Here is a 141,101-nt window from a genome sequence, read left to right as displayed (position 1 = left end):
CTACTCTTTCAGTCTGAAAGTGAAGTGGGGCAATATTTCGGCCCAGAAGCTCGAAACTGAGTGTTTAAAAAGTTTTGCTGTGTCAATTTCACTGCAAACCAAGGCCATCAGGAGTTAGCATAGAGACCCAGGGAGTGGAAAATATCTCCCAAATTCCGGGAAACTTAGCCTAAGTTTGACAAAATCACCATGGGCGTAAGACGGTCTTGGCTAATCTTTCAGTCTTAAAGTGAAGTGGGGCTATATTTCGCCCCAGAAGCTCGAACGTGAGCGTTCAAAAAGTTTTCCCTTGTCAAGTTCACTTCAAACCAAGGTGCTCAGGAGTTAGTTTAGTGTCCCCCGGACTGGAAAATATCCCCCAAGTTCCGGGAAATCGAGCTGAACTTGGTCAAAATCACGATGTCTTTAAGGCGGTCTCGGCTATTCTTTCAGTCTTCAAGTGAAGTGGGGCTATATTTTGGCGCAGAAGCTCAAATATGAGCGTTCAAAAAGTTTTGCTTTGTACATTTCATTGTAAACCAAGGCCATCAGGAATTAGTTTAGAGTCTACAGACCTGGAAAATATTCCCTAAGTTCCAGCCAATCGAGCCGAAGTTGGTCAAAATCACTATGCGCGTAAGGAGGACTCGGCTCATCTTTCACTCCTCAAGTGAAGTGGGGCTATATTTCGGCCCAAAAGCTCCAAACTCTGCTTTCAAAAACTTTTGCTGTTTCAATTTCACTGCAAAACAAGGTCATCAGGACTTAGTTTAAAGTCCCCGGGACTAGAAAATATCCCCCAAGCCCCCGGAAATCAAGCCGAAGATGGTCAAAATCACGATGCGCGTAAAGCGGTCTCGGCAACTCTTTAAGTCTTAAAGTGAAGTGGGGTTATGTTTCGGCCCAGAAAGTCCAAAGTGAGCGTTCAAAAAGTTTTGCTGTGTCCATTTCACTGCAAAGCAAGGCCATCAGGAGTTAGTTTAGAGTGCCCGGGACTGGAAAATATCCCCCAAGTTCCGGAAAATCTAGCCAAAGTTGGTCAAAATCACAATGCGCGTAAGACGGTCTCGGCTACTCTTTCAGTCTTAAAGTGAAGTGGGGCTATATTCGGCTCAGAAGCTTGAAGGTGGGCGTTTAAAATGTTTTGCTCTGTCCATTTCAATGCAAACCAAGGCGATCGGGAATTAGTCTACAGTCCCTGGGACTGAAAAATATCCCACAAGTTCCGGCAAATTGAGCCAAAGTTGCTCAAAATCACGATGCGCGTAAGTCCGTTTCGTCTATTTTTTCAGTCTTAAAATGAAGTGGGGCTATATTTCCACCTAGAAGCTCGGCACCGAGCGTGCGCTAATTTAATCTGTGTCGATTTCACTGAAAACTAAGGCAATCAGGAGTTAGTTTAGAGCTCCCAAAGCTGGAAACTATCCCCCAAGTTCCGGTAAATCGAGCCATAGAGGCTCAAAATCACGATGCGCGTAAAGCGATCTCTTCTACTCTTTCAGCCTTAAAATGAAATGGGCTATATTTCGGCCCAAAGGCTCGAAAGTGAACGTTCAAAAAGTTTTCCTGTGTCCATTTCACTGCAAACCAAGACCAAGAGGAAATATGTTAGAGTCCCCGGGACTGTAAAATATCCCCCAAGTTCCGGGAAATCAAGCGGAAGTTGGTCAAAATCACGTCGCACGCAAGGCGGTCTCGGCTACTCTTTAACTTTTAAAGTGAAGTGGGGTTATATTTCGACCCAGCAGCTCGAAAGTGAGCGTTCAAAAAGTTTTCCTGTGTCCATTGCTCGGCCAACCAAGGTAATCAGGAGTTAGTTTAGAGTCCCCGGGACTGGAAAATATCCCCCCAGTTCCGGGAAATGGAGCCGAACTTGGTCAAAATCACGATGCGCTTAAGACGGTCTCGGCTACTCTTTACGTCTTAAAGTGATGTGGGGCTATGTGTTGGCCCAGAAGCTTTAAAGTGAGCGTTCAAAAAGTTTTCCTGTTTCCATTTCACTCCAAACCAAGACAAGCAGGACTTAGTTTAGAGTCCCCGGGACTGGAAAATATTTCCCAAGTTCCGGGAAATCAACCCGAAGTTTATCAAAATCACGATGCGCGTAAGGCGGCCTCGGCTACCCTTTTAGTGTTAAAGTAAAGTGGGGCTATATTTAGGCCCAGAAGGCCGAAATATAGCGTTCAAAAAGTTTTGCTGTGTCCATTTTACTGCAAACCAAGGCCATCAGGAATTAGTTTAGAGTCCTCAGAACTGGAATATATCCCCTAAGTTCCGGCAAATCGAGCCGAAGTTGCTCAAAATCAGAATGCGCGTAAGTCGGTCTCGGCTACTCTTTCAGTCTTCAAGTGAAGTGGGGCTCTATTTCCGTCCAGAAGCTCGAAAGTGTGCGTTCAAAAACTTGTGCTGTGTAAATGTCACTTCAAACCATGGCAATCAGGAGTTAGTTTAGAGTCCCCGGGACTGGAAAATATTCCCCAAGTTCCGGGAAATCGAGCAGAAGTTGATCAAAATCACGATGCGCGTAACGCGGTCTCGGCTACTGTTTCAGTCTTAAAGTGAAGTGTGGCTGTATTTCGGCCCACAAGCTCGAAAGTGAGCGTTTTGCTGTGTCCATTTCACTGAACACCAAGGCCATCAGGCGTTAGTTTAGAGTACGCGGAAGTAGAAAATATCCCGCCAGTTCCCGGAAATCGAGCCCAAGTTGGTCAAAATCACGATGCGCGCAAGGCGGTCCCGCCTACTCCTTCAGTCTTAAAGTGAAGTTGCGCTATATTTCGGCCCAGAGGCTCGAAAGTGCGCATTCGAAACGTTTTACTGTGTACATTTCACTGCAAAGCAAGGCCATCAGGAGTTAGTTTAGAGCCCTTGGGACTAGAAAACATTTCCCAAGTTCCGCCAGATCGAGCCGCAGTTTGTCAAAGTCACGATGCGCGTAAGGCGCTCTCGGTTAGTCTTTCAGTCTTAAAGTGAAGTTGGCTATAGTTCGGCCAAGAAGCTCGAAAGTGCGCGTTCAAAAAGTTTTGCTCTGTCCCTTTCACTGGAAACCATGCCCATCAGGAGTTAGTTTAGAGTCCCCGGGACTGGAAAATATTCCCCAAGTTCCGGGAAATCGAGCAGAAGTTGATCAAAATCACGATGCGCGTAACGCGGTCTCGGCTACTGTTTCAGTCTTAAAGTGAAGTGTGGCTTTATTTCGGCCCACAAGCTCGAAAGTGAGTGTTCAAAAAGTTTTCCTGTGTCCATTTCACTGAACACCAAGGCCATCAGGCGTTAGTTTAGAGTACGCGGAAGTAGAAAATATCCCGCCAGTTCCCGGAAATCGAGCCCAAGTTGGTCAAAATCACGATGCGCGCAAGGCGGTCCCGCCTACTCTTTCAGTCTTAAAGTGAAGTTGCGCTATATTTCGGCCCAGAGGCTCGAAAGTGCGAATTCGAAACGTTTTGCTGTGAACATTTCACTGCAAAGCAAGGCCATCAGGAGTTAGTTTAGAGCCCTTGGGACTAGAAAATATTTCCCAAGTTCCGCCAGATCGAGCCGAAGTTGGTCAAAGTCACGATGCGCGTAAGGCGCTCTCGGTTAGTCTTTCAGTCTTAAAGTGAAGTTGGGCTATAGTTCGGCCACGAAGCTCGAAAGTGCGCGTTCAAAAAGTTTTGCTCTGTCCCTTTTACTGGAAACAAGGGCCATCAAGAGTTAGTTTAGAGTCCCAGGGAGTGGAAAATATTCTCCAAGTTCCAGCAAATCGCGCCGAAGTTGATCAAAATCACCATGCGCGTAACGGGCTCTCGGCTATTCTTTCAGTCTTAAATTTAAGTAGGGCTATATTTCGGCCCTGAAGCTCGAAGGTGAGCGTTCAGAATGTTTTGCTGTGTTCATTAAATTGGAAACCAAGGTCATCGGGAGTTAGTTTAGCGTCCCCGGGACTTTAAATTATTCGCCAACTTCCGGGAAATCGAGCAAAAGTGGCCCAAAATCACGATGCGCGTAAGGTGGTCTCGGGTACTCTTTAAGTCTTAATATTAAGGAGGGCTATATTTCGACCTAGAAGCTCGAGACCGGGCGTGCGCTAATTTTAACTGTGTCCTTTTCACTGACATCTTAGGCGATCAGGTGTTAGTTTAGAGTCCTTGGGACTGGAAAATATTTCCCAAATTCTGGCAGATCGAGCCAAAGTTGCTCAAAATCACAATGCGCGTAAGGCGGTCTCGGCTACTCTTTCAGTCTTAAAATGAAGTGGGGCTATATTTCGGCCGACAAGCTCGACACCGAGCGTGCGTTCCTTTTGCATGTGTACATATCACTGAAAACTAAGTTCATCAGGAGTTAGCATAGAGTCCTCGGGACTGGAAAATATTCCCCGAATTCCGGCAAATCGAGCCAAAGATGTTCAAAATCAAGATGCGAGTAAGGCGGTGTCGGCTACTCTTTCACTCTGAAAATGAAGTGGGGCCATATTTCGGTTCTACAAGCTTGACACCGAGCGTGGGCTCCTTTTGCCTGTGTCCTTTTCACTAAGAACTAAGTCCATCAGGAGATAGTTTAGAGTCCTCGAGACTGGAAACTATCCTCCAAGTTTCGGCAAATTGAGCCATAGTTTCTTAAAATTACGATAAGCGTACGGCAGTTTCGTTTACTCTTTCAGTGTTAAAATGAAGTGGGGCTTTATTTCGACCTAGAAGCTCGACAGGGAGCCTGCGCTCCTGTTACCTGTGACCATTTTACTGAAAACTAAGGTTATCAGGAGTTAGCTTAGAGTCCCCGGGACTGGAAAATATCCCTCAAGTTTTGGCAGATCGAGCCATAGTGGCTAAAAATTTCGATGCGCTTAAGGCGGTTTCGTCTACCCTTTCAGTCTTAATAAAGTGGGGCAACATTTCAACCTGCAACCTGGAAACCTAGCGTGCGCTCCTTTTACCTGTGTCCATTTCACTGAAAACCAAGGCAATCAGGGGTTAGTTTAGAGCTTCCGGGACTGGAAAATATCCCCCAAGTTCCGGCAAATCGAGGCGTACTTTGTCAAAATCACGATTCGCATAAGGCGGTCTCGGCTACTCTTTCAGTCTTAAAGTGGGGTGGCAATATTTTGGCCCAGAAACTCGAAATTGAGCGTTCAAAAAGTTTTGCTGTGTCCATTTTACTGCAAACCAAGGCCATCAGGAATTAGTTTAGAGTCCTCAGAACTGGAATATATCCCCTAAGTTCCGGCAAATCGAGCCGAAGTTGCTCAAAATCAGGATGCGCGTAAGTCGGTCTCGGCTACTCTTTCAGTCTTCAAGTGAAGTGGGGCTCTATTTCGGTCCAGAACCTAAAAAGTGCGCGTTCAAAAACTTGTGCTGTGTAAATTTCACTGCAAACCATGGCAATCAGGAGTTAGTTTAGAGTCCCCGGGACTGGAAAATATTCCCCAAGTTCCGGGAAATCGAGCAGAAGTTGATCAAAATCACGATGCGCGTAACGCGGTCTCGGCTACTGTTTCAGTCTTAAAATGAAGTGTGGCTGTATTTCGGCCCACAAGCTCGAAAGTGAGCGTTCAAAAAGTTTGTGCTGTGTCCATTTCACTGCAAACCAAGGCGATCAGGCGTTAGTTTAGAGTACGCGGAAGTAGAAAATATCCCGCCAGTTCCGGGAAATCGAGCCCAAGTTGGTCAAAATCACGATGCGCGAGGGGCGGTCCCGCCTACTCTTTCAGTCTTAAAGTGAAGTTGCGCTATATTTCGGCCCAGAGGCTCGAAAGTGCGCATTCGAAAAGTTTTGCTGTGTCCATTTAACTGCAAAGCAAGGCCATCAGGAGTTAGCTTAGAGCCCTTGGGACTAGAAAATATTTCCCAAGTTCCGCCAGATCGAGCCGAAGTTGGTCAAAGTCACGATGCGCGTAAGGCGCTCTCGATTAGTCTTTCAGTATTAAAGTGAAGTTGGGCTATAGTTCGGCCAAGAAGCTCGAAAGTGCGCGTTCAAAATGTTTGCTCTCTCCCTTTCACTGGAAACCAAGGCCGTCAGGAGTTAGTTAAGAGTCCCGGGGACTGGAAAATATTCTCCAAGTTCCAGGAAATCGCGCCGAAGTTGATCAAAATCACCATGCGCGTAACGGGCTCTCGGCTATTCTTTCAGTCTTAAATTTAAGTAGAGCTATATTTCGGGGCTGAAGCTCGAAGGTGAGCGTTCAGAATGTTTTGCTGTGTTCATTAAATTGGAAACCAAGGTCATCGGGAGTTAGTTTAGCGTCCCCGGGACTTTAAATTATTCGCCAACTTCCGGGAAATCGAGCAAAAGTGGCCAAAAAGCACGATGCGCGTAAGGCGGTCTCGGCTACTCTTTCAGTCTTAAAATTAAGGGGGGCTATATTTCGACCTAGAAGCTCGAGACCGGGCGTGCGCTAATTTTACTTGTGTCCATTTCACTGACATCTTAGGCGATCAGGTGTTAGTTTAGAGTCCTTGGGACTGGAAAATATTTCCCAAATTCTGGCAGATTGAGCCAAAGTTGCTCAAAATCACGATGCGCGTAAGGCGGTCTCGGCTACTCTTTCAGTTTTAAAATGAAGTGGGGCTATATTTCGGCCGACAAGCTCGACACCGAGCGTGCGCTCCTTTTGCCTGTGTACATATCACTGAAAACTAAGTTCATCATGAGTTAGCATAGAGTCCTCGGGACTGGAAAATATTGCCCGAATTCCGGCAAATCGAGCCACAGATGTTCAAAATCAAGATGCGAGTAAGGCGGTGTCGGCTACTCTTTCACTCTGAAAATGAAGTGGGGCCATATTTCGGTTTTACAAGCTGGACACCGAGCGTGGGCTCCTTTTGCCTGTGTCCTTTTCACTAAGAACTAAGTCCATCAGGAGATAGTTTAGAGTCCTCGAGACTGGAAACTATCCTCCAAGTTTCGGCAAATTGAGCCATAGTTTCTTAAAATTACGATAAGCGTACGGCAGTTTCGTTTACTCTTTCAGTGTTAAAATGAAGTGGGGCTTTATTTCGACCTAGAAGCTCGACAGGGAGCGTGCGCTCCCGTTACCTGTGACCATTTTACTGAAAACTAAGGTTATCAGAAGTTAGCTGAGAGTCCCCGGGACTGGGAAATATCCCCCAAGTTTTGGCAGATCGAGCCATAGTGGCTAAAAATTTCGATGCGCTTAAGGCGGTTTCGTCTACCCTTTCCGTCTTAAAATAAAGTGGGGCTACATTTCGGCCTACAACCTGGAAACCTAGCGTGCGCTCCTTTTACCTGTGTCCATTTCACTGAAAACCAAGGCAATCAGGAGTTTGTTTAGAGCTTCCGGGACTGGAAAATATCCCCCAAACCCCGAGAAATCAAGCCGGTTGGACAAATTTACCATGCGCGTAAGGGAGTCTCCGCTACTCTTTCAGTCTTAAAGTGAAGTGGGGCTATATTTCGGCCCAGAAGCTCGAAAGTGAGCGTTGAAAAAGTTATCCTGTGTCCATTTCACTGCAAACCAAAGCCATCAGGAGTTAGTTTAGAGTCCCCGGAACTGGAAAATATTCCCCAAATTCCGCGAAATCGAGACGAAGTTGGTCAAAATAACGATGCGCGTAAGGCGATCTCGGCTACTCTTTCAGTCTTAAAGTGAAGTAGGGCTATATTTCGGTCCAGAAGCTCGAAAGTGAGCGTTCAAAAAGTTTTGCTCTCTCAATGTAACTGAAAACCAAGGCCATCGCGAGTTAGTTTGGAGTGCCCGGGGCTGAAAAATATCCCTTAAGTTCCTGAAACTCGAGCCGAAGTTGGTCAAAATCACGATGCGCCTAAGGCGGTCTCGGCTACTCTTTCAGTTTTAAAGTGAAGTGGGGCTATATTTCTCCCGAGAATTTCGAAAGTATGCGTTCAAAAAAATTGGCTGTGTCCATTTCACTGCAAACCAAGGCCTCATGAATTACTTTAGAGTCCTTGGGACTGGAATATATCCCCGAAGTTTCGGGAAATCTAGCCGAGGTTGGTCAAAACCACGATGCGCGTAAGACGGTCTCGGCTACTCTTTCAGTCTCAAAGTGAAGTGGGGCTATATTTCGGCTCAGAAGCTCGAAGGGGAGCGTTCAAAAAGTTTTGCTGTCTCCATTTCAATGCAAACCAAGGCAATCAGGAGTTACTTTAGAGTCCCCGGTACCGGAAAATATCCCCCATTTCCCGGGAAATCGAGCCAAAGTTGGTCACAATCACGATAAGCGTAAGGCGGTCTCGGCTACTCTTTCATTCTTAAAGTGAACTGGGGCAATATTTCCGCCAAGAAGCTTGAAAGTGAGCGTTCAGAAAGTTTTGCTGTGTCTATTTCACTCCAAAGCAAGGCCATCAGGAGTTACTTTAGAGTCCGCGGGACTGTAAAATATCCCCCAAGTTCCGGGAAATCGAGCCGAAGTTGGTCAAAATTACGATTCGCGTAGGCCGGTCTCGGCTACTCTTTCAATCTTAAAGTAAAGTGGAGCTATATTTCGGCCCAAAAGCTCGAAAGTGAGCGTTCAAAAAGTTTTGCTGTGTCAATTTTACTGGAAACCAAGGCCATCAGGAGTTAGTTTAGTGTTCCCGGGACTGGAATATATCCCCCAGGTTCCGGGAAATCCAGCCGAAGTTAGTCAAAATCACGATTTGCGTAAGACAGACTCGGCTACTCTTACTCTTAAAAAGAAGTGGGGCTATATTTCGGCCCAGAAGCTCGAAGGTGAGTCTTCACAACGTTTTGCTCTGTCAGTTTCAATGCAAAGCAAGGCGATCAGGAGTTAGTTTAGAGTCCCCGGGACTGGAAAATATCCCCCAAGTTCCGGGATATCGATCCGAAGTTGGTCAAAATCACGATGCGCGAAACGCGATCTCGGCAATTGTTTCAGTCTTAAAGTGAAGTGGGGCTATATTTCGGCCCAGAAGCTCGAAAGTGACCGTTTAAAAAGTTACGTTTTGTGCATTTAACTGCAAACAAAGGCCATCAGGAGTTAGTTTAACGTCCCCCGGACTGGAAAATATCCGCCAAGTTCAGAGAACTCGAGCTCACGTTGGTCAAAATCACGATGCCTGTAAGGCGGTCTCCGCTACTATTTCAGGGTTAAAGTGAAGTGGGCTTCTATTTAAGCCCACAAGCTAGAAGGTGAGTGTTAAAAAAGTTCTGCTCTGTCCATTTCTCCGAAAACCAAGGCCATAAGGAGTTAACTTAGAGCTCGCGGGACGCGAATATATCCGCCAAGCTCCGGGAAATCGAGCCGAAGTTGGTCAAAATCACGATTCGCGCAAGTCGGTTTCGGCTACTCTTTCAGTCTTAAAGTAAAGTAGGCTATATTTCGGGCCAGAAGCTCGATAGTGAGCGTTCAAAAAGTTTCGCTGTGTCTATTTCAATGCAAACCAAGACGATCAGGAGTTAGTTTAGAGTCTGCGGGACTGGAAAATATCCTCCAAATTCCGGGAAGTTGAGCCGAAGCTGGTCAAAATCACGATGCGCGTAAGGCGGTCTCAGCTATTCTTTCAGTCTTAAAGTGAAGTTGGGCTATATTTTAGGCCAGAAGCTCGAAGATCAGCGTTCAAAAAGTTTTGCTGTGTCCATTTCACTGCAAACCAAGGCCATCAGGAATAAGTGTAGAGTCCACAGAACTGGAAAATATTCCCTAATTTATGGCAAATCGAGCCGAAGTTGGTCAAAATCACGATGCGCGTAAGGCGAACTCGGCGCATCTTTCACTCTTCAAGTGAAGTGGGGCTATATTTCGGCCTAGAAGCTCGAAACTTTGCTTTCAAAAAGTTTTGCTGTTTCAATTTCACTGCAAAACAAGGCCATCCGGACTTAGTTTAGAATCCCCGGGACTAGAAAATATCCCCCAAGTCCCGCGAAATCAAGCCGAAGATGGTCAAAATCACGATGCGCGTAAGGCGGTCTCGGCTACTCTTTAAGTCTTAAAGTGAAGTGGGGCTATGTTTCGGCCCAGAAGCTCGAAAGGAAGCGTTCAAAAAGTTTTCCTGTGTCCATTTCACTACAAACCCAGGCCATCAGGAGTTAGTTTAGAGTCCCCGGGACTGGAATATATCCCCCAAGTTGCGGGAAATCGAGCCAAATTTGGTCAAAATCACCATGCGCGTAAGCCGGTCTCGGCTACTCTATCAGTCTTAAAGTAAAGTTGGGCTATATTTTGTTCCAGAAACTCACAAGTGAGCGTTTAAAAAGTTCTGCTAAGTCCACTTCACTGCAAACCACGACAATGAGGAGTTAGTTTAGAAATCCCGGGACTGGAAAATATCCTCGAAGTTGCGGCAAATCGAGCCGAAGTTGGTGAAAATCACGATGCGCGGAAGGCGTTCTTTGCTACTCTTTCCGTCTTAAAGTGAAGTGGGGCTATATTTCGGCCTAGAAGCTCGACACCGAGCGAGCGCTCCTTTTATCTGTGTCCATTTTAGTAAAAATTAAGGCCATCAGAAGTTAGTTTAGAGTCCCCGGGACTGTAAAATCTCAACCAAAATCCGGCAAATCAACCAAAGTTGCTGAAAATCACGATGTGCGTAAGAGTTTATGGTACTCTTACCGTTTTAAATTAAAGTGGGGCTATATTTCGGCCTAGAAGCTCCACACCTAGCGTCCGCTTCGTTTACCTCTGTCCTTTTCACTTAAACATATGGCAATCAGGAGTTAGTTTAGAGTCCCCGGGACTGAAAAATATCCCCCTAGTCCCCGCAAATCCAGCCAAAGATGCTCAAAAATCACCATTCGCGTAAGGCGGTCTCGGCTACTCTTTTAGTCTTAAAATGAAGTGGGGCTATATTTCGGCCTAGAAGCTCGACGCCTAGCTTGCGCTTCTTTAACCTGTGTCCATTTCAGCAAAAAATAAAGACATAAGGGTTTAGTTTAGAGATTCCGGCACTGGAAAATATCCCCCAATTTCCGGAAAATCGAGCCGAAGATGATCAAAATCACGATGCGCGTAAGGCGGTCTCGGCTACTCTTTCAGTCTTGAAGTGAAGTGGGGCTACATTGCTGCCCAAGAGCTTGAAAGTGAGCGTTTAAAAAGTTTTGCTCTGTCTATTTCACTGCAAACGAAGGCCATCAGGAGTTAATTTAGAGTTTCCGGGAGTAGAAAATATCCCCCAACTTCCTGGCAATCGAGCCGAGGTTGGTTAAAATCACCATGCCCGTAAGGCGGTCTCGGCTACTCTTTCAGTCTTAAAGTGAAGTGGGGCAATATTTCGGCCCAGAAGCTCTAAAGTGAGTGTTTAAAAAGGTTTTGCTCTGTCAATTTCACTGCAAACCAAAGCCATCAGGAATTGGTTTAGAGACCCAGGGAGTAGAAAATATCCCCCAACTTCCTGGCAATCGAGCCGAAGTTGGTCAAAATCACCATGTGCGTAAGGCGGTCTCGGCTAATCTTTCAGTCTTAAAGTGAAGTGGGGCTATATTTCTTCCCAGAAGCTCGAAAGTGACCGTTCAAAAGGTCTTCCTGTGTCAATTTCACTGCAAACAAAGGCGAGCAGAAGTTAGGTTAGAGTCCCAGGGACTGGAAAATACCCTGTAAGTGCGGAAAAATGGGGACAGAGGTTGTCAAAATGAAGATACGCGTAAGGCCGTCTCGGCTATTCGTTCAGTCTTAAAGTGAAGTGAGGCTCTACTTCGGCCCAGTAGGTCCAAAGTGAGCGTTCAAAAAAATTGCTGTGTCCATTTCACTGCAAACCAAGGCAATCAGGAGATAGTTTAGAGTCCCCGAGACTTGAATATATCCCCTAACTTCCGGGAAATCGAGCCAAAGTTTGTCAAACTCACGATGCGCGTAAGACGGACTCGGCTGCTCTTTCAATCTTAAAGTAGAGTGGGGCTATATTTCGGCCCAGAAGCTCGAAGGTGAGCGTTCAAAATGTTTTCCTCTCTCCATTTCAATACAAACCAAGGCGATCAGGGGTTAGTTTAGAGTCCTCGGGACTGGAAAATACCCCCCAAGTTCCTAGAAATCGATCCGAAGTTGGTCAAAATCACGATGCGCGTAAGGCGGTCTCGGCTACTCTTTCAGTCTTAAAGTGAAGTGTGGCTATATTTCGGCAAAGAAGGTCGAAAGTGAGCGTTGAAAAAGTTATGCTGTGTCCAATTCACTGCAAAGCAAGGTAATCAGGTGTTAGTTTAGAGTCCACCGGATTTGAAAATATCCCCCAAGTTCCGGGAAATCGAGCCTAAGCTGGTCAAAATCACGATGCGCGTAAGGCGGTCTCGGCTACTCTTAAAGTCTTTAAGTGAAGTGGGGCTGTTTTCCTATGTCCATTTCAATGCAAACCAAGGCAATCACGAGTTAGTTTAGAGTCCGCGGCACTAAAAAAATAGCCCCCAAGTTGCGGGAAAGCGAGCCGAAGTTGGTCAAAATCACGATGCGCGTAAGGCGGGCTCGGCTACTCTTTTAGTCTTAAAGTAAAGTGGGGCTATATCTCGTCCCAGAAGCTCGAAAATGAGCGTTCAAAAAGCCTTGCTGTGTCCAGTTTACTCCAGACCAAGGACGTCGAGGGCCAGTTTAGAGTCCCCGGGAATGGAATATATCCCTGAAGTTCCGGGAAATTTAGCCAAGGTTGTTCAAAATCACGACGCGCGTACGCGGTCTCGGCTACTCTTTCAGTCTTAAAGTGAAGTGGGGCTATATTTCGCCCCAGGAGCTCGAAAGTGAGCGTTCAGAAAGTTTTCCCTTGTCAAGTTCACTTCAAATCAAGGTGATCAGGAGTTAGTTTAGAGTCCCCAGGACTGGAAAATATCCCCCAAGTTCCGGGATATCGATACGAAGTTGGTCACAATCACGATTCGCAAAACGCGGGTTGGCTATTGTTGCAGTCTTAAAGTGAAGTGGGGCTATATTTCAGCCCAGAAGCTCGAAAGTGACCGTTTAAAAAGTTACGCTTCGTGCATTTAACTGCAAAAAAAGGCCATCAGGAGTTATTTTAAAGTCGCCCGGACTGGAAAATATCCCCCAAGTTCCGGGAAATCGAGCTGAACTTGGTCAAAATCACGATGTCTGTAAGGCGGTCTCGGCTATTCTTTCAGTCTTCAAGTGAAGTGGGGCTATATTTTGGGGCAGAAGCTCGAAGATGAGCGTTCAAAAAGTTTTGCTGTGTCCATTTCATTGCAAACCAAGGCCATCAGGAATTAGTTTAGAGTCCACAGAACTGGAAAATATTCCCTAAGTTCCGGCCAATCAAGCCAAAGTTGGTCAAAATCACGATGCGCGTAAGACGGTCTCGGCTACTCTTTCAGGCTTAAAGTGAAGTGGGGCTATATTCGGCTCAGAAGCTTGAAGGTGAGCGTTTAAAATGTTTTGCTCTGTCCATTTCAATGCAAACCAAGGCGATCGGGAGTTAGTTTACAGTCCCTGGGACTGAAAAATATCCACAAATTTTGGCAAATTGAGCCAAAGTTCCTCAAAATCACGATGCGCGTAAGGCCGTTTCGTCTATTTTTTCAGTCTTAAAATGAAGTGGGGCTATATTTCGACCTAGAAGCTCGGCACCGAGCGTGCGCTAATTTAATCTATGTCGATTTCACTGAAAACTAAGGCAATCAGGAGTTAGTTTAGAGTCCCCGGGACTGAAAAATATTCCCTAAATTAAGGCAAATCGAGCCAAAGTTCCATAAAATCACGATGTGCGTAAGGCGCTCCCGGCTACTCCTTCAGTCTTAAAATGAAGTGGGGCTATATTTCGACCTAGAAGCTCGACACCGAGCGTGTGCCCCTTTTACCTGTGTCCATTTTACTGAAAACCAAGGCGATCAGGAGTCAGTTTAGAGTCCCTGGTACTGGGAAATATCCCCCAAATTTGGGCAACTATAGCCAAAGTTGGTGAAAATAATTATGCGCGTGAGGCGGTTTCGTCTACTCTTTCAGGCTTAAAATGTAGTGGGGCTATATTTCGGCCTAGAAGCTCGACACCGAGCGTGCGCTCTATTTACCTGTGTCCATTTCACGGAAAACTAAGGCCATCAGGAGTTAGTTTGGAGTCCCCACGACTGGAAAATATCCCCCAAGTTTCGGCAAATCGTATCAGGGATGCGCAAAATCACGATGCGCATGAGAATGTCTCGGCTACTCTTTCAGTCTTAAAATAAAGCTGGCCTATATTTCGGCCTATAAGCTCGACACCGAGCGTGCGCTACGTTTACCTCTGTCCGTTTCAATGGAAACTAAGGCCATCAGGAGTTACTTTAGAGCTCCTTGAAGTGGAAAATATCCCCCAACTTCCGGCAAATCGAGCCAAAGTTTCTCAAAATCACGGTGCGCGTAAGGTGGTCTAGGCTACTCTTTCAGTCTTAAAATGAGGCAAGGCTACATTTCGGGCTAGAAACTTCACACCGAGCGTGCGCTCCTTTTACCTGTGTCGATTTCACTGAAAACTAAGGCAATCAGGAGTTAGTTTAGAGCTCCCAAAGCTGGAAAATACCCCCAAGTTCCGGGAAATCGAGCCATAGAGGCTCAAAATCACGATGCGCGTAAGGCGGTCTCGTCTACTCTTTCAGCCTTAAAATGAAATGGGCTATATTTCGGCCCAAAGGCTCGAAAGTGAGCGTTCAAAAAGTTTTCCTGTCTCCATTTCACTGCAAACCAAGGCCAAGAGGAAATACGTTAGAGTCTCCGGGACTGTAAAATATCCCCCAAGTTCCGGGAAATCAAGCGGAAGTTGGTCAAAATCACGTTGCGCGCAAGGCGGTCTCGGCTACTCTTTCAGTTTTAAAGTGAAGTGGGGCTATATTTCGACCCAGCAGCTCGAAAGTGAGCGTTCAAAAAGTTTTCCTGTGTCCATTGCTCGGCCAACCAAGCCAATCAGGAGTTAGTTTAAGGTCCCCAGGACTAAAAAAATTTCCCCCAAGTTGCGGGGAATCGAGCCGAAGTTGGTCAAAATCACGATGCGCGTAAGGCGCTCTCGCTTACTCTTTCAGTCTTTAAGTGAAGTGGGGCTACATTTGGGCCAAGAAGCTCGAAAGTGAACGTTCAAAAAGTTTTGCTGTCTCCATTTCAATGCGAACCAAGGCCATCAGGAGTTACTTTAGAGTCCGCGGGACTAAAAAATATTCCCCAAGTTCCGGGAAACCGAGCCGAAGTTGGTCAAAATCACGATGCGCGTAAGGCGGGCTCGGCTACTCTTTTAGTCTTAAAGTAAAGTGGGGCTATATCTCGTCCCAGAAGCTCGAAAATGAGCGTTCAAAAAGCCTTGCTGTGTCCAGTTTACAGCAGACCAAGGAAGTCGGGGGTCAGTTTAGAGTCCCCGGGAATGGAAAATATCCCCCAAGTTTCCGAAAATCGAGCTTAAGTTAGTAAAAATTACGATGCGCGTAAGGCGGCCTCGGCTACTCTTTCAATCTTAAAATGAAGTGGGGCTAAACTTTTGGGCCCAGAAGCTGGAAAGTCAGCGTTCAAAAAGTTTTGCTGTTTCCATTTCACTCCAAACCAAGACAAGCAGGAGTTAGTTTAGAGTCCCCGGGACTGGAAAATATCCCCCAAGTTCCGGGAAATCAACCCGAAGTTTGTCAAAATCACGATGCGCGTAAGGCGGCCTCGGCTACCCTTTTAGTGTTAAAGTAAAGTGGGGCTATATTTTGGCCCAGAAGCTCGAAATTGAGCGTTCAAAAAGTTTTGCTGTGTCCATTTTACTGCAAACCAAGGCCATCAGGAATTAGTTTAGAGTCCTCAGAACTGGAATATATCCCCTAAGTTCCGGCAAATCGAGCCGAAGTTGCTCAAAATCAGGATGCGCGTAAGTCGGTCTCGGCTACTCTTTCAGTCTTCAAGTGAAGTGGGGCTCTATCTCGGTCCAGAAGCTCGAAAGTGTGCGTTCAAAAACTTGTGCTGTGTAAATTTCACTGCAAAGCATGGCCATCAGGAGTTAGTTTAGAGTCCCCGGGACTGGAAAATATTCCCCAAGTTCCGGGAAATCGAGCAGAAGTTGATCAAAATCACGATGCGCGTAACGCGGTCTCGGCTACTGTTTCAGTCTTAAAGTGAAGTGTGGCTGTATTTCGGCCCACAAGCTCGAAAGTGCGCGTTCAAAAAGTTTTGCTGTGTCCATTTCACTGCAAACCAAGGCGATCAGGCGTTAGTTTAGAGTACGCGGAAGTAGAAAATATCCCCCAGTTCCGGGAAATCGAGCCCAAGTTGGTCAAAATCACGATGCGCGCAAGGCGGTCCCGGCTACTCTTTCAGTCTTAAAGTGAAGTTGCGCTATATTTCGGTCCAGAGGCTCGAAAGTGCGCATTCGAAATGTTTTGCTGTGTCCATTTCACTGCAAAGCAAGGCCATCAGGAGTTAGTTTAGAGCCCTTGGGACTAGAAAATATTTCCCAAGTTCCGCCAGATCGAGCCGAAGTTTGTCAAAGTCACGATGCGCGTAAGGCGCTCTCGGTTAGTCTTTCAGTCTTAAAGTGAAGTTGGGCTATAGTTCGGCCACGAAGCTCGAAAGTGCGCGTTCAAAAAGTTTTGCTCTGTCCCTTTCACTGGAAACCAAGGCCGTCAGGAGTTAGTTTAGAGTCCCAGGGAGTGGAAAATATTCTCCAAGTTCCAGCAAATCGCGCCGAAGTTGATCAAAATCACCATGCGCGTAACGGGCTCTCGGCTATTCTTTCAGTCTTAAATTTAAGTAGGGCTATATTTCGGCCCTGAAGCTCGAAGGTGAGCGTTCAGAATGTTTTGCTGTGTTCATTAAATTGGAAACCAAGGTCATCGGGAGTTAGTTTAGCGTCCCCGGAACTTTAAATTATTCGCCAACTTCCGGGAAATCGAGCAAAAGTAGCCCAAAAGCACGATGCGCGTAAGGCGGTCTCGGCTACTCTTTCAGTATTAAAATTAAAGGGGGCTATATTTCGACCTAGAAGCTCGAGACCGGGCGTGCGCTAATTTTACCTGTGTCAATTTCACTGACATCTTAGGCGATCAGGTGTTAGTTTAGAGTCCTTGGGACTGGAAAATATTCCCCAAATTCTGGCAGATCGAGCCAAAGTTGCTCACAATCACGATGCGCGTAAGGCGGTCTCGGCTACTCTTTCAGTCTTAAAATGAAGTGGGGCTATATTTCGGCCGACAAGCTCGACACCGAGTGTGCGCTCCTTTTGCCTGTGTACATATCACTGAAAACTAAGTTCATCATGAGTTAGCATAGAGTCCTCGGGACTGGAAAATATTCCCCGAATTCCGGCAAATCGAGCCAAAGATGCTCAAAATCAAGATGCGAGTAAGGCGGTGTCGGCTACTCTTTCACTCTGAAAATGAAGTGGGGCCATATTTCGGTTCTACAAGCTTGACACCGAGCGTGGGCTCCTTTTGCCTGTGTCCTTTTCACTAAGAACTAAGTCCATCAGGAGATAGTTTAGAGTCCTCGAGACTGGAAACTATCCTCCAAGTTTCGGCAAATTGAGCCATAGTTTCTTAAAATTACGATAAGCGTACGGCAGTTTCGTGGGGCTTTATTTCGACCTAGAAGCTCGACAGAGAGCGTGCGCTCCTGTTACCTGTGACCATTTTACTGAAACCTAAGGTTATCAGGAGTTAGCTTAGAGTCCCCGGGACTGGAAAATATCCCCCAAGTTTTGGCAGATCGAGCCATAGTGGCTAAAACTTTCGATGCGCTTAAGGCGGTTTCGTCTACCCTTTCAGTCTTAAAAGAAAGTGGGGCTACATTTCGGCCTACAACCTGGAAACCTAGCGTGCGCTCCTTTCACCTGTGTCTATTTCACTCAAAACGAAGGCAATCAGGAGTTAGTTTAGAGCTTCCGGGACTGGAAAATATCCCCCAAACCCCGAGAAATCAAGCCGAAGTTGGACAAATTTACCATGCGCGTAGGGCGGTCTCGGCTACTCTTTCAGTCTTAAAGTGAGGTTGGGCTATATTTCTGTCCAGAAGCTCGAAAGTGAGCGTTCAAAAAGTTTTGCTCTCTCAATTTAACTGAAAACCAAGGCCATCGTGAGTTAGTTTAGAGTGCCCGGGACTGAAAAATATCCCTTAAGTTCCTGAAACTCGAGCCGAAGTTGGTCAAAATCACGATGCGCCTAAGGCGGTCTCGGCTACTCTTTCAGTTTTAAAGTGAAGTGGGGCTATATTTTTCCCCAGAATTTCGAAAGTTTGCGTTCAAAAACATTGGCTGTGTCCATTTCACTGCAAACCAAGGCCATCAGGAATTACTTTAGAGTCCTTGAGACTGGAATATATCCCCGAAGTTTCGGGAAATCTAGCCGAAGTTGGTCAAAACCACGATGCGCGTAAGACGGTCTCGGCTACTCTTTCAGTCTTAAAGTGAAGTGGGGCACTAAATCGGCCCAGAAGCCCGAAACTGAGTGTTTAAAAAGTTTTGCTGTCTCAATTTCACTGCAAACCAAGGGCATCAGGAGTTAGTTTAGAGACCCAGGGAGTGGAAAATATTCCCCAAATTCCGGGAAATTTAGCCGAAATTTGTCAAAATCACCAGGGCGTAAGGCGGTCTTGGCTAATCTTTCAGTCTTAAAGTGAAGTGGGGCTATATTTCGCCCCAGAAGCTCGAAAGTGAGCGTTCAAAAAGTTTTCCTGTGTCAATTTCACTTCGAAGCAAAGCCATCAAGAGTTAGTTTAGAGTCCCAGGGACTGGAAAATATCCCGTAAGTGCCGAAAAATCGAGACAAAGTTTGGCAAAATAAATAAGCGCGTAAGGCCGTCTCGGCTACTCTTTTAGTGTTAAAATAAAGTGGGGCTCTATTTCGGCCAAGAAGCTCCAAAGTAAGGGTTCAAAAAAAATTGCTGTGTCCATTTCACTGGAAACCAAGGCCATCAGGAGTTAGTTTAGTGTTCCCGGGACTGGAATATATCCCCCAGGTTCCGGGAAATCCAGCCGAAGTTAGTCGAAATCACGATTTGCGTAAGACAGACTCGGCTACTCTTACTCTTAAAAAGAAGTGGGGCTATATTTCGGCCCAGAAGCTCGAAGGTGAGTCTTCACAACGTTTTGCTCTGTCAGTTTCAATGCAAAGCAAGGCGATCAGGAGTTAGTTTAGAGTCCCCGGGACTGGAAAATATCCCCCAAGTTCCGGGATATCGATCCGAAGTTGGTCAAAATCACGATGCGCGAAACGCGATCTCGGCAATTGTTTCAGTCTTAAAGTGAAGTGGGGCTATATTTCGGCCCAGAAGCTCGAAAGTGACCGTTTAAAAAGTTACGCTTTGTGCATTTAACTGCAAACAAAGGCCATCAGGAGTTAGTTTAACGTCCCCCGGACTGGAAAATATCCGCCAAGTTCCGGGAAATCGAGCTGAAGTTGGTCAAAATCACGATGCCTGTAAGGCGGTCTCCGCTACTCTTTCAGTCTTAAAGTGAAGTGGGGCTATATTTCGGCCCAGAAGCTGCAAAGTGATCGTTAAAAAAGTTATGCTCTGTGCATTTCACTGCAAACCAAGGCCATCAGGAGTTAGTTTAGAGTCCCCCGGACTGGAAAATATCCCCCTAGTTCCGGGAAATCGAGCTGAACTTGGTCAAAATCACGATGCGCGTAAGGCGGTCTCGGCTACTATTTCAGGGTTAAAGTGAAGTGGGCTTCTATTTAAGCCCACAAGCTAGAAGGTGAGTGTTAAAAAAGTTCTGCTCTGTCCATTTCTCCGAAAACCAAGGCCATAAGGAGTTAATTTAGAGCTCGCGGGACTCGAATATATCCGCCAAGCACCGGGAAATCGACCCGAAGTTGGTCAAAATCACGATTCGCGCAAGACGGTCTCGGCTACTCTTTCAGTCTTAAAGTAAAGTGGGCTATATTTCGGGCCAGAAGCTCGATAGTGAGCGTTCAAAAAGTTTCGCTGTGTCTATTTCAATGCAAACCAAGACGATCAGGAGTTAGTTTAGAGTCTGCGGGACTGGAAACTATCCCCCAAATTCCGGGAAATCGAGCCGAAGTTGGTCAAAATCACGATGCGCGTAAGGCGGTCTCAGCTATTCTTTCAGTCTTAAAGTGAAGTTGGGCTATATTTTAGGCCAGAAGCTCGAAGATGAGCGTTCAAAAAGTTTTGCTGTGTCCATTTCACTGCAAACCAAGGCCATCAGGAATAAGTGTAGAGTCCACAGAACTGGAAAATATTCCCTAATTTATGGCAAATCGAGCCGAAGTTGGTCAAAATCACGATGCGCGTAAGGCGGACTCGGCTCATCTTTCACTCTTCAAGTGAAGTTGAGCTATATTTCGGCCTAGAAGCTCGAAACTTTGCTTTCAAAAAGTTTTGCTGTTTCAATTTCACTGCAAAACAAGGCCATCCGGACTTAGTTTAGAATTCCCGGGACTAGAAAATATTCCCCAAGTCCCGCGAAATCAAGCCGAAGATGGTCAAAATCACGATGCGCGTAAGGCGGTCTCGGCTACTCTTTAAGTCTTAAAGTGAAGTGGGGCTATGTTTCGGCCCAGAAGCTCGAAAGGAAGCGTTCAAAAAGTTTTCCTGTGTCCATTTCACTGCAAACCCAGGCCATCAGGAGTTAGTTTAGAGTCCCCGGGACTGGAATATATCCCCCAAGTTGCGGGAAATCGAGCCAAATTTGGTCAAAATCACCATGCGCGTAAGCCGGTCTCGGCTACTCTATCAGTCTTAAAGTAAAGTTGGGCTATATTTTGTTCCAGAAACTCACAAGTGAGCGTTTAAAAAGTTCTGCTAAGTCCACTTCACTGCAAACCACGACAATGAGGAGTTAGTTTAGAAATCCCGGGACTGGAAAATATCCTCGAAGTTGCGGCAAATCGAGCCGAAGTTGGTGAAAATCACGATGCGCGGAAGGCGTTCTTTGCTACTCTTTCCGTCTTAAAGTGAAGTGGGGCTATATTTCGGCCTAGAAGCTCGACACCGAGCGAGCGCTCCTTTTATCTGTGTCCATTTTAGTAAAAATTAAGGCCATCAGAAGTTAGTTTAGAGTCCCCGGGACTGTAAAATCTCAACCAAAATCCGGCAAATCAACCAAAGTTGCTGAAAATCACGATGTGCGTAAGAGTTTATGGTACTCTTACCGTTTTAAATTAAAGTGGGGCTATATTTCGGCCTAGAAGCTCCACACCTAGCGTCCGCTTCGTTTACCTCTGTCCTTTTCACTTAAACATATGGCAATCAGGAGTTAGTTTAGAGTCCCCGGGACTGAAAAATATCCCCCTAGTCCCCGCAAATCCAGCCAAAGATGCTCAAAAATCACCATTCGCGTAAGGCGGTCTCGGCTACTCTTTTAGTCTTAAAATGAAGTGGGGCTATATTTCGGCCTAGAAGCTCGACGCCTAGCTTGCGCTTCTTTAACCTGTGTCCATTTCAGCAAAAAATAAAGACATAAGGGTTTAGTTTAGAGATTCCGGCACTGGAAAATATCCCCCAATTTCCGGAAAATCGAGCCGAAGATGATCAAAATCACGATGCGCGTAAGGCGGTCTCGGCTACTCTTTCAGTCTTGAAGTGAAGTGGGGCTACATTGCTGCCCAAGAGCTTGAAAGTGAGCGTTTAAAAAGTTTTGCTCTGTCTATTTCACTGCAAACGAAGGCCATCAGGAGTTAATTTAGAGTTTCCGGGAGTAGAAAATATCCCCCAACTTCCTGGCAATCGAGCCGAGGTTGGTTAAAATCACCATGCCCGTAAGGCGGTCTCGGCTACTCTTTCAGTCTTAAAGTGAAGTGGGGCAATATTTCGGCCCAGAAGCTCTAAAGTGAGTGTTTAAAAAGGTTTTGCTCTGTCAATTTCACTGCAAACCAAAGCCATCAGGAATTGGTTTAGAGACCCAGGGAGTAGAAAATATCCCCCAACTTCCTGGCAATCGAGCCGAAGTTGGTCAAAATCACCATGTGCGTAAGGCGGTCTCGGCTAATCTTTCAGTCTTAAAGTGAAGTGGGGCTATATTTCTTCCCAGAAGCTCGAAAGTGACCGTTCAAAAGGTCTTCCTGTGTCAATTTCACTGCAAACAAAGGCGAGCAGAAGTTAGGTTAGAGTCCCAGGGACTGGAAAATACCCTGTAAGTGCGGAAAAATGGGGACAGAGGTTGTCAAAATGAAGATACGCGTAAGGCCGTCTCGGCTATTCGTTCAGTCTTAAAGTGAAGTGAGGCTCTACTTCGGCCCAGTAGGTCCAAAGTGAGCGTTCAAAAAAATTGCTGTGTCCATTTCACTGCAAACCAAGGCAATCAGGAGATAGTTTAGAGTCCCCGAGACTTGAATATATCCCCTAACTTCCGGGAAATCGAGCCAAAGTTTGTCAAACTCACGATGCGCGTAAGACGGACTCGGCTGCTCTTTCAATCTTAAAGTAGAGTGGGGCTATATTTCGGCCCAGAAGCTCGAAGGTGAGCGTTCAAAATGTTTTCCTCTCTCCATTTCAATACAAACCAAGGCGATCAGGGGTTAGTTTAGAGTCCTCGGGACTGGAAAATACCCCCCAAGTTCCTAGAAATCGATCCGAAGTTGGTCAAAATCACGATGCGCGTAAGGCGGTCTCGGCTACTCTTTCAGTCTTAAATTGAAGTGTGGCTATATTTCGGCAAAGAAGGTCGAAAGTGAGCGTTGAAAAAGTTATGCTGTGTCCAATTCACTACAAAGCAAGGTAATCAGGTGTTAGTTTAGAGTCCACCGGATTTGAAAATATCCCCCAAGTTCCGGGAAATCGAGCCTAAGCTGGTCAAAATCACGATGCGCGTAAGGCGGTCTCGGCTACTCTTAAAGTCTTAAAGTGAAGTGGGGCTATATTTGGGCCCAGAAGCTCGAAGGTGAGCGTTCAAAATGTTTTCCTATGTCCATTTCAATGCAAGCCAAGGCCATCAGGAGTTAGTTTAGAGTCCCCGGGACTAAAAAAATATGCCCCAAGTTGCGGGAAAGCGAGCCGAAGTTGGTCAAAATCACGATGCGCGTAAGGCGCTCTCGCTTACTCTTTCAGTCTTTAAGTGAAGTGGGGCTACATTTGGGCCAAGAAGCTCGAAAGTGAACGTTCAAAAAGTTTTGCTGTCTCCATTTCAATGCGAACCAAGGCCATCAGGAGTTACTTTAGAGTCCGCGGGACTAAAAAATATTCCCCAAGTTCCGGGAAACCGAGCCGAAGTTGGTCAAAATCACTATGCGCGTAAGGCGGGCTCGGCTACTCTTGTAGTCTTAAAGTAAAGTGGGGCTATATCTCGTCCCAGAAGCTCGAAAATGAGCGTTCAAAAAGCCTTGCTGTGTCCAGTTTACTACAGACCAAGGACGTCGGGGGTGAGTTTAGAGTCCCCGGGAATGGAAAATATCCCCCAAGTTCCGGGATATTTAGCCGAAGTTGGTCAAAATCACGACGCGCGTACGCGGTCTGGGCTACTCTTTCAGTCTTAAAGTGAAGTGGGGCAATATTTTGCCCCAGAAGCTCGAAACTGAGTGTTTAAAAAGTTTTGCTGTGTCAATTTCACTGCAAACCAAGGCCATCAGCAGTTAGTGTAGAGACCCAGGGAGTGGAAAATATCCCCCAAATTCCGGGAAATTTAGCCGAAGTTTGACAAAATCACCATGGGCGTAAGACGGTCTTGGCTAATCTTTCAGTCTGAAAGTGAAGTGGGGCTATATTTCGCCCCAGAAGCTCGAAAGTGAGCGTTCAAAAAGTTTTCCCTTGTCAAGTTCACTTCAAACCAAGGTGATCAGGAGTTAGTTTAGGGTCCCCAGGACTGGAAAATATCCCCCAAGTTCAGGGATATCGATCCGAAGTTGGTCAAAATCACGATTCGCAAAACGCGGGTCGGCTATTGTTGCAGTCTTAAAGTGAAGTGGGGCTATATTTCAGCCCAGAAGCTCGAAAGTGACCGTTTAAAAAGTTACGCTTCGTGCATTTAACTGCAAAAAAAGGCCATCAGGAGTTATTTTAAAGTCGCCCGGACTGGAAAATATCCGCCAAGTTCCGGGAAATCGAGCTGAACTTGGTCAAAATCACGATGTCTGTAAGGCGGTCTCGGCTATTCTTTCAGTCTTCAAGTGACGTGGGGCTATATTTTGGGGCAGAAGCTCGAAGATGAGCGTTCAAAAAGTTTTGCTGTGTCCATTTCATTGCAAACCAAGGCCATCAGGAATTAGTTTAGAGTCCACAGAACTGGAAAATATTCCCTAAGTTCCGGCCAATCAAGCCAAAGTTGGTCAAAATCACGATGCGCGTAAGACGGTCTCGGCTACTCTCTCAGGCTTAAAGTGAAGTGGGGCTATATTCGGCTCAGAAGCTTGAAGGTGAGCGTTTAAAATGTTTTGCTCTGTCCATTTCAATGCAAACCAAGGCGATCGGGAGTTAGTTTACAGTCCCCGGGACTGAAAAATATCCACAAGGTCCGGCAAATTGAGTCAAAGTTGCTCAAAATCACGATGCGCGTAAGGCCGTTTCGTCTATTTTTTCAGTCTTAAAATGAAGTGGGGCTATATTTCGACCTAGAAGCTCGGCACCGAGCGTGCGCTAATTTAATCTGTGTCGATTTCACTGAAAACTAAGGCAATCAGAAGTGAGTTTAGAGTCCCTGGGACTGAAAAATATTCCCTAAATTAAGGCAAATCGAGCCAAAGTTCCATAAAATCACGATGTGCGTAAGGCGCTCCCGGCTACTTCTTCAGTCTTAAAATGAAGTGGGGCTATATTTCGACCTAGAAGCTCGACACCGAGCGTGTGCCCCTTTTACCTGTGTCCATTTTACTGAAAACCAAGGCCATCAGGAGTCAGTTTAGAGTCCCCGGTACTGGAAAATATCCCCCAAATTTGGGCAACTATAGCCAAAGTTGGTGAAAATAATTATGCGCGTGAGGCGGTTTCGTCTACTCTTTCAGGCTTAAAATGTAGTGGGGCTATATTTCGGCCTAGAAGCTCGACACCGAGCGTGCGCTCTATTTACCTGTGTCCATTTCACGGAAAACTAAGGCCATCAGGAGTTAGTTTGGAGTCCCCACGACTGGAAAATATCCCCCAAGTTTCGGCAAATCGTATCAGGGATGCGCAAAATCACGATGCGCATGAGAATGTCTCGGCTACTCTTTCAGTCTTAAAATAAAGCTGGCCTATATTTCGGCCTATAAGCTCGACACCGAGCGTGCGCTACGTTTACCTCTGTCCGTTTCAATGGAAACTAAGGCCATCAGGAGTTACTTTAGAGCTCCTTGAAGTGGAAAATATCCCCCAACTTCCGGCAAATCGAGCCAAAGTTTCTCAAAATCACGGTGCGCGTAAGGTGGTCTAGGCTACTCTTTCAGTCTTAAAATGAGGCAAGGCTACATTTCGGGCTAGAAACTTCACACCGAGCGTGCGCTCCTTTTACCTGTGTCGATTTCACTGAAAACTAAGGCAATCAGGAGTTAGTTTAGAGCTCCCAAAGCTGGAAAATACCCCCAAGTTCCGGGAAATCGAGCCATAGAGGCTCAAAATCACGATGCGCGTAAGGCGGTCTCGTCTACTCTTTCAGCCTTAAAATGAAATGGGCTATATTTCGGCCCAAAGGCTCGAAAGTGAGCGTTCAAAAAGTTTTCCTGTCTCCATTTCACTGCAAACCAAGGCCAAGAGGAAATACGTTAGAGTCCCCGGGACTGTAAAATATCCCCCAAGTTCCGGGAAATCAAGCGGAAGTTGGTCAAAATCACGTTGCGCGCAAGGCGGTCTCGGCTACTCTTTCAGTTTTAAAGTGAAGTGGGGCTATATTTCGACCCAGCAGCTCGAAAGTGAGCGTTCAAAAAGTTTTCCTGTGTCCATTGCTCGGCCAACCAAGGTAATCAGGAGTTAGTTTAGAGTTCCCGGGACTGGAAAATATCCCCCCACTTCCGGGAAATGGAGCCGAACTTCGTCAAAATCACGATGCGCTTAAGACGGTCTCGGCTACTCTTTAAGTCTTAAATTGAAGTGGGGCTATGTGTTGGCCCAGAAGCTTTAAACTGAACGTTGAAAAACTTTTGCCGTCTCCATTTTACTCCAAACCAAGGCAATCAGGAGTTAGTTTAGAGTCCCCGGGACTGGAAAATATCCCCCAAGTTCCGGGAAATCAACCCGAAGTTTGTCAAAATCACGATGCGCGTAAGGCGGCCTCGGCTACCCTTTTAGTGTTAAAGTAAAGTGGGGCTATATTTTGGCCCAGAAGCTCGAAATTGAGCGTTCAAAAAGTTTTGCTGTGTCCATTTTACTGCAAACCAAGGCCATCAGGAATTAGTTTAGAGTCCTCAGAACTGGAATATATCCCCTAAGTTCCGGCAAATCGAGCCGAAGTTGCTCAAAATCAGGATGCGCGTAAGTCGGTCTCGGCTACTCTTTCAGTCTTCAAGTGAAGTGGGGCTCTATTTCGGTCCAGAACCTCGAAAGTGTGCGTTCAAAAACTTGTGCTGTGTAAATATCACTGCAAAGCAAGGCCATCAGGAGTTAGTTTAGAGTCCCCGGGACTGGAAAATATTCCCCAAGTTCCGGGAAATCGAGCAGAAGTTGATCAAAATCACGATGCGCGTAACGCGGTCTCGGCTACTGTTTCAGTCTTAAAGTGAAGTGTGGCTGTATTTCGGCCCACAAGCTCGAAAGTGAGCGTTCAAAAAGTTTTGCTGTGTCCATTTCACTGCAAACCAAGGCCATCAGGCGTTAGTTTAGAGTACGCGGAAGTAGAAAATATCCCGCCAGTTCCGGGAAATCGAGCCCAAGTTGGTCAAAATCACGATGCGCGCAAGGCGGTGCCGGTTACTCTTTCAGTCTTAAAGTGAAGTTGCGCTATATTTCGGCCCAGAGGCTCGAAAGTGCGCATTCGAAAAGTTTTGCTGTGTCCATTTCACTGCAAAACAAGGCCATCAGGAGTTAGTTTAGAGCCCTTGGGACTAGAAAATATTTCCCAAGTCCCGCCAGATCGAGCCGAAGTTGGTCAAAGTCACGATGCGCGTAAGGCGCTCTCGGTTAGTCTTTCAGTCTTAAAGTGAAGTTGGGCTATAGTTCGGCCACGAAGCTCGATAGTGCGCGTTCAAAAAGTTTTGCTCTGTCCCTTTCACTGGAAACCAAGGCCGTCAGGAGTTAGTTTAGAGTCCCCGGGACTGGAAAATATTCTCCAAGTTCCAGCAAATCGCGCCGAAGTTGATCAAAATCACCATGCGCGTAACGGGCTCTCGGCTATTCTTTCAGTCTTAAATTTAAGTAGGGCTATATTTCGGCCCTGAAGCTCGAAGGTGAGCGTTCAGAATGTTTTGCTGTGTTCATTAAATTGGAAACCAAGGTCATCGGGAGTTAGTTTAGCGTACCCGGCACTTTAAATTATTCGCCAACTTCCGGGAAATCGAGCAAAAGTAGCCCAAAATCACGATGCGCGTAAGGCGGTCTCGGCTACTCTTTCAGTCTTAAAATTAACGGGGGCTATATTTCGACCTAGAAGCTCGAGACCGGGCGTGCGCTAATTTTACTTGTGTCAATTTCACTGACATCTTAGGCGATCAGGTGTTAGTTTAGAGTCCTTGGGACTGGAAAATATTTCCCAAATTCTGGCAGATCGAGCCAAAGTTGCTCACAATCACGATGCGCGTAAGGCGGTCTCGGCTACTCTTTCAGTCTTAAAATGAAGTGGGGCTATATTTCGGCCGACAAGCTCGACACCGAGCGTGCGTTCCTTTTGCCTGTGTACATATCACTGAAAACTAAGTTCATCAGGAGTTAGCATAGAGTCCTCGGGACTGGAAAATATTCCCCGAATTCCGGCAAATCGAGCCAAAGATGCTCAAAATCAAGATGCGAGTAAGGCGGTGTCGGCTACTCTTTCAGTCTTAAAATAAAGTGGGGCTAGATTTCGGCCTACAACCTGGAAACCTAGCGTGCGCTCCTTTTACCTGTGTCCATTTCACTGAAAACCAAGGCAATTAGGAGTTAGTTTAGAGCTTCCGGGACTGGAAAATATCCCCCAAACCCCGAGAAATCAAGCCGAAGTTGGACAAATTTACCATGCGCGTAAGGCGGTCTCGGCTACTCTTTCAGTCTTAAAGTGAAGTGGGGCTATATTTCGGCCCAGAAGCTCGAAAGTGAACGTTCAAAAAGTTTGGCTGTGTCCATTTCGCTGAAAACCAAGGCCATCAGGAGTTAGTTTAGAGTGCCCGGACTGGGAATTATTTCCCAAGTTCCGGGAAATCGAGCCGAAGTAACCCAAAATCAAGATGCGCGTAAGGCAATCTCAGCTACTCTTTCAGTCTTAAAGTGAAGTAGGGCTATGCTTCGGCCCAGAAGCTCGAAAGTGAGCGTTGAAAAAGTTATCCTGTGTCCATTTCACTGCAAACCAAAGCCATCAGGAGTTAGTTTAGAGTCCCCGGAACTGGAAAATATCCCCCAAGTTCCGCGAAATTGAGACGAAGTTGGTCAACATCACGATGCGCGTAAGGCGGTCTCGGCTACTCTTTCAGTCTTAAAGTGAAGTAGGGCTATATTTCGGTCCAGAAGCTCGAAAGTGAGCGTTGAAAAAGTTTTGCTCTCTCAATTTAACTGAAAACCAAGGCCATCGTGAGTTAGTTTAGAGTCCCCGGCACTCAAAAATATCCCTCAAGTTCCGGAAACTCGAGCCGAAGTTGGTCAAAATCACGATGCGCCTAAGGCGGTCTGGGCTACTCTTTCAGTTTTAAAGTGAAGTGGGGCTATATTTCTCCCGAGAATTTCGAAAGTATGCGTTCAAAAAAATTGGCTGTGTCCATTTCACTGCAAACCAAGGCCATCAGAAATTACTTTAGAGTCCTTGAGACTGGAATATGTCCCCGAAGTTTCGGGAAATCTAGCCGAGGTTGGTCAAAACCACGATGCGGGTAAGACGGTCTCGGCTACTCTTTCAGTCTTAAAGTGAAGTGGGGCTATATTTCGGCTCAGAAGCTCGAAGGGGAGCGTTCAAAAAGTTTTGCTGTCTCCATTTCAATGCAAACCAAGGCAATCAGGAGTTACTTTAGAGTCCCCGGTACCGGAAAATATCCCCCATTTCCCGGGAAATCGAGCCAAAGTTGGTCACAATCACGATAAGCGTAAGGCGGTCTCGGCTACTCTTTCATTCTTAAAGTGAACTGGGGCAATATTTCCGCCCAGAAGCTTGAAAGTCAGCGTTCAGAAAGTTTTGCTGTGTCCATTTCACTCCAAAGCAAGGCCATCAGGAGTTACGTTAGAGTCCGCGGGACTGTAAAATATCCCCCAAGTTCCGGGAAATGGAGCCGAAGTTGGTCAAAATTACGATGCGCGTAAGCCGGTCTCGGCTATTCTTTCAATCTTAAAGTAAAGTGGAGCTATATTTCGGCCCAGAAGCTCGAAAGTGAGCGTTCAAAAAGTTTTGCTGTGTCCATTTTACTGCAGACCAAGGACGTCGGGGGCCAGTTTAGAGTCCCCGGGAATGGAAAATATCCCCCAAGTTCCAGAAATTTAGCCAAAGTTGGTCAAAATCACGTCGCGCGTACGGCGGTCTCGGCTACTCTTTCAGTCTTAAAGTGAAGTGGGGCAATATTTCGGCCCAGAAGCTCGAAACTGAGGGTTTAAAAAGTTTTGCTGTCTCAATTTCACTGCAAACCAAGGCCATCAGGAGTTAGTTTAGAGACCCAGGGAGTGGAAAATATTCCCCAAATTCCGGGAAATTTAGCCGAAGTTTGTCAAAATCACCAGGGCGTAAGGCGGTCTTGGCTAATCTTTCAGTCTTAAAGTGAAGTGGGGCTATATTTCGCCCCAGAAGCTCGAAAGTGAGCGTTTAAAAAGTTTTCGTGTCAATTTCACTTCGAAGCAAAGCCATCAAGAGTTAGTTTAGAGTCCCAGGGACTGGAAAATATCCCGTAAGTGCCGAAAAATCGAGACAAAGTTTGGCAAAATAAATAAACGCGTAAGGCCGTCTCGGCTACTCTTTTAGTGTTAAAATAAAGTGGGGCTCTATTTCGGCCCAGAAGCTCCAAAGTAAGGGTTCAAAAAAGTTTCCTGTGTCCATTTCACTGGAAACCAAGGCCATCAGGAGTTAGTTTAGTGTTTCCGGGACTGGAATATATCCCCCAGGTTCCGGGAAATCCAGCCGAAGTTAGTCAAAATCACGATTTGCGTAAGACAGACTCGGCTACTCTTACTCTTAAAAAGAAGTGGGGCTATATTTCGGCCCAGAAGCTCGAAGGTGAGTCTTCACAACGTTTTGCTCTGTCAGTTTCAATGCAAAGCAAGACGATCAGGAGTTAGTTTAGAGTCCCCGGGACTGGAAAATATCCCCCAAGTTCCGGGATATCGATCCGCAGTTGGTCAAAATCACGATGCGCGAAACGCGATCTCGGCAATTGTTTCAGTCTTAAAGTGAAGTGGGGCTATATTTCGGCCCAGAAGCTCGAAAGTGACCGTTTAAAAAGTTACGCTTTGTGCATTTAACTGCAAACAAAGGCCATCAGGAGTTAGTTTAAAGTCCCCCGGACTGGAAAATATCCGCCAAGTTCCGGGAAATCGAGCTGAAGTTGGTCAAACTCATGATGCCTGTAAGGCGGTCTCCGCTACTCTTTCAGTCTTAAAGTGAAGTGGGGCTATATTTCGGCCCAGAAGCTGCAAAGTGATCGTTAAGAAAGTTATGCTCTGTGCATTTCACTGCAAACCAAGGCCATCAGGAGTTAGTTTAGAGTCCCCCGGACTGGAAAATATCCCCCAAGTTCCGGGAAATCGAGCTGAACTTGGTCAAAATCACGATGCGCGTAAGGCGGTCTCGGCTACTATTTCAGGGTTAAAGTGAAGTGGGCTTCTATTTAAGCCCACAAGCTAGAAGGTGAGTGTTAAAAAAGTTCTGCTCTGTCCATTTCTCCGAAAACCAAGGCCATAAGGAGTTAATTTAGAGCTCGCGGGACTCGAATATATCCGCCAAGCACCGGGAAATCGACCCGAAGTTGGTCAAAATCACGATTCGCGCAAGACGGTCTCGGCTACTCTTTCAGTCTTAAAGTAAAGTGGGCTATATTTCGGGCCAGAAGCTCGATAGTGAGCGTTCAAAAAGTTTCGCTGTGTCCATTTCAATGCAAACCAAGACGATCAGGAGTTAGTTTAGAGTCTGCGGGACTGGAAACTATCCCCCAAATTCCGGGAAATCGAGCCGAAGTTGGTCAAAATCACGATGCGCGTAAGGCGGTCTCAGCTATTCTTTCAGTCTTAAAGTGAAGTTGAGCTATATTTCGGCCTAGAAGCTCGAAACTTTGCTTTCAAAAAGTTTGGCTGTTTCAATTTCACTGCAAACAAGGCCATCCGGACTTAGTTTAGAATCCCCGGGACTAGAAAATATCCCCCAAGTCCCGCGAAATCAAGCCGAAGATGGTCAAAATCACGATGCGCGTAAGGCGGTCTCGGCTACTCTTTAAGTCTTAAAGTGAAGTGGGGCTATGTTTCGGCCCAGAAGCTCGAAAGGAAGCGTTCAAAAAGTTTTCCTGTGTCCATTTCACTGCAAACCCAGGCCATCAGGAGTTAGTTTAGAGTCCCCGGGACTGGAATATATCCCCCAAGTTGCGGGAAATCGAGCCAAATTTGGTCAAAATCACCATGCGTGTAAGGCGGTCTCGGCTACTCTATCAGTCTTAAAGTAAAGTTGGGCTATATTTTGTTCCAGAAACTCACAAGTGAGCGTTTAAAAAGTTCTGCTAAGTCCACTTCACTGCAAACCACGACAATGAGGAGTTAGTTTAGAAATCCCGGGACTGGAAAATATCCTCGAAGTTGCGGCAAATCGAGCCGAAGTTGGTGAAAATCACGATGCGCGGAAGGCGTTCTTTGCTACTCTTTCCGTCTTAAAGTGAAGTGGGGCTATATTTCGGCCTAGAAGCTCGACACCGAGCGAGCGCTGCTTTTATCGATTGGCGATTTTCCCCATATCAACTTTCTTTTCTCTCGTAAGTTCTCGCGCGTTTAAGAGATGCGCCACACTGGCGTTTTAGGTGCGGGGATCCCAACCAATGCCTACTTAACTTTTTACAGATGCTGCTTTTGGCCCTCCTCAAAATATACACACCTGTATTTCACTTGTGGAAGTCTATCCATTTGGACAGTGTTTGAGTTTGAGATTCTCGCCGATATCAACTTTCTTTTCTCTCGTAGGTTCTCGCGCGCTTAGAGACGCGCCACACTCGCGTTTTCGGTACGGGGATCCCAACCAATGCTTACATAACTTTTTAAAGATGCTACTATTAGCGCTCCGCCAATTCTAAACACGTGTGTTTCACTTGTGAAAGTCAATTTTAAACAGTATTTGAGTCTTAGATTCTCGCCCATATCAACTTTCCTTTCTATCGTATGTTCTCGTGCGTTTGGGGATGCGCCACTCTCGCATTTTAGGTGCGGAGATCCCAACCAATGCTTGCCTAACTTTTCATAGATGCAATTTTCAGCCTTCCCTCAAACCTACAAACGTGTTTTTCACCCTTGGAACTTTATCGATTTGGACAGTGTTTGGGTTGCAGATTTTCCCCCATATCAAATTTCTTTTCTTTCGTAAGTTCTCGCATGTTTAGAGATGCGCCCCACTCCGCCCATATCAACTTTCTTTTCTCTTGTAAGTTCTCGCACGTTTAGGGAGCCCCACACTCGTTCTTTAGATGCGGGAATTCCAACTAATGCTTACCTAACTTTTTAAAGATATTACTTTTAGCACTTCCCCAAATCTTTACACGTGTATTTCACTTGTGGATGGGTGAGAGATTCTCGCCCATATCAAATTTGCGTTAGAGATGCGCCACACTCGAGGTTTTGGTGTCCGGATCTCAAACTATGCTTACTGGTCTTTTTAAAATGCTAGATTTTGCCCTTTCTGAAGTCTACACACGTGTATTTCACTTGTGGTAGTCTGTTGCTTTGGACCATGCCTGGGTTGGAAATTGTCGCCAATTTATATTTTTTCTCTCCCGTGTTTCCGTGCGTTTAGAGATGCGCCACATTCGCGATTTTGGTGTCGGTATCTCAAACTATGCTTACTGGACTTTTTCAAGGTGCTAGATTTAGCCCTCTCTCAAATCTACACACGTGTATGTCAATTGTGGAAGTCTATCGATTTAGACAGTGTTCAGGTTGGATATTCTCGCCCATATCAACTTTCTTTTCCCTAGTAAGTTGTCGCGCGTTTAGAGATGCCTCACACTCGCAGTTTTGGTTTGGGGATCTCAAAGTATGCTTACTGGACTTTTTAGAGATGCTAGATTTGGCCCTTTCTCAAATCTACACACGTGTATTTCACTTGTGGTAATCTGTCGCTTTAGACAATGCTTGGGTTGGAGATTCTCGCCCATTTATATTTTTCTCTTGCGTTTTTCGCGCGTTTAGAGATGCGCAAGGTCATTTGAAAATCGCTCTATAAATTGTTCTTGTTATCATCATAATTGTAGAACTTTGCTCTTTGACCCAGCCTATCATCAACATTTTGTTTTTTATCACCGTCTGGAAAATAATTAGAGAGGTTTTCATTATTGAGTCGGCTGAACTGTGTCTTTTAAAAAGGGTCCATTTCGGTTTTTATTGTCATTTTTAATGCTTATCTTTTTACAATTGTGGCGTTGTGAACTTTTTAGCGCGCCACAGAAATCTTTTATCGTTATTATTGTAGCAAATGGGTTTTAGATAGTTACAAGAATTTACCTGGCTACATTTCGGCCAGCATGCACATAACCAAACTTTCGATTATTTTTCCCTTGTCGATTACACTGAAGGACAAGGTGGTCTGGAGTTAGTTTGAAGTCCATGGGACTCGGAAATATCGTCCAAGCTCTTGGGAATCAAGTTTAAGTAGGTCAAAATCAAAGTTTGCGCAGCCCGGTCTTTGCTTATTGCAGTAGACTACGAATAGTCCCCCTTTCGCTTAGTTCGTCGTGTGTGACGCAAAAGAAAACCGCGAGAAAAAAATGGTCGTGCAAAATCCTAAGGGCCAGAAATTACTCTAGGGAAATTACTGCCAGAGTAATTTCGCGCGGTCTTTTTACCTCGAGTTTTACTTAAGGTCACGCTCGACGAACTAAACGAAAGAGGAACACTCGTAGTCTCTATTTGCAGTCGGACTGACGAGTGGATTCTATCCTTCGCTTGGGATAAAATTTGAGTAAAGACTGTTACAACGATTTACTTGTTTAAAATATGGGTAAAAATATAAAGTCTACTTTGTTAAGTGTCTCCATCAGTTTCAAATTGATAATTGGGCTCCGTTAAGATTTTAAAGAACCCGTCGTTGCGTTAATGAGCATCTGATATAGCCATGACTGAATAGTACGTTTTTATTTTCTGGGTACTCTGTAGGTTTACTGCATCAAAATAAATTGCTGTTTTGGAAGACGGGAGTATCTATGAAAGAATTTCTTTGGTAACTTTACTCGTCATTAGCATGGTATTCGAAGTCGCCAATATTTAGATAATAAGTCAAATTATTCTCGCATTTTGATTAGTTCTTACTTATAATCAATTGGAGGACAGACGCCTAAATGATGTCATTATTTATTTCTTTGTTATATAAAACAAATAGATTGTCGGTTCATTAATAGATCAGAGAAGACATAAAAATGTGGCAAGAACATCAGGCACTTTTTTCAGTGTTCTTACCACATTTTGAGGTTATCTGTGATCCATTACTGAACAGACGTTCGGCAATTTGGATTAGCACGCAGAAATTTCTGAAAAGTGTAAGGATACAATAGAAATATTTGTTTGCACTCTTAACATACGCCCTGGATGAAAGAAGGAAACATATTCACCATTTTTATTTTCAAATAAAAAATTAAAGTTATACCGTTTTTGCCAAAAAAGTGGTATCGCGGATTGTTATCATTTTTTTCTCATCCTACTCAAAACAATAAAACGCTGAGTAAATACAGGTATTGCAATGGTTCTCGTTAAGCTACCCAATTCCAAAAGGATGTGGATGTAATAGATTTTTCCTTTGCATGCAAATAACAAAACATGATGCGCACTAACCAATTATCGTCTTTTGCATTTTAAACAGGTTTAACACAAAATAAGTACCCCTTGACAAGTGACACAAGTTCATTAATTATAAATGCATTCTACATGAGTACATGTAGATGTCTTTCATGGTTGGAAGGAGTGTCTCTTAGCACTGTTATCGCTGCGCTTGGTCAACTGCATCAGCAGGTGGTAGTCTCAGGTGAGTCTCACTAATCTACACATTGTTATTAATGACACTGTAATTGATCAGAAACCAGAGATAACGCTCTTAGGGGTTACCTTAGACGATCAACTATCATTTTAGAGTCATGTAAGCAATGTTTGTAGAAAAACCTCCTGTCAAACTGGTGTTCTTCTGAAATTACGTAACCTCATTCCGACATCAGCTAAATTACACATTATCAAATTTGCTATACTACCTCATCTCACATATTGTCAGACTGTCTTGCATTTTTGTCGTTCTTCTGATGCCAGAAAACTAGAACGAGTTCAGGAACGGGCACTACGAGCTGTTTGTTGTGACAATAAATCGACGTATGACGAACTCTTGCAAAGAGCGAAGCTACCAACACTTCATACGCGACGATTGCAAGCCATTGCAACCATAATGTATAAAGTCAAAAATGGTCTGGCGCGTCCTTACATTGCGGAATTATTTGTTGTTACCAATTCTCAATATCACCTTAGAAATTCTGATTTCATCATACCCAGATTTCGGACTGTTGCTCATGGCAAACATAGCCTGACTTATTTAAGCCCTGTCATTTAGTCCAAACTCGACAAATCTATTCGATCTTCTGAATCATTGCACACTTTTAAAAAGCGCATCAAATTGGTTGATTTTACAAGCCTGCTGGACAGTGCTTGTAGAGACTGTTTTATTTTATGTAAAAACTAACACTTGATCTTACTGCATGACTCATTGTTTGTTTTATATATATATTTTAAAACACTTACATACGCACATGTATATCATATTTTATTAACTATTAGATGAGTAATCGTAGTTAGGTGTCCCCAATTAGTATACATTGTATGCTAGCGACTTCGACACGTTAATAAAGTTCTTATCTTATCTTTCAAGCTGTTTAGACGGCGCCAAATTGTCTCGTGCTTATCGGCAAGCTTTTATAACATTCATAGCAAATAAAACCTGTAAAACGTTTTGTTTTCTTAAATTTTTAACGACATGTATTAAACCGGGTTACCGATTTTCGTTTTGACGTACTTAAGTATTTAAAACTGGCGTTCTGCGCGACTTGAAATTTTTCCTCAAACCTGCTGACACACAACAGAAACTTCTTACTAACTTCGTCTCCTCAGTCCGTACTGCATGTAAGTTGCGGATCCTCGTTTTTACCCCTTCGATTTATAGCCCGCTCGCTTTGCGCTTGGACCATAAATCGAAAGGAAAACTTACGGACCTAAAACTTGCTTATTGAAAGGTATATCTGACATCTGTTGGTATATTGTGTTTACACAGTGACATATTACTACTGATCTGCTGGACAAGAACTTTCTAAAAGGTTTTAAAAAAGGACAGTAGTGGCTGTTTAGAGGGAATCATTGAGAAGAATCATTGAGTTATACTCTGAACAACCATTGAGTTATACTGTCTCTCACTTGTGCCCCTTCGTTCCCTTGGGTACAGAAAGCCTTATACACACATACAGGTATCTTTAAAAAAACTGTTAAGTTTACTCTAAGACAACGTTCACATTGCGCCGGAGAAATTTGAAAACGCAACTTTATTTCTACGGCTATTTAGACTGTCCACACTAATCCGTCACGAAAACGGAGCTTTTCGAAAACGCTCTTCAAACCGGAGGAATTTGAAAACGCCGGCTTTTTGTTTTCGGGTGGACAGAAAACATTTTGAAAACGGAGCTTTTCGTGTGATTTCCTTAACCGAGTTTTCCTCAATCACAAATCCAAAATGAACGGCGATTGTTGCGTTTTTAAATTCTTCCGGCTTAGTGTGGACGGGGCCAAAACATATGTGTGGGACGAAAGAAATAAATTTATACATCATTTACATGTAAAAATTAGCGATAAGAAAGAAAAAACGTTTCGGTGACATCGTGACACCATTTGCAAGTATGTTAATCTTGAGCGAATCTTCTGACAGTTTATCTTTTTGCATTTGGACTTGAAAATGGTGTTACGATGTCACCGAAACGTTGTTCTTTCTTATCGCTGACTTTTACTTGTTTATGCTTAACAAAACTTTTGCTTATATATATTATTTACTCCAGTTTTAAATATTAAAGCTTAGTTGTAATTAGCTATTTTTGAGAGTGACATCACTGTCAATTTGACAAATGATCAAACGCGGGCTGAGCCGGGCTCAGTAATAACACGGTTGTTAAAACAACAATCTGAAAAGCACAGAAAACTATGATGTTTGGTGGAGTATTTACGGTTTATGCTGATAGCTTAGTGAAGTATTACATGATTTTATGCTTTTAAGAATTCTAAACTCGGTTTTCTTTGTTCTTTGGATTCCTACTCAAGCAATGCCCTAAATTATTAACCTTAAAGCCAGGAAATATGAGTTTGATAGTGACCTCTTGAAATGTCTCATATGAAGCTGCCAAAGCTGGCGGCAACTGTAAAAGAAAGAAGAAACTTTTTAAATATTTTTTGGGGGAGGGGGGGGAATCTTGGTCAACTTGAAACAATAGCAGGTGCCTCCTCAATGGTTTCAAATTCGTATTGTCAAAAAATTCTTATTTGTGTCCCTTATTTGGGATTTTCGGGGCTTGCATTGGGAGAGCGAATACTCAAAAACGTGATCTAAGAATTTTTTGATGTTTAGCGTTCATCATCGAGAATTAAGATGCATAATTGGATTAGCTTGCAGTATGTTTTACAAGTTTGAGGCGAGTTCTCGTGCTTTTAAAAATATTCATGCAAGTCTTTTATAAATTGACTGTAAAATTGAAGTCCACATTAAACCTATTTAACCTCCGACTGTTTTTGTCTCTCCGCTTTGATTTTCCACTCAAATTATCAATATTAACATAACAGGTGTCTTGATAGGGTTTTAATCCACTATAATTGCCTGTATAAAATCATCGTGAAAAGGAATAAACTTCAGTCACACTTCAAGTCTTGAGAAGTAAACACTCAAAGAAATATGGAAATCATTCTCCTACAACAATTAAGAAACTGCCTGTTCTTGTTGGTTTCTTTCTCTCATGCTTTGGAAGGTAAGCATTTTTTTTTCTCTTTTTCCGTTCATCTTCCTAGGTCGTAACTATTTCTGTCTCGACATAAAATCGTGACTCCTAAACCTCTTTCAATCGCTCAGTGTTCAGAGGGAGGTCTTCTCAAGGGCTCTCTTTCATCAACCTCAAGCGAGACACGTTTTCGTATCTGAATATCACAAGTATTGGTACCGATCTTGTTGAAGACAGCATCGAGTGTGCGTTCGCCTGCTTAGAAATTCCTTCATGCTTTTCCTACAACCTTGAAGCAGTCCCCGGTATCAACAAAAAGCTCTGTGAACTGCTTCCATCAGAATTGTACAACAACAGGGATAAGTTCATCGCACACCCGAAGTTTCATCATTTCAGCATTGCGGTAAGTGTAAACTCGACGTCCGTTCCTATAGCAGTTGCAATAAATAATCTACATTGACCAAAACTCAGCAAAACTGTAATAGTCCACGCGGGGACGTTGTTAAAATGGATAACTCTTTAGGAATTAAGAGAAAACTATGTTAGCAAGGATCAAAGAAATCACGGACAGCTCAAAATTCAATTTCGCCCATGTTTTGCCCATTGGTAGGCCTTAGTCCAATACATCTGACAAGGATGATCTTTTATTAAAATTCTCGCTTATTAAAAAATATAACACAAACAGCGGTGATAAACATTTTAAAAATATGCATTATATGAACTCGGACGTTTCGTATGCTAGGCAACATACATTTTCAAAAGTATAACCGTGAAAATTTTTTAGGAAAGCTATTTATAATGTATCAGTGAGGGTCTGGATACATTATAAACAGCTTTCCAAAAAATTTTAACGGTTAATTATACTTTTGAAAATGTATGTTGCCTAACATACGAAACGTCAAGTTCATAAAATGCATGTTTTTAAAATGTTTATCACCGCTGTTTGTGTTATATTTTTAATGTCGCTTATTTGTTCGGGAGAAATCAACTTGAGACGGTTTACGATATTTTCTTGAACAAAACCTTCGAAAGTGTCATACTTCGTGGCGTTGTCGAGTCAGCTCAAGGCAAATTTTAAATCAGTTTCACACTAATCCTATTCGCCTGATGCTTCCGCAATTGAATGGCGGCAAATTCAACTCATAACTTTTCCAAATAAAATATGATTTTTGTTCAAGTGCACAAACGAATCCTTTTCAGAGCAGCTGTAGGTCCTTCGAACAAACGTGCCAAAAATGCCCGCGGTACGCAATGAACCCGGCCCGGAAATTTCCTGAGACATGTTCAAGGATGGCTTCAACTTTCTGCCGTTTAATTTCCTCGGGATCGTTTCTATTTGTACAATTAACAAGACATTCCTGAAATAAGCCAATTTTCAATATCCGCCCTTTTGAAATATGAAAATTAAGTATAAACACTTCAGAGCTTCTGCCTGAGAGACCGGGGAAGACTTGGAAATGAAGGTCGGCCGATTTCCCTTAAAATTCGTCATGTGGACTTAACTAATATGCCAAAGTTTCAGGTTTAACGACCTTTTTTAAGCCGAGTGCTGGGTATCAGCCCCTCAGGGGTCGGCCACTTTTCAATCTCTCTTTTAGCAACGTACAATTAATTTCAGACACAACTAAAACCATATTTGTAATGCCCTATCCTTAGGCTTTTATGGGTAAAGACATTAGCTCACGGGAATATTTCGTTAGCCTGTGGCTGTTACCACAACTTGGACCTAATTGAAGCATATGGGAAGCAACCGGAAATGGCCTCTGGGGACCCCTGAGGGGCTGATATCCAGAACTCGGCTAAAAAAACGTCGTTAAACCTAAAATTCTGGCATATTACATGAGTCCACATAACGACTTTGTGTGCCAATTTTAAGCGAAATCGGCCGACCTTCATTTCCAAGTCTGTCCCGGTCTCTCAGGCAGAGGCTCTTCAAAGATTGCCGCGCTCGCACACATGGTTTCTAATGTGAAACTACCAAGCAAAATCAACGGAATAAGTTGAATACACATCAGAACAAAATGTAGAGTTACACCGAACAGAAAAGTGTCGAGAAACGTTTACAAAGTCTGCTGTGACTCACCTCTTGACCTCGTTATGACATCTTCGTTTGTCTCGCGCTAACTTGTGCTTTCTCTTGAGTTTTTGGTGAGTAAGTCGGCCTCATGTTGGCTGTGTTTCCCATCAGAACACTTTCCGGTGTTGCGCTGGCAGACAGAAACACATCTGATACATTGCAACAGTCAAGGCCAGTTCAACGCGATTCGATCAGTTTTTATCTGTCACGTAGACTTTCACTCCTTCGTCACTCGCTCAACCGCCTCGCGACCTTCACAACGTCGCTTTGCGGCCTAAAACCTCGCAGCTCGATTCGCTCGCTTAGCTATTCTACCTTGAAACTCACGAGGTCGACTTAGGGCAAGTCTATCTGCCAAGCAGTTGAATAACACGCATCATCGAAGCCGTGACTGCACTCTTTTTTAAAAGACCGCAAATGTTAATTGCGTACAAAGAATGAACCCAAATGTTCTTTTTTTGGAACATAGTGAGATTCCAAAGTTGAATGTTATAGTCTCAAAGATATTCTTTTTGCCTGACTTTCTCAGGTAGGCTACCTATATCTCGACAAGCAACAAGAATATCACGTAATGGGCAACATTGCCAATTTTAAGACGTAGACACGTAATTGGTTTTCTGTGGAAGTATGGATTTAAACAAAAATAACTCGCCACAAAGCAACTTCTTTTCCATTTAAACTCACTAATTTTATTATTACAGCGTACCATGAAAGCCCGCACTTTAACGTCAATTTTGCCATGTCTTCTCCATTTTTCGGGCATTCTTTGAGGCGTAGTTCCTGATCTGACAAGAGTTAGGTCACGTAATGTAGTGTTATAAACTGATAATAAAATGTAGCTCTTGTAGGGCGAATTGATTGCTTGATACTAATAACGTTTGACTAATATTAGATTGCTTGAACGTTGAAATAGTATAATTGAAGTGTACTAAGTCGTACGAGTATCATCGTTTCTATAAAAACAAAAGCAAATCGAATCAAAAAAGAACATTTGCAACTGAAGTGCTCCTGTCCTTTCCACGTTCTCTCAGGTGCACCGCACTTTTCATCCGTGTTCCAAGTTCCTATCTACATGGGGGAACTCCTTTATATGGACCATTTTGCCGGTTTTCATGTGACGTCATCATTTTTCAAAATAAGAAATTACCAACCCTTCTGAAGTTTTAGTTTCATCAGAGGAAATAATGTGATTTTTCGAGCACAAGGCTCATTGTTCGGGCAACGACACAAATGTTACAAAATAATGCTGTAGGCGTGATTTCCAAAACTCGTAAATAGAGTTTCTAGTTAGTTACTTTTTTAGTTCTCTTAATAAGTTTTAGATTTTACTAGATTGAGACTGTTGATAGAGGTCATTGAGTATGCAAGCTTTCAATATAACTACTTTTGGAATTATAACAGTTTCATTAGATGCGGGAATTGTAAACGTTTTTGTTTTTCATGCAATTTGAGTGCGTTTTATTTGTATCCCAATTTCAAAGCTCACGCATTCGGCAATCGCGTATTTTTTTCGGGTAAGAAGGTCACCGCGCCCCCAAGTCCGAAGGTGCCCATTCACCTATGATAGCTCATTTATTTACGCTCTACAGTGTGGCAGGTACATAACACAAGTCACGTAAATCCGGCTCGAAAATAAGAAAACTTCAAACAAGGGGTACCGCAAAGCTAAAAAGTGTCCCAAAAATTGCAAGTATTTCTGTGAACGTCTATCCTTAAACTGTTCCTGCAATATAGTTATTGGTTTTTTCTTCGCGTTACGACAAGTGTTTTCGGCAGCTGTTTTAGGGTACCACAGAACTATTAAAAAACAGCCGCAAGGTTTCTTCGAGAAAAAAAAATATAAAATATTTATAACTAGAGAATATCTGCTTTTCATGTCGTCAATGAATTGGTCAAGGCCCTAACTATAATGTTATCGCAAAGGAAAATTCACACTTAATTTTCAATTTACGCTGACAAGCCATGGACATGACAGAATTTCGATAGTTCGAATATTAAAATTTGGCTTTATTTAATTACTTTCAAAAGATTACAGCAAACTAAACTTGTTTTGTTTACTTTGGCATCAGGGTCTATCAATATAGAAAGTATGAGCGAAATCGATTTTTTTTTTTGTGCTGTGTTCGCGATTTTGATGATCATATCGGACTTTACCGACACTGACTCTTAAGTTGTTAAAGCTGCTTATAGGATATAAAACTATAGGATATACAATACCTTTTGTCAGGCGGTACCTTGTAGATTTGTTTTTTGCTTTTCCGATATTTCGCTAAAACTCGAAGCACGGAACATCACAACCTTATCGATTAACGGACGCTGATGGCGCTTTATTAAAATGCCGAATTAAAAGATGGTAGCACTGAATTGACATATGCAACGCAAACCCAAGAATGAAAGCGAATAAACACCAGCGAATTCGAAGCTATCTGGTACATGGGAGTAGCCTCTTGCACTCGCTTTGAACTTTCAAAGCCATCTCCGCTCCCGAAGGCATCTCTCGATAGCAAAAGTAAATTCGCTGGCATTGTACGGCGGGTCTGTTAATGTAGCGGCATCAGTTCATGTAGATTTGTGCGGCTGTATTATAACGTTACTCAGTCTTAACTTCCCCTTTACACTTTCAGTCTCCATGCAGCAGCTGGCCTTGTCAGAACGATGGAACTTGCGTATCACAGTACGAGAAGAACAGCTATGTTTGCCTTTGCAAGAAGGGATTCTCTGGGGAGTACTGCCAATCACTGAGTAATACAGTTTTCAACTCTTATAACATTATCGAAAAACTCAATACAAATAGAAACTCAGCCACAGTTAAATTTGTATACTAGTTCATTGCCCAATATCTGACAGCAGAAAAAACTATTTATAACTGGCAATATAACTCAATGAAAGAAAATCGCATCAGTGAAAGACGAGTAGTGGAAAATTTACGCGCGCTGTTACGAACTAGATTAGCAAGTACTGCTCTGAACCAGATGGAAGCGGGACTCCACTGCTGATAATGATAATTTTTTGGTTTGCTTTAATGAGGTATAGAGGCTGCTGCACTGCTGTTTTTTTTTTAAACTTATTTGCTATAATCCTCATTTGTATGACATAGAGGTTGAAGTCCCTGCACCACAGTTTTGCTTGCACTATTTTAACCTTTTATTTATTTTATAGCGCTCACAACACTTTCCCAGCACACATTTCATCTCCTACTATTTGAGCATCTCATAGTCTTTCACCTATAAAGCCACGAGGGTTGCTAGAGAATCTGCTGATAATTTTATTCTATTATTGTTTCAAAATAAAAACCAGGCTATTCCTGTAAAGACATCTTGGACAACGATACACAAGCGGCTGATGGTGTTTACTTGATCACCTTGACTGGTAAGTTTGTGATCGCTGAGCCTCACTGAGTTTCTTTTTAATTTATTTTCTTACGTCGCTAAATCATGGAGTCTCCAATTAAAAAAAGAAGACAGGTTATGAGATTAAAACATCCTCAACCATGCGCGACTTGATTGTTGCAAATGAAGATTTTGGAAAAGTCATTTTCACTAACTTATTAGAAACTAATAGGCCATTTCCAAGTTACGTTGTGCCTTTTGTTTCAAAACGATTCTTCGCGCAAAACTTTTCATATGTAAATGAGTTTGATTTGTACGAAAATGAACCTGTCGGTGGAACACATTTCATATGAATGGTTTCGAGCGAAGACTTGTTTTGAGACAGAGGCAAAAGGCAACTCATAAATGGCCTATTACTTTTCCCCTTTTTTCAAACAGACAAGAAGGAAGCATTTCCGGTGTACTGTGACATGGCTGGCGGAGGTTAGCACTAGATAAGTCAACACTAGATGAGATCTCCTTTTTCTGCCTGGACATCGATTTAAAGAAATGCTATTCTGACTGCTATAATTTGTTTTTGTATCCACCAGGCTGGACCATGGTGTTTAAGGCGGTAACTGGAGCCAATCAAATTGCGTATCAAGCTTACAAGTCGAGTGAAACACGCCGAGAACGAAATGGCCGCTCTTGACGTCACCAACCAGTATCCCAACGACTACAAGAACAGGATTGTTTTGAACTGGGGTCAATTCGGTGCGTCCGAGGTGAGCGGAGTATAACTAATGTATAGGTGGGTAAGGTATTCCAAGAAACACAGTGCTTTAATGACGCGGCCAAGAGAAGTTGTAGGGATAACTTAATCTCCTCTATAGTATACATTGTATTTTTCTTTTTACGATTACTTCGAGTTTGGTGGCTGAAATAGTTTTGTTCTTAAAGACACGCTGCATAGTATTTGATTTAATTTCTGTGATTTATTTTACTGATCAGGCAAGGGTCATGCTATATAAAGGAGGGAATCCGGTCAAACAACTGAAATTCAACGCCAAGGGATCAGACAACGTGAACTGGTTCCAGTTCGAGAAACTGACTGAAAATTCCTGGAGTGACATGGCAAGCCAGCCACGGAACCTCTTTACTATCGAGGCAGGGATTACACGCAGCTTCATTATCAACAGCGAATACGGCTATCACTGCAATGGCGATTTTGGATGGATGGTGATCACTGGAACAAACTTGTACTGCGACTGGGAGCAGCGTTATGGTAAAAACGCTGTCATATACAGCATTGTGGCCGGTCGCACGCACTGGAGGAGTTACAGTAAGTAAAACGACGCCGAGGAAAAATGTCCACACTGTTTAACGACCTAAACATGCTCTGCTGGGCATGAAAATTTCAAACCACAATGCAACTGAGCACAAGTGTTAACCAACCTGCAACCAACGTTACCTCCTGTTTCCATTGTCCTCAATTTTGTTTGTAATACTTTTATAGAGCGTAATATGAACAATGTGAGAAGAAAATAAAAAATAGTGACGTTAGAATTCACTGATATCATTGAAAAGTGTACCAAATACAAGCGTATGGGTTAATAACATTTACAGTTAGCCTTTCAGGTTCTTAAAGAAAGCAATTCCAATTCCCGTTATCCAGTTACCAAGCTGATTATGGCGAAACAATTTCCAATGCTTTGAAAAAGTCGCAATAATGTGCCATTATCAAACCCTTCTGTTAGTTGCGAGGTCAACTCCCCTGTGTCTCCATGGAAACAGGCAACTTGGTTAACCTTCTGTCGGGCCCCTTCCACAATAGCACTACGCCGGAGAAATTTGAAAACGCAACAACCACCGGTCATTTTGCATTTCTGTTTAAGTAAAACTCGAGCAGGGGAATATTATCATTATCGTAACGTTATCGTTTTTGAAAAGCTTCGTTTTCAAAATGTTTTCCGTCCATTCTAGAACGCAAGGCCGGCGTTTTTAAATTCGTCCGGTTTGATGAGCGTTTCCGAAAAGCTCCGTTTTCGTGACGGATTAACAGTGGACAGAAGACCTAACCGGAGAAATAGAGCTGCGTTTTCAAATTCCTCCAGAGTAGAGTGGACGGGCGTCAGTTGTAATCCTTATCTATTTTGAGGTAATTTGAAATGTTTTTTTCATGGGCCACAATCAAAACAACTGAATGCACGAGTAATTGAGATCGCCTACAATCCCAGACAAAAAAGTTGGGACACGAAGGAAGTTCTCCCCTTCCCCCACTTACAATGTTGATTATCAGGAGATTTTTTTTCTTTTTTTTTTTTCGAAAAAAATTTTTTTTTTGAAAAAAACGCGACGTTTTCCAACATTGATTAGGGGGAATGGGGAATACGTGATCTAACTCAACCGTCCCAACTACTTCTGTCTGTTTACATCTTGCTTGGCTCAAGTATTTCGTTTCTCTTTACAGACAACATGGACGTTGCCGATTCCTTGGTTGTTATGTTGCGTTAAGGTAACAACATCGAGTATTTTGCTAAAATTTTAATGAATGTATAGAAATAGATTTGATAAGGCATCACAATTGCTAATGTGTTACAAGCTTTGACTGAACACAATAGCGTCTCGCGGAAGGGGATTTAACTGACCAGCGTATCAGATATTGAAATGTTTGTTTATCAAAAATGTTCCTTTAAAACATCTCGGTTACAAACGTGTGAAAATAATCACTGGTTAGGTTTGAAAGTAATCTGGTCAACCCTCCTTAGGAAAACTTATGTTTTTTTGTGTTTTTGTGTGTTGTATTTAAGAAAGAGAAAACATGTACCGTGTTTCTATCGAGTTTTAGTATAAATCTACTAGCGTTCTATCACGAATGCCGTTCTCTGACTGGCTACGCTACTCACTATCTAGTCTGTGATAGATAGTAAGTAGCGTAGCACTGCGCCCTTGTTAACAAAATCAAAGCCGCTTCTTGGCGTTTTCGAAGTATCAGTGAAGAGGATTTAGATAGTTTTGAACGACTAGTAGATTTATACTAAAACAATTAGATTACTCGCTCTCGATTTCTATGCGTGATAGTTTATCACGCGATAGAAATCTCGAGCTCATAATCTAATTGTTTAATAGAAACACGAGTGGAAGTTTGGGAGAACGAGAAATGCTGTGGGAACACGAGCCGTAGGCGTTTCCACAGCTTTTTCGAGTTCTCCCAAACTTTAACGAGTGTTTCTACAACTCCATAGAAACATGGAGAACATGTTGTCTATTTCTTTTAGAAAACACCGCAACGAAAACAAAAATAGCTTGTTTACTTTGATCATCAAAATGTAAATTCTGTTTGCTCCCGCCATCAGTACGTCAACAGCTCGTGCTAGTTCTGCGTTTCCATCGAGTTATAGAAACACGATTTTTAACCAATCAGCGCGCGTATTTTCTTAGGACTGTTTCCTTATATGTTCTATGTTTTGTTGTGTTTGTTTGCTTGTTTTGTTGTGTACAGCTGAGTTAAACCAGACTACTACGACTAGAAGGCGTTCTTTTTAGGAACGAGAGATTTTGATGCAAGGATCAATTGACTGTTAAATCAATGATGAAATTTCAGGGCCAAATCATATTCAGATCACAGCACTAGAGAAACTTTTTAATCACATGAAGTTATTTCCGTCTTCTTTTAATTCCAAAAACAGAACCAGAGCTCATGTGCTCAACTGGCCAGTGACCGGGGCAAAGAAACCTGATGAGGCAGTAGATTTGAGTTCGCTTGCTGTAGTGACAGGGTCGTTAGATTTGATTTCGGTATTGGTTATATATCAGGATAAGGAGAGGATAGGGTTTGTTCTTCTCGCCTACGCTTAGCAATTTTGTTTTGCCTCAATATCAGTGATATAAATTAAATAAAGCATTCAAAAAAAAGCCTAAGTGGTGAACTCTGTCCTTTATACGTTTAAACTCAACATAGGTAGACCAGCCCAAGTGCACACAAGAGTAAATCGATAGTGAGAAAATAGTACAGAATAAACACCACTTTAATCGTTGACAAGTATCTTGTCTCCTATACAGAGCCTCTAAAATTGAAACAAAACCATTTAGTGGCTTCATATTGAAGCAAAATGTTGCTAGTTCATGTCTATGCGACCTGTCTGATGGCAAAATCAAGTTGCTCTCTGTTTTTCAGGATTCTTTCCGAGATTAGTTAAGTTTCGGCAAGCTTGACTGGCGTTCAGGAATTGAGTACGTAAAAGTTAATATGGCGGACTGATGTTTTTGGCGGAAAGAATGCCGAAAAACAGAGAGCTACTTCAGGTTTTGAAGATGAGAGGTTAAAGTTTCAGAGTGGCCACTTTACTCCGAAATTACAAGCAGCTTGAGGTCTGAAGTTGGTAGACTCTAGGCCCCTTCTTCAATAGAAAACCTTGATTATTCAGAGCGTAAACGAAGTCATCGAAGCTGCGAATCTGCAGTCGTAGGTCCTATAAAGAAAAATAATTTAACCGGTTTAATCTCTCATGTTTGTGCATGAAACCCTAGTGTGTGACCATTTAAATGTAAGCTTTTGAGCAGTACTTTCATGTGGTACTGTTTATTATGCTGTACAAAGTGATTCTAACTTTTTAAAAGTCTGTGGATGAAACCCTTGTGTGCAACCATTTAAATGTAAGTTACTGAGTAGTACTTTCATGAGGTACAGTTTACTATGGTTCTAACAGATACCTTCGCTATTCTTCTCATTTGTTCAACAGTGAAAAGAGAATTGTATTCTCTTTCTGATATGCGACTCAGCTCAGCAACAAAGCGTTTGGACTGGAAGAAAGAAATAACAGAAATAAATCACTTAAACTGCAGCTTTAAGACCAAAATGACCTCACCTTTGCAGAAGGTACATAAAATTACGGCACTTTTAAAATTCCCAAAAGATTGGAAATCGAAAATAGTTGGCCAAACTTATGATATTCGATTACTCGCTAGGATCAATCCGTTCCCGCTTTTTCACAACCTCCGAAGAAGGTAGAAAAATAAAAGGAAGGTGACCAAAGGCCAATGGTATAAACATTTAACCTGTGTGCTTTCTGCAAGTGACGATTTTTAACATAGTAATGTTTCAAAGTGAAAGTGGAGAATGATCATCGCAGTAAATTTTCCAATTTAAGCAATTGGAAAGAAGAAGCCTGAAAAAATCAGGGCTTCAACGGGATTCGAACCCGTGACCTCCGCGATACCGGTGCGATGCTCTACCAACTGTTCTATGAAGCCATACATTGGGAGCGAGGTCAATTAATTGAGTTCATATCTTCCCGTGAGGAGTGAAATGATGTGAAGTATATATGAAATAATTCATATATGAACTGCGGTTGTAGATGAAAGTGAAGAATGATCATCGCAGTAAATTTTCCAATTTAAGCAATTGGAAAGAAGAAGCCTGAAAAAATCAGGGCTTCAACGGGATTCGAACCCGTGACCTCCGCGATACCGGTGCGATGCTCTACCAACTGAGCAATGAAGTCACACATTGGGAGCAAGGTCAATTAACTCAATTAATTAATTAATTGACCTCGCTCCCAATGTGAGGCTTCATAGCTCAGTTGGTAAAGCATTGAATTATTTCATATATACTTCACATCATAGTAATGTTTCCTAACTCGCTTATTGCGGACGTCGACAAGTGTATATTTAACCTGTATCGGACTCCAACTCATCTGAGGTCTTATGCGCTACTCGGCGCGCTGAGTTAGCTAACACACTAAAAACACATCTCTCTTTGCTGTGAGAGTCTCACCTGTGCTCTGGAACTCATTCCTGATCCGTGTTGTGACCGCTGAAAATCTAGGTTCCCGAAATCGTCGCTGAATGTGTCCAACAGACTGTACTTCATTATCTCCACCACATCTTGAGCATCCTGTTGGCTGGCTTTCTCGCGCATCTCCAGTCGTGCTCGAGCCTTCAGGAACACATAAAACAATCAAAATGAGAATGCTTTCAGTATTTAATTGATATTATTATCATTATTATTGTTATTGTTGTTGTTGTTGTTGTTGTTGTTGTTGTTGTTGAAACTTTAACTAAGTAGCAGGATGAAATAAAGACAAAGAAATCTACGCATTTTAACATTAGATATCCACACCGCCGACACTGTTATGTCTTCCTAAGTTTAAACTTACTGAATTATTACTACAATGAGAATAGGGGACCTCTGGAAAGCGTATGCTTGGGACTTACCGAACGTTTATGATCGGGACGTCCCGAAAGTGTATGATCGGGACAGCCCGAAAGCGTTTAATCATTAAAAAGAGAGTTGAGGAGTTGTACCTGAGTGAGTCTTATGAGTGACTCCAGTTGTCGGGTTGTGATAGGAGTACTGTCAGCGCAGTGGTGCTGGCGTCTCAAGTCTAGGTAAAAATTCTGTCAACAAACCATAGGTTAATCAGATGTCATCAGTTTAAACCCACATAGAATGCAGGCATTAGTTTGTATGCACGCAAACACAAGAATAACCCCCGAATAGCAGGAAAACTAACACAATCCCCGTCGTGGTTGTCCATCGCATCGTATTTTATCCACATTCGCTCTAACGTACTTGTCACATATAAGATGGCATTCACTCATGGCATGTTTTTAGTCCGAATACAGCACAAACCTTAAGACGCGTCATTCTGGAGAGCACGTCGACCTACAATCATATGTGAGTAGGATCTCGCAGCTTTTCCTCTCCAATCCATAGCTTTACGACCCCTTAATACTTTAGCGTACAACATGTTTTGTATAATTACATGTAACACGAGAATAAACCATTTTGGCATTCTTGTTACTGGACTGGACCTAGTTACAACTGAGGCTAATGCAGCCAGTCTTTTCAAAGTCTTTTCAAATGCAAAGGATTTCAATCTCTTTTTAATTATATCCCCCCGCATGAGCCTCCATTACAAGCTAGTTCCAGTCCAATCCTGAGAAAGCGAACATGGCATATTACCAGTACATTTTTAACATTTTCTTCATAGAATGCTTCAGTTCGTGTGGCAGTAAAGTCATCTCACGTATTCAGCTCTTTCCCCGCTTACGGGACTGAGATTCAACCCGAAAAAGTCCATTCTGATGATGTAGCTGTAATGATCCACGTAGCGTTTTACTGCGCACAGAAATTCAAAACAAATGGCTGGCGTGACTATCTGAAGATTAACATCATCGAATGAAATTTTCCGTGTAGAGTCTTGACGTCTCTTGGGCGGGAAAAATTGACACAAGAGCAACATCGACAGAAAAGGTAGTTATTCACAGCGTTAGACAAGTCAAGAGGGAACGTCTTTAACTGTCGTTTCCCTTGCAAAGACCTCGCTGCACTCGGTCGGCACGTTATTGACTTTAATCCATAGATATTCCAGCCCCACAACCAAGTCAGTAAGCGCGTGCTTTACTAGTATCGAGTCAACATCTCACCTGCAATACTTCTGCTGCCGCGGGTGTAAGCTTGGGATTGACGTAAGTCCTGGCGTAGCCGACGTACTAAAAAACAATTCACCGTCAAAACAGAATTGTATTTTTGTGCAATTAGTTTTAGTAATTGGACCGAGTGGAGTTCAATTCAGGGAGTAATCGCGCGAGTAATTTCATAATCGGACGAGGGCGAAGTGCGAAGCTGATTTGAAAACTTTGTAAATTACAATGAAAACAGGTTTGCGTTGATTTTGAATAAAAGGCTTAGCCTGAAAAATCGAGCATTTTTTTTACCTTGCGCAGAAGAGGCCCGGGAATAGCATCAAACTCTTCATTTCGACCTATCTGTGAACAAAAAGAACCGTGTTATTTCACATAGGCCGTGAAATTATTATAAGTCAAATTCAGAGCGCATGTGAAGTGTTTTCCGAAGTTTTCTATGTTCTATTTACCAGAGAGAAGGTGGTGTTCTATGTTCTCTAGAAAGCAATGCACGCTTGAGGCCTACACTGACAAACTGCTAGTGGACGCACAAACGGAACGTGAGTGCGGTCAGCAGTTTTCCTAGACCTTAAAAGTGCATTAATTACATCTGAGAAGGGGCGGTGATTGCGCGGGCAACACAACATCCGGGACATACATATATCCTATAATTTCCAACCGTGCATCGATTAAAAAAAAATACACGCTCAACTCTAACAATAATTAATAGGATATACAGCAGCTATACTCTGCACCATAATAAGACAATGATACTGTATGGTAACGAAAATAATCACTTCAGGAGCAGTGAGTTCACCTTAAGGCGTTCAGAGAGAGGTTTGTCAGCTTCCCACTGTCTTCTCATCTCATCCTCGTCACTGTTACCCTCCTGCATCAGTAAGAAGGCAAAAGAAATAAACACAGAATTAACCTGGTGAGACTCCAGACAGAGAACACGTTGTAAACTCACCTAACGAACTAGAAATCTTGTAGTCCTGCCCATTATTTTCTAAGATTTTGAGTAGGTCTTTTCAAGTGAATAACCAATTTGATCTAAGCATTTTGTCTCGTCTTGTTCGTGATGACTGATCAGTGATGTTTCAATTGTTTGGCAGTCAAGACTAGTGTTTTCCGATCCTTGAAACTGATTGGTCAGTTAATTGCTTTCATGTCATTAGCTGGAAGACTAATGCTGATGAAAAGCCTTGCCCCTGGGACCCGGTCGCTCGAAACACGATGAGGCTAATGCAGGATTAAACATGAATTTTGATATCTGTTTTACAACTTTCTCAGTGAGGTGTCCTGTTTATATTTTCTGTCCTCCAGTTTTCACGTCTACTTATCTCAAAATGCACAAAACATTAGCAATTGGAAACAATTTTATACGAGAGCCTTGAACTTAAAACCTCAAGGATCTCCTAATCTTGTGTTAGCGTTAATAAGCTTTCATACCGGCCCGGATGTTAGTTGCGTATCAGTCCAGATGACGCTTGTATCGAACATCGAATCTTACAGGGACTATCACAATATCGGCTAAAACTTAAGAAAAGTTATAAAGAGACACGAGAAAGTCAAAAAGGCAACTGAGTAAACATCTCGGCAAGTAAACATGACGGACAGTTGCTGAATGAAATTTTCATTCATTCGAAAGACATCACTCCAAGTCCAGGATATTTGAGAGGATGGAGAATTCTCAAAATGACTGCTGTCGCCCTTGAACCAAAAATCTTTTCAAGAACTCGAATTCAACGCATTTAAGATTAGTAAACAGAGTGGTTTTGATCGCCAGCAGGTCAGATCGATCGACCGCAATTTATTTTTCTTCAAACTAAAGTTACTCATTTTTAGACGATGATGACAACTATGAATGAAATCAACAACGATAAAACAAAGGTACCAGATGAACTTATTTTTCGTGGTGTTTCGCTTGTTTTTGTTACTGCCGAAGAGTAAATTGATTCACAATCGATGAAAACATGTAAGCTTATTATTAAAACTGCGTCTGCATACGTGTATGCAAACGAACAATTGCGTCTGTGTTTTTATATTATACTCCGTTATTTTGTAGTCCTTGATATTGACCTCTGAAAATTATACTACAACAATTATTCGCCGCAGGCTCACTGAACATTGGTGAATACCCACGTCGACTTCGTCTCGGTGAATACTCACCAATGTTCACTTCGCCTTCGGCGAATAATTGTTAAGTAAAAGTGTTAATTGTAATGCTCAGAAATCATCCTTCATTAAATGTGTGGTTGCGATGTTGCCAATAAAAGACTGCTAGCTGTTCAGCCAATTTGAAATTTAGAACTCGATTTTGACAAAATTAAACACAATTACTTAAAATGCTATCCCCTTAAAATTACTTGTGTATCAAAATGATGTTCCTACCTCTCTTGAGCGCCGTCTTGCAGTGGCTATCCCAAATGCACTGGAAATAAGGGTATATTGTGAAATATTAGAATTGTAATCTCTTTCTGATAACAACACAAAAAGGATGAATGAGAAAGAGATATCCTTTCGCACCACTGACACAAACGAAGCCTACGTAGCAGGTGTAAAAAGGGGGACGGGGGGTGGGAGGGAGAGCGGGGATGGGGGAGGGAGTGTGGTGTGCGTTTTTCTCCTCCCTACCCCTTCCCCGTTTACGCCTGCAACGCAGGCTAGTACAAGAGGAACCTTGTGACCTCTGCTGCCACGTTGAATATCTCAGCAGAAGTGATGTATTTGAATTCATCAGAAGCCTTGGTTTCGCAGAAATTAAGGAGACGCTTTATCGACGACACTGACATTAGCGATAGTTGGAGATTCACGTTAATTTTAAAAGAGATCAACACCAAAAGATGCTGTGTTTAAGAACAGAGTGGTTAGTTCCTTGCCTTTCGCTGACCGCTTTCAGATCAAAAATTGAGGAAATTGGTAGCTCATTGTCCCGGATATTCTCACGACTAGATTTTCATTGATATATTACTTGCCTTAACTCAATTTGAAATATCAACGTAATGATACGGTGACGACTGCAAAATTATCAATGGCAAATTCGCATTAAACCAGCGTAATGCCAAATATAATGGCACATTGCCATTTTGATGATAGGCACCTAACAATAAATGGGCTGGAACCCTATTCATTGGTACGTTCAAAAGCTTACCTCTTTTTCCCAGAGTGTAACGCCATGACATGTTCAGACAACATACAATCCATTTCCTGCCATAAAAAGAAGAATATCACAACATTATGAGGCCTGAAAGAAACGTCTTTTAGAAACTCTACGTTGTTTTAAAACACACGTTTTAAACTTTAGTTACCTCGTCTGGCTTGTCCAACAAAATAAAAACCTAAAAATATTAAACAAAATGACAAATGTAAAGTTTGAATCTATGTTATTGAAGCCTAAGGTTTCGTTAGCCCGGTCAGTTTATTTTTTAAAATACATTTGCTACAAATAAATATGGTATCACTCAATCAATCAATTGATCAATCACGTGTGATGTAAGAAGAGAAATGTACTATAAGTTAAGTCCTATACAAATAGTTTGTCTTTAAATTAATGTTATTTAGTTTACAAAAAATTGATGTATCACTTATTTGCCCGCGTATCGTCTATTAGCTAAGACGTTCGGTCAATATTGTTAAAAAGTTATTACAAAATACGCCTTCAAATCTAAAAAAGGAGATAAAACTATAAAAACCCACAAAAAAATTAAACTTTTAAATCACTAAATATCACTATATTTACACTAAGCTTAAGCGAGACTTAACTAACAATTAAAGAAATGAATAAAAAGTAAATATGGCAGATCAGAATGGTCAAGTGTTAAAGATTTACTAAACTTACAAGGTCAAAGCGTGATAACAAAGCACTGCCCATCCTAACGAGATTCAAGAAAAAAAAACAATTCAAGTTGTTCAAGTTAGAGGTTAGCTTCTGGCCAGTTCAACGACCAGCTTAGCATCCCCGGGGAATCACATTTGAAAAGGTCCGCGATGCTCGTCGTCTCGATTAGTAGGGTATTCAGAACGAAACGGCACTAATTTTAGCCGTTAAGGTATCTTTTAGGGGTGCACTCGAAGAAACAATAATAAGCGAAGTCATGTCTGTTTTAAAGCGGCATCTGTTAGGAGTCAAATAAAGCTTGAGCCGCGCCCAAATTGGTCTCCTCTAGGAGATTAATTCAAATTTTCCAACAAGCATCCCCGACCTTTTCACATGGGAGTTCCTCCAGGGGCCGGGGGGTGGGGAGGAAGAGGGTTAGCACACCACTTGCTATTAACCATTTACCAAATGGTCCCAGCCACTCACAAGGAACTTCCACCACAAGGATCACCTTCAACGTTACAGCTTGCAACTGGTACACTGCTGCATGGAGAGTTGCAACAAAACTGGTCTTCAACACAGATTGCCTACGATCCCCTGCGATCCCTTGGGTGTCCTTGATTGTGGTGATAATCAACTTACTTGATCGAGCAATATCCTGAGAAATTTGTAAGTATACGTTCAACTTACTTGAGGTTCTCAGATACAGTTTTTGCTTTGTTGTAATGGCCTCCCACAGGATTAGCAGCGGCCAGGATCGATGTCCTTGCTGGTAAACTGAATGGAGTTGTTCATATGCATTTATATATATAAAAAAAAAAACATTTATTGAGCACATCCCTAAAATTTGAATTGTACAAAGGGAAAACCTATCAGCAAAAGCAAGCACTTCTACTCACCTGCAAACGATGCCAGCTTTTGCAATACTGATACTTTGTTGTTCCTAACAAAATGTTAAATTTATCAAAATGATTAAAAACTTTTCTTAAAACAAAAATGCCTTACATTGCAAGAGATGCCCAATGTCATGCAATTTCAGAGACCAAAAGAAGTTTGAGCGGCACAGCCAAGCTCAGTGTCAAGTATTTGTGAGAAAACTGCTTAAAGGGGCTACGTCACCGTTTACTTATCTTAAAACGTTTAGTCTAAATTTTTCAAAGTACTAGCTTGTAATCTGTGTTAATCTTCTCCATCCTTAACCATCCTTGTTCCTTCATGGATTATTCTTTGGTGTTTTCCTATCTTATGCTTAGTTAACTACTATTTTGAAGTTTCCTTCAATTTAAAAGTAATTTTGTCTGAGCTCCTTGAAGGATGATCCTTAGCCCCAGTTTCCATACCATGAATAAAGACTGTGGTTGCGGTTGATGTCGCAGTTGCAGAGCTAGCCATGTAATAAAAGATATTAGTGATGTTAACCTTACCATGGCTTCCAACAAAGCTTGATGCTGACTTCCCATTTTGTCAAATTCATCAATGCAACAACACCCTAGTACGCAGAAATACCCCGTGAAAAAAAGACCCAGAATAATGTTGTTATTGTGTGCTAATGTGATGGTGTCATTCTACAGCTCATGCAACTAATAATCATCTAAAATCATAGCTTCTCAAACATCATTGGCTCACAAAACGTGCAGAGAGTTAGACAAATATTTGAGATTATAGACCTGCAATACGTACAGAGAGTCAACATAATTTTCAAGCAGTTCATACCTTGGTCTCCTAAGACAAGTGCTCCAGCTTCTAATGAGTAGTCTCCTGAGGAACTTTCTTTAGATAATGTTACCTACATATAAAATAAGACAAATGCACCAATGTCTGCACATAAAGGCCAGCATTAGTTTCCTGATGAGTGGTCCCACCTACCTCATGTGCATTGCATCTGTTCACAATCTAAGACTTTACTAAGTGCTACAGTATTAAGAACACTTCTCTTACATCAAACTCCTTACAGATAAATCATCTCCTTTACAAGGTATAATGTTCTAAGAAAGCCTTGTCAGACAGTGTTCGGGACTATACCAACAAACTTACAATTACCCTTAAAATAATCAGGGACAAGGGAAGAATATTTAAATGATTTCTTTTGTTTTATTCCCCTCCTTTCAGCCTCGGCACCATATTTGAGAATTTTAATGTGTCAAAACTGGCCCCTAATGAGGTTTTTGTCTTCCACCCTCACACTTCAAGGTGTACAAACTACCTACTTTAAAGGACAAACAAACCAGTTTTCTTAATAATAAAATAACTAACGAATAAAATTATTTGTCTCACAACCCAAATTTTACACCCCAAACAACAACAAAATTCAGGCTTTTATTTACCGTAAGTCCAGAAGTTGATGTTGCATTTCCACAAACATACACACCTCTAGGAGCAATGTTAGATACTGCCTGAAGCATCTGCATTCAAAAGAAATGAAACAACTTAGCTCTGAGGTTTTAATGGTTGATAACTATTTTCTAAAAACGGTTGCTCAAGGAATTATACATGCTACAGTTAGATGGTTCAATTCAATTATAGCTCCATTGTCTACTGAATGACAAAATTTGTGTTAGTACTGTAGATAGTGGTTCAAAACAATGACTGTAACCAACCAAAATTTAGCTAACAAAGGATAATAAAATGATAATATTAATATTACCTGACTTTTCCCTAATCCTGGATCACCCACAACCAGTATGTGTGGATTGCCTCGGATTGGAATACGATTCTATGGAAACACAAGAATGAGGTTTAATTCTAAACAGGTGGATGTTAATATGAATCCTGTTCTAAAAGCATCATCTATAAAAATTGGCCAAGGCCATAGTCAGCTTTGACCGACTAACTGACTGACCGACTGATCGACTGACCGACTGACTGACTGACCAACTCACCGACTGACCGACTCACTGGCTGACCGATAGACCAACTCACCATTGACCAACTCACCGGCTGAAAGTCTGAACAGCTGACTAGCTGACTGCCTGACTGACTGACTGACTGACCTGACTGACTAGCTGACCAACTGACCAGCTGACCAACTGAGTGACTGCATGAACGAGTGCTTCACAAAATATGCATCTTACCGAATTTTAATCAAATTTGACGGATGACATGCCACTATCTCCATTTTTCACAATACTCTCTTTGAGTCTCAATTTCTTTTGCAGTTAGGGTGAAAAAGTCTTGGGCTAGCAGAAAAGATTCTGCTGGTCTTGTTGTCTTAAATTAATTGACTATAGCCAAACCTGTACCTTATCATTTAAGTATCTCTGAGTTCCTCCAAACAGCCCTAAAACCAGGCCTGCTTTCACCATCTAACAATGAGGAGCACAATATGCATAATGTAAGAAAAAAGAAATGGCAAGTTCATCATGAAGCCAATCTTCTGAATATGATGCCGTTTACAACTCAGTATTACCTCGTGACCATAGATGGAAGGACATAGAGATCTATAAAATAATATTTAAAGTGGTTAATAAAAAATATTGAAACAAGGGAATTAAAATCTACTATAATAGTCCACTCCTGTTTGACTTCACACGTAAGTCTCTAAATAAGTTTACTCATCACACTTGAGCTCCACATTCCAAGTGGTATCATATCCCTCCTTGTCTGAAAATCAGTGCAAGTGAGGTGAATAAATGCCCAGTTCCTAAGCTATTAATAAAGAGTACAGGTGCAAATCTACAATAAATGGTGATCAATTTTCAAATGCCAAACACCAATGGTGCAAGCTTCTAGACGGCCTTCCCCAGGAAATTTTTTGGATTTTAATCTCCAAGTCCCCTTTCTTGGGTTTCTGAGTTATTCTGAAAAATCTGACTGCTTTCCATAAAACCATGGAATCCGTTATTGATCCACTCCTGGATAAGATATGGAAAATGCAGTAAACAATTTACATGAATGCAACAAACAATTTAGTCTCTCTTGTAGCTAAACATTGTACATGTAAGTCCTACCCAACTATTAGTCGGAACAGGTTGCTCTGTGCCTGAATTTCTTGAATGGCATACAGTTCCTATAAAATGCAAAGCATATATTTAAAAATTAAGGCGTAGCATTAAACAGACATAACTAATGCATTTAGGTTGGCATGATCAGCTTTATCCAAATGACAGAAAAACAATATTATAGGCTGCCGGTGCAATAGTTGTAATTTGAATACTATGCTCACATGTTACACTGTTTCATCCACAGAGTGGCACAAACCTTAGAACTACCTTTTACATTACTGTACAGCACTGTAGCTGATGCAGTATCATGCCAGGCAGGCTGGGTGCAGTGCTCAGAGTGCTTGTCTTACACATGCATCAAAGAGGCCTTAGGGTTCAATTTTGAGCCTGGTCTCGGTTTAAAGTTAAATTTGTACTTTATGGTTATCTTCCATGTTCTGAAGGTTTTACCACTGGTTCTCTGAGTTGCGTTGTCAGTTGAAAACTTTTATTATTTGTGCTAGTACCATAACTAGGGGTGATTTGATTAGATTTGATACTTAATGTTCCAAGAGATGAGTTAAAACAATAAGAGGATGTAAAAATTCAGTTACATGAAATGTGTACCTTGATTGAAAACTCCATGGCCAGACCACTGGTTTGCTGATCTCCACTGCTGGGTCCTGCACCCTTGTTGTTATTTACTGCATTAGCATGAAGGTACAGCAGGAACATACACTTGTCTTTGTTGTTCTTGTTCCGATCTAAACACACACAGCCATGTTCAACAAAGAAACAAAAGTTTGCAAGCCTGATATATCACAGAAATTATACAGTCAAACTGGATCATGTGCACTATAAAGGCATCCACGGTTCAGTGTCAATTGATACCCTCGATCGACATCTTGAGTGACACTTGAGTGACATCTCAATCGATAATCAGTCTAGAGTTGACTAATTTTTGCAAACACACCATTGATTGTGGATTGCTACATATGAGTTGGTCAACACTCAAGCCGACTATCAACTGACTGTCAATCGAGTGTCAATTGAGTGTCAGTCTAGTGTCGACTGGGTAGCGACTAAGATGTCAATTGAGTGCCGATCAAGATGTTGATCAAGGTGTCAATCAAGGGTTGACTGGGGGTATCAATTGACACTTGACTGGGGATGCCTTCGGTACACATAATCCATCATACTTAACTCACGTTCCTCTGTGCCTGTAACCTTCACAATACCAGTAATGGTGACCATGTCTCCTGGCACACAGCTGTCCACTAAAAAAAATAATACGGGAACAGTTAATGCCTTGTGTTTTTTGAGTTAACTTTTAATTTTTGACAACCATGGAAGGGAAACATCATTGACAGTATTAGACTGATGCTGTTCTAAATTGCAAGGTGTAGGATTGCCTGAGGAATGCAAGACTTTACACCAATATCAGTGTGTGAAGAAAGTCCTGTCCAATAGCCCAATGCTTCTGGATTTTCCAGTTAGGCTAGAAATTAGATTCTGTCTGCCACTTGGCCATGAAGTGTTTTGGTAAAATGTTTGAGGAAATTCAAATTACAGATTGGAGTACGAGTTTTAAGTTAGTACATCATGATAGTTGGCCCTTGCCTGATGGACAATCATGAAAATGTGTTGTAATCTAGCATGGCTCTCGTGTAATTTTACCAAGGAGTAAAACAGTAGTACTGCCTCAGTTTAATTGTTTGCTACTTTATATTATTTTAGTCAGGTAGCAGTGTTCCAGATAAGTAGGGGGTCTCAGGTCAAAAACCCTACAAGGTCAGCTAAATGACCCAACAAATGAATTGAAAATTTACAATGAATTGCTAGGAGCAGTGGGAATAGACCCATTGGAATTCCTTGTTGGGAACCTGCATTGAAAACCTATCTGGAACCCTGGGTAGGTTTGTTTCAGTTATTATTCTTAATGGAGACATTTCACTAAGGGTTAGTTCATGTAGTTCATGATCAGTTACATTTAATTATATTAAATCTAGTCATAGTACCTAGATCAGCTGTCAGTTCGCACTCCACGGTTCTAGGGATTCTTCCAGATTCTCTCTGATCATCATCCATGATTTCCTGAACTCTGTGGGCAGAACAAACCATTCAATGAGATTGTCACACTGAAGACATGAAAGGCAGATGATCTTATTTCAGATATTAAAACCAAGAGAAAAACTTTCCAGTTAATTAAAAGATATAATTATGTTACAACTATATTTAAGAAATGGCTCTTTACTAACATGCATATGTATCACAAAAAGCAGGCTTGATTATAACAGGGGCTTCACCAAGGGCCAGGCACTGGGCAAATTGATCGGCTGTGAGGATGATTTGGCCTCTTTTACCAAGTTTGACCATCCAGAGGAAGCTTACCTTATAAAGACGTTCAGGTCAAAAAGGTTTGCCTGCATGTCTGTGAAAGCAAGTTACCTTCCTCATGAAAACATTAATGAAACCCCTTACATTATAAAGAACTGTCACTAACCTGACAGTTTGCCAATCAATAGTCTCTGTCATTGGTGAACTTCTTTCAGGAGTGAAGGATCTGCCACGACAATCCACAGAGGAACACTATATAGTGACAAGCCAAATTGAAAGGGAGTTTTATAATTCATTTTGCAATGGAGACTTTGTATAAACAATTAAGAATAACAATTAGTGATAATCATTTTGAATGACGTTTCAATGACACATTAATCATTTTCAAATTCGTAAAAGTACATGTACAAGTCAGATTCACACGCATTTTTATATAAGAACTCATAAGAATATCTCACTTTTAGTTTTACAAATTAAAATGAAATGAATCCTGCAGGTGCCCGACAGTGTCATTATATAAAATTACATACCTTAGATGGGATTGAGTATTTGCCATCAGTGAGATGGATTACCTAAAAAGAAACAAATGTCCCTTGAAAAACGAGACATGCATGTACATAGAGCAGCATAAAGTTCAAGGGAAAGAGGAAAGAAGGGAGATAGCCTGCAAAAGAGTGAAGGAGGGGGAGGAAGGGAGGCAGGGAGGGAGAAAGAAAAGGTGTTAGACAGACCTGTAAAGAAAGAGGAAAGGGGGGAAGTAGGGAGTGGGTGAGGGAAGAAGAGAGGGAAGTTGCAAGAGATAGAGAGAAGAAAGGAGGGAGGGAGGGAGGATTCAGGAAGTGGGGTTAGGGGAGAGGGAGGTAAACAGGTATAAGGGAGGGAGAGAAAACAGAAGAGCTGTGGGGACCTGGATGGAGAAAGGTAGACAATGAGGCAGGGAGAAGAGGAGAGAAAAGGGGGTTGAGAGAAGAAAAGCAGGCAAGCAACAGGCAAACATGCCACTTATGCTCACCTGTGTTTCACTGCACAGGTTACATGAGAAGGCCATCTTTTTAACCAGAGGTTTTACATTACTCACTCTAATCACTGTCCCATGGATTGCCACAAATTTACCTGACATAATTAAATACACACACATTTAAAAGTTTTTGAAGATAATGAACAATAAACTGCATGATTAAATAATAGAGCAGTGGAACCCCATCTTTTGGCCACCACATCATTACTACCAAATGAATTGGTGAGGCTCCTAGCTATTGACCCACTGGGATCACTTCCTGACACCACCCCTGTACAGTTTGCTTGGAACTTTAACATGTACTTGTCTAAACTATTACAGCTACATTTCGGGGAGGGTGGGGCAGTTCCTTTCTTTCTGCTGTGTTTGTTGTTGTCCTATATATATAGCTGCTTTCTATGCTAGCATGCTACATGGTTGAATTATTATAGGACTAAAGCAGCGATGTTCCATAATTCCACAAAATGTGAAATGTGTGGCATACTAAAAACTACACTCAACACTTTTTCATCTTCTTTTACCCACCAAAATAGTTGGACTTGAGGCTTTTCAGTGGAGTGATGGGCTCAAAGTTTGTTATTCTGGGAACAAATCGCAAAAAAATTTTCATCAGTATTCTACAATTAAAATTATCACAGATACAGGAAGATGTGAACAGATCTATTTGATCTACACTTTCAAAATACACCACATTCTTGTACAGTGTACTCATTATAAACTGGTCAGAGGTTCATTAGTAATCATATATATTAAGTGATACACCACTTGGTTACCAAACAAATGTAGTTTACAAGCGCATACTCTTGTGCGACCAGATCCACAATACGTTTATTTAGAGAAGCAGGCACATTGAAGCCTGGGGATGAAGGTGAAGGGTGGGGGGGGGGGGGGGGGAGGAAAGTATCTTGTATCCCACGTATGTTTTTAATGATTAAAATGTTATAATTATTATTATTAGTAAATTATCATTGAAAAAGCAAAGGAATGCTAAAACAGTTCCCAAATTAAAGAACACCATCATTGGATCATTTCTCAGCACCCCTGACAATATTGAGCTTTTTAGCACCCCTCCCCCCTCCCCCCCCCCCACCCCCCACTTAAAATGTACACTCTGTTATTCCTGAGAAGCATTCAATTACCAAAGACTACAGTGTAACTACACACAAGTACTGTACAATATACATGTAGCTGTGCGAAGGCAAGGGTATTAAGAAAGAGGCTGATTTTCTCCTAAGTACTCAAATTCCACATCATAAGATATCCTCTATCATCAAAGCCTCAGAAAGAGGGACAGAGCTTTTCATAACAATCCATAGCAAAACATTGGCAGTTTACATGATTACAGGTACTCTGTCCAGCCTCAGTGGCTGGGTCCTATTTGCCATGATTCAAAACGTGAAACTTGTAGGCTGTGTGTACCTACCTGGCTTGTATGTATGGTAAATCAATTACAGGTGCACCTTGTTGGCTGTCTACCGTCTCTGCAGTCCACAGAACCTTTAACATAATGAATCAGAAATCATAAATATAATTAATTTTTTTCACTCATTTCCTCTGAACTTGAAATTTCCTTGCCCCTGAGCACTGGGCTCAATTAGAACAACTTGCAAAATATTTACATGATACATGTCAGATAATCAAAGAAGATGTAAACTATTTAATATGTTAGTTGTTGTTTATCTCCAGTGGCATTCAAAGATTTGTTCATATTATTGGTAAGATTCATCCATGACAGCTAGCCTAAAAAATTATTATCTTAAATACAAAATACCTGGGATACTGCCAGACCAATACTTTGCAGAACAACTGTTGGCTGATCTTTCAAATCTCCAGCCAGTGATGGGAAATCCTCAGCAAGCTCTACATGTACAGTTCAAATAACAGCCATGTTAAACTAAGTCAGTAGGAATGAGCAAATAACTCATAAGATACATGACACTATGCAATAAATTAAATATGAGGATCAAAAGGCTCTTGAAAGTGTCAAATACTTGCTTGTAAACTAAACGTTTTGGGCCTAGCCCTTCTTAAGTTGACTTGCTGGAACTCAGGCATACAAGCACATGTCAATACCTTATTGAGGGCAAGTCCAAAATAAATTATTAATAATTTACAGCACACTTCTCGACAAGGCCAAATAGAAATACATGTATTGGGATTTATAATGATATTTATGACAAATGCAGATACCTGGGTCAGAAATGAGGTCCATGTAATCAAACACCACAGCTCCTTTGTTTTCAATCTCATCCTGGAAATAGACAATCAATAACCACGTAAAAACCGAGAGTGAGGTCTTAATGGCAAAATCTCAAACAGAGACCTTGCCATACAGTTGAGCTTTGAGATTTTCCCATGAAGACCAAATGTTTGAGGCTAATAAGTTGTTCATTATATGGCTTTTTGCTTTGTCTTTGCAAGCCTGTAATCAGCCCGTGGGCATTACGGGAGAATAATGCCATATAATTAACCAATCAGAGCACACATAAGGTTGGCTACAAACACAAGCTATATAATAATTTAAAAATAATGTAAGTAATTAAAATTTTCTTCTGCCTATTTGTGCTCTCTAGGATCCAGTTCTAAATACATCAACAGAGATGTTTTCTGAAACACACACCCTGAACACATCTTGGAATACTGCATGACTCCAGCCTTCTCAAAATCAGTCGGTTCCTCTGGAGGTTTGATCGTCTACCAGTCACAAAATAAATTATGATAATAATGAAACTCATGCCATGGCATCCTTGAGCATCAAAATTTCAAAATTTTTTCCAGGGAGGGATACCCTGAAACCCTGCTACAGGACCGCACCCTAAGGACACTTGAAAGCGTGCCTTTGGAACCCAAACCCCCTCCAACTTTCATATAATATGCTGTAGGAAAACATTTTGAGAGTGTATACCTTTGAGAGTTGGGCTGCATGTGATTCCACAAACTTTGTAATGGCCTGAACTTTAGTTCCAAGAGATGACTCTGGATTATAAACTGCACATAAAAATGAATGAATTACTGGATCAGTAAAGCTATTTGGGGAGAAGCAGTCGGGCCTGATGGTTTGTGTGCTCAACTCCAGATCAAGTGGTCGGGTTTGAGCCCTGGCTGAGGTTAATGTGTTGTGTACTTGAGCAGTGGAAGTAGCCATGCAATGGACTTGCAGCTCATCTAGGGGGGTGTCAGAAGTAGAAGTACTTTTTGTCACTTCATACTACAGAAACCAGAGATAGGCATCAGACCGATGTGCAAGTACCATAATCACCTAGGTATCCATTTCATACCACAACAAATTTTCTGTTTGGTTTACAAAGCCAGTTAATGGTGTTCTGCGACAAGCCTGTAGTCTATGGCATGCTCCTTATCTATCAATTTATTTATTTCAACACCAGGTCACTTGTTTGTTTCTGGATTCAGATTAAGTTAGGGCAGTTAGACAAAGTTAACTTACCACTGTCAGGAAAGTACAAATTCCATGTTTTGTAAGGACAAGGCGTCAAGCTTGTCTGCACCTGCTGAGGTCTCTGATGCTGTACTTGAGGTCTTGAACTGCTTTGGTTTGATCCCCTTTGACCTAAAATATGTATGTTATTAACCAAGTGTGAGAAATATGTACTGAGAAAATATTTAATCCAGCATCAGTCAAAGAGAGTAATCTCGAACACCAGCCAGGAAAAAATGATAAATTTATGCATCTTCAGAATAGGACCAGTAAGACCGTTTTGACATTTTTGTCCATCATCCCCCCTTCCCCCCCACCCCTCCTGACTCCTAGCTAGAACCCCATTTAAAGGGCTGATTCTAGGGCTGTCCTTAAGGGCTGTAACCTGTAACACCTATTATGGCTGAATGTGCTTGAAGGGCCCTTGATGTTACAGACAAAATTGAGCTTTGTTGACACAATTCACCCACAAAGTAACAAGTTTGTTACGGGTGTGAAGATCAAGGCTACAGGTGACTCAAAACTTAATGACAACCCTGCATTCATTTTAACTGAACCTTAGTAAAAATAGAAATTCATTACGTTACATTTAACATATGGGCAGCCCTGGGATAGGAAAGTCGGAGTACAGTTTTCTTACCAGGATGTTGTGAATTTGCAGTATTCCCTCCTTGACCTGTGAAATGATAAAACAGCTGTTGAACTCACAGAAGTCATATCGGGAGTCATATAAGCTTAAGTTTACCTTTAAGCTTATACATTAAATTCAATTAACCGACTAGGGCCTTAATTAACTAGAAGATAAACCACGTAAAATCTTTATCGTACAAACACTTGACAGAAACCTTTCCATCTTTCCTATTTTTTAAGACGACAGTATTAGTTTTCCACAAAGAATTCGATAGTGCATCGTTCAAGTCAAAACTAAAAGCTTCTTTGCTCATACCTCTTCCAGCCTGGCTGTTACCTCTTCTCTGTCCGCGGAATCTTTGTCCTCTCCCTCTCAAAATATTACCTCTTGCTCTCCCATAACTCATCTTTCTCAAAGAAGAAACATTTCCTCATGCATCTAACCAATACATGGAATTTCACGCCAATAGTAATGTGTAAATTTCCGTCGACAAACACTTCAAATCTGCCGCCATTTTCATCCAAGGGCAGTAAGCCGCAATTCTAAGACCACGTTTGATTGGTTTAATTCATTGAGAGATAGAACCAATCATTGGTGTTGATCTAACTTGTCAAAAAAACTTTAATATGGCGGCCGTCGGAAAGCAGCGGCGAGGCGAAAAGCGAAGTCGAAAACAAGCCAGTGAAAGCAATTTTCCTAAAACGCAAATTGATGAGAACTCTCCAATCATAAAATCATTCAGGAAGCACCAACAAGAGCTCGACTCGCGGCACGATAAGCACGAGCGTTTGGTCAAATGTAGCAGGGATGTGACCATAGCAAGCAAGAGGATTATCTTCCTTCTCCAAAGAGCCGGTGGCGCTGATGACCAAGAACCCATCTTAAAAGAAGCTGACGAAAAGTTCCTGGAAGTCAAAGAACTCTTGAAGACGATAGCCTCGGAGTTGGGTGGAGAAGATTCATATTTATTCTCCAGAGCGTATTCTCCTGGTTTACAAGAGTACATCGAAGCATTGTCTCTTTCCCATTTCCTGAAGAACAAGACTCTCATTTCGTACGAGCAAGTTAAAGCGACGTTTGAATTTTCAAAGGAGGGAGGGAAAGATCTAGAGTTAAACCCGTTTGACTACATCCTTGGAGTCGCAGATTTAACAGGCGAGCTGATGCGTTTATGCATAAACAGTGCTGCAAACGGAGACAAAGAAACCCCTTTCGAAGTTTGTCGCTTTCTGCGTGATATTCACGATGCTTTCTTGTCGTTTGGTAACGTTTCCAGGGATGTGTCGTCAAAACTGAGAGTGTTAAAAGCGAGTATGAACAAGGTGGAAGTTGCCTGTTACACCTTGAAAGTTCGGGGCTCGGAAATTCCCCAATTTGCGCTGGCTGAAGCGTTAAACACAGATATTATCAGTACTCAAGACAGGGATAATTAACTTTTAGAGGCAATACGCGACCAATTTGGTGTTATACTGTTCAGAAAAGATAAATGGAAAATTAAAAATATACGTTTTTGTTATTTCTTTTTGTGATAGCTTTTTGTTTATTTGTGATAAGAGTGGATGAAGGGAGTTTTTAAATCCCCTTCAATTCCTCACCGGTCATTTTTAGATCAATCCCGGCAGGAAGAAGGGTGAAGAAATAGACAATCTTGCGCTTGAATGGGGATTGAAGGGACGTGTCGACTCATCCGAAGTAACTCGTTTTCGGGAGATCGACAAATTTTCGTTCGCAATGTAAAGAAATTGCCGGAAATCAGAAAGCTCGAAAAACTTCCAACGAAATATAGATAATATATCCATTTCGATATAGGCTGCGAATAATTTAATTTCAAAAATTTGGGTTATACGTTGCCTACCTCTGAAGGACAGTTGTTTTTCTTTTTGCTTCAATTTTGTTTTGTTTTGTTTCTTCACACTTAAACAAAGCATTGCCATATATAAGTTCACAAACGTAGCAGGGGTGGAAATTTTGCACAGTCTTGTTATCTATCAAAGTGACTTGTAAGAATAAAAGCCAATGGTTTCATTTGTTCTTTTATTTATCTCTCAAGCTCCGTTTTACACAAATGCATTTTAATATGTATTATTTGTACCGGCAAAGAAAAGTTACTCAATACTGTCATCTTCTTGAGGTATAGGAACAATGAAGGTTGTTAGGCAGTCCGTAGTGATACGTGCAATTCTTCATGTCAACTGTTGTTTTTCTAAAAACGGCATTTTCCATTTTCGTTTTAGATTTCCTACTTTAGCTTCCATTGAACTAAACTCTCTCTGTTTGTCGTCTTGTTTGGCTGTTTCGGTCCCAGTTCTCAGAAATGACGCAAAATCTCTCTTCCTTCTACAGTTAGGAGATGTAATACATTTCTGGAAATATTCAGCGCAACTCATACAACTTTTAAATCCCTCACAGCCGCGTATACACGCTTCCCTTTGACTGTTGCAATCACAAGGGTTGTGTTCGGCATGAGGCTTCTCCATCATGGACCCCAGGAGAATAACAATTAAGAGATGTACGGAAACCGAATGCATCTGAAATGTGATAACAGAAAAATTACGCTAAATGCAAATGTGGATAGGGACCAGACTCGTACCCAGTAGCTATTCACGTGGATTGGATACCAGAGTGGATTAAGGCGCACAGGGTGTCATGTCTATCTAATCGCCCACTTGCCATGCAGTTGCGGGCAGTCTTTTAAACCCGAACGGGGGACTCCCATTTGAAAAAGTCGGGGGTGCTTGTCGGAAAATTTGAATTTAACCTCTAAAGGAGACCTTTGGGGCGCGGCTCGAGCTTTATTTGAGCCCTAAAAGATACCACTTGAAACGAAATATTAATAGGCTTGATTACTAGCCGCTGTACGGGAAAGGAGTTCGGGCTAGTAAACCGGACTCGAAAGAGCGGCGGGAATCGAGCCTAAAATCGGAAATGACGGCGCTTTAAATTGTTATCTCTGTGAGTGCACCATAAAAGATACTATGACAGCTTACAGAATAGTTGCTTTTGTTCAGAGACCGAAATTTTTTATTTATACCCCTAAGCGTGACGACGAGCTTCCTCGCTCTTTTCATAGGGGAGTTCCCCCCTGGGGGTGGAGGGGGCAGATTTTAAATCAGCTTGCGGTCTCGAGGGCAAAGTATTAGTTGCCTTAACTGACTGAATGTCATGCATTCTTTTTTTGCCTCATTTTTGAAGACTTGTTGGTAGATAGAAACTGCCTCTCCTAGTTAACAATTTTCCTCATTTGTAACCGTGAACCTGTTTGCTAGGCAATGTGTAAAAAATGTAGAGAGAATTCAAACAAAGATCACTCCTCGGCAGCCTCGCTGACTCTAGAACCTGACGCTCAGAGAATTCCGGCCGCGACCACCTCTCGTAAGCGACCATCTCCACTCAGCGACCAGTTTTCCAAAATACCAGAAGCTTTCGAGTCAAATCACTATATTTGGAACCTCTTGTTAGCGAGAACCTCTCGTAAGCGACCGCGACCACTTTTAGAGCCAAAAGTTTGACATTTTCTTTTGTTTTCAACCTCCCGTAAGCGACCACTTGACAGATAATAGAACGAAAATTGGATAATAAGGTGTTGTAACAATAGCGCAGTACTGAATAGTACAAGACGTTGATATTTCTCAATGGCAAGCACAGTATTTTTTTCTCGAAATTGACTTTTAACATCAATAAAACATTTAAAACATCTCAGCAGTTACCATATGCTAATGAGGCAATATTTTGACCTAATATGGTCTTAGCTCTCTTAAGCGACCACCTCCTATAAGCGCTTACGGGAGGCTGGACTGTATTTTGAACCTTGCGCGGGCCCTGGGGAGAGGGCAAAACGAGCAAGAAGAACCGGTGTCTTCAGTTATAAAAAAGTATATAATACAAAATAAACAGCAAAAATGTTGCTGTACAATGTATTTCCATATTTAATTTACCAGCGTATCCTGTTCCAAATGAAAACAAAGAGATTAAAACCTAGAAAGTCAATTAATTCACAGCCGGCCCGTGTTCAAGTGTCAACAAGAGATTTTTTCCCCGACATTTAGTGTATACTGTTTATTAACAGCCCGGTTTCAAGCAATGAAGTCGGGACATGACAACTACCAACGGATATAAACTTTCTAATGACTTCCTTTTCCGTCATTTTCTCACTAACGTGTGCTCAAAATTTTTCATCAAGATTTTTCATCGATTATTGCAATTTTTTTCTTCTAATGTTTCTTCCCCTGAGCTGCATCAGTCATCGCAACCGTTGTGATTTGCTGGAACGCAACCGTTCTTTTCATATTTCAACAATATTGTGCCATTTTGGCTGGGCTAAATTTTTCACTCGTGTAGCTGCAATTCTGAAGGGTTTGTAATTTCTGCTAACCGGACCAACAATCAAATAATTTGCCGTCAAACTATATATACTGAACGAAAGTGGCGTTTTGCTTGGAAAAATCATAAAGATCGTGTTACTAAAAGCCCATTGTTCAAGGATTAATAAACATTTCAGAAACTTTCCTAAATTGGTTTCTATAAATATTACTGATTTTCAAAAAGTAATTGAAACCAGTCTGAAGTCGTTAATCCAAAAGCATTTTGAGTAAATGCAATCGTTTCTTTGTATTAATTACCCAATATATATATTTTTCTCATGATATTCCGGATATTCTGCCAGCGTATCATCGGCCAACGAGACTTGAGGGTTTTATTGACAATGTTTTAGATCACGTTTCTACACGTTACACTTAAAGGTTTTCGGCAATTTTTTTTTTATTTAAATAAACTTCGTTTTGCTAAGAATTCAAACAGAAACTATATCGCTTTTTTGATTGTTAAAGTGCCAGATAATCCTTGTCATTTTTAATAATTTATTGCGTTGAAGTAGTTTCTTTTTAGTATTTTTTATTTATAACGGAAACAAGAAAAATGATGCAATTAAAAAATAGTTTCTAGTTAAATTCTGTAGGCGTTGTTCCCAATACGCGTGCCGAATTTTACCGAAAATTAACTTTTAAGTTACTGCAAAGTATTTACTTTTTAATACTGTTTAATCGAATTTGAGGAAAAGTTGTGGCTCGATCTCTGAAATGATTGAGTACTGCTAACTCCGATTTATCTATGTTCAACACTCGGCCTATCTTTAGAATGGCTGGCCGAAATTTACAAATAAACTGATTGAAGAAACCTAAGTTCTGACACAAGCAAAAGAAACTATAAAGTCAGGACCGGCTTAGAAATATTCCCTTTTTATGTGTGCATGTGTGTTCCGTAAAGCTGAATTTTTGAGGTGGAATATAAAACCTGTACTGAATGAAAACTCTACGCATTTGATCTAAATGGACTTACCATGATCGCAGAAGATTTCAATCTTTCCGGCTAACTGTTCACTCAGCTTGGTTGAACTTTATGATTCAGTTGACGCTCTTCGTTTCTATTTTATAGAGACGTTAAGAGAACTTTATCGCTTTTATTGTTGTGAATGCACCATTCACACAACAGAAAAAAACAAAAGCGAGCAATTAATTACAGGGTTGTTCGATCGCTCTACGACAGCGTAATCAATGCTTTGTTGGTCATTTTATTTTTACGATGGCTTAGGCATACGAAATTGATTTGATCCTATTGTGCGTAATAAAATAACAGTTTGAATAATTGCAAATTTGCGTCAAGGGCCGGCTAGAATATAAGTTTGATTTCTGCCGCTTTAACTAAAACAGGACAAAGGATTAATCTTCTACAAACGCAACTCCTTTAAGTGCACTACAGATCCTCAAAAAGTACTACGCTACTCAACACGGAAAGCCGTCGAAACGTTGCAGAATTTTACATTGGAAATTCAAAAAAAAAAATGAAAGTTTCAGTAGTTGCCCGCACTTGATCGGTTCAATTCAAGGATTCTGAGACGATTTTACACTTGAATTTCATTCATGGTCCGGACAAAATAAAATCCCTTATTTGCACTTGTAATAAAAAAGAAGAAAAAAAGCCCCTAATTACTTCCTCAGCCGCATGGCATGGTTCAAAGATAAAAAAATGCGAAAAAGTTATGACGAGGCGCACTAAAGTTAAAACCGTTGGTTAGCTAGCGTGCGGTGTTTCAGTACCAACTCGGATCTTCAATTGTAAATGCCAAGGACAGAACTGTTCGATTAACGAACACGAAAAAACGCCGTTTATATCTTTGAAATCACACTTTATCACTTTCCACCTGCACATTGCTTCAGGTCTTTGTAATGTAGTGTTAAACAAATGCAGCGGTATATTTTCATTTTCAAGTGCTCGGATCCCTCGTTTTATTTGATAGCTCATTTAGTACTTTTTTCATGGCGATCAAAAAGCCATTTGAACAGACAAATGCCCAGTTTAAAGGCATTCGTCATAGAAAGATCTAGAGCGATCGTTGCGGGTATTTTGTTAAATTGCTGGTGTCAGTTTTGTCGTGGATGCGTTCTCGTGCGAGGGAGTCTTTCTTTCTCAGTTTGAATTGGTGATTGACCGGTAATAAAACGGTAAGCGGAGATTTCAGAGATCTTGCATTGAACGTTATCACCAGGAAAAAAGCGATTAGCAAGAAAAGGAAAGATTGAGAAACTGTACGCTCCACATAACCGGAAGAAGTTTCAGCGTATTAAGATATCAATAAAGTAAATTGCAACTTCGATCCAATTTTAAGATCAATTAAGACCCGCGCTTGGGCTTTAAATGGTTTACCGTAGACTTTTCGCCCGTAAAAAGAACAAAATTAAAAAAATTATATATTATGCTCATCATAGTTAGTTTGCATTTATGCCTCGATCATAAGCTTGCCATAGTTAAACAACTTAATTTTATTCTAATTCTAAGTTCTTCATTTTTTTGTCTTCTGGTTGGCAGTGACACATTTTTAAATACGGAAAGAAGGCTTCCTGAAATCGGCATTATCAAACACAGGAATGGTTTCTCGTGAGCGAGCTTGTTTGGAACATTTTTTATCATTTCCCGTGATGTTATGTAAATTAAGATAAGCCAAGTAATGATCGAGGAAGCTTGATAAATGGTCTCTATCTTCAAGACAGAGCTAGAAGATCTTTCTTGGTCTGGTCCGCCCGGTTGCTCTAAGGGTGAATAACGCTGTCCAACGGCTAAATTGCTATCCAGATAAGTGTTGACAAGACTACACTAAAAAAAACTACGCTACTCGCTTGGGACCAGGGGCCCATTTCTCGAAGGTCCCGAAATGTTTTCGCACCCGAAAAGCCGTAGCAAAATCTCAAACCACATGATTACAGAGCTGTTTAATTCGCATATTCTTAATATGAACAGAGGTTCTCTTCATACAAGAATTTTCAGGCGTATACACCTCTCTGTTGTTAGATACAGATCAATTAAAATGGCTTTCCGGAGCTTTCGAGAAAAGGGTCCCAGGGCTTTGTTAACAGTCCCAATGCAACAAATACTGTGTTAAGCTTCTAGCTTGTCTCAAATGCTTGCTAATCGGGGACACACACCACGGCCAGAAGATCGAATTGGAATTTAAAGTGTTGGCTTTTTAGGTAGGAAAACTACAGTCATGGACAAAAGTCTTGGGACAAATTTGCACTTTTGGCGCTTTTGCGCACACGCCAGACTCAAATACAACTTCAGTTGCCTAGCCTCGCCTTCCATCCCCATACAATGTTGAAAACTACTACCAGCAATTTCTTCTGATTTTCAACATTGTATTGGGTGGGGAGGGGGAATAGTAACGCGTTCTTAAAAGGAGAGCAACGCTTTTTTCAAACTTCAGTAGTAAAACACATACAATTCGTTGAATTCATAAGTGTCCCAAGGACTTTGTCCACGATTGTAGATCAAACATCTTCTGGGAGCAAAGTACCAAAGCATCAAACTCAGATCAACCCGAGCCAACGTCGCCGGTAACAGAAAATTAGACCTCTAGCCATCGCGGTGTGAGAGAGAAAATGAACAAAAAACAAAAAAGCAACAACACGAAAAGGCGAAGGCTGAAGACAGATATGTTGTCAGGCGCGCACGATAACAATCACATTAGGTTTATTTTCCAGTTTTATCGAATCATGCAATTATCATGTTCACTTCTTTCAAACCAAACATCTGATCAAATTTATAAAAATATTTTACAACAATAAGCAACTCCAAGGCTGATAACTACGTGGAAAGCTTAACGGAACAACGACATGATAGAGTCCAAACTGAAAGCCAAGAATTGCACCCGTGGACAGCTGTCTCGATCTGGTTTAAACTAATAATTCCTTTCACTGCTTAACATGGATTTCTGTAATAAGGAAAAATAAGTTGATGGTTGATGGCAAGTGGAATCTAGGAACTGTAAAATCACTCTTTTCTCTTCGTCGATGATGAGGCCGGAAATCTAATTTTGTACATACGTTGTCTTTTAATATGATCGGCAGCCGGATGAGCCCGTTATCTTGCGATTGAGGTTTAACTTGTCATTACGGGAAAACGCTTCAGTGGTACGATGTCTTTTGGTGGCGACAAAAATTACAGCTTGAATAAATATTTTATATTGTTAGTTCATGAAATACTCAGAATTCCGATAAAACCGGCATAGATCATTTTAAAGGAGCCAATGATCTGCAGACTTCGATTTCATAAGTGATTCTCCCTAGATCGGGTCAGTCTCTCTTCCCTATCCTATTCAGTTTTTAGGACATTCTCCAAAACTCCTTATGTCAGGCAGACAGCAAACTAATCAGAGTTATAGCAATTGTCATTTTATGTGAAGCAATCTTTTTCCACGCAACGATCTCTAACGTGCAGAGACAACACCCAAAAGCAGATGTCACTCAAGCTTATGTCTCTAAAAATCAAAAGGATCCATTCTTCTGAGATTCTCACTGGAGGTAATTCAGTAGAAATCATGAGATTTATTTAAAAACTGAAGTCTTGTGCCACAGTTTTCAATAACAGTTTAAAACAGGTTTGTTTTTGTTGCATTTTGACACCTTGAAACTTCACCCGCAGTTTTCTCGAAAACGCTCACTAAGTTAGGCCGAAGATGCCGGAGTCTTATTTTCAAAACGATTCCTAAATGATAAGTTATTCGCTCTAACGTAAAATGGGGATGGCGTCATTGCATTGCTATGGTTACTCTGATCTCGATAGAAGGTATCTCATTTGAAACTTTCGTCTTTCTCTAGCACACCGGTAACGTTCGATTTTCTGTTTGATTGATAATAGTGGTGTTCTAGTCGTTCAGAGTTGAACAGTATATTCTTATTCAAAAATTAAATTAGGCCGCCTTAGATCCGATTTTAATACAGCCGTTATTTTGCTTTTTATCAAAAAGTGACCCTACAACTAATTAATTTCTTCAATAAGACAAGCGAGAATTAAAAAAAAAAAATTTCTACCTCGACGGGATGTCATTATCAAGTTTAAAAATGGCAAGGTCAGAGTTCGCGTTTAAAACGCGTAATTGCTTTCCGACGATTTTCCAGAAGCATGCTGATGTCTGCCGAGCTAACGTTACAATAACGATGAAATGTTTGTGACCCTTTCGCTTATGGCTGTGTAACGCGGTCACACTGTGAGAAGGAGGTGGCACTGAGGTGGGCGCGCGGAAAATTGCTGGTTTTCAGTGTCACGCAATTCAAAATAGATCAAAATAAAAATCAAAACCGGTCAATAGATAAAGTCCAGAATCTAGGAAATGAAAGAAGGTAAATATGCAAAGACTCTCGCCAAAATTCTGGTCACAGCAATTTTCCTTATGCGAGATATGCGGAGAAATTTTTTACCCAAATTTATAGAGATTTGTATGGAGACGCCATGCTGATGCCCATCCGTATGGGCACCAACATGGCGGCCGGAAACCAACAGAAACATCTGTCACTGAGTTTTGCTACAAAAGCGTAAATTTATCCCTCGAGGAACTCTAAAACATTAAAATAATACTTTTTCTAAGACATGAACTGTTTAGATAGCCAAGTTCCCCGAAGTAAGTCACTTTTTTAACCATCATGACAGCTCTCTTGGCCGTCATGTGAGTGCCGCGTCACGCAAAAGCTTAGAAATTCAAGCGTAGTGTATCGCAAAACCAAGAACCCATTCGGAACGAAAATTTGTATGAATATTAGTTTTCAGCTGCTCTTATACATCATTTAAGTAAAATCTCAAGAAGATCAATAGTTTTGTAGTTCGAATTTTGGTGACGTCACGTGAAAACCAGCTATTGCTGTGCTGGATGCCTTGTTTATGTTTAGCACAGCGATATTTCCTTAGCGACACCTTTGAATCTCTGTTGCACGTGTTTGCTTTTAGTTGCCATCGGGTTAATGTGTTCTTTGTCCTTGCTGTGATCCTGTGACTAACAAAAACTTTTATGAGAGCGTTTTCTAGACAAGTGCAGGTGAAGTTTCATGGCCAGTGGCAAAATGCAACAAAAACAAAGCTGTTTTAAACTGATTGAAAACTGTGGCCACAAGACTTGACTAAAGGGTATTTTGGTCTCAAATGAATCTCATAACATCTTATCATATTACCTTGAGTGAAAATTTCAGAGTAATCGCTCCGTTTGGTTAATTTCCAGAAAGATCAGCTTCGCCCCCGCGCATAAAGAGGGCGGCGGTGCTCGTCGGTAGTGTGGCAGTCCTCGTAATCAGCTGCTATTAATTGGTTTGGGGCTGGCGGGGGGGGGGGGGGGGGGGGACATGCATTGTTTCTGTTCTTTGCTCTATTGTCTATATGTCCTCTTAAGCCTGGTTCTCCTATGCCGCCGACTTACCTGGGACATAGCCGCCGGTACGGCCTGGGACACCGTTACGGCATATGTGAACATTTATCGCCGAATCATAATCTGTCTTAGGCATTGACCGCCGGCTTGCCTGCGAAGTTGAGTCTCTCAGGCAAGCATCATCTGCGGACGCAATGTGTGACATGACATCTCGATTTTCCCCACAATTCCATATTTACTGATGGAATGGTTGCAAATTGCGCCAATTCGATTTGCATTTCGCGCCAATTTAAGTACGTCGGTGATCCATCGCAAATATAATGCGCCGGAAACTGCAACCTGCGACTACGTCGCGGGTAGGTCGGCGGGATATGAGAACAAGGCTTTAGGGTGTTCAGTCTCAAAAAGTCCACAGCGGGAGTTGTTGTGGTACCCTTTAGGGTATTGACCCAAAACAAAAATATGACAGATGTTTGAAAACCAGCTGATTCTTTAATTTTGGGTACTTACCATTTACATGGGAAAACCGGAAATTCCAATTGGAAAATCAAATGGTTCGCGCCATTCCGTTAGGGAAGCTTCAGAAAATATGGGCTGTGATTTGAGGTGATGCTATTTTTCTGCTCTTTTAAGTCTCTCTAACTGATGTGGATATACTTTATAGCGATTCCTTCTCCTGCAACGTCGCATTTAATTGTTTAATGTTTATGCCTGAAATTTCCAACCGGATGGTTTTTGTAAATGGTAAGCACCCTTTGTCTCAGAATTGGTACCTCTTAGGGGTGAAACAATTTCAAGTAACTCCCACAAAACAGGATCTCGGCACCTTTAGGGGTTCTTTTCAAAATTTCCGACGAGCATTCCGGCGCCCGTCCGTTTCATATGAGGGTCTACCGGGCCCGGACTTGACCATCATCTGGTTTAGAGGAGATAAAAAATTAATTAAATTCTTCAATAAGACAAGCGAGAATAAAAACAAAAACATTTCGACATCGTCAGGATATCATTATCAAGTTTGAGAACGTCAAGGTCAGAGTTCTCGCTTAAAACGCGTAATTGCTTTCCGACGATTTTCCGGAGGAAGCATGCTAAAATCTGCATGCGAAGCTAGTATTACAATAATTTTATGAAATGTCTGGCACACTTTCACTTAGAGCCGCGTTAACGTGGCCATGCATTGCGCAGAATGCCACGACACATCCGGGACTTAAATGTAGAGTGTGCGCGAAATTTAATTTTAATTAGGCTGATGATGGTTAAACAATAAAGAAAATGACCAGAAAACGGCCGACTACGTATACTTGTTTAGAGTTTACGTGCTTCATACTTGTGTTTCGTAGTGGTCATGTGAAGGAGGTCAGAGCTGGGGGGAAATCGTTGTGTTTATGTTTAGCACAGCGATATTTCCGCTCAGCAAAAACAACTTTGAACCTGTGCTTGTTGCACATTTGTTGAGTAATTCTGGCTCAAGTTCTCATCAAGTTCACGCGCGCGTTTTCTGTTTTTAGCACACAGAAGACACCTTACACAAAATTCAAAAGGCAAGTTATTTTTAATTTTGTCAACTGTAGTCACAATCGAATTTAAATAACCTCATACAAACTATAAGCGATCCGTGAACAGAAAGCAAAAATTGTGGTGCATAACTCAGGAAAAAACACTGTTTAATTCCCTCCCAAGCCCTTCACCTAATTGTAGGGTACTTTTTATTTGGCCCTCTATCCACCACCCCACCCCACTTCTAAATTTTCTCAAACTTGTAACACTTAAAACAACTGAAATCATGTTACTTTCTCTGGTCAGTTTTCGCAAGAATAGTTTTCTCTTTGACAACATTGGTGCTCCCAAACAGTAGGAAATCTTCACACACCAACATGGCTGCCAAGACGTCATACGAAAACGTTCTATTACGTGCCCAACCTTCTTCAGCCAAAATGGTCAAATCATTCATAGACTCAAATAAAGTTACATCCATCATACGCAAACAGAAATGGCAAACAAATTTCGTCAAAAAGCTCAAGCGAATTAAATATTTTAACTTATGTGGCCCTTAGTTTTTTTCTGCTGTCGAAAACGACGGCTCTTCCAGAACTTCAAGCTCCTTTATTACAACTTTGAAACCAGCCTAGGCCTATGAGTGAAGACCTCAGGAGTAAAGGTGCCATGGAAACCATAAGACACGTGGTGCTTCAGTTTGATCCTCGCTAAAGGTCCCTTCCCGACATCCTTAGCGTCCAACACACAGAACTCGGTCACGTGCCTCTCCGGGATATACACCTGAACGATGACGTATCCATCATCTTCGTCGCCTTCTCGCCAGGACTCGTAACCCTGTCGGGGCACGAAGACAGGTTCGCCAAGGCAGCCGTGAGAGTACCAGACTTGGCGATGACCGTTTTCAGCGTCTAACTGCAAAACGGGGTAATATATTTAATCTTAAGTTCGTATAGTATGATAGTCTGGGTGAGCAGTTCTGAAAAGAACTGTTGTTGGTGACTGACGTTTCGACCACCTGAGCAGAAGTCATCTTGAGAGTCAAGTCAGTGAATATAGTGACTTGACTCTGAAGATGACCTCTGCTCACGTTGTCGAAACGTCAGTTCGACAACGTGACCTGACGTCGTCCGGATGAGGGTACTTCTATTCAGAACTACCCTCATCCGGACGATCACACTATACGAACTACTCATATTCCTGGGTTCAAACCATTTCATTAAATCTTTATAAAGACATGATTGATCATCGCAGTTATGCACACAACTTAAGCAGTTGTGAACATAAAGCCTGAAAAAAAATTCAGGACCAAATGGGATTCGAACACATAACCTCTGCGATACCGACGCAGTGCACGAATCGAATCCCGTTCAGGCCTGAATTTTTTTCAAGCTTTCATTTCACAACTGCTTAAGTTTTGTGCATAACTGCGATGAGCGGGTCACTTCAGTTGTGAGTTCGTAATACAAATTCGTAAATAGTAATTCGTAGTACAAACCAGTTACATTAAACGAATTAAATTTTTCTTGTTTGCCATGTAATAAACACTTTATTAACCGAGCTTAGTCGGTCTGTATGGGAGAATCTTGACCTCGGTCGTGTGTACAGACCTCTCTGCGTTTGGTCTGTACTCACGACCTCGGTCAAGATTCTCCCATACAGACCTCCATCTCGGTTAATAAGAGCTAGACATATATCTAAAACAGTGGAAAAAAAAAAAAAGAAAAGAAAAGAGGATTCCCAAAAGGAAAAGCGCGAATGGGACAAGAGTGCCCATGCGAGGCGCTTGCCACAACCCGTTGTCTTACCTTAACCACGTCCCGGTAAGGAAGGTTAAACCCAGGTCTATCGCATGCCATGAAGTAGTTATAACGCGTCCCACGTATTCCGTGTCTGTAAGGGTGCGTGGACGGGAACTCCACGCTGGCGCGATCGATTTGTGTTCGAGAACAACGCTTTGAGGTCAAGTCGATGGTGAAACTGTAAGCGAGGCCTGGTGACACGGAGGTGTTACTCAGCCAGATCTCACTGTCGAAAGTCATGTCAAAATTGGTGTCCAGACACACAGCGGAGAATTCGATCTTGTTGCCAACCTGCTGGGCTGTGCCAAAATGGAAGATCTGAAAATAGAGCCATAAGGTACTCTTACTACTGTTGTTTTGCGCCGAAGGGGGAAGTAGAAAAAGATGGCTTCTTATTCCGGGGGTACTCCCGTATACTCTCTTATATGGGCTATATAGGTATGTGGCCGGCATCAAAGGGTATGGTTTTAACCCGTTTTGGTCAGAAATAGGGCATCGATTTTGGCCATTCTGGTCTCAAATAGGGTGTTTTTTTTTAGAAGAAATTACTCTTTCATTATTATCGATAAGACCATCAACAAAAGCCCGTCACAATGCCTTTATCTTTGGTCTGAACTAGGGAACGCAGACCAGACACGAGAGAGCGGCGGAAACGGAGCCTATGATTTAAGGTCAGGCCTTAAATAGGGTATCAAATTTTTGGTCAGGTCATAAAAGGGTTGGGAAAATCACAGATTTTGGTCTTAAATAGACTAAGAGTTTTGGGAAGTGGGCTGCACACCCCCCCTCCCCACCCAATTTTTCTGGGAGTAGGCATCCTCCCCGGGCTCTTATTCAGAGCTGTGGTTGAAAACGAGAATTACTGCTGTAGCCTATTTCTCAGAGGATTTTTTTTACCTCTCGTAAACACGCAAACTACTCAGGGGCACCCAACGATGGTTTTCCCGCAATTAACGAAAGGATGATTGACGAAACAATCCGCTAGGTGCTCCTCATTATTTGCGGTTAAATAAGCTACGTTAGAGACTCAGGGCATTTTAAAAGAGTTTCTGTTCGTACTTCATCTCAACCTAAAATATAGAATCATTGACTAAAGATAAATGCACTCACTCAGGAACAGTGCTACATTACACTTAATAAAGCCAAACTTTGAACTTACATGACAGGGATCTGTGTCCACAAACATCACCCCTGCACTATCACCACTTGTATGGCGCGGTATGATAACAAAGCGTGAAGGCAGCTCTGGGTAATACCTCATCTCATCTCCTGGTGAACTCCACCCTAACAAGATCTTTGTGGTTATCCACCAGGATCCCTTGACAAATGGCGTCATGTGGAACACATAGTAGTCAGGTAACAGGACAAAGTCGTGCGCATAATTCAAACCTTCAATATGATGGATTTGCTTTTGACACAAATTCCATGATGGGTCAAATTCATATACTGTTAGGCTGGGAGATCTCTGTGCAAATCCTGGGCGCATACTTATACACACGAGTCGCTGAAAAATAAAGACACCCACACAAGCTAGTCTATAAACAGGCTCTGCTCATTACATCCCCTGTTCAATATGCAGCCATTTTCCCTACTCGTTTGCTCACTTCTCTTGAATACCAATCGTTAAGGGAAAGAAAACTATTGCTCACTATGTACAATGATAGAATAATACTAACACTGAAAGGTTGACAGTTTTAAAAGGGTGGGAATCTTGTGGTATAAAGGGCAGTATACTTACTACATGTGGCCCAGTTTCTTGAAAGCCATTCATTCAGACAAGTAGTTTTTTCAAGGGTGTGTCTCACATGAAACATTTTGGAAACACACCTTTACCTTCTTGATGTTTTTTGTCTTTTTTAGTATTAACAATTATTGTATTGCCAGATTAAATGGGCAAGCAAAACTTCAATATCAATTTCAGAGCATGCATTTTACATCAAAATTGTAATTCTTAAATTAAATTAACTATCAATTACCTTTCTTTCAGAATCAATCCTGAAATGTGCAGCAAAGCATCCCAGGTTTAAGTGACCATTCAGATACTCTGGACCAAGTGTCTCTAGTGTGTATGGATCCAAACAATACGGTACTCCTGTCTCATAACATGTCAATACCTAGCAACAGAAAATTGACAATCGAAGGGTTTTCCTCAAATACTTGTAGGAACAAAACTTGGGCCTTGATCTCCATATGGAGCCTGGCAACTGCCAGGTTGGCTCAGTTACTGGGTTGAATTTTGCTGTCTGTTCATATTGGAACTTACAATGCATCAAATAATTTTGCTTGCGCATGATTGGTCTAAACACATCACATGAGCAAATGTGAATGAAATGAGCAAATCCTGAAAAGTTCTGTTTAGAGATCACAAAATATTGGACTCCCAGTTGAATTATGCTGATGTTTTGGACATCTTATTTCAACCGTAATTTTCAGACACTCATTACCTCATTTCAGACCAGTTTTGCACAACAGTTTCAGACACTGCTTAAACATAGCTAAAGTAAATTTAAACCAACCAAATTTAGACTGAAACATCTGTGAAAATGATGGCTAAATAAGACAAGAAAATAACACAAATTCTATCAAACCATTACGTATGTCAAGTCATGTCTCAACTACAGTTTGCTCCATAAAGCCTGGAATAAAGGAAACTAAGAGCTTTGAAGCTACTCCCAAGTTTTTCACTGTACTGAAATTTTGGACACTTTACAATTTTGGATGATGGTATTTTCGGACTCTTTTTTGTTTGAAATTAAAATCGTCCGAATTGTTTTTGCAGGTAATGCTCAATCGAGTCACTAGTGTTCCGCTCATTTCCATTGGTTTTAAAACCAATCAAAATTGAGCGTATAACAGAACTCCTGAGAGATGCTCATTTCATCAAGCTTGCACAGTAAGGAACAAAGACTCAAGGAATGAGTCAAGATTCTTCTTGTTGATGATTCTTGTTGAATGAGCTGTGATGACTTTTCAAAACCCAAAGGACATATATTTTCATTGAAGATGCAACCTAAAAATAATGATCTAAGTACTTAAATTGTTAAACAGTAAGTACTATTAATAGTATTTGTTTAGACTGAATTGATGTTATTAAAGGAGTGTCACAGTAAGTTACAAATTCATAAGTTTGTGATCTCAAAGTCTGTTGTCATGTCTGCAAGAAAATTTGCACTGCCTTGGACAGTTCTCTCATCATGCCTTCCAATAGCATGCAAACTATGAAGTTCAAATCCTAACTAACAGTTGCATTTTTGGCTGCCATCAATCATAATTTCAATTACAATCAACGAACCTTGAAAAAAAATAAAAACAAACAAACAAAATGGATCAAAATCTACCAATCACAACCATCAAATGAAACCTTGTAAATACATTGAAATAAACTTATTTTTCTCGAGAGGTCCTCTAAGATGATTGACGGCAGCAAAACATAAAATCACTGATTCTGCAGAGCTCACATGTTATTGAAAGGTGCAGTACTATCTTCAACTTGGTGATCTGGGAGAATTTAGCACTTGAGTAAGGAGGTACTTAGTCAGATCTTTGGCACTTTTTTGACCAACAATGTGGCAAAACTACCATTAATAGATATTAATGTCTTTTTAAACCCTAAGGTTCAGAGTTCAAAAGTACATTCACTGAAAACAACAAACCTTTCCACCCCAGTAGAATGAGTTAGTATTGGAGGGATTACGAAACTTTATTGGTGGAACTTTCCAAGTGGTGAGAAGAGTTCCAAGAGATTTCATCATTGAATAGGAAGGTTTTGTCCCCATTTGGCCATGGTACAAGAACTTTTGCTTGGCAGCTTCTTCTTGCCGATGTTCACTATTAACAAACTTGGACTGGAAGTGTACATGTCCATCTTGGAATGTTACAGCACAAAGCATTCCATCCCCATCAATTGCTAGAAACACAAATTTTGATGAACATATGGATGACAAACTCTTACCATGCAGTCATACAATGTTTAGATTGAATTCTCTGCTAGTGAGCTTAAGTATTAACAGAAGTTTCCCGGGCAGTGATGTCCACAACTTAGCACTGAAAAAATCACTGTAGAATTCTGAAAGAAATGATCCCCCGACACCCCTATGACTCTTCGCTAAGGTTATTATTTTTTTTTACCTTCCTATTGAATGCCAAAATACTTGACGGTCCCCCTGAAAGTGACAGCCTACCCAAAACTAGCGACTCTTTGAAGAAGTAACTAAAAGAGAAACTCTGATCTCAAGCACAATGTGGATGGAACAGCCTGCCTGCACGACTGAACAACTTGAAGAGTTATAATTTTGTGATTTTATTTTGAACTGCCTAATTTTTTTTTGAAACTATCTCATTATGATTTACAAGCTGTATTTGTCTGCCATGATCTTAGCTTAGTTTTTAGATTTACAAGCTGTATTTGTCTGCCATGATCTTAGCTTAGTTTTTAGTTGTGGATATCTAGATTTAGATTTTTTAAATTTTTAACTTTTATCATATCTTTAAATTTTAGCTGTATTCTATTTTGTAATTTTTATTATCTTATAGTGTAAATAGTTTTTAATTTTTAACGTAGGATAGAGGGCTACTGGTTCGTCACTTTTCACTGTTATGTGTTACCCTCTGTAAATAAAGTTGTTACTTACTTACTTACTCGCCAGCAGTGTCAAATGATATGTGTACAGCCCCCGAAATGATCCTGACCCCAAAATGATCTCCAACCCTGAAATGATCCCCAAATTGATTCCAAAATGATCCCGACCCCGAAATGATCCCCTGTCAGTTGTTCATATCGATACCATAAATCAATTTACTACATAGGCCAAAATGGCTTTATTGAGCGATCCACAGTCCCACATTTTGTCGCCATTCCTAAGATTCACTGAAGATCATTTCGGGGTCAGGATCATTTCAGGGGCTGTACATATAGCATAATCAGTTGCATTTGCGATATAAAGCAACCATTATACTGTTGTCCTACAGTGTAGAGTCTGCTTTGTTTATGTGGGTAGTTAGCAACATACATAAACGGAAGTTTTAATTTCATGGGGTACACGAAACAATTGTGAACTACCGTGCAAACATTTTTTAACCATCCGAAAGTACCGGCTACCCGAAAGAAACGACCCCTTTTTGCCTGCTAATGTTTTTTCTTGTTGACACACCCCCGGACACACCACCGACAGCGAGAAAAGTTCGGCTTCGGCCCTGACTGCGAAAAACAGAAATCGGCTTTGAGACAGTCTACGTTTCTTCCATCCTAGCACAATATTAAGAATTTTCACACAAACCCTGTGGTGGCCTGTAGCTTGGCATTAATCCATTAAATATTTTACAGACTGTTTCGTCGGCCGTAATATTGGCCTTTATATAAGCTTATATTGAACGTTTAAGAAAATGACAATTTATAAACATCTGAGAACGCTGATTAAAGTCATATTCTAAAGAATGTATTCGCTAAATCTTTTCTTAACAACGGATAGAATTGTACAAATATATAAGCTTAAACAATATAAGTTTACTTACGATGTTTTAGTCGTGTACCGTAAACTTCACGAATCCCTGGGCCATTTCGAAACAGTGTCCCACGAAGGTCTTTCGGTACTTCGCCGACTATATCTGCCTCTGGGATCCAGTAGGAGCATTCTCTCTGAGTTTCCCAGCCTCTACTGCATTTCTTAAGGTCCAAAGGCCTTCGGATGTCTCCGCAAAGTTCATCACAATCCGCCGCCATAATGGTCCGAGGAAGGTTACCCTTGACCCCAGGCGACCGCGCTATTGCGCGAAACGTGAACTTGTACATTCTACCCCGGGGGAACCGGGGGTACTTTGTTGCAGTTGGTTTTTGCGCGGTTTTGGACTTAAAAAGGGCTTAGATTTTGACCATTTTGGTCTGAAATTGGGTATGTTTTACACTCTGGTCTGGCTTGGCATCGGATTTTTTTTACAAGCAACATTTTTTTTTCCTCATCAACATTGGCAAATTTGTAGCCCTGTTGTAGTCCTGTTGTAGTCCTTATGAACCACAACTTACAATATTTTCGCAATATATTGTCCCTGTGCTGAATGATATCGTGTATGCTGGGTTTAAAGACTGAAGAACTTTTTCGTGCGTTTTTATGGGTAAATGTACCAGTCGCGGAGCAATGTTAAGAGGGGGAGGGGAAGGGGGTAAGTATCTGTGGCAAGATTTCCGTGACGATAAGTGTGACTCGTGCTCTTCTTTTCGGCAAGCGTCGTTGGTGGTCAGTAATCGCCGGTGGCTTCCGCGGCCGGCGAGAAAGACGTCATCAGATCAGAAGTCAATTGGCTGCTGACGTCTTCCAGTTTACCCTGCGCAATTTACATGTATGTTACTTTATCGAGCTCCGTGACGCCTAATATTTTCTGTAAAAGAAATTAATTCACACCACTAAACGGCCAAATAATGAAAAATTCTAATAATGAACCGTGGGCTTATATTAGTTTATATTTTTGGAAGGCTCTTATAGGAGTGAATTTTTAGAGGCAGAAATATTTAAGGTGCAGGTATACATGTGACAATAATAACACGGTAAAACTCTCTAAACACAAGGAAAAGAAATGCAGAACAGTTCCACAATCATCAGATAAAAATGAAAATACTGTTATGACATTAAGTACGTATACAGTACAAACTTACTGACCCTGAAGAAGAGGTCTTCATAATCGAAAGGGTAAACGTATCAGTATCGATGCCATTGATAGGGATTTATACCATTGGAAGATTTTTGTGTCAAGATTCATTTTAGGGGTTTAGTTTTGGTCAGTGTGTGTGGGAAGGCGATTATCGGAATTTCGTACGTGGTATATATACTTGTGGTATATATACTTCTGGTATATGCTAGGAAATATGCATTCAGATAAAAATAATTGTGATTTAGTCTAGCCTGATTCTTCCCGCCTTCCAGACCACGCGGAACAAACTTAAGTTCTTTCAGCTTGTTTCGGATTTCAGTTTCGAAGGTCGCGTGCGTTTGTAGCTTTGTCATATCACAATTCCTATCAAAATTCCTAGTAATGATATTTTTTCCGCTTCTTTTGCTCCGAGAGAGTTGCAACTACTCGATACTGTTCCCATTTTAATTTCAGAGAATGATCAGCAAGTTCCAGTATATATCTGAATCGATTTCCCTTTAGTATGGGTAATTGTATGAATGCACAATGACTGATATTTGAACTCTCAAAATTGCACGAGTGTCTACAATGAAGTAATTTTATCTTTCAATGAAGTAGTCGTTCCTTTGAGTAAAGAAAAAAAAAAACTTATTTCTCAGAAGCCTTGTACTGCCGCATTTTCGTGTGCACTTTGGCACGCAAATTTCAAATAAATAGCGGCATAGACTGCTTCTTGATCCAGCTGAGTACTAACACGTATTACAAACGACAACCTTGAAAAATGCGCAAACCTTGAAAGATGCGCAAACCATGACGTAGCTCGTTTAATTCTTAATCCAGCTGAGTGAGAATCATGCCACCAATTCTTGGCAAGAGCCCAGACTTGGTGATCGTAACGAATTAAATAGGTCATATTCTCTTGGTCACACCCTTTGCCGGCCAGTGAGTGTCACTTCTCCCTGCACGTAAAGTTCCTCTGGCCAAATAGCAGTCAAAGCAGATACTAGACTAGCAGATATACTGACATGTAAAAAATTATTTTTAAACTCATGATCAGTAAATTAAGGAGGTAAGTTTTGCCCTGAGCCTCTCAAATCTCACATTTGGTCCAGGCCCAGTGTGTGACCAAGTGACGCGGGACTTTGTGTATTTCTGTTGATAGTGCTGTAAAACCTTTTTATGAAAAAGCCTCGTGATTAAGTAGGGAGGGGTGGGGGTATGGCTAGACCTTTTCTGTCGGCTTTCAAATAACTTGCGATCATACCCTCCCTCCCAAAATCTGATCCCGGGATCGCAGGGGTTCGATCCCCACTGTGTAACCATTCTTTCATGGAGGACGGCTGTAACACAGACTATATAGTGTAAAGTGGTCATGATTTCTTTAACGAAATTTTGACTTAAAGGCTCACGTATTCACAGGCTTGAGACGGACGAAAACTAGTTTTAAAGAGGCTGTCAAATTTATGTCCGCATCTGATCACGAGTTATTGACTATTTTTACATGTGACAGAACACCTCTACGGTCATGTGAAGTGATTTCAAGAGGGTTTAATCGCAGCACGGGTCAACCTGTGAGACAAGCACGAGGCAAACTTTGATCAAAGTCTGTTTTCGTTTTTCGCATGTTTTTGAAATTGAATCTTTCTTAATTTTTATGAAAAATACACATACTCAAATTTTCTTTTTTGGTGTGTATGGAAGAAAATCATTTCAAGAGTTTCCCCCCGGGGGATGGGGGGGGGGGAAGTGCTCCGATAAATTTCGGATAAGTGTGTACCGCGAAAGGTCTTTAAACCCTGACCCTATTTGGAATGAGACAAATGGAAATTGATACCCTACTAAAAGACACCCAATTCTAGGGGAAAATCGAGAAAAACAAAAACTAAGAACAACGTGAATGGGTCAACTTTATTTCGTCTCTGTACCTTTGGAAGTTTCGCATCAAGCATAGAATTTGTTTTCTCTTGACCTGGGCATTTCTGAAATGCAATTTTAGTTGATACAATTTAGATGCCCTATCTAAGGATCATGCCGGGGACACAATGCCAACAGGGGCAATATTGATACCCTGTCTACCTATGTAGCCCACATATGGGATTACCCCCGGGAGTTTTCCCGACAAGCAGGAAATATTTCAAATTGCAAAAATTGTCCGCTTGTCAGGCGTGCAGTTTTAACAACGACAGTTCACGACTTTTCAACAACTTTATTAAAACTGTTTTGTCTTTAGATGGGAACGGAAATCGATCTTGCATTACTATGCAATATATGACAGTGGAAGCGTGTCACGGAAAAAAGAAAAATTCCATAAACATGAGTTTGTATTTGCATGGATTACGCAGGAGGGTGTTACGTCTAAAAAGTTGTACTTTGATAAAAAAGTTATTTGCGGAATGATTAACATTGCTATCATTAGCGCAAACACGTATCGTAAACAGTCTTATATTCTTTTGTTTTCCATCTCATCCTGCAAATATTGAAGTTCAATTTACCATCAAGTACGGTAGAAAAGTTCAAAAAAGGAAATTATCTGCCGGAACGAAAAATTACAGTTATTAATGCCACGGATCACGAGAAGCGGAAGTGACGTATTATCAACAGGTGCGGTTGTTTTCGCTTTTGTTATCGATTACGCGAAACATGGGATAGTCATTTGCATTCATTTGCATTCGTCTTATCTTGAGAGTGAAGTTTGTCTGTAGGAAGTTATTAACGATTCTGACCTCACCGAAAAAAGGTAGAGTCCTTTTTGTTGCGTTTTAACAGGAAGAAAGATTGGTTTTTGCTCATATCTGGGCCACGAGTAAGCGTATTCTTTGAATTTTTACATTTCCCTTTGTGTTTGAAAGCGTGCTCTCTTTTGTCTCTCTCAAGGTTTCGTGTCTTCGCAATTTTTACTGGCTTTGTTTACGAAGAAGATATGGTGGAAAGTCAAAGGAGAAGGTGTATGGCTTGTTTAATATACTTTATCGTAGTTACTGGATTGCTGGTTTCGGCGAAGCCGTCTTTGGACACAAGTACAGACTCAAATACTAAACTAAACTGTGATTTTACAATGACTGATTCTTCAGGGGAAATTCTGAGTCCGAACTATCCCGCACAATATCCCGACAACAAAGAATGCACATGGAAGATACAGATGCCTCGGTCGCAAAAGATAGTTCTTGTTTTTGAAACTTTCAACTTAGATCGTTCACCTTCGAGTGATTTCGCCTGTGACAACGACTTTGTAGAGGTACATGATAACGAAGTAGGTCTTATTGGCAAATATTGCGCCGGGCATATCCCCCCGAGACAATTGACATCACGTAGCAATACGTTGAGTGTTGTTTTCAAGTCGGATAATCGGACAACGCTGGGATTCCACGGTAATTTTCGTGCAATTTATGCGTCTTGTGGCGGCTTTCTGACTGACACCACCGGTGACCTTTCAAGTCCCAGCTACCCAGCAAGTTTTCCGGCAGATATCCAATGTGTCTGGCAAATTCGTGTACCTCAGGACTATGTTATCGAGATTCGTTTTAATGACTTTAACATGGATGGAATGTATCCATGCAGTGTTGATTATGTCAAGCTGACGGATGGTTTTAACACCACTGCTACAGAATTAGGGCATTTCTGTGCTACCAGGCCTCCCAAAGAGACAGTCATTCGATCTACTGGTAACAAAATGTCCCTTGAATACAGATCCTACAAAGAGAGTAACTCAGCAGGTTTTAAGGCCCACTACACTCGTGTTCCTCACTGTAATGGGTTTTTGGAGAGTGACTATGGCAGATTTACCTCTCCGGGATACCCCGGCTCTTGCCAAATGGATAGAGAGTGTAACTGGCTTATAACAGTTACAGAGGGAAAGATAGTTTCGTTGATGTTTGAATTTTTCAAGGTTGATTCCACCACCTCTATTTTATCATCTTCGAGAGACTGTGGAGATGACTACGTAGAAGTGTTTGATAGGGCCAGCGAAAATGACCACTCTCTTGGAAAATTCTGTACTATTAACAACAAACCTGTGGGGATGTTGCACTCCAGTGGACGACAGATGCTTGTGAAGCTGCACACAAGCTTCGGAAATATGGGTGATGGATTCTTAGCTACTTACTATGGTATAGATCCAGATAACTACTTTGCAGATTGCGATGTGTTTGATCACCAGTTGTTTTTTACTTGCAATAGCGGTCAGAAAATCCAGTGCCAATGGAAATGTGATGGGACGAATGACTGTTTAGATGGATCCGATGAGAGAGATTGCGCATATACTCCTACTACTGCCAGCAAGAAGAGTAATGATGTGCGAAACTATGTCATAGTTATTCTTTCCATCACTGGTTCTGCTTTAGCCATTATTTGTATTGGCTTCATCATAGACCGACTGAGGAAGAAGAGAACATCACGTCCTAGGAGAAGGCGTAACCCAAGAAGATTGCGGCGTCCAAGACTCTCCGCAGCTGATGAAGCCCCCTTAACAGACGAGCCATCATCACCACCACCACCTTATGAACTTGCCAGTGACAGTGCATGTTTTGATGTCACTTTTATTCAACCACGTCTTGGATTCTTGCCATCTCCTAGTGGAGATACAACCCATCCAGGACAAGACAGCAGAGAGAACCAGCCTCACAATCAAGTGTCTGCAGACGGCACCCAAGAGGTCTCCACAGGTAATGTCAGAGCAGACGAAATCACTAGCAACAGTTTTCAAGCTGATGCACAAGAAATGCGTACTACGGGGGCAGGAGAAGGAGACGGAGGAAGCATCACTGGTAGTACTATTGTTAGCACTCTCTCTCCATCAGAGTCCATCAGCTCAATAAATGACACTGCTCCACTCATTCGAAGAACTGACAGTGTGATCGAACTTTAACAATATTGCAGTGTGGGCCTTGCAAACCACCTGGGTAGCAACATTTAAAAAATCTTAAATTGTGGTTGAGTCACTGATAGTATATGTTGTGGTTCAATTTCACCAATTGGTACAATGTGTTAGTTCCAGAAAATATCCATACCTCCCACATGGAGGGGATTTTTTTTCTAAGGATCCCCTCCCCCCATCCCTCTGGAAATTCCAATTAAGCTTCATAGATTTCTATAAAATGTTTGTTCATACAGTACCCCCCTCCCCCTTACCCTTAGGAAATTCCAATCTCTTCTGTAGGGGATTAGTATGAGTATTTTTTGGAACTGCACAATTTGGTATTTCCTTTCTTTCTTTAGTACAGTAATATATTATAATTAAACATACGAAAATTAATACGAAATTGTACCATAAGGCTAATATTGAACCACAACATATGTTATAAACTATTATAAGTCAGATAGGCACAAACTTGAACTGTACTTCTCTTAAATAAAGCTCCTACTGTTTTGGTAATAGAAACAAGAAAGAACATGTAGCAGCAAAATTGGTTGTTGAATGAAATGGCTCTGAATTTTGAAGTGGTTACTAAAGAATTATGGTTTTAAAAGATTCTTTGGTGAAGAAAAAATCTTTCAGGCTGCATTGTTATTACTATCAAGTGTCTTTGTTTGATTTGTTTTTTTTTCTGTCACAAAAAGTGAAAGCTGTTTCAGAGTGATATATAGACCATTGTTTTGAAACACACCAAGTCTTGACATATTGCAGTCATGTTCTGTTAATGTCAGGCTCCCAAAGAAGTACCATAAACGGTAAATAAATGTAGCTGGTTGACTCAATAGTTTCACATAAATGTTTGGTAGCGATGAAGCTGAATGTTTGACGTGTAAAAGTCAGCCATTAAAGCCAAATCACCATTTATCTTGATGCAGAAGTTCACTGTAAAGGCACAGTTTGTTGTCGAAACTGTTTCTCAATCACATCTTTTGTGGCTCACCAGTTACAACTTGCAGTATTGTGTATGATCCTTTAATGATAAGTATTTAATATTTACACTTTTTTGCCTTTTAAAGGCAGCTTGTAAATTGTTGCATGCTTTGAGATACAGATTTACGTGTCCTGGACATAAGTGCTTAATTTCATATCTTTCACATAGGATTGCATTATAAATTATTTGTATTAACAAGTTTGTAGTTCTGTTTTTAAGTGTAGGTTTTGTACGGTGTGCTTGGGTAACTTTGATCTGTATGTCAAGTTGCTCTCAATGGAGTTTTGCCTTTTTCCAAGCTAAACTTGATGTGTTTCTTTCACCACAACTTGTGAACAGCTATGTCCTATTTTTTCTTCCTGATGTGCAAAAATAGGAGACATCTGTTCACATGCCACATCTTGGCCAAGATATATTGATTTATTACATTGATTATAATCCCATTGAAAAAGGCAATACCCTGCTTGAATGAACATATTTCTCAACTTGAAGGAGCTCAGTCATGGTATTTCAAGTTTTTGTCCAGATATGAAATTACCTTTAAATCAAAGGAAACATTAAAATTATAGTAGTTTACTAAAGATGGAAAAACACCAAAGAGATAAGAAACCATAAAGAAACAAGGATGGTTAAGAATGGAGACGATTAACAAGGATTACAAACAACCTTGAACAATTTGGCTAAACTTTCTAAGATGCACAAACTGTGATGTAGCTTCTTTGAATGAGGTATGGCAGATTAAAGAGAGCTTCTCTACTTTACACAACATGTTAATTTTGAGTATAGAAATATGCAGTAGCTGTAGGGGCTAACTGTAAGATTATATACATTATTATTAATAGTTATTTGGTATTTATATTTTGAGGTTTTTCATCGGTCTTTGGAAATAAGATATGATTTTGATATTTATTGTATTTAATGGAAGTCAAGGGAGGCAAGGAGTTTTGGAAATATTTAAACAATTTCATATCTACTTTGTTTAATTTAATTCTCATATTATAATTGATATTACACTATTTCTCTCTTTTCACCTTCATCTTGGCTGTCAAGGTAGAGACACTTCTCTGTTTTTTTTTTTTTTGACAATTACAATGTAGAGAAATACTTGAATGTTGACGTCTGCGCACTCAAAGTTGTTACACTTATCTGCATTACTCCTTATTTTCCCAGGCTTTCATTTGTCTTCAGGAACAGTTTACAAACAGAGTTACTTTCTAGTTCAATTCTAGTTTACCTTGTAAAGGCTTACTGCATCTGTTAACTTGAAATATAATATTGTTAACAATGTAATATTTAAAATTTATTAATGTTTGCCATAAATTATGTGTGAGGTTCATTGGTTTAGTTTTATCACAAGTTAATATTTAAATACATTGTTTTGGTTTAAGAAAAACAAGTTCTTTAAAGTACTGTATTAAATGGTTGTGAAAAAATAATAAAAATGAATTTTCAAATTTCTTGTGGATAAGATTTGTGACATAGACAATCAACGGTGCTCACTTAATTATTTAATAGGCCATTTCCAAGTTGCTTTTTGGCTCTGTGTCAAAACGAGTCTTGGTGCAAAACCATTCATAAGAACATGCGTTCCCCCTAAAGGTTCATTTTCATGCAGATCAAACTTTTTTTCATAAGAAAGGTTTTGCAGGACTCAATTTAAAACAGAAGTGCAAGTTAACTTGGAAATGGCCTATTACAGAGGCAGCTTTGCTGAGTGCACTGGACTTGAAATCTTAAGTCCCAGGCAGAGATCCATACCAGTTTCCACCATTTTATGGAAATTGGTTGGATTTTTCAAAAATATGACTCACAAACCCAGGAAAGGCATCTTTAGGAGTTAAAATCAAAACATCTCCTGAGGAAGCATGGCACCAGACATCTCTAGAAACTTGCACCTTCAGCAGTCATTGTTTTGGGAATTGGACATCATTTAACCTAGATCCATGCGTTAGACCCATTGTTACTAGACGGCGTCAATTTTGAGTAGTCCAGAGCTCAACCCCTGGTTCATGCTTGTGCATAGCTAATTGGATTACCTCTTGCCAGTTAAGTTTTTAATCAAGACATGTTACACTACATTGTGGCATTCATCTACAATATTTCAGCATTAATTGCATTAGCGCTGAACAGTTCAGTCTTTTGTTTTTCATTTGTTCATTTATCAAATAACAGGAACCACAAGGTGTGATAACTTGTGGCATTTAGTTAGCAATAACTTTGTGTGATTGAGTTAAGACAGATGTTACTGTTTGGATCTTTCCCTGTGTCCATGAGATTTTTGTGAGATTCTTCAATGCTGATGTCATTCAAATCCACGACATTTTATGGATCTCTGTAAAGCAACAACATCAGTAAAGAAATTTTCAGATTGAATCTCTGACATCTCTTGGGCGGAGGAAAAATTGGACACACAAGTAGTGATGTTAAAAAAGAAAAACAAAGCTGTCAAATAGTGAGAATTTACCACACTTAACAACTCAATCATTGTTGATATGTATAATTTATTTATTTATTTACAAAACAGCTTTTCAAGTGTCCCCATGGAAGAGCTAAGGACTCCCAGTCATTTTGTCATTTAATCAAAAACCCCAATCCCAGTCAATTTCTTGCTCCTTTACAGTTACAGTACAACACTGTATCACATCTCCTTCTTGTATGTCAGTGAATTTCTCAAATGATAGGCCGCATTCTGTTTCCCTCTTTGCTTGACTTATGTCATCTACACCGCGTTTCATGGTAGCCAATTTTCCTGTTACAGAGAAAAACATTATAGTTAAAATATCTAGCACGCCAAAAGATAGTATAAATGTTGCAGAGAGGTAATCTCCTAAGGGAATCCCCTAAAATATGAATCCAAGGACACGCATTGTCCTACTAAGAGCCACTGTAAATGTGCACCCAAAGGGCACATGGCAAGGTTGTGGTCTAAGAAAAATTATGACAAGCCCAAAGGTTCCCAACCATGAAATCCTAGATGCCCAGCACTTAGGTTTACATGTACATGAAAAAAGTAAGTTTTTCCAGTTGCCCAAAGGTAAAAGTTAGTTGCTTGTGGTAGTAGGGTGCTTCTAGAGCACAGCCCTGCATGGTTACTTGACTCTGTACATTGACCTCAAATGTTTTGCCACAACGAGGGGCTTTCCAAGATGTGGGTCTGTGTCACTGTGAGCCCCCCCCCCCCCCACCCCTCCTGAGAAGTGGACCCTGGGGTATGTATTCCTCCAGAAGACCAGCTGAGATGCAGACTCAAGGGTACATGAATGTGCACTACAAAAGACCTCCTGAGATTTCCATCCAAGGGTTTGGATCTCTGGAAATTAGACCAAAGGGTAAATTCTACTTGCACTGTTCAAGCAGATTTCAAATGTTCCCACACTACCACTAACATCTCCATAAATCACATTTCACATTCCACACATACCAACAAAGCTCACCTTCAAATATGATGCTTTTATTCCTTAGAATTTTGTACAAAGTTTTACCACGTACAAGTGTTCCTGTCATCACACGACAGCCGGCCACTGTTGCCTTACGTGAACCAGTCAACTTAAAAACTTTAAGGACTGCTGCCTCACCATTTACAGATTCTTCATGCAAAGGGGGCAGTTTTTTTGAAATTTCATCCTGCCAGCATGGGATACAAATAAATTAATATCATTAATATTTGAACAAGATGGAACAAAATGTACCATAAATCCTTGAATTAATGTCCAGGACGCTTATTTCAAATTCAGGAGAAGACGGGGGGTCTGAGGTAGGCCCTTAATCAAAGGGTGAGGGGAGTACTTATGTAATTTTTCTCAAATTGTTGTCAGATATGACCACTTTTTTGTAATAAATGTTCATGTCAGTCCCTCAGTAGTTTATCTGGTCTAGGCCTACTGCTCAAGGTTGGTTGGGCCTTAGGCAATGAATCAGCAGATCTTCACTACCATCCATTGTGATGGTCAATGCACAGTGCTTGAACAAGTCGATAATCTCTTGCTCGTGATTAAAGACAACCAATACTATACATCCTTTGTTGTCTCAGTACTCTTCCATAAACCAGGGGGAGGGTAGAGAGTGCTTATTTGAGGGGAGTGGAGTGGAGTGGACTGGGGATCAGATATCCAAACACCATCACAGTCATGATTTCCTTTGTTTAAACTTAATGAATTATTAAATAAATGAGTTTGAGAAGAGGACTAGAACTTCTGACAGAATTTACAAACCTTGATGTTTTCTAACAGCTTGTAAATGATCTTGTGCTGTTTAATCGAGATACCGAGTCGTTTTGCTAATGATTGTACTTGGTTTGAAATCTTCACATTAAAGCAAAACACAAGGCCTAAAAGTTCATAAAAAAGATCAGGAAAGTTAGATGTTAATTATTTTCAGGAGATGTACATGCAGTGCTGTACTTTGCCTTTAAGCTTGAAAGCAGTACTTTAATTTATAGGTGCTTTTTGTTGAGCTGTAAAATGTGGTTCAAAGTGTTAAGTCCATAGATGAAACACATTTTGCTGAGTGTGTAACCATTCAAGTTAATTTGTATTTTGCCTGGCATTGTTTACTTTGTCATACATAACAAGATAGTTCTAAGTTCTAAGTCGGTGAATAAAACCTTTGTTTACATTGGCATTTTAAACACATTAGTTGATTCTCTTTATAAACATCTCCACCCCCTGGAAGATCTCATAGTGCTAGCAACCAATGTGTTGTAATGCATTTTGATCATGTGTACTAAAGGTATCTGCAGTCAAGTGTCGATCGATATCCTTAATCGGTTCCTTTATTGACATGCCATTGAAACCTCTGTTGACACTTGATCAACACAATCAACATCTTGGTCAAAAGTCAGTCGAGAGTTGACTAATTTTTGTAGACATGCCATTGAGTGTCGATCAATACATATGAGTTGGCTGACTATCGACCAACAGTTGATTGAGTGTCAATCAGTGGTTGATCAAGATGTTGATTGAATGTTGACTGAGTATCAATTGAGATGTCCATCGAGTATTAACTGAGTGTTGATCAAGGGTCGATTGAGGGTATCAATCAACACTTGACCGTGGAGGTCCTTTGTTGTACACATGATCCATACATTCTAAACAGTTTTTCTGTTGTTATTGGTTTGTGAAAGTTAAAATTCCACAGCTTAAAAACTTACCCTTGAAAGTTTGTGCAAGCCTGATGTCATTTTCATTGACAGCTCCTACTTTGCTAGACAGCACATTCAACTTAATCTTCTTTGATTTGTATGTTGCTATGGCATCATTGATGGCTTCTATTGAGCCATCAACATCACCTAAATGGCCAAGAAAGAACAATGCCTCACATCATAATACCTGTAATGTTCAGAACATTATGACCCTTTAGCATGTTACTTAAAGATAAGGAAACTCTTTTCTTGCTACTTCATAACAATTCACTACTTTAAAAGCAGGGGCTCTTAGTGGCAGCTAAAATGTGTACTGTAATGGCCTGATTCATCTTGAGATAACAGTACTCTTTTGCAGTTTCAGCTAGGTTTAAAGACTTTTATCAACTGGAAGGATTTCTTGTATCTGTGTCAAGCATGATATACCCCACCCAGGGAAAGGCACATCATACATTTTTGGTTTCAGTTGTGCAACCCCTAAGTACAACTTGTTTAGATGCAATAAAATGTGCAAGACACTATTTTTGTAGATTTTAGAGAACTGAAATAAAGCACAACATTAGTCTGATTGATAATATCCATGCCTAGCAAAGATGCACATATGGGTTCCTGATACAAAACGTGCTGAGTAAAAAATACAAGCTGACTGGGAGAACGCTAGAGACTGTGTGTCCAGTGTTTGTACTGTTCTTTTTCTTCTTGTTATTAATTTAAATTAGCTGGTCTTGCACGAACCTTTAATTATGATATTTAACTTGTCTGTGCTATCGTAATCACTATTAGGTGCTTTGGGGGCAGGCTCTCTCTTGTATGTAAGCTGTACATCCAGTAAAATGTTGTGTACATCTTCTGAGGACATCTTTTTTTCACGGTACACTGCCTGTTCCTTGCTCACAGCATCATGAGCTTCTTGCTGTAAGAGTTATTTCACACAAAAAATAAGTTCAGCACCAACTGTGGGGAGAACAGTGCGAGAAAGAGACAGAGAGAGAAAAATGAATTCACTACTTTTAGACAGTTAAAACAGTTTACATGTGGGCTGTTCCGTATTGGTCAAAATAAAGATACAAGAAAGCGATAAATCTTCTCACAAGTAATTTGTTACATCGATTAGAGTTAATAGATTTTAAATACGGTTCTCCAAAACAAATATTATTATTAATAGTTATCATTTTGGCTCAGCTTATTTGAATGACTGAATCATTGACAGAATGAATTTCTTTGGCAGTTACCTCTGATTTGACTTCAACAACTTCATCCCCTGCCGAGGGTAGCTTCCTCCATCCTGTTACTTCCACTGGGGTAGAAGGTGTGGCCTCTGATACAACATTGCCTCGGTCATCAAGCATCAAGCGAACCTATATACAGGTGCACAACAAAGAACTGCTGATTTCATGGAACAAAACAAAATTGAAAAACAGCACCTACCTCTGATCAACTGAAAATCAAACCAACTTTACACTAAGAGTGTAAATTTTGTCATACCAATAACAGATTTCCAATGTTGTGATCACAGGCACTTTAACTGGAATTTAAAATCTTAATGTTGCTGGAGAGCAATGTAGGCAAAAATTGTCATCATGGGTACCATAATAAAATAATTCAGATAGACCCAATAGACCCACATGACACTGACTATTTTGTGATCATTACTTCACTAAACTCCACATACTGTAGAGGGGTCTGGGTTCTTGGTTCATCCTCTGAATCACTCTCAAAGTGCCTCACAGTCATCCGATAAATGAAAATTCCTAGGTGGAGTCTCTGTGGACTGGTATCCCATCCAGCAGAAGTAGCAATACTCTCTGAGACACTTCATGCTATGGAAACCTGAGTTATGTAGAGCCCAAAAAGTCACCAGCTAGGCTAGTTGGTAGCCAAACTTTGGCACATTGCCTTGGAGTCCAGGCAAAAAGACAGTTTTGAACCACTTGTCATACCTGAGGCAATGGTCAGGAGTACTCTCAACTGACAAACCATAAATTAACAGCAATTTCATTAAGGATAGAAACATCAATAAATGTTTAATAAACAATGTTTACCTTTGCAAATGCCTGATTAGAAACAATTATGCTGCTTTTCTTCAATGTTCCACTCTTAACAAGGACTGTTGCAATGGAACTAAAAGAAAAGAAACTTTATTTACATCAAGACTCTGGACAGAAATGGCCAGATGAGATCCCTTCACATCACAAAGCAGAAAACAGTGCTTACCCTTTCCCTTTGTCTTTTCGTGACTCCAAGACAATCCCTTCCACAGGACAGTTTCTGTTGGCCTTGAGATCATGCAGCTCTGCAAGGGTTGTGATTGCCTCTAAGAGTGCGTCAAAGTTGGTTCCCTTTTAGATATAACAGAAATTATGTTAGCAATGAAAATAATCTCCTTAATTATTAATAAATTAATTTATTAAATATTGTCACACTTTATTTTGGGGTTTGAGGAGATTTGCTGTCAGTTTGATGTGAGGCCTGATTGTGATCCAAAGTTAAGACTAATAAAATTATGATACTATTAATAGCAATTGCATGTTTTGACAAAGCCAAATACCAATTGAATTATATATTAAAAGTACTTTGAACATAATGCTAGATATTTTCCTTCACAGAAATGTTAAGGGGGGTCATGTACCAACTCTTGCTTTCCTTTTCAAGACGTACAAATCATTTTAATTTTTAAGTTGCTGGTGTCTTGAAGAAATATCATGTTACATTACATGTCCAGCCCATTATCCCCAGGGGGTTATTGCAGAAAGCAAACCGCAGTATGTTATGTAGTAACAAACATAGATTTAAACATGTCAATTTTATGAAACTGTACAATTTTGTTATGAAAACCAGGCCTACACTCATCTGTTAGTGGTAAAAAAATAATCTGCTCATCTGTACATTTAATGCAGAAATTTCTACTGCTTGGACATCTCCACCAAACTCCTCAAGCTGCACTCCATGCTGAAGAAGCTGTTGTTTGGCTTGTTCCTGCATAGAACAATACACTCAGTTAGTGGATATCGTGTAAGGATTTGAAGAAAAAATTCATCATGGCAGTTATACACACAATTTATGCAGCACTGAAATAAGAGCTTGAAAAAAAATTCAGTCTTGAAGAGGATTTAATAAGCATATTGTTACTTCAGTCTGTTACAGAGGCAGGATAGAGGCAGGATAGGTACTGGGTTCAAACACTCATCTTTGCCCCTGTATTAGAGCTTAGCTTAGTTTGAGCGAGTCTCATACAGTAACACAGGCCCAAAGCTACACTTTATGAACAGCCAACTAGTCACCTGCCTGCCAGTGGGGATTCCCCACCACATTTAACAGGAATGTTTCCTTTATTTGTCTCGTATAACTCCCACCCAGCATTAAGTTATTAATAATAAATCAATAAATGATTCAAACCTTTAATTAATGATTCAAATATGAACCAACATACCACATTTACTTTCGGCTTGTCAACTTTATTAATAGCCACAATTATGGGAACTGTAAGCACAAGATTGACACACTTCTTGAACATTGTGCACCAATCATAGAATGCAACATATTTTAACAAGTTGGGTTGTGTCAAAAAATCTGACTCATGGACTCTTAAATGCTTAGAGTCTGAAAACATGGAGTGCCTACAGTAGTATTAAACAGTTTGACCTGAAACAAGGGGTACTGCAGTTTATATGATTGTACTTTACAGTACTCTCCAGTAGGTGCCTCTCTGTCCCCCCCCCCCCCCCCCCAACTCCCAACACCTGCCCCAGTAATTTTCACCACCGTGCAGCTGGCTACTTTTCACCAGATGCCATATGCTGTGCCATTTGTAAAGATGCTTTTAATTATGCACTCTCACAGTATTGCTCTTCATCAAGGCATCTTGTTAGGAATTGATAAAGGGTAAGTAAGGGAAACCTGGCAAAATTAAGATCTTGTGGATAACTTGCCATGTTATATCATGAAGGGAGTAACTAATACTGCAGTGGTTGATTCATGTTACAAAAACTGGGAAAAGTTTCAGCTACTTTCCATGGCTTCATACCTCTTGCTCTTGTAGCATGCTTTATTGACTCAATTGTTTGCTGCTTAACACCATCATCTGCTGCTACAACTAGTACAACAATATCTGTCATGTTAGCTCCCCTTGCTCGCATTGTTTCAAATGCGGCATGACCAGGAGTGTCAATAAATGTTATGGTCTTATCAGCTCCAGGTACATGAACTGCAAAGAAAAACAAAACTGTACATGAGCCTTATGCTGCACTCACAAAGGAGCGAAGCAGATGAGTGAGTGGGTAAGTACATGAGCAAAAGTCTTTCTTGAACAAGAAATGTAGTGAAACAAATTTTAAAAGATTTTTTCGTGGGTAATAGCTTCTGCAAGAATTTTTTTAACAATGACCAAAAATAGGACATGGGTAGAAGAAATACCTGCTCTGTTTTTTTTTCCTCATGGCTCCCCTTGCACAATGGTTTTTCAACAGTTTTTGCTGTGCAAAATGAGGATCCATCCCTTAATACCTTGTACTAACGTGTAGTACATGTAACTTCACAATGGAGTGTTACTCTTTTCTTAACACTTTATCCCCCTTGACACTAAGCTAACAAATAACTTTTATTGATCTACTATCATGTTAAATTTTTTATCCACCTGAAAAGGCACCAATATGTTGCGTTATGCCACCAGCCTCTCCCGCAGCTACAGAAGTCCTTCTCAGGGTGTCCAAGAGTGTGGTTTTTCCATGATCAACATGACCCATGATTGTCACTACTGGTGGTCTCGGTAAAAGGGAAAATCTAGCAAAAGGCAAACAGATATTATTTTATTATATTCATACATGTATACACATGACTGTGTTACTGAACTAGTATGAGGACTGTAATGGAGAAAATTAATATTGGTTGACTTCCTTTTTTGCAGGTTTATAGACCGAGCCACGCACCCCTTTCATCGCTAACTTATAACTAATTAAAGCATTACTAACCTTGCTGTTTCTTTGATATCTGAGTGAATGGGGGTCAATTTATGTTCCAACACCAACAGCTCTGCTAGGTCAGGTGAAAGCACTGTAAAATATCACAGAAACATCATCATTGTTTACACTGAGTACATTGCTTGGTCATGCATATGCCTTGGATGTCTCACCGTGCAAACTTGTAAACTTAGATCCACTCAGAAAGGTAAAGATAAAAAGATAGAAAAGTAAAGATAGATAGATGAAGCTGGGTGAGATTGGATGAATCATCAAATGGACAAAGGAGTTAAATGTTATTAATAAATGGTTCAAGACAAGTACCATACACAACATATGGCAGGTCTGAAGATAAATATGCACAGACTTTGTTTTCCTGATGAAGAATATTCTTTTACACTCTGCTATCTTGTTGCTGATGCTAAGTATTGCATGTGTGTGTGTGTTACGACAGCATAGCAGGTGCCCCAGTACTGTAGAAAAAGAACTCAACACCATTTCACAAAGAACACATTATACCTGTGAACAAACCGTGTGGTAAATCCTCTCCAAGGTCACTCAGCATATCAGCTAAAGCACCTGTTGTTAAAATTGGATTACATATTTTTAATAAAAATCACCATCCACAATACACTACAGAATTTTTTTAAAATTAATACACTACTGGCAAATGTTTTAAACTTACTACTACACAAATAGAATTATGTTGCATTACAGTTGTATAGTTAAAAAAAAATAATTTCATTGATTTATTATTACAGGGTATCTGACAGGATGCAGTGGTGTGGATCTGCATAATTTGCTAACATCTGACTCCACATCATCAGGGAGCTTTTTCCCAAATAAAACAGAAAAAGTGTTTCATGTTAGCAATAACGCAGCTGCTTAACATCCACACAAGTGAAAATTATGAAGAGTAATTATGTTGAAATAGTTTTTCTCCTAAACTAGCGACAAAAACATGCCATTTTGTTTGTGACAAATTTTTAACCTCCAGGTGTTCCAACCAACTTAAGGCGAAGAGCCTGGAAACTAGTTTTTCACCGACGAATGTAATACCTGGGGCCTGGTTACCAAGTTACAGATGTTCCAAAAACGCAACAACGAATTCTCTATGCAAAATTAGATGTTAAATAAGTATATTCTATTAAAGAGCTTAAACTTTGGGTAAGACTTTGGGAAGTGCTTTTCATTTCACTGTTGTTCAGTACATTGGAAAGGCTTTGTTATAAATTTTGTTAACTGCTGAAATTTCCACCTACTCCAGTGTGTTTTCCGCATGATCAATGCAATTTTCCGCATAATTTGTTATCCTTTCCCACACCCTGTCAGATGGCATCTATTAAATGTTCTCATTACCAGCTTAAAAATTAAAAGTAGATTAAAGAAGGTCATTCTCTAAACTTGAAAATCTCAAAAAAGAACTTGTAATTCTAGGGAACAGTCAATACAAATTTTGAACGTTATCACAACTACTCATTAACCAAGAGTGAGGTCTTCACAGGAAAATCTCAAACAGAGACCTCGCTGTATTGACTGAGCAAGACTGAGGTATGAGATTTTCCCATAAAGACTGAATGTTTGAGGTTAATAAGTAGTTTACTATTATGCTTTTTTACTTTGTTTAAATACATGCCCATAATCGGTTTGTGGTTATTACATAACAGTAAATTGATGCTCTAGAGCAAGCTAGTCAGAGTGCACGTTACATCAGCCACAAACACAAGCCATTGTAATAATGTGTCTTAATCCTGAGTTAAAAGAGGCTGTTAGTTAAATACTAACCTGGATCAACATTCATCTCTGAAGCAAGCTGCCTGATGGTCATGTCTGGTCTAATGACGATTGACATCTTGTAAAATAAATGCAAAAACAAACAAACAAACAAACAAACAAAACAAATGAGGTCTAAATTTATTTTCAAAGTGAATAATAGATCAATACCAGGTAGACTGTTTACAAATTGTGAGGTCAGTGAAAGTTAACTGATCAGAGTTGAACCTCTCTGTAACAGCCACCCGGGGACAGAGTTTACTGGCCATTGTGGAAAGGTGGCCATTGCAGGTAGATGGTTGTTCGTAGAGGTTAGATTGAACTAAATTAAATTAAAATCATCTTGTTACTGCATCATGCCTCAATTTACAACTTACTTCACACATTTAAAAAGCAGTACGATTCAGAACAATCTGACTCACATTTTACCATCTAATTACATATAATCTGTTCTTGATTGAACTTGGCAACACACCAGGTACTTTAACTACCTCAAAGATGTACTTCTGAAATGAGCATTCAACTACATACTACATACCTTTGATTCCAGACTTGATGACAAAGTATGCCGCCATCTCAACTCTACTACTCTTCTAGTATAGCCAAAGAACTGTTGAGAAAAACAAATCAGAGACTGTGTGAACACTGTAAATGCTGGACAGAGTTTTTTCTCGGTTCTTTTCTTTTCTTTTCTTGGGAGCCCTGTACTTTCTTAGTGTAAAGGACGTTAGTTAAACCTATTTAGGAAATGGTTGGGGCTTTTTGTTTAGAAGCAGAAAGAGATTTTCCATCTTCCTGTGAGAACATGACAGCACCAAGTCACTACCTTATTACAAATTTCACATTTTCAGTTATCAAAAGAATTTCAATTATAGGAGTAGTTTCACACTGTCAATTTTATTATTTGCACAATTTCTGGTAGTTCTGTCTCAGATTATTTCATAAACTCAGTTTAGCTGCTTTCTATGTGGAGGATGGTGTTTTATTTCTCAATTTTTCAATTTTAAGCAGCTGCTTTTTCTTGTCCCAACATGCTCACTGTCTTGACTTATGGAGGGTTGAACTGCATCAATTGAGCATACTTACCTTAAGTTTCATTACAGAGTCCTCATGTTTGAAATTTCTCCCAATGAATTTCCATGCACTAGTAATTGGTCTTGAGTAATACACAGAGTATCCACGGCAAAAGCAGTGGACAATCTAAAGCATAGCATAACACTTTATCACGTTTTGATAGTTGTAGTTAGCTTTGAAGTTGGTCAGTATAAAATGTAGACTACGGACAGCAGCCTGAAGACTGTGGACCGAGGGTAGAATTGCATTGGGAGTTAACAGTTACTGTAAACAGGCCAACCAGAGCATTATTTAGGCTAACCCGAGTGATATTTAGGCTAACCCAAGTGATATTTAGGCTAACCCAAGTGATATTTAGGCTAACTGGAGTGATACTCAGTCTAACTGGAGTGATATTCAGGCTGATCAGAGTGCACACTTTCACTGCAATTAGCTTGAATAATCCTGTTTATCATGGAAATAACTTGATGTATATCTAAAAGGTCTTTAGTCTACGGTCTGCATTTACACTGACCACTTTGGAATAATTACAAAGCTAGAGGGATATGCTGCAATTCAAGACCATTACAACAATTAAGGTACCATAGTGTTTACAAAGGTTGAATGAAAAAAAGAAGTTCCAGGGAGGTAATGTGTTGCTGAAAATTTTTGAAAGAAAGTATAAACCCAACCTGGAATTTCCAGAGGGGTGTGGGTGGGCGTAAAGCTAAGAAACTTTTGGTGGAAATGACCACAGTATTTTCTGGTACAACAGAATAACAGGTCGGGATAGATATATATCATCGAACCTACACTAACAGCTACCTCTCTACAACGGCCACTTTTTTTGGTCCTGGTGAACAGTCAATATATTCAATCTTGTGTTAACCTCTCTACAATGGCTACCTCTCTATAAGGGCAACGGCCACTACAATTCGTCCCAACTACCAAAATAACCTTCCAACAATTGCCAGATAATCAACCACCGACAAAACGTGTATACAAAATCCCATTTCTTTACTGCAAAAGGTCACCAGACTTGATTTGTACCACATGTCATTGGTCTCTGTTTCTCTTAAGTTTCTGTTTTATTGATATATTTTGATTTATATATGCTAAAATATGCATTTTTAAAAATCGAAAAAATGTTGCACCCAAAAAATCCGATGTCACATGACACCCCTACCCCCATAACAGCTACCTCTCTGCAAAGGTCACTTTCTTCTGTCCCCAAGGTGATTGTTGTGGAAAGGTTCAACTGTATAGTATTACCAAAGCAGAATCAAGTTCTACGCTTACCCGTTCGCAGCGTCTGCACAAATGACCCAGGAATAATTCAAAGTAAATAACAGGAACAGAATCTGAGCTACTTTAATAATATTAAATAAATTTGGGATTGAGATGCTAATTCAGTAAATATAAAGGAAGTTTTCCAATTTTACTCTGAAGCATAGCCCTTAGTCAGTTACAGTTTACAAGTAAGCTTATAAGCGCAATATGAGATGGGCTTACATAAGCTTAATACATGACTGTATACTGTAGTAATTGCATGCATCCAGCTTTAACAGTTGTTTACTTTGCAATAGCTTGTTGCAAACCGTAAATGAAGAGTTCCTCAACGGCTCAGCCCTCATCCTAAATGCTTTCTTACCTGAGGTTTTACCTTGACTCTCAGCAATCTACTCATTTCAATAAGGCTTTCCATCCCCATCCTCCATGATTCATCGGCAGAGAGGACACAACAGCCTGCAACATTACAGCGGTGTTTTTGTTCTCGTCATGTCCCGTTACATGAAGTGTCCTGTAGAGCTAGAAAGATATGCGCTTCTTCGTGTTTCGTAAAATAATGTGGCCTGGAATAATCCCTGTAATGTTTTTAAAGCTTGTCATCATTGTGGATGCGAAGTTCGTGTTATTGAATAATCGTGTTTAAGTTAATATTTGTAATCACCTTTCTTTCTATCCTTGTCAGACTTGTTACTATTTCATCTATCAGAAGGAATGTGGTACGCCAGACGATACTGTACACAAATTACTAATCGGAATTGCTCGCCATATACCGGCTTCTTTGTAATATTGGTGTGAGTTTTGAGAAACATTTCCAGAATGTCTGGTGGACGAAAAGAACTGATGGAATACCTTGAAAATTTGGGAATTACTTCAGAGACAATTGAACATCCTGCAGTATTTACGGTTGAAGCCATGATGCCGTATGTCGGCCATCTCCCAGGAGCACACAGCAAAAATCTTTTCCTCAAGGATAAAAAGAAAAAACGACTGTGGCTCTTCACAGCTTTGGCAACTCGCGAGGTCAGCTTGAGCGATCTTGCCAAAAAGGTTGGAGCAAGTGGAGGGTTTCGATTCGCGGATGAAGAAGTCATGTTGGAAAAACTCGGTGTGGGACAGGGATGTGTTACACCTCTATCGTTGTTCAATGACACGAAGCAGGAAGTTACGTTCTTGTTAGATGCAAGCTTTGTAGAAGACAGCCACCAAACAGTGTATTTTCATCCCATGAGCAATGAAGCGACGACCGGAATGAAACCTGAAGATTTCATGAAATATGTCAAAGCAACTGGACACGAGCCGATCATAGTGCATTTTTAGAATCATTTGGAAGAAACAGTCTGCCTTTAAATTCAGAATTGTATACATGTAGTTAGTTGTGGTATTTTACTTATTTAGTTTCTCATTAAAAAATAAAGCTGGTGTATTATGACCAAACATAAGCCCTTCTGTGAACAGCTTAATTAGATCCTGGCAGGTGGTTTGGGGGAGTGATGGGTTGGAGAGTGCTTGACCAAGGTGTAAATGGTAATGTTCTTTGAGACCTAAGATGCAAACCTATTCTACAGTATACCTTTTTCAAATAAATTTTAATTTCTCAATCACAATCCTACAGTGGCAAGCTTGATCAGCTGAAAGATTTTGCTATGAGATTTTGGCAAAATTCCTGGACATTTTCTCTAACTTTCCATCCATGTTCAATGCATGCAAAACTAATCAGACTTTGTTGGTTGTCACTGTGTTACGATTATGATTGATGGCAGTCAAAAAGGCAGTCATTAGTCAGGTTTTGAACTTCAGACTTTGATTGAAATGTGAATTATATTAGCGGCAAGTCATCATTGTTAAGTTGTGAACAGGTCCTAAAATTTCAGTGCTGCGTTGTCATTGGCAGGTTGTCAAACAATTACGGGCAGCAAAAGTGAGATGACACTACCGTACAATAATGTCAGTGGGAAAACATACCATGATGATAGGGATGTATTTCAAGAGCAATGTACATCACAAAAACTTTGAGTGGAGGTGAGTGGGGTGGTGGTAAACAGAAAAGACGTGGGAAATTATAAGGTTGTGTTGTGTTGCATTGATTGAATAACAACAGACTAGCTTTTCTTTTTTTCAGACTCTGTTCTTCTTTCACTACATTGAAGGGCATTTGCTTTTTACTCCTAAGCAAATTCCACGGCAGAAAACAGGCATTGTCAAATTAAACGAAATATCAATTCAGTAACCAATCGTGCCCCACTGTACCCTAATTGAAAAGTTTGCAAGGTACACGGAGTGTTTGCATATGCACATTAGACTCTGCACAACACATCTTCCAGTGAATCCCGGAAACTCTAGCGCAAGTGGATCTTTTTGTTAATTTTTCCTTTGTGTGCTTTTGTAGTTTAGTTGATTTAATAAGTTCGCCATCCAGATACATGAACAAATTCAAATAGACAAACAACTACCAAGCGAAAAAGCTGGTTTATCAGCATCAAATGGACAGGATAAGACCTTCAGATGTCTGGGTATGTACAAGATCAATAAAGACAAAATAATTGATATTCTGAGTTTGAAGCTTTTTGAAAGCTTCGTTTATTTTTGAGTCTAGTATTTCTGTGCCATTATATGTACAATAAGTTACTCTATTTCCAATCTTGATAATTAGCAACCTTTTTATTCACACTAATATTGTTAGCCACCTCCCACCTATCAAATACATACCCTGAAGACAAAACCACAATTACAAACCTTCAGGGTATGCATCATCCCAAACCAACCACACTCCACTTTCTAGGTCAAACAGTATTGTACTCACTCCTTAATTATAAAGTGCACAATGTTCAAAGAAATCATTCATTCACTCTCTATTCCTAATATACTATCAATGGTAGCAGTCTTTTACGGGGGCAGATCCAGGCATTTGTTCAGGCAAGAAGGGAGAATTGTAAAGATGAATGAGTTATAATTGTGACCTCATAACAGGGTCAAAGGGCATGCAATCAATAATAGTGACCGTGTACTCTAAGCCTGGGTTGTTTAAAAGGTGGAGAATGCTATCTACTGTATAAATTACTAACCAGTAGATAAGTGTTAACAAATCAAATCGTGCTAGCACTATCCACTGAATAGTGATTTATCCCACAGATAGTGTGATCCATATTTTAAACAACCCGGCCCAGATTTAGATTGCCTATAAAAAGGAAGATTAATTACAACAATTCACTCATAAAATTCTCGCCCAGCAACACAGCTGTAAGTTACTGAAATAAACTATGTGGATATAGCTGTGACCACTGGATTTAATGTACTGATGGAGGACTAGCAATAATTATTATTTTAGAAAATTATGATTATTGCTTTGTCATAAGACCTTATGTGCAATAAACCCTAGTTCAAAAGAATCTACTTTGTTCCCAGATGACATCAATTGTTTAACCCTGCTACAAACAACTGGCAGTGCTCTGTGAAAGCTGCTTTCAAGCTTGCAAAAGCAGCTATTGCCATTTTATTTCTTGTGCAAGCAGCAACAACCAAAGAAGGCTGTTAGCACAGATACACAACTATCAATTACTACATAAAAACAGTTTGTTCTAATTTTAAATGATCTCTATTTTTCTAAAAACAACACCCCCTGCCAAAACCAAGCTACGTTAAAAAACAGCCACTTATTTAATTAGTGCTGTTAGTAGTCTTTTTACATTTTCTTACAAAAATAATTCTTACAGTAATTATAACAAGGATAAGAAATAAATAAAAACTTCCAAGCACACCGTGCTCACTTAAAAAGCATATCCATCAAAATTTAGGCTTCGGATGAGTTTCAATACCCCTTTTCACAGTTAACTTTTCACTACTGACAATATAATCAAGCATGAATGAGGGAATTTCGGGCCATTTTGAACTTAAAGCCCCAACTTGCCTCGCATCCATGTTGGATTACACTGAAAAACAAACAAACAAACAAACAAACTGTAAAAAGGGCTATTCCCAAATGTTGTTTACTTGTTGCCAATTATGACTGCTTGGTTACAGTTTTTTTCTAAATCTTACAATGGAATCTCTTAAAATGCTTCTAAAGTAACATTTCACCGACAGAAAGGATTTAATTCTCCTCTCACTGTAACTTATTGAACTATTTCTTTGTTGATTGCTTACAAACATGATTCCCTGGAGGATAACTGATAACAGTTTTCTCCCAGGATGAATTCAAGATCACACTAATGTAATACATTCACCTGGGTAAAGATTGTGTAAGCAACATCTACGTCAACTAAAATATTATATTACTTGTCCTGGGAAGAAATTTTTATCAAGGTGAAAATTCATGACTCTTGCAAAAGTCCCACAAAATTAATTTTCACCCACTGAGCACCATGTGTTACTCAACAAAATACCTGGTACATGTACCTCACCACTATTTTACAAATTATATCAAATTACTTGTTGAAAGTAAGAATTTAACCTTAACTAATGATGTAAGGTTGTCATAACGGCAATAAAAAAATCCATTGGTTGGTCTTAAAAGTTTTACAGGTAAAATGTTTTTTTTAAGTTAGGCATAGCGGTGAACTATCTAAAAATACTTGCATTGCGTTGAATTTTTTAGGCCAATTTATGCTAGAAACAGGGTTTGCAAAATGTTACCTGCAAATTACATTTGAAGAGTGAGTGTGTGATTAGTCATTACTTTGGAAGGTATTATATTATGACTTCATTAATTTTGTAAATCTACATGATTTTTTTCTCATGTGTACCTTGTGAAATTGTAAGCAACACCTTAACTAGCTCTTCTGGGACAAACCAACAATAAACTAGTTAAATGTATGATTACATTCATAAATTAAAGCACTATATAATTCTGTGTTAATCTGATATTGTCTTCAAAAAGCAAGAGTAAAAGTACACAATCCCAACAATGACTTATATAAACTTAAGTAAACTATTCAAAATCTGCTGGTATATTATTGGAAATAATAATTATTATTGACATTTTGTCTAGAAAATTTTAAATTGGAAATGAGAACTAATGTACACCTAATATTCAAATCATGCAATAAATTAAGTTAACGCCCACTAGAACAAAACTGTATGTGGCTGTTAGATTCCCCCGTGAACTTGATAATAATATATCATCTTTGTTCGTTATCATAATAAGTATTATTAACATTGCAAATCTATCCTGCTTATACAATTACTCTTGTCTCACTTGAAGTGTACCACACATATCTACAGTCAATTTATTTTACTATTCATTGTCGACTACGTCAATTCAATTACCCTTCAGTTCACCTTGTCATCTTGGATTTAACAAAGGTGACGTTCCTCCGCTGTTGCTAAGATCACTACTTGTAGTAGATCTACTGTCTGTCGATGTTGTCTTGTTTTTTTTCCGTCGTTTAGCAAGTGGCGCTTGTTGAACATCCATTAGTGTAAATCCTTCTTTGTGTGCTCTGTTAAAAGCATCGTATGTTACATTAAGTGCAGATTCCACATAAGTCCTTTTATGTCCTTTACCCAAAATGCCAGGGGTCATGAGTGGAGTATGTGGCAAACAGGTACTTCCCCTTAACCATTCATGGTGAACAACTTCTCTTACTTTTAGCCTCTGGCTAGGATCCACTGTTAGAAGTCCTGTTAAAGAGAGAGAAACAGTTGATTCCAGCAACTGAAGGAACTAAAGGAAAATGATACATGTATGTTATGTTGTCAACAATTCATCTCGTTGAAAATTTACCCACAAATTCCCAAGGAAATTCAGTAGGAAACTAGTGAGCGACATAATAAGAAATGATATACCGAAGCAGAACCAATGTTTTTGCGGTCACTTTCACCACGTCTTTCTAAAGGAAATATGGTGGGAATCTACATTGTATTAGTCACATCCCATTCTAGGGCCAGAATCAGTATCTCATTTCTTATTATGTCTACTACAGAGTCACGTAACAGTATCTTAACTCGATATGAGCAACATCTTTCTCTACTTGGGATGTCAGGACTTCACTGGAAATTTTTAAAATTTTTCTTGAAAGTAAACTTACAAGGTAGTCTCCTTCACAGTAAGCCTTGTCCAAATGAACAACACAGCATCAAAATGTCAAAGAGCCCTACAATTAAATGATATACCTTTGATAAGGTCCTTTGCTGCTGGAGATATCGATTCCCACTGTTGCCCTTCAAATCGGATGTCCCCTTGCGTGATTCTTTGCATTATAAAATCTGCTGATCGAAAACTACGACTGCTCTGGAATGGTACCTGACCAGATAGCATGGTGTACTGGAGATGAAAGTGGCAATAAAATAAATTGGACAAGTATCAATGGCCAACAGGAAGGAAGAAATATAAACACGTGCAGAAAAAACTCCTGAAGAATAGATGCTGGCCTTTTACTTTATGCTGGACTATGCAGAATGAGGTCATGAAAAGACCATGAAGGATGGAAGATGCTATTGGGCAGCCCTATGCTGCACTCAAAGAAAGAAAGAAAGAGGATGACTGAGTGAGTTTTTATATGAGGAATTTTGGAAGTTAACAGACTGATGAAAACGAAGAGGTCCCCCCAAAAAGCAATAGGCCAATTTTGATGTAATAGGACTTTAACTCCAGTTGGCTTGGGGGAATAAAACAAAAGAAATCACATCAAGGTTGAGAGAGTAAGTAGAGTAAGAAAGTAATTCTTTTGTTTCATTCCCCAAAGCCTCAGAGCCAAGTTAGAATTAATGTTAGTTTCCAAATTGGCATTTTCATGTAAATTGCATTTACACAAAGATTGCTTAGCTTCTATTCAAAATGGCATTTACACAGAAATAGAACTACGACTCTGTTTAGCTTACCATGATAACACCAAGACTCCACAAGTCGCATGATTCATCATAGCCACTTCGATTCACAGTCTGACTAATCACTTCAGGAGCAGCATAAGCAGCAGTGAAACAAGGTGTTTGTAATGGTTGATTTTCAGGCTTTAGTCTTGCAAAGCCAAAGTCAACAATTTTCAATTCTGCATTGTCTGAATTATCTACAAACAGCAAATTCTGGAAAAAAGAAACAGCAAGAATCAAATGAATGTTATTTCAAGCAGACTCACTGAAGTTTCAAATTTTCTTTGTCATTAAAATATCATATAGCAGAGCACCATAACTATAGGGAGAGAACCACATGCATGCATAGAAATAGAAAACCATGCAACTCTTTTTTCATGGTCAGCATGGCTAGCGGCATGGATCATGGGCATGTGTGCCCTATGACGAAAATGACAAACTTGCGAAACATGGCAGCCATACTCCAACAATAGGTCGACCAAGGCTTGCAGCTTTGGTTTACAGCATCTTTGATATTGGACATATGTTATGGTCAATTGACACCTGTCGAAACAAGGTATCTGCTGACCAGTATCATGTGACCATATCACGGGTTCAGGTTTAGAGCTCATTGAGGTAATGATGATGATGATAATAATAATAATAATAATAATAATAATGATAATAATGATAATAATAATAATAATAATAAGGTTGAGAGATCACGAGGTCACAAGGTTTTCTGAAGTTGACGGCTGACAAGGTTCTGGTTTTCAATTGGATCGCAGGCTCAAGCCAGGTTAACTTATTGTAATCAGGAGCTCTGCTTTTAGGCTTGGCTAAATCTATTTATTGGCCCTGTAACTTCAAGAAGGTACATGGACTAAGGTGTGTACAGTTTGCTACTTTGTATATGGTACATGAACTCCCAACACTGTGCAAAAGCAGGCAGTCTGATGATGAGAACCTGTCAGCTAGACGTCATTGAATCAGCCGCAAATTCACAGACACACTATTAGTAAGGAATTTTTCATTGTTGCCACAAATCATTAGCGTGATCTCTAGCAAAGAGTTTTTCAATTTCAGCAATAATGTAAATATCCCTTGGAAAGTCGTGTAATGTCTCTTTGCTCACAATGCAATTCTTTTCCAAGATGAAATTATGACACACGATTGAGCCAAAAATGCAATTTCCAGTCATTCACTATGTTATTATTCTCATTTTGTTATTTCCTTTGTTTTATCAGCATCAAAAATAGTTAGCAATGAAATAAAATGGCCAAAAGAGCACTTTTCAATGATATTTTGAAAATAACAACTTATTTTTACAGTTCTGTACCTCAGGTTTAAGATCTCTATGTACAACTCCTCGGCCGTGCATGAATTCCACAGCAGAAGCTAGTTTCCTAATAATGTGGCTGGCTTCCACCTCATTGAAATTTTTCTTTTTTCGTATTCTTTCTAAGAGCTCTCCACCACCAAGTAATTCCAAAACTAAATATGTATGGAACTGTAAAACATGAACCAGGAAAACAATATATCATTAACTATGTAAAGTTACAGTGAAACACAAAATAATAACTTTGCCTCTTTTACCTCCAAGGGAGAAGTGGGTGGCCTCATGGTTAGATCACTGGATCAAGCAGTCTGGGTTTGAACCCTGGCCGGGAACATTGTGATTAGACACTTTACTCTCACAGTCCCTCTCTCCACCCAGGTATATAAATGGGTACCAGTAAATTTAATGCTGGGGGTTAACCCTGCGATAGATCAGCATCCAATCCAGGAGAGAGTAGAAATACTCCTAGTCACTACCCATGCTACAGAAACCAGAGATATATGTAAGTGCCAACCTGGTGGGCCACTTGGCTCATAATAAACAACATGAAAGTCCTCTTAGTGGCCTAGACCCAGAGCTTATCCTTGGTTTCTGTAGCATTAAGTGCACTAGTAGTATTCTTCTCCCCCCTGATGACAACAACAACAATAATTTTATTATTTGTGCCCAATAAAAAAGGGGAAAAAAAGAAAAAATTACTGTTTTTGCACACCATGTATACCCAGTACATTTGTGGCAAATTCATTTGAAGTCAAAACTAAAGCAAAATAATCACAGCTTTCATTTGAATGGGTGCAATATTGACTAAATTTGTTTTTTATCAATTTCAAACTCTTGCAGAAGGTTAAAGGTTAAGGAATTGAAACAAATTATCAGCGCACTCACATCATCCTGAAACACTTCCTGTAGTCTGACTATGTTGGGATGACCTTGACATATTCTTAATGACTGTTCCTCTCTTATGTGGTCACGTCTGAAAGGAAAAAGAAATAAAATAACTCTATTATCTATAGATAAGTAAAAGAAAAATAAAAAATTAGAATAATTACAAATTAATTATAAAGGAGATTATCATCATCAAGGAGCCTTTTGATGGCCTTTAGTTGTAGACAACATTTTTACAAAAGTAGACTGAAAAACCTTTCAAACTGGGTTGATTTGTGATAAAAATTCGATTCATTTACCTTCTACTTATAACTTTCACAGCAAAAGGTACTCCAGTTCGTATGTGAACACATTTCCTTAAAACAGAAAGCACAACTCATCAAGAACACTCTTCTAAGTAAATTACGCATTTACTGCTACTAAACTCCAAACCAACCAACTAATAATATTCAGTGCAACAAAAATTCCATGTCACAGGTCACAGTACTCTCCAACAAAAGCTCTGACTCACTACAGTACGTTAGAAACTTATAATATTCAACTTTCAGCTGTTTCTGGGGAATATAAAGACAGGTCAAGCTAAGTGATCAGCCTCCCAGATTAGACACAGAACATTATTTCTTTGAGAGGAGGGGCTGGGCAATTTTCTGGGAAATGAAATTTTTTTCTCACCTTTAAGTTGTGCCATAATTTTTTTGAAGTCAAACACAGGACTTGGATCATAGTTCCCATTGCAAGATTTCTTTTCAGCAGTTTTTGCTACGAAGGAATTTTTTGGGGAAAATTGCCCAACCAACCCCCTGCCCCCTTCAAAAACTAATGACCTGTTTCTTATGTAGTTGTCCATTGAGCTCGTCACGCAATATTTATTTATGGAGGAGTGACACATGATGAAACCTAAGAACATATTATACACAGGAGGTAGGTTGATCCTTTGCTTAAGTCACTTGAGATGGAAATTCTAAAGCTTATTCAGGGAAATAAATTATCTTGAGCAATATTTGCCTCGCTGTAAGTGCCCCTGAGAGCTATCATTTTTAACCTTTATTGCCTTTGTATTTTTCTTCTGTAGATCCAACTCTGACAGACATTTAGGATAGATGAAGTTAAGTTATGTATTCAACACAAAACTTGTCACTTCTGTCTCCAGCTAAGGAATTGTTCATTCTACAGGACCCCGTTTGGAAAAAAATGGCCCCCTTACACTTACCTACAAGTTGAGAAACTTCCATCACCAAGAACTTCATCACTTATAGCATAGTTTTGAAAGAAAGGTGAATCCTGAAAAATTACACAACAGCCAAGACTGTAAGCAAAATTTGGTGAACAGAGTGTAAAATATAATATGTCAACTTTCATTCTAGTTTGTTCAACATCGCAACATCTGCAAGGAACATACAAGCGCAATTATTTCAACTAAACTTTAGAGTTCAAACAGACAAAGAAATACATTTACCTCAAATAATGCTGCATAATCTACAGCACCAGGGGCTGGTCTGTGCTCATTTGGTTTATTGGCAACCAAACGCTTTGTAAACTCATTTTCTCCAAATATGATTGATGGAGCTACAAATGAATATCCCTGCAAATTGTAATGAAGACTTCAAAATTGAGATCACTTTCAGTCAGAACTTTGATCCAAATTATCAGGGTAAACTTTCTCAAGTGCTTGCATCACATTAAGTACACAAAAATTGGCTATTTTCTTTTGTTTTCTTTTTCTTTTCTTTTTTTTTTTTTCAGCACAAAATAGGAAAAAACCCCAAATGATCATCACTGATAATGTGTTACTTATAGCCTCACACAAAATGATGACCACCCAGCCAATCAGAGGGAAACATTTGACCAAAATTTTCAACATTAAGATTCAATGACTGACCTTGAAAATTCTGTCTGCTGTCTTTGGAACAGCAGCTGGTGAATATGTTGGTACCATGTCTGTGAACTCTTCAGCAAAATTACTGACATCCAATTCATCCCCTATTCGAGGCTTAAAGGGTGCTGCGATCTTCTTTTGAGCCAGGAGATTCCAGTTAAGGCCCTGTTAATCGAAAGACACTGATCAGCTATAGAACAGATTATCTGTTGTCAATGACAGATCTTGACTAAAATTAAAGCAGTGAAATAGGATAATTTGCTCTCACTGGTTTTTGAGCTAGAAGTAGTAGCAAGAGTACCATATGAGTGAATTTCAACTTACGTGTACCTTGAAGAAAGGATGGGCTTGAATCTCGTGAGCACCCTTAGCTCCAAGTCGCAATTTTGGGTCTTTCTGTAATAGCTTGAGAAGCAAGTCTGTTACTTCTCTTGAGATATCAGGGGGCATTGGTGGACTGTTGTAGAGAATTCGTCTACCAAAGATATGAACATCAAAAGGTTTAGTCTGCGCCTGAGCCACCTAATTCCATATCACCTAGCAAACAGGATAAATGGCGCCTACTCCCCTTGTTTCCCAATAATTTATCATCATCATCATCAGTCCTCGTAGCGTCACCTCTTATAAGAGACCATTTAAACACATGGAAGGACAGGGGTATTATGGGAGTAGTAGTGTCTGGTGTTTGAACATTTTTATTTAATACAAGGGTAACATACTGGGCTTATAAACCTTGTCGATCCAGGAAATATAGACATGCTGTCATTACTAACTTGGAAATTTCAGATTGACTATTTTTCTCTCCATCAACAGTGAAGGGTGATGCTCCAGTGAGAAGCTCGTACATGAGTACTCCTAAACTCCACCAATCAACTGCCTATAATAATCACAAAACAAATAATAAACCTCACACATTTCAAGTCAGCCCTGATGCAGAAAAAAAATGTAACTACAGGAAGAGAAACTGACAAATCCAATTTCCATAGCATTACCTAACAAAGGTTGTTTATCACTTACAACAATTTAGCAGAAATTCCAGTGGGGATGTAAGTGGAACACAAACTGCCAAAACTTTGTGGGAAGAATATAACTTCTGAAATGGTAGTCCCCTTTTCTACAGTGGAATGTTCCAAATAGAAATTTGTGTTCCATTTACCATTTTGCATCTTTAACAACAGTTCTCATAACCAAGTCAAATTTTGAGAATGCATGAATTTATGCCTATACCAAAATGGGAGGTTCTTTGCAAGGCCTGTAGACAGCTATGTTTAAACAATAGTTTCCAAGATAAAGGTTCTTGATCACCTCTTAGGAGTGAAGGTGAAAGCAAAGTAGAAGAGGCACATGCAAGATGTTTTATAGAAATAATAGTGCCCTGCTACCATTAACTTGCTTACTGTTAGCGAGGCATGTGACTGTAATTAGACTAGCATAATTGAAGAAAATTACCATGACTAACATGTATACTAATTTATAGTAATACACTCCAAATTCACTGTACAGAATTTATTATTGCCTCAATCAAAATGTTAATTATCATCTTCAGGAGAAAGGATTTGGAAAGCTTCCTGTGTAGTTCCAGACTTCATTATGCTTACGCATACAATTTATTCCACATAATCCTTGATGCACGAATAGCAGTCAAGAATAGAAAGGTTACAAAACTGTATGCATTATTAATTGAGGGATTATGGAAATCTTGAGACTATTTCTTAGTACATACCTTATCATGTCCTCTGCTTCCACCTTTAACGACTTCAGGGGCCATGTACTCAATTGTACCACAAAATGAATATGCCCTTTCCCCCTGGGATTAATACACAATCCGTTAGATTTTATAGCATTAGTTTAATTTATCGCAGAGTTGTAGAAATATTAATATAAATAGACAAATGGAATAATACTAAGCATTTATTAAATGGAGGCAATTAGCTCACCGAATTGGGTGTTGAAAATTCCTTGCTCAGCCCAAAGTCCGTAATCACGACATGACCATCCGAGTCCAGCAAAATGTTCTCTAATTTGATGTCACGGTAAATTATTCCGAGCTGAAAAAGAAATGTATGTCGATTGTCACTTTATTTGGTCACAAATGATTTGCGATAACCTTACTGCCTTTATAACACGGTTGCATGCCTGCACGAAAACAGTTATAGGAAAAGGCAAAGACGTGAGAGGTCTGAAAACTGTTACGTTTATACCATGTAAATGACTAAAAAGCTTAGCTTCTATGATATGAACACAAGGATGTACAGTATGTCAAATTAAATTTGAGACAAGTTAATAACTGTATGCTTTCAGTTAAGATTTACGCGCTCGAAAACAGGTTTTGTTTGGACGTGGACAACAAGTACACGTTTAACTTACTCTGTGAAGATGCTCGATTGCAATAATAATTTCTCCAATATATATTCTAACTTCGTCTTCAGTAAACTTCTCTCTTTGGTACAAATGGGTGAAAAGTTCTCCGCCATTCACGTAATCTACGAGGTTAACAAGTTAAAACAAATATCAGAGTATTAAATATAACCAAATATACGCTTTAGCTTGAGATTGAATAATTTTTCGATATCGGATCAAGGTTTTGCGTAGTCTGCTTGAAAATGAAAGGTTATTTACTGAAATCGTGTCGCGATGTAAGCTTCGAATAAACGTGACACAAAATAGGCTTACGACATGACAGAAAATCATTATGATTTTGAAGTCGTGAATCTCTTAGTTGGCTTCCGAAGGGTTTCTTCAGGCATGTTGCGTGTGAAACTTTAAATGTTCGACGCAAAACGCAAGCTTACCCATAATCAAATGAAGCTTCGATTCGGTCTGGAAAGCCCAATGTAATGTCACTAAAAATGGACACCGGCGAACGGCTTCCAACACTTGTCTTTCTGTGCGTGTGTGTTCAGCTGTCTTAGCCTTCTGGACAATCGTAGCCTTTTTAAGCACCTTCATCGCGTACAGATTCCCCGAAAAGTATCCGCCTCGCTTACGAACGAGAAAAACTTTTCCGTAAGCTGTCAAATGAAAAAGTAAGCAAAGTCAACACCTCCGAGGACGGCTTGAAACTCACCTAAAACACACACAGGTTCACGCAAGATTTGCAAAGAATCCCCTGCAAAGGAAACACAACTAAGCTTGTTTACCTCCGGTTCCAAGCACTTTAAGAAGCTCAAAATTCTCCAGTCCAACCTTTTCGTCTTCATGTCCTGTTAAATTAGCTAAGGAATAAAACAAAAGTTGTCCAACACTAAGCTTCTACACAGAATTGTTTACGTACAGACTACCAATATGCCAGACATTTTAACCGCGCAAGACACTCTGAAGAAATACATACCGTTTCTGAGCTCGTGGTGAATTAATCCAGAGTTTTCAAAACCATTCTCGGTCATGTTTCTCACAAGTTGAAGCCACGAAGGCTTTCCAGGGCGAAAAAACACAAATAACAAAATTCGCCCGACATAGACGGTTTCGGCAGCAATCCCCGATTCTTATTTCCGACCTTCTGATTGGTTTACAGCCAGTAATATATTTGTCTCACGTGACAAAATAATTTCCCCCGTTTCCTCTGTTTCACTATTACTTCCGGTCATTTTCACCTTCCAAGAATATACGGTATTCTGCCTAAGAATATACGGTATTCTTTTATCGATTATCTGCCGAAAAGCCAGATTCTCCGTGGACAAAAGTCCATTCAAACAAGTGAAAAGCCAAAGAAACGGTAGAAATGCATGTAGCATTTAAATAATATTGTTGGCGATAACGTAAAGCGCTTTACTTCCATTTTGAGAGAAAATAAAGACGGAAGTTGTTAGTTTCCGGAGTGTTAAAATTTTTCCCTTTATCAACTTCCACGTATGACTTATGTCCAATATATTATTATATCAAGAGCGTGTCCTGATCACGTAACCATTTTGGCAAGAAATGCAAGAAACTATGGCAAATGTTCAAAGGAGTTTCCAGTAAATAATTTTTATACCCGTGTCTTGCTTGATCCGGAAATGGTTCTCCATCCTCCATGGCCAGTCTACGTGGAAAAGTTTCTAAAAATAAGCTCGGCCGAATGGTTCCTCATCCTCCACCGCTCGACTCCTGCACCGTACCGGAAGATAAGATTTCTATATCTTCCGGTATGGAACCTTCATAGGGAACAGCCTTAAAAGGCTGAAGGTTCCGAAAAGTTTTCGCAGCCCAAATGCCGTTGCAAAATCTCAAACCTTATGATTACACCTGTTTAATTGACATATCTTAATATAAACAGAGGTTCTCTTCATACAAGAAGTTTCAGGCGTATGCAGCTCTCTGTTTTTAGATACAGATTAATTGAAAATGGCTTTGCAGGCCTAAAAAGTTTCCGGGACTACAGAGTCAAAAAAGTTAAATAAATAAATGAACTCTATGATATTAAAGCTATGAACTTGTGGAGTCATGTAAAATAAACTGAATTTAATTACGAAAATAATGGAGGTTTCAATTTTCGAGACGATCGTCGATGAAAGAAAAGTAAAAAGAAAAAAAGAGAGTCACGTGCCAAGTATCCTTGTCGGGGGAGGTCACGGGTTTAGCACGAAATTGCGCGCTGAGAAGTGCCAAACATGGCGGGTATTTTCGTTGCCCGAAGATTGTTTCGTCCTCGGATTTGTCCTGTATTGTGCCGTCGAGTGTCGTCTTTCTTTACAGATGAATACACTCCACCTCAGCTTGATCATGTTACTCGCGACTGGGAGAAGCTATATCAACAAAGTATCCGCGATCCTGAGACGTTTTGGGGGCAACTAGGGGCGACGCGTTTGGCTTGGATGAAGCCGTTTGATTCAGTCATGGACGTGGATTTGGATAAAGGACAACACAAATGGTTTTTAGGAGGCAAACTCAATGTTTCTGGTAGGTATTTAGTTGATATCGTGTTGTTGTTTGCCAGGGGGACCAGGTTATATTTAGCTTTGAGAATTATTTAGAGAATTATTTAGAATTGAAGCTAGGGTGGGGAGGGTGTTCACATGTTTTTTTGTTTTGTTTTTTTTGTTCTTTTTTTTTTTTATCATCGACAGAGATGCACTTTAATACTGCTATATTGTCAACTTCTTCATATAATCCCTGGGATGGTATTTTCCCGGCAGGACTCCCATATGAAAAGTTTGGGGATGCTTGTTGTCTTGCATAGGGGTATAAATCAAGGATTCTGGTCTCACTTATATAAATGTGTACCGGCGAATAAAATTCTGGGGGTAGCCCAGCATTTTTGACTAGTCACTTCTAGCCACAGAAACCAGAGATAAGTACCAGTTTGATGGGCCACTTGGGTCGTATACAGACATGTTCACTGGCAGGTTTTCTGATTTGAACACCCTCCCCCTCCCCCCCCCCCCCCCGATCTCTCTAGAAATTACAACTTTGGTTCATACTTTCCTTTAAAAAAAATTGGCTTTTGGGAACCCTCTCTCCCTTTGAATTTCCAAGATTGTGGATACTTCCTGGAAATTCACATTAAGGGAGTCTTTTGTTTGCTTATTCTTATTACAGTACCTAAGAAACTGTAATTAATTCTGAAGGAAATGGTCTCCCACAAGTCTTTCTTAATCCTGGTGACCTTTAAATTACTAGAATTTTTTACAGTGAGCAAAAATAATCATGCAACAAAAAAAATTTAGTGTAAATGCTTGGTTGATTTGCTTTGTTAACAGAAAAAAGAAATCTTGCTCCCTGTCAGTTGCTAGGTAAACTGGTGATTATACCTTCAGAATGATAGGTGTTGATGAAAAAAAAATGGTTCTCTACTCTCATCACTAGACAGACAAAATAAAATACTGATGACAACGATGATCATGATGATGACAGCGACAATAACAATGACGACAATGAAGTAATGAAATTTAAAAATTAAACAAAAATCTTGTTTTCCATGCCCTTACAATGAACCAAATTAAATGCCAATCTAGTTCTAACTTCCTGATATCTCATTTTGTAGTAAACTGTGTTGATAGACACATGCAGGTTGATCCTGATCGTTGTGCCATTATATGGGAGAAAGACGAGCCAGGGGATGTCCAGAGAGTCAGCTACAGGTAATTACTTGCCTCATGCACCCAAACTTCAAGGGCCTTTTATTGACAAGACTGCAAGTTTGCTAGTTGTCAGACACTAGGTTTATACTAAATGCATATAAACATTTTTTTTTAAGCTCTTATGAGCTACTTGCTAATTTACCTACTTACTGTTTTTCTAATATGTCTGACAGAGAGTTGTATGAAATGGTGAACAGGATGGCCAATGTCTTAAAGAGCCACGGAGTCAAGAAGGGAGATGTAGTGTGTATCTACATGCCCGTAAGTCCACTAGCTGTTGCCGCTATGCTGGCTTGTGCAAGGATTGGTTCCCCTCACAGGTCAGTTGCAATTATCATTACTATTTTCTTAATAGAAATAGGTAAAAAGGACATCATCTCTTCCTTTAGTTTGGCCATGAAAAAACAATCTCAAAACGTAGTGTTGTGAATAAAGATATTCATGTGCTTTGAATTAATTTTTGATTTTTAATAATTAATTTTTATATGTATTTTAATTGTAGATGTATAGATGTTTTGCAATTAGTATTCATACTTTGTGCTATGTATTCTTAGTTATTTTATAATTACTCATAGATGTTTAGCACAGAGGACCACTAGTTTATCAGTTCACACTATCATGTGTCACCCTCTCTAAATAAAGTTTATTATCATTATTATTATCATTATCACTATCACTATCACTATCACTATCACTATCTCTATCATTGTCACTGTCACTATCACTATCATTATCATTATCTTTATCATTATTAATATTATTATAATTATAGTTAAAATAGCATAAAGGGTACAAAAAATCATTTTCCAACTTGCCCTTTGGTCAAACTGTAGCTAGGATATACTAGCCGGACAGTCATTTTTACCAGCCCTTTCTCTCCCTCTTCCCTCCCCCCCCCCCCCCCCCCAAGGAAAAACAATTCCCACCAACATGATTAATCAGTTGAAAGCTAAAATTTAAACAATAATTTGAAAGTAATTCCTTAATTTGAAATTTCTCAGCTTTTCCTCTGAAAGGTAATAAAATCCAGTAGCCTGGCTGCAAAATCTCGTAGCCTCAGGCTATCAAACACAACTTTCTTTGCATGCTGAACATCATCTTGAGTTGTGGTTACAAACCTGTAGAAATTTTATATGATTACCTCTGGCTAAGACCTTCAATAAAATTAATAGTTTATTTTTCCATTACAGTGTTGTGTTTGCTGGATTTAGTTCAGAAGCGCTTGCTAGTAGAATTAATGATGGTAAGGCATGGACCATTTGACTGTTGAGGCAGAGGGTGGTGATTTAAAAATATATAATTATATATATCCTGCAAGCATACTTGTACCAAAAAAATAATTTGTGCAAATGGCCACTTGTGATAAAAATTTCATGCACATTCAGTGAGTTAAAAAAAGCATGTTACACATGAAAAAATATCATGCGTAACAATAATTTATTTCCTCTTTCATGGGTACAATTTTGACTCTGTGAATTATCTGCATGGAATAATTTACTTCACCCCTTACTCTTGCAAATAATTGAATGAATATTAATAAGATAATGAATAAATATAAGTTATTAATGTATCGGTGTGGTGCTCATTGTGTCTCGTTTTGTAGCAAATGCTGAAACAGTCATTACAGCAGACCAAGTGGTACGTGGTGGCAAAGTTGGAGAGTTAAAACAGACGGTTGACAAGGCTGTAGCTGCCAGTCCTTGTGTGAAGAGAGTTTTTGTGGTCAGCCGCACAGGCGCTGATGTTCCAATGGGAAAACTTGACATTCCTCTTGAAAAGGTAGCCTTCCATCTTTTAAAGTCAGTTATGTGCAGAAAATAGCTCTTAGGTTATAAGTTTTAGTTTGTTTATTTTAAGTTGGTGTTTGTTTATAATTTGTCCCAAGGAAATGAGCAAGCAGTCAACAGAATGTGAACCCGAGCAAATGGACAGTGAAGATATTTTGTTCTTGTTGTACACGTCTGGCAGTACAGGACAACCAAAGGGTGTGGTCCATACACAGGCAGGGTATCTACTTTATGCTAAGCTTACACACAAGGTATGTTTACAATGGACAGTTCTTGATTGTGATACTTTGTTACTTATGATCTGACTATTTTAAAGCCTTGTGCACATGCATGGGGCATGCAACTTTGCAAACAATAGTGAATACAGCTCTGCCGCAACAGCTAAATGTAATACTGCTGATGTGATGTGCAAGTTCTGATGTAACACTTACATAGAAACTAAGCTGGTAATGTTCGTCAGATCAAATGGTAGAGAGGAGCATATGTGGTGACATCTTGGAAAAAGTGCTATAGGAAAAAGCATTATAGGATCTGAGCAGCCTATGGAGGTTTTTGCTACTGTTTTGTTAATGCAATGTTTGTGTGATTTGTTTATAACCAACTGAAGCTATTTTAAAATGTCTTTTCAGTACGTGTTTGACTATCATCCAGGTGATATATTTGGTTGTGTGGCCGACATTGGTTGGATTACAGGGCACACATATGTGGTATATGGGCCACTATCTAATGGGGCTACCACAGTTCTGTTTGAGAGCACCCCGACTTACCCTGATCCAGGCCGCTACTGGGAAATGGTGGAAAGACTCAGGATAAATCAGTTCTATGGAGCGCCAACTGCGATAAGATTGTTGCTCAAATCAAGCAACTTGTATGTCACAAAGTACGACAGATCATCTTTAAAACTCTTAGGGACAGGTTGGTTGACCAATACTCAGTTTACAAATGAAATAATTAAAATTCATATTTGTATCTTTGTGTGAAATAAAGCCAGAACAAATATTATTAAGCTGAAACACTTAACCAAATACACTCTTTGGAGTTGGTACATTGTATATGTAAGGTCAAATGTGCACTAAAGGGCCACCTTTCTATGGCCATATTTTTTGGGTCCCTGTGGATAGTCTACAATCATTTGGCGTGGTGCTCTTATTTTAACCTGTTAACAACAGCCACCTATCCACAACAGCAACAGCCATTGTAACAAACTCCAACTGCCAAAATAACCTCTTGGCAATGGCCAGTTAATCAACAACTGACAAACGGTGTATACAAAACCCCATGTTATTGTTAAAACGGGACCAAACTTGATGCGTACCATGCATCATTAGTCTCTGTATCTGTTTTACTGATATATTTTGATGGCATACTGTATTTACATGCTAAAATAAGCTTAGGATTTTTTAAAAAAAAAAAAAAGAAAGCTGCACCCCCTCAAAAACAGGTGTCATATTACTCCCCATAGCAGCCACTTTCCTCTGTCCCCAAGGTGGCTATGATGAAAAGGTTCGAGTCACTGTATCAAAGTAATCACTATATACTTCCTTTGCCTCATAGAAAAAACAAGTTTTTGTAATGTAATAGTTAAGGAACTGAGTGACTGTGTTCTGACTGAAATATTTGTAGTGTTGAGAAAAGCAACTGTTAAAGTAGCTTAGGTTGCTTCTATATCTTTGTATGTTCAAATAATGTATGTTCAGACACAAAGTGTTGTGTTTACTTTATTCTGATGTGCAGTTGGTGAACCAATTAACGCTGAGGCATGGCACTGGTACCATGAGGTCGTTGGGGAGAAGCGATGTCCTATAGTGGACACATGGTGGCAGACAGGTGAAGCTAAGTACTTTTCTTGCAGTAATGATTATATTTATGAGGCTAATTATCAGAGTAAATTGTGATTATAAAATATACCCAATCCTACCTTTTTGGTACACTTTGGAGGCATGTAGTTGAGCCAAATACCCATGAAGAGACCAAATGAGCCAGATATGTTGGTACAATTGGGTACCATACCCAAATTCCACCAAGTGACCAAGATATCGTAGCCATATCAGGTCAGTGACTTGTTATCCCAGTATCAGGGCGCTAGCGCTAGGCCGGCCTTCTGATTTGCTGATATTATTGTGAATTTGGGTACAGCAAGTAAAAATACCATGATCACCAATTGAAAGTAAATTGTAAAAACTGAATTATTTAGCATTGTTTTTGCTTTCCTTAAAAAAAGAAAAACGATTGTTTAAAACAATTTCTTAAGAAACAAAAAAAAAACATTGTTTAAAAACATTGGGTCAATCTGCTTTTATACAACCATGCAGGGCCATAACCAGAAAAAAATTATGGCTGAGGCAATGTCCATGGTTTAATTCTCTATCTAGGTATTTAGCAGTGTTTTACTTTCCTTCTTCAAAAAAGAAATAACAGAAACGAAATAAATGACTGAGGCAAGTGCCTTGGTTTTCTCATGCATGTGTTTTTTTGGTACCTCACTCCTTTATATAAACACCTACCATGGGAAATTGTTTCTTTGCACAGAATTTTCATGTACTTCAACATGTCTTTCCCTTGTGAGCAGAGACCGGTGGGATCCTGCTGTCTCCAAGACCTGCACCAGATGATTCCGCCCTCAAGCCTGAGTTTCCTGCGAGGCCCTTCTTTGGAGTAGAACCAGTTATTTTGGATGATAAGGTTACTGCAGATAGCCTGTTTTTGCTTTTGTGCATGTGTTTGTTGCTTACATTTTATAGTTGAGCGCCTCTATGGGCCCCAGGTACAAGAACTCCCACATAAAAAGGACAGGGGTGCTAGCCATACCCTCTAGGGGTTAAAAATGCAGCTTGGTACCTCTTAGGGTGTTCAGCCTGAAAAGGTCCACAGCAGGAGCTTTTGGGGTACCCTTTCGGGTATTGAGCCAAAAAAATTGACAGGAGATAATGGGTACTTACCATTTACATGGGAAAACCGGAAATTCCAGTTAGAAAATCAAATGGTTTGGGCCATTCCGTTTGGGAAGCTTCAGAAAATGTGGGCTGTGATTTGAGGTGATGCTATTTTTCTGCTCTTTTAAGTCTCTCTAGCTGATGTGGATATACTTTATAGCGATTCCTTCTCCCGCAACGTGGCATTCACTTGTTTAATGTTTATGCCTGAAATTTCCAACCGGATGGTTTTTGTAAATGGTAAGCACCCAGTGTTTTGTTTTAGAATTGGTACCTCTTAGGGGTGAAAAAAATTTCAAGCCACGCTCACAAAACAGGATCTCGGCACCTCATAGGGTTTTTTTTTTTTTTTTTTCAAAATTTCTGACGAGCACCCCTGTCCTTTTTATATGGAAGTCCCCGCCAGGCAGGATTTTAACCAGGATTCCGTGAGTAGCCATCCACTAATAAATATGGGGCCGGAGACCCCATCCCGTTAGGGGGTCTGGTGGCATGCCCCCCCCCCTCCCCAGAAGAAAATTGAAAAAGAATTGTAGCGTTTTAGTTGCGTTTTCCTTGATTTTCAGCCGATAAATGTATTGATCGGGCTTAAATGATCATGAGTCAAACAAACGTCAAACCTAAAATAGATTGAAAGTGAGCTACGCAGGCTACCCATAGAGAAGCTCATACTCGCTTATGAACTGTTTCAGGGTCGAGAGCAGATTGGAAACGACGTGAAAGGAGCCTTATGTATCCGTACATCCATTCCCAGCATGTCCCGCACTATATATGGACATCATCAACGCTTTTTAGATACCTACTACAATCCTTTCAAAGGTGTGGTTCCTTTTTTTTCGTGACCTTGCTCAATTGCACTTGGCCTCTCTCCTCCGCAGAGGCTCAAAACGTTCGTTATGTTATGCGCTTTTGATCATTATATGTTAAAAAGCGCAATATAAATTAATAAATTGTTAAATTATTATTATGGAAAGCCGCTGTGCGAGGTGACTGCAGGCGCAAATTTTAACTCATATCGTTCAGCGGACATTCCCTACCCGGAAAAAACCCTTTGAGCCTCTGCGGGGAAGGGGGGTGGGGAACACTGTGTGAATTTTTTTCCGCGCGCGTTGTACAGATTGTTTTGCGGGTTGAATGTTTTCCCGTGCTTGACAAACGTTGCGTGTTTCTTCTCGGCTTCTAACTGGCTCCTTGGTTTTCTCTCTGTCTGTAGGTTTTTATTTTACTGGCGATGGAGCCTTGCGCGACAAGGACGGAGACTATAGAATCACGGGAAGGATGGATGACGTCATCAATGTTAGCGGCAAACGGTTGGGAACGGCAGAAATCGAGGATGCCATGGTAACGAGTCAAGGGTTCTTTTAACTCGACCAGATAATTCAAAGTTGTCAGGTTTTGATTAGATTCAAAGATAATACCGCAAAGAACCAAATGCCATTGTTTTCTTGACTGGCTAGACCCACTAAGGAATTGACAGCCGTTTTATTTTATGAGGTTGTATAAACTGAATCATAAATTTAGTCCACTTCATCCCTCTTTCCTTTACTTTCCTGGTCTACTTTGCCTTCTCTTTCCTCCATTTTTCCCTCCCGGAACAGTTTTCGGAAACAAAAGCAATTATTGGTTCATCTTTACAACTAAACGTTTCTGAGGCTATTTATCCATTCAAAAAAAACATCACAAACCCTTCGGAGCTTGCCTCGTCAACTAATAAGTTTGTCAACATAAATATACATCATGATTATAACGTATAGGCTCAACCGTTCAATGTAGTATTCCAGCAAAATTAAAACCGCAACGTTCATCAAAATTGGGGAGATGAATCCATTGAGAATCACAGCCCTGAGATTTTTGCACTCGATTTTAAATCATTTTAAAAGTGTTTTGCATTTATTTTGTTTATTTTTCCACCGGCCCAGGACAACCACCAATCAGTGGCAGAAACAGCTGTCGTTGGGTTCCCGCATCCAGTAAAAGGAGAAGGTCAGTTTATAAGACTTTTTTCAGTTTGTTTTAATAGTGACTTAGGCAATTGCACAGAAGACCTGAAACGAAAATGTCTGAGGTTTCTATGGGATTCTAGCTCAAGAGCTCCACGTCAGCGGTGAGAGGGAAATTACGAGAACTTATATGAAAGGACGTAACTGCACGTGTTTGGGAGTTTGGTTGCTGAGCGAAGTAGTGTTAAGAGACAACATAACGCTCTAATGGTTGGTATCTGTGCCAGCTCTCCCGCATTATCCGGGTTGTTTACCATTTACCCCAACATTCCGGAAATTTTGGTCAGAATTTAAATGGTAGGACAATTTTGGCCCGACCGACCGGAAAATTTCCGAAATAAACGGAACGTCTTGAAAGGAAGTCCAAAATTTCCAACCGGAATATCGGAAGGGAAAATGTGCTTACCATTTGCAATTCTTCATCGCCAGCTTGGAATTATGATCGGGTAGAATACCTCCAAGGCTCTCTCAGTAAATTGGGGTTTTTTAGGTACATGGTAAATGGACAGTCCGAACAGAACTTACCATCGGGCATTTTTGTTCACAATTTGCACAACCCGTTGACGAACCGTTTTCGTATCAATGGTAAATAACCAACAACATAACGCTCGAAGGGCTGGCATCTATGTCAGATCTCCCAGGTTATCTGGGGCGGTCGTCCCGAATCGACGGAACACAACTGTGTGCTGCGTTTTTTTGAGGGGGGACGGGAGACGGGGAGGGGGGGGACGGGGGGTTGGGAAGAGGCAAAATCTGCAATCTCCCGGATTTCGCCGGATTCTTTTAGAAGAGTTTAGTTCTTTATTGAACGAGCCTGTATGTTTTCATGATTTCTTAGGTATTTATGCCTATGCAACTTTGAAAGATGACGCAACAATATCTGCAGAGGACTTAAGAAAGGATCTTAAGGACATTGTTCGTCAGAAGATAGGCTCCTTTGCTGTTCCAGAAGTCATTCAGGTGATTCTCTTTGGAAATTAAAATCTGACGGTTATGTATAGGAGGTATTTGATTATTTCCGTAAACTGACACGAACATTTGGAACACAGAGAGCAGATTTGCGTCAAGCAATTTCCATTTTCGCGTTGGATGACGACGAAATTCCTTTTTGCAGTTTTCGTGCTCTCGGAAACGTTTGAAATGCGTGTTAATACGTGTTTCTTCTGGTTGAATTAGTGGAAGGCACTGTTGGCGATCTTAGCAAACGTGAGCACTGGCTTTTTCTCCAACCAATCATGTTAAAAACCAAAGCCAGTCGTGTCTTTGTTAACGCGTCGTTAACGCGTGTTTTCCCGCGCTTTTTTCTCCCGGATTCTGATTGGCCAAGTGTGTTTGAATAAACCAAGGCAAGAGATGTTTCCTTCTCGTTCTGAGGTTACAACAGTTATCGTGCAGAGACTCATTAACCACACAAGACTTCTGAGGACTGCTCATTTGATTCTCCTGGTATATCAAAGATTTGCGTTTGTTTCAGTATACCAACCTTTCTAAATGTGTTTCATTTTCTTTTTTTTTTCCTTAGGTCGTGTCCGGTCTTCCTAAAACCCGGTCAGGAAAGATAATGCGACGTATTTTAAGGAAGGTTGCCCAAGACAAGCCAGACGAGTTAGGTGACGTTTCCACGCTAGCGGATCCCTCAGTCGTGGAAGAGATTGTACGACAACACCTTGAGCTTATGCAGAAAGTTAGATCGAAACACGAGTAGGCTGGAATCCAGTCCTTCCTTTTCCAAGGAACCGTTGAGAATACTGGCGGAAAGGGGGACTGGTGGACAGACCTGGGAAAAACTGACACTTCAGTCTGTGTACTTTTTAGCGTAAATTACATTTACACTGAAGAACAAACTACACTAGAGTTAATGACGCTAAATGATTCTTGCAAGGTTAAAAATATGAGTTTAATATCGAACGAGACATTTTAAAGAGTTTTGAAACGTTCTGAGACGAAACGTCTAGAGATTTCTAATGTATTATGTATAGCGTCCTCTTTCTGTCACACTTGCCTGTGCTCTATGTAAAATAAGTATCATGAGAATTTTCTGCTATAACATAACATTGAATTATTTCCGATTAAAAATTATAGGTAATAGTGTAAATAAATTTTACGTCTAAACAGAGTTTTTTTCCCAAAATAACGAAACCGGCCATTTCCAGGGACAGTTCACTAGTAAATAACACGACTTATCTAACAAACATGATCGATGAATTTACCCGCATTACGAACATTAGATTTCTGTCCATTAAGCGACTTCTTCGAAGTCATACGGAGGCCGCGCGAGTGAAGCAAGCAAGATTTTTAGTAAGCTCGATTTCGGCCGCTCTCTCAAGTCTGGTCTTCGTCCTTCCCGAACAGCGGCTGGTAATCGAGCCTTGACTCGAGCCCAAATTTTTAGCCTTAAGCAGTATATGTAGAACAGGAGGTCACGTCCAATCACAGATCTACGCTATTTGTCAACAGCCTTGTGTTGATTTCTTACCTGGTATAAACTTAAACTGTGCGATTACATTTTCGGGAAAATTAAATTTTTACCAGTGAGGGTCCGACGGTATGAGCTGCCGTGGAAAGCTTAGTCGTTTTCACAGTATTTCTTTAGTTAGGGAGATTAGAAAACTAACATCTATATATTTGTTTGTCTAGAACATTGAAAGAATAAATGCAATAAACAACTATTTATCCATATGGTTCTCTGTTCGCTTGAATGACCAGGCCATGCTGCACACATTTCCTGAGCCCAACAAGCGCAGTTTGCTGGGACTTTTAGTCGAAGTTGGCGCCACTGGAAAGAATTTCTCAAAGTCCTTCTCTGAGCTCTCCTCGCGAGTGTGCTCCTCTTAGGAGTGACATAAAGTAAAGGGTGGCACTAAAATACGTACAAAAGTCCAGCTTGTTTGTTGAAGAAAAGTTCTCACTGTCTTTCACTCTTGTTTTAAAGTAAGGACGCACCCATACTCGATGCACTGGGACTGTTCGGAAACGATCGCTCAACTTAAAACATAAGTATAAGGAAACTCTGAACGAAATGACGTCCTAACTTCCTTGCATTTCGAAAGACATCACTCCTTCACTTGACGAGAACCAAGTAGCTGTGACAAAAGAAAAACCATCTCCGATAATTTAATGAGTCACGGTTTTCGTCGCCAAAGTTCCTAAGCAACATAACCTATGCTCAATACATCATATTAGCACATGATTGTTTTTCAAACAAATCGTGAGTACTCGCGCTAGTTTTCGATTGGCCAATAAGAACTGGGAATTGCTCAAGCTCTTCAAGGAATATTTGTCACAAACAGCACGTTTCCCCGACGACTGCAGTCAGACTTTCTTCTTTTTGCCTGGGGGTGGTTTAGTCACCGAGTCCCCACTCGCTGTTCTTTTCGTCGCCTGGTGCGAGTTAAGAGGTCCACGTGCTACATTAGTGCCCAAGCTCCCGGCCACACTGGCACCGTTAGGGACTGGCTCCGCAGCAGCTAAGGGGTCTGCTGAAAGTTCTTCCTTCGACTCGGTCTCTTCACCAGTTTTGTCTCCATTCTTCTTGACTTGGCCTGAAAGTTGACAAAGACACAGAACTTGGAGCCAGAACTAAAATAAACAATCGCAAACAAACTGCACAATGACCCAATCAGAATCAAAGTTACTAATTTCAGTTTCATATCAGATTGAAAAGTGTAAAACTGCTCACATTTTGTCTCATGTTCTATTAATAAAATTAAGCCTCAACTACTAGCGACGGATTCGGAGACAGAGTCGCGTTCGTAGTGGTAACAATGCTTATGATACCTGTCTCGCAGGGTACGCTTATGTACGCTTATGGTGAAAATCGAATATCGGAGTCCTGTTCAACGGAATCGGTGTCAGAAGAATCGGAACGTTTCCATCTCCTTTCCATTCCGCTTACGACTTCGTCGCTTCTGATCCCGTAAAAGCTAAATTCGAGTCGGAAGCAGAAGCGGAAGAACCTGCCAATTACGATGCCTGGAATCGAGCATTCTGATTGGTTTATTCTTTGACTTCTGTTTGCGACTCCGATAATTTAGTTGTTACTGGATCATAAGCGACGGAGTCATAAGCAGAATCGGTGTTCTGCTTCTGACTCCATCGTTTTATTTTCACGACTTCCATCTAATTACGCCTCCGACTCAGACTCCATTGCTAGAGTGAACCAGTCTTATGCGCACTGCGTGGTCTGTGCCAGAGGTTACTGAATACAGTGGGCTGTATAGGAAGGCTTCTCCCAACAAGGGAAACTTGTAAAGACAAGCCATATAATGTGTGAAAGAGTAGCGATTTTAAGTATATCAAAGGGTCGTAAAAATAGTTGTTGAACTGAAACTTGGAAATTTTAAAGTGTTCAAGAATTCGTAACAAACAAATAAGATGGGGCATCAGTGAATTTCGGAATGAATAATTCATCAAAGTCTAAATGAATAATTCATTTAAATTTTGGTGGAAACAGTCACTGTTTCCACCAAAATTTGTAGACTTCAGCATTGTCTTGAAAAGACTGCCATTAATAACCTAAGCTTACTGAATTCTCTGGTATTTTGCAGCTATGTTTTGGAGTTGTTGGGCCCCCTCAAGGGGGTAGCAAGTGTTCCCACCCATACAAGCCGAACGAAACAGGGCCCCGTGAAAGAGCTTTTTCAAAATCGGGTAGCACAAAAAGTGGGGGAGAGCAGTGTGGGTTTCATTCCACTCATTCAGGAACACTTGCTGCGCAGGTTATCAACGGGGATGATAACTGTACAGGTGACGGGATGGTTGTAAGGCGGGGTTTTACTGTAATCAGTAAGCAAACAAGACTGTTATCAACAAGTTTACCTGTGGTTGTCTGACCTTGAAGAAACTGAGGTGGAAACTTCCTGGACAGCTCACCAAGAAGCATGTGAACACCCTCTCTCTGAAACAGTGAGCTCGGCTCTTTATTAGGATCCTTCGATGACTTGGTTTTTTCATTGTTACTGCTTTTGGCAGCTAAAGAAAGAAGTGAAAAATAATAACCAAAGGGAGGAGCTTGCTTATCTTAGGTTTGGTAGTATGAAGCAATTGAATGTATTTTGCTACTCCCCCTGGATGGGGTACTAATCCATGACAGGTCCCCCCTCCCCCCTTCCCCGCTTTCCTCGCAAGATTGTATCATATTTGCCTTGACAATTCACTGGTACTCATTTACAAACATGGGTGGAGAGAAGCACAGTGTATTACTCAGCTCATAAACCCATAATGAAGAAGATATGAACAAATCACAAGGTGCATGCACAAATGACATAACCAGTATCTGGTTTCTGACACCTCAAACAACTGCAGGCCTTATTCTGTTACTGAATATGCTACTCACTGTTCAAAAGTTTCTGTTTTTTGTCTTTGAACTCCCACCAATAACCTTTTGATGGATGGTATCTTGAGTATGATGAAGCTGTTTAGAACAACACAGTGATTATTTTTCAAAGCCAAACTTAAATAAAATGAGTAGCAGTTATTACAGTTATCAGTGGTTTGACATACAAATGAGGCAATAAGGGGTCAATTCTGCTTTGTAATGACTCATTCGCCTCATTTGTATGCCTCTTTAAACTACAGAATATTTGACTGCAGACTCAGCTGTAGTAACAGCTATTGCTAAACATCATAAAGCATTATATTAATAAAACCAAAGAAGACTTTCTTACTTCAGAATTTACGATAAATTTTGAAGTAACTTTATTAAAAGTTCACATTTGTTCTTAGCTTCACTTGAAAGATTTACATTCTACAAGCAGCTGGAAGTAAATAAGAGCAAGGTACATACAAAGTCTGTCTTAAGGCCCTAAATGATTTACCCAGCTGTCTTGTAGCTCCAATTTCCAACACAAGTGACTACACATAGAGAGATCCATGCAGTGTCTCTGACTGGGTCGGCTGTTGCCATAGTTAGTACTAACTATGTTTTTATCGAGCAGCAAATTTTGTGCACAACTAATCAAGACAGATCCATACAATACATAGATCTTGACAGAACTAATAATAGTATTGTTCTCAAATTCAATCTCACATTTCCCAGGACCAAGGAGAGAATTAAACACATGAAAGAGACTCTCTCTGTGATATTTCAAATGAGATAAATTTAACACACCTTCATCAAAAGCAGCTTGTATGTGGTGCAAGGCTGAATGCTAACAAAACAATTGACAATAGAAACATTTAGAACCATCCAAGTCACCTAATGTATACTTTGTTAATATACTCATGCCTTAACAGCGTTGTGTTAACATTAGACATCTTTTATGACTGACTTATAACCCAATTATAACTGGAAAGTGTCCACATCTGCCAATGACAGTCATAAATAATATTGTGATCCAATAAAAATTACTTCAAGAAAGCTTCAGTAGTGTGAGAAAACCTAAGCATTTTATATATTATTCCTTTTAAAATAACAAAATGGAAGCAAATCAGCTCAGAACTAGCTTATAGAAAATTGAAGCATACAACTATAGGGAAACAAGAACATGCAAATGAATGCATTGACTGAACACCCCAGGGGGGGGGGGTACTCCCTATAATGGCCTAGCTATACGGGAAGGCCCCGCCCAGAAGGGGTAACTTTTTCAGGTGTTAGGTATACAAATGGATAGTGACTTCAAAAGTCAAGGTATATGAAAGGGCAGGGAAATCTGTCAGTAAATTCTAACCTGAACGTGACCTGAATATGAAATACTTGTTTCTTTGGTTAACATCTCTTGTGGTTATGCTTGATATCCTCAAGTAATTTTGTTCATAAACTTCATTCAAAGGGTTTAGAAAAGGGATGCAGTGTTCTTAAGAAGGCATGTGAAAGGGCTACCTTTTCTGTCAAAATGGTATACAAAAGAGTCAGGGATTGGATCTTGGGGTGGAGCCTCCCCGTATAAAACTGAACCCTAACAACAGGAATAATTACCTCAGTTGCATTTCAAAGATCAAATATTACTGATTATCAAGAACTATTATTACTATTATAGCCTCCTATGCAGATGCTCTTTGGGCTCGTCACGCAATCCTCCTCTGTAATGGAAGGATTGCATGACGAGCCATAAGGATGTCTGCACAGGAGGCCATGGCTTCAGTTACTAACCAATCTTGAATTAATGACAGAGCAAAGATCAGGTGCTTGGTATACCACTCCTGCCAACATATAGTAATCTGCAAGTGGCGTGACTGCACACAGACATTAAATTAAAGGAAATAGAAGATTAGAGTCAAAGATACCAATACAGTAGAACCCCGCCTTACGGTCACCCCATTAATATGGTCACCTCGTTATTACGTCCACTTCATTCTGGCCCAAACAAAAGCTAGTCATTTTCTTATCTAAAGAACCCCTTTAATGTAGCCACCCCGTTAATACAGCAAGATTTTTGTGGCCCATTAGTGACCGGATTAACAGGGTTCTACTGTATGTATATGCATAACCATACAAATATCAATTAAATCTGTACTGTGCTAGGTTTAGAATTTTTAATATTACATGCAAAGTACTGGTTATAAGAATAAACAAAATAATATAAAACTGTCACAATACTCATCCATTAGTCCCAAAACATTTATTTTTCTCTACCTTGCGTTGGCGAAATTCTATGCTGCTTTCTGATGACATAGAGGATTGGATCTTGAACATGGAGAATTTCATACTCGATACCTGTCATGGTCCTAGAAGAAATCAAAACAAGGTATCCCCTAAGCAGTATCACATGACCGTATCACAAGCTCAAGTTTAGAGCTCATAGAGGTCATATGGTTTTTAAGTTGACCGCTGACCAAGTGCTGATTTTTTGATTGGATCACGGGCTCATGCCAGGTTAACTCGTTGTAAACAGGGCTAATCAGGGCTAGGTTGTTTGGAAACCGGTTAACACTAACCCAGGATTAAGAGTTAAGCAAAGTTTAAATTTTTCTTGTATACAAATGTTTTTCACTGCTTTTGTTTTGTGTAGTTTGAAATTATTAACTTAAAACAGAAGGCCAAACAATAGAAACAGAATCCTCACCTCAAAGTTACAAAACAGAAATAAAATTCTCGCTTATCCTGCGTTAGCTTAATCAAGCTTTACACATCGCGGCCCATGAGCTCCGCTTTTAGGCTTGGCAAAATCTATATGTTACAATTTCCATCATCCTGCTGTTCACTCACAGAAGGAAGTCGCGAATAGAGCGAGTCTCAGAAAATTGTGTTCATTATTAGTTGGGGCCACATGAAAATCTTGCCTTCGGTTTCGTCTTTCCATGCTCCTTTTAAAACTTACTGTAAAGTTGATGGGTCAAGCCGCTGCATTTTGACGACTTCGTTGTTGCATGTGCGATCATAAAACGGATTAGTTCTTTGTGAAAAGTACTCCAAAACATTTCCAGGATTAAGGATCGGAATCCAGGCGCTATCATGCCACGAAAGTCCTAACTGATTTTCCGATGGCTCGGCCGCCATCTTGATATTCTTCGAGCATGCAGCCGAGAGGGGCTTGGGTACGTATCTTACCCAGTGTCACTCACAGGACTTCGGCGCGCCCGAACAGTGGCTGGTAATCGAGCCTACCTGATAATCAAAATAACACGATACACACTTAAAGTCTGTAATCTGCAGTCTGCATTTTACCATTTGTCTGCAGTCTTCGTTTTGCATTGACCGTTTTTTTTTAGAGCAAGGCCTCAACAGCAACACTCTATTCCCGGGTCCACTGATTATACTTTCATAGTGTGCAGTCAACACGCAGTGGCTGGACGTAGTCTATATGAAGCCTATGCATAGCGACGTTTTCTCATTTTTCCGAAGTTTCGGAGGAATATTTTGGAAACAAATGGATGATTCAATTCCTGAAAAGACGAAAAAATGACATTCACGATTGCTCTTAACTTTAAAAACTCGAAACTGTTGAACAAACTCAGGGCGTAGTTAGCCTTTAGCCTTTAAGCACAGGCTGAGGTATATGAATACTTGACAAGGTAGCCTCCTAGCCTTGGCTAGCTCGCTCCAAACTCATTAACCCAACTGGGAGCCTGTTCGCAGGCTGGTAGCCTCCCCCTCCCCCCGCCACCACCCCACGCTTCGCTCGCTTTTTCTTTCAGGAGCGTTGAAAAATAGAGAGGATACGAACAGTCTTGCTGTGTTATTTAAAATTGCACATTCCTGGTAAGAGTCAACAATTTGGGAGTTTTCTCATCACAAATTAAATGCAACAGTGTGTTACAAGACACATGTAACAAGGGACTAAACTGAAGGAGACTGTTTCACTTGTTCAGCAGTTGGTTTATTTGATGTCTTCTCTCTGTCATAGCCAGCAATCAATTAACTAACTCGAACCAAAACTGACGTTTAAGTTCACTCGCATTAACAAACTCCCCATGCTTCGCGCCGACTGATATGTCATTTGAAACTTGCAGATGTGTAGGCGCGCTTATTAGTTTGTTCAACAGTTTCGAGTTTTGAAAGTCAAAAGTGACTGTGAATGTTCTTTTATCGTCTTTTCAGGAATATAATCATCCATTTGTTTCGAAATGCTCCCCCGAGACTTCGGAAAACGAGAAAACGTCGCTATTTCATAGACTGTATGGACTACGTCCAGCCACTGTATGTTGACTTCACACTGCACGACACTGACTTGATGTTCCGCTGATTCTTTATCTTAAGCCCAGCCAATCTTGTACAGCAGGGCTGGGGGTAACATTACGCAAGGGCACCCAAAGACCGTTTTCTCTCCGCCGAACGCTTTTAAACGCTGTTTTAGGTTATCTGGAGTACTTTTAAAGCTCTGTAGGTTAATTTTAGGTTGCGCAAAAAAAATTTATCTGTTCGGTTATTCTAGGGGAACTTGAGTATTCTCGAATTTATTAGGGCTTTTTTGTCCATTTCCCGAAAACCTTAGGTCTTATCGCCTTTCCGAAAATGATAGCTGACCTTTTTTCGGTACCCAAAACGACATTTTTAACAATCCGAAAACAAAAGACATTAAATTTCTCATATCACGAAAGCTCGAGGTGACAATTCTCTTAAGAAAATCAGGGGGGATTAAAGGCTTTCCGAACAGATAATTTACCGAAACGATCCGTTGGGTGCCCCTGATTACGTAGCTCTTCAAGAGAGAGTGGATCCTTCTGAGACTTCTGAGGGACTGACACAGTCTGGTGGAGAGGACGCGGCTAATTATATTCACACCATTGATATGGATGAGAACGAGAAAGTTTTCGAAATTGATATTTGATTAATATGTGATCACGTTTGCCGAAGTAGTTAATAATAATAATAATAATAATAATAATAATAATAGACTTGTATAGCGCTAGAACTAGACAAACATACTCAAAAGCGCTTTACATTAACTTAAAATAAATGAATAAATGGAAATCACTAAACTTTAAAACTATTACAACAACTATGCTAAACTTTAAAACTATTTCCACAAGTCAAAAGCTTTCTTAAAAAGAAATGTTTGCAGTTGCTTTTTGAAAATGGCGAGGCTGCTACTTGTTCTTATAGTTAATGGCAGCGAGTTCCATAAAACAGGTGCAGCATGAGCAAAGGCCCGATCCCCAAGTGTAGAGCAGTTGACTTTTGGAACAACCAGAAGAGATTTTGCAGACGAACGAAGAGCGTAATTAGTAGCTGGTTTCAGGGATAAAAGATCATTTATGTAGGAAGGACTTTGGTTGTGTAGTGCCTTGTAAACAAGAAGAAGCAATTTAAACTGAACTCTAAACGATACTGGGAGCCAATGTAAGTCGATAAGAGCGGGTGTGATATGATCAAATTTCGCAATCCGAAAAATCACTCTAGCCGCGGCATTCTGAACTTTCTGTAAACGATCAATCTGGTATTTAGGTAGACCAAATAGAAGTGCATTGCAGTAATCAAGGTGCGAAGATACAAAGGCGTGGA

General features: G+C 40.4%; 9 protein-coding genes across 14 annotated transcripts; 4 read left to right on the top strand and 5 right to left on the bottom strand.

The window, feature by feature from the left end:
• Window positions 1-47,330: 47,330 nt before the first annotated feature.
• LOC145484181 (DNA helicase MCM8-like) lies at window positions 47,331-66,440 on the bottom strand. Of its 3 annotated transcripts, none has more exons than XM_081462813.1 (34): window positions 66,221-66,440; window positions 65,915-65,950; window positions 65,284-65,406; window positions 64,744-64,826; window positions 64,029-64,089; window positions 63,610-63,698; window positions 63,262-63,335; window positions 62,364-62,419; window positions 61,833-61,933; window positions 61,351-61,392; window positions 60,987-61,072; window positions 60,502-60,584; window positions 59,692-59,760; window positions 59,111-59,247; window positions 58,511-58,569; window positions 57,970-58,000; window positions 57,803-57,865; window positions 57,208-57,276; window positions 56,888-56,965; window positions 56,277-56,349; window positions 55,988-56,052; window positions 55,463-55,506; window positions 55,254-55,340; window positions 54,585-54,618; window positions 54,055-54,084; window positions 53,898-53,953; window positions 53,138-53,177; window positions 51,561-51,632; window positions 51,056-51,106; window positions 50,765-50,830; window positions 49,640-49,732; window positions 49,110-49,271; window positions 48,047-48,136; window positions 47,331-47,805 (listed from the first exon to the last, which is right to left on the bottom strand). In XM_081462813.1, exons 1-34 carry the CDS (start codon window positions 66,309-66,311, stop codon window positions 47,689-47,691), a joined length of 2,511 nt encoding a protein of 836 aa, XP_081318939.1. In that variant the 5' UTR covers window positions 66,312-66,440; the 3' UTR covers window positions 47,331-47,688. The 3 variants fall into 3 exon arrangements, with proteins under 3 accessions (XP_081318939.1, XP_081318940.1, XP_081318941.1); XM_081462814.1 differs by having other exon boundaries at window positions 64,744-64,814; XM_081462815.1 differs by lacking the exon at window positions 65,915-65,950.
• Window positions 66,441-66,531: 91 nt separating this feature from the next.
• Window positions 66,532-70,120, top strand: LOC145484180 (translin-associated protein X-like). Its single transcript, XM_081462812.1, has one exon. The coding sequence runs from the start codon at window positions 66,532-66,534 to the stop codon at window positions 67,336-67,338; it is 807 nt and encodes a 268-aa protein (XP_081318938.1). The 3' UTR covers window positions 67,339-70,120.
• A 7,999-nt stretch (window positions 70,121-78,119) lies between these two features.
• Window positions 78,120-86,265, bottom strand: LOC145484179 (apocarotenoid-15,15'-oxygenase-like). Of its 2 annotated transcripts, none has more exons than XM_081462810.1 (6): window positions 85,394-86,265; window positions 83,536-83,789; window positions 81,859-81,996; window positions 81,042-81,386; window positions 79,889-80,200; window positions 78,120-78,995 (listed from the first exon to the last, which is right to left on the bottom strand). In XM_081462810.1, the coding sequence occupies exons 1-6, from the start codon at window positions 85,668-85,670 to the stop codon at window positions 78,693-78,695; spliced, it is 1,629 nt and encodes a 542-aa protein (XP_081318936.1). In that variant the 5' UTR covers window positions 85,671-86,265; the 3' UTR covers window positions 78,120-78,692. The 2 variants fall into 2 exon arrangements, with proteins under 2 accessions (XP_081318936.1, XP_081318937.1); XM_081462811.1 differs by having other exon boundaries at window positions 78,702-78,991.
• Window positions 86,266-88,999: 2,734 nt separating this feature from the next.
• Window positions 89,000-94,740, top strand: LOC145484176 (CUB domain-containing protein 2-like). The gene is made up of 2 exons (XM_081462806.1): window positions 89,000-89,240; window positions 89,378-94,740. Exon 2 carries the CDS (start codon window positions 89,424-89,426, stop codon window positions 91,365-91,367), a length of 1,944 nt encoding a protein of 647 aa, XP_081318932.1. The 5' UTR covers window positions 89,000-89,240; window positions 89,378-89,423; the 3' UTR covers window positions 91,368-94,740.
• An 87-nt stretch (window positions 94,741-94,827) lies between these two features.
• LOC145484174 (translation initiation factor IF-2, mitochondrial-like) lies at window positions 94,828-106,985 on the bottom strand. The gene is made up of 18 exons (XM_081462802.1): window positions 106,919-106,985; window positions 105,301-105,414; window positions 104,753-104,824; window positions 104,227-104,293; window positions 102,961-103,020; window positions 102,454-102,535; window positions 102,120-102,265; window positions 101,511-101,690; window positions 100,917-100,966; window positions 100,373-100,462; window positions 99,701-99,825; window positions 99,529-99,607; window positions 98,719-98,844; window positions 98,222-98,399; window positions 97,496-97,633; window positions 96,558-96,673; window positions 95,781-95,970; window positions 94,828-95,095 (listed from the first exon to the last, which is right to left on the bottom strand). Exons 1-18 carry the CDS (start codon window positions 106,976-106,978, stop codon window positions 94,926-94,928), a joined length of 2,043 nt encoding a protein of 680 aa, XP_081318928.1. The 5' UTR covers window positions 106,979-106,985; the 3' UTR covers window positions 94,828-94,925.
• A 94-nt stretch (window positions 106,986-107,079) lies between these two features.
• Window positions 107,080-107,996, top strand: LOC145484178 (prolyl-tRNA synthetase associated domain-containing protein 1-like). The gene is made up of 2 exons (XM_081462809.1): window positions 107,080-107,134; window positions 107,240-107,996. The coding sequence occupies exon 2, from the start codon at window positions 107,374-107,376 to the stop codon at window positions 107,872-107,874; it is 501 nt and encodes a 166-aa protein (XP_081318935.1). The 5' UTR covers window positions 107,080-107,134; window positions 107,240-107,373; the 3' UTR covers window positions 107,875-107,996.
• Window positions 107,997-108,114: 118 nt separating this feature from the next.
• Window positions 108,115-120,949, bottom strand: LOC145484172 (ribosomal protein S6 kinase alpha-5-like). 2 transcript variants are annotated; one of them, XM_081462800.1, is made up of 17 exons: window positions 120,772-120,949; window positions 120,581-120,655; window positions 120,233-120,451; window positions 119,808-119,923; window positions 119,378-119,488; window positions 119,164-119,247; window positions 118,214-118,317; window positions 117,765-117,915; window positions 117,444-117,605; window positions 117,021-117,146; window positions 116,775-116,845; window positions 115,864-115,920; window positions 115,565-115,652; window positions 114,680-114,850; window positions 113,374-113,574; window positions 112,666-112,816; window positions 108,115-112,173 (listed from the first exon to the last, which is right to left on the bottom strand). In XM_081462800.1, exons 1-17 carry the CDS (start codon window positions 120,824-120,826, stop codon window positions 111,836-111,838), a joined length of 2,280 nt encoding a protein of 759 aa, XP_081318926.1. In that variant the 5' UTR covers window positions 120,827-120,949; the 3' UTR covers window positions 108,115-111,835. The 2 variants fall into 2 exon arrangements, with proteins under 2 accessions (XP_081318926.1, XP_081318927.1); XM_081462801.1 differs by having other exon boundaries at window positions 117,771-117,915.
• Window positions 120,950-121,817: 868 nt separating this feature from the next.
• LOC145484175 (acetyl-coenzyme A synthetase 2-like, mitochondrial) lies at window positions 121,818-132,896 on the top strand. The gene is made up of 14 exons (XM_081462803.1): window positions 121,818-122,318; window positions 123,403-123,499; window positions 123,673-123,819; window positions 124,690-124,742; window positions 125,103-125,278; window positions 125,385-125,537; window positions 125,916-126,201; window positions 127,021-127,113; window positions 127,856-127,968; window positions 128,912-129,038; window positions 129,433-129,560; window positions 130,139-130,202; window positions 131,058-131,179; window positions 131,742-132,896. The coding sequence occupies exons 1-14, from the start codon at window positions 122,030-122,032 to the stop codon at window positions 131,922-131,924; spliced, it is 2,031 nt and encodes a 676-aa protein (XP_081318929.1). The 5' UTR covers window positions 121,818-122,029; the 3' UTR covers window positions 131,925-132,896.
• On the bottom strand, window positions 132,820-139,367 carry LOC145484177 (mediator of RNA polymerase II transcription subunit 6-like). 2 transcript variants are annotated; one of them, XM_081462808.1, is made up of 7 exons: window positions 138,478-139,367; window positions 137,793-137,884; window positions 137,310-137,392; window positions 136,329-136,368; window positions 135,555-135,632; window positions 135,053-135,190; window positions 132,820-133,761 (listed from the first exon to the last, which is right to left on the bottom strand). In XM_081462808.1, exons 1-7 carry the CDS (start codon window positions 138,654-138,656, stop codon window positions 133,532-133,534), a joined length of 840 nt encoding a protein of 279 aa, XP_081318934.1. In that variant the 5' UTR covers window positions 138,657-139,367; the 3' UTR covers window positions 132,820-133,531. The 2 variants fall into 2 exon arrangements, with proteins under 2 accessions (XP_081318934.1, XP_081318933.1); XM_081462807.1 differs by having other exon boundaries at window positions 135,038-135,190; window positions 138,478-139,364.
• Window positions 139,368-141,101: the final 1,734 nt, after the last annotated feature.

This window comes from Orbicella franksi, chromosome 4, assembly GCF_964199315.1.
Source record: "Orbicella franksi chromosome 4, jaOrbFran1.1, whole genome shotgun sequence".
Taxonomy (NCBI): Eukaryota; Metazoa; Cnidaria; class Anthozoa; order Scleractinia; family Merulinidae; genus Orbicella; species Orbicella franksi.
The sequence above is the reverse complement of the archived record's forward strand: the minus strand, read 5'-3'. Positions and strand labels throughout refer to the sequence as shown.

Coding starts and splice junctions, on each gene's coding strand:
- LOC145484181 (XM_081462813.1), bottom strand. CDS start 66,311: ATGAGTTATGGGAGAGCAAGAGGTAATATTTTGAGAGGGAGAGGACAA. Junction 58,001..58,510: donor CTGTTCCGACTAATAGTTGG/GTAGGACTTACA, acceptor ATTATTTTATAG/ATCTCTATGTCCTTCCATCT. Junction 48,137..49,109: donor GAATGAGTTCCAGAGCACAG/GTGAGACTCTCA, acceptor TCTTTCTTCCAG/TCCAAACGCTTTGTTGCTGA.
- LOC145484180 (XM_081462812.1), top strand. CDS start 66,532: ATGGCGGCCGTCGGAAAGCAGCGGCGAGGCGAAAAGCGAAGTCGAAAA.
- LOC145484179 (XM_081462810.1), bottom strand. CDS start 85,670: ATGTACAAGTTCACGTTTCGCGCAATAGCGCGGTCGCCTGGGGTCAAG. Junction 81,997..83,535: donor CATTCTACTGGGGTGGAAAG/GTTTGTTGTTTT, acceptor TTCTGTTGCTAG/GTATTGACATGTTATGAGAC. Junction 80,201..81,041: donor TGGACACAGATCCCTGTCAT/GTAAGTTCAAAG, acceptor CTCTATTTTCAG/ATCTTCCATTTTGGCACAGC.
- LOC145484176 (XM_081462806.1), top strand. CDS start 89,424: ATGGTGGAAAGTCAAAGGAGAAGGTGTATGGCTTGTTTAATATACTTT.
- LOC145484174 (XM_081462802.1), bottom strand. CDS start 106,978: ATGGGGATGGAAAGCCTTATTGAAATGAGTAGATTGCTGAGAGTCAAG. Junction 100,463..100,916: donor ACAAGCCGAAAGTAAATGTG/GTATGTTGGTTC, acceptor TGTTCTATGCAG/GAACAAGCCAAACAACAGCT. Junction 99,608..99,700: donor CGAAAAGACAAAGGGAAAGG/GTAAGCACTGTT, acceptor CTTTTCTTTTAG/TTCCATTGCAACAGTCCTTG.
- LOC145484178 (XM_081462809.1), top strand. CDS start 107,374: ATGTCTGGTGGACGAAAAGAACTGATGGAATACCTTGAAAATTTGGGA.
- LOC145484172 (XM_081462800.1), bottom strand. CDS start 120,826: ATGACCGAGAATGGTTTTGAAAACTCTGGATTAATTCACCACGAGCTC. Junction 120,656..120,771: donor TCACCACGAGCTCAGAAACG/GTATGTATTTCT, acceptor TTTATTCCTTAG/CTAATTTAACAGGACATGAA. Junction 117,606..117,764: donor ATCCTTTCTTCAAGGTACAC/GTAAGTTGAAAT, acceptor TTCGATTAACAG/GGCCTTAACTGGAATCTCCT.
- LOC145484175 (XM_081462803.1), top strand. CDS start 122,030: ATGGCGGGTATTTTCGTTGCCCGAAGATTGTTTCGTCCTCGGATTTGT. Junction 124,743..125,102: donor TGCTAGTAGAATTAATGATG/GTAAGGCATGGA, acceptor CTCGTTTTGTAG/CAAATGCTGAAACAGTCATT. Junction 127,969..128,911: donor CAGTTATTTTGGATGATAAG/GTTACTGCAGAT, acceptor GAACTGTTTCAG/GGTCGAGAGCAGATTGGAAA.
- LOC145484177 (XM_081462807.1), bottom strand. CDS start 138,656: ATGGCGGCCGAGCCATCGGAAAATCAGTTAGGACTTTCGTGGCATGAT. Junction 135,633..136,328: donor ACAAGCTGCTTTTGATGAAG/GTGTGTTAAATT, acceptor TGTTCTAAACAG/CTTCATCATACTCAAGATAC. Junction 135,191..135,554: donor AAAACAGAAACTTTTGAACA/GTGAGTAGCATA, acceptor TTCTTTCTTTAG/CTGCCAAAAGCAGTAACAAT.